The following is a 127217-nucleotide window of genomic DNA, read 5'->3' as shown; positions in this document are numbered from 1 at the left end:
CCACCGATCGGAAAGCCACTTAAGGACCACATCAAGATTCCAAGAGAAGGAAACCTCTTTCTTGGACTTGGAGATATTAAAAGACTTAATCAGGTCGGACAAGTCTAGGTTGTTCGAGATGTCTAGGCCTCTATGACGAAAACGGAGCTTAGCATAGCTCTGTAACCCTTTATAGTAACGACCGACAACCCTTTCGAGGATTTCAAATACAAAAGGAAGTCTGCTATTTGAGTAATAGAAGTTTTAGAGGAAGAGACTTTATTTCTTCTGCACCAACTCCTAAAACGTGCCCACTTAGCTTGGTAGACGTTACTGGAGGAAATGCTTCTACATTTGGCAATAGCCTCTGCTGCTGCTCTAGTAAAGCCTTTCGCTCTGATGAGTCTGTAGATAGTCGAAATCCTGTTAGGACCAGAGAGGATAGTCCTTGATAAAACCTTCTGACATGGGGCTGTCTGAGTAGACTGAAATTTCGGGAAGGAGCCTCGAAAAATCTACGAGTAGATTGATCAGGTCCGGGAACCACTCCTTCTGCGGCCAGAAGGGCGCCACAAGAGTCATCTTTACATTTTGGCGAGAGAAAAACTTCCTTAATACTTCTTGTATCTTGCCGAATGGGGGGGAAAAGCGTAAAGGTCTAGGTTCGACCAGTCCAGAATCATTGCATCCGTCACCCAAGCTAGGGGATCCGGGAACGGGGAACAAAACAGAGGAAGACGGTAATTCCTGGAAGTTGCAAATAGGTCTATGCTCGGTTGACCCCAAAGTTTCCAAAGGCTGGCACAGACTCGAAGATCTAACGTCCACTCTGTGGGTAGAATTTGCTTGTGACAGCTCAGCTCGTCTGCCAGGACATTGCACTTGCCCTATATGAACCGGGTGACTAATCGTGTCTGGTTCCGATCTGCCCAACACAGCAGATTTCTCACTACTTCGCAGAGAGAAAAGGAGTATGTTCCTCCCTGATGTTTGAGGTACGCCAGCGCCGTAGTATTGTCCGCATGTACTGCTACAATCTTGCTGTGTACCTGCATTGCAAAGCGTTGCAGACCTAGATGTATAGCCTTCAGCTCTCTCACGTTGATATGTAATCCTTTTTCTTCCGACGACCACTTCCCGAGACTTCCAGGTTCCCCAGGAGCGCTCCCCAACCTACATCCGACGTGTTGGAAAAGAAGTCTAGGTTGGGGCTCATTGGAGCGAGTGACTTCCCTTCTGAAAGTCTATGTAGACCTCCACCACCACAGATCCTCCTTTATCTCTGGGGTTATTGGAAAGACGTGGCAGTCCTGATGAAATTTTTAATCCCAGCATGCCCTTAAATACAACTGGAGAGGTCTCATGTAAAGTCTTCCTAGTCTCACGAATTGTTCTTGAGAAGCTAACGTCCCCAAAAGACTCATCCACTGGGTGGTGGAGCACGAAAGAAGCGAGAGGAAGAGGTTTACTTTCCTCTGACAGTCTTCTACTCTCCTGGGTGACGGAAAAGCCCGAAAACTCAAGAGAGTCTATCAGAACTCCCAAATAAAGAGTCCTCTGAGTGGGAATCATTTGTGACTTCTCAAAGTTGATTGTTAGTCCTAAATCCTGAGGCAAGAGAAGAGTTTTCTTTACGTCCTTCATGCATTGTATCTTCATGGGTGAATGAATTAGCCAATCGTCTAGGTACAACGAGATACTCACTCCCGCTAAACGTAGCCAACCCGCCAAAGGGGCCAACACTCGAGTGAAAACTTATGGGGCCGTAGAGAGACCGAAGCAAAGTGCTCGAAATTGAAAAATCTGGTCCTCAGTAACAAAACGTAGGTATTTCCTTGAATCCGGATGAATCAGAATATGGAAATAAGCGTCCTGCATGTCCAGGGAAACCATCCAATCGCCCTGATGGACAGACGCCAGAACTGAGTGGATGGTTTCCATGTTGAATTTTGTTTTCTCTACGAAGACATTCAAGGCACTTACGTCGAGCACCGGTCTCCAACCTCCTGAAGCTTTGGGAACTACAAAAAGACAATCGTAAAATCCTTTCGTGTTTACTTTTCTCGCTATTTCTATAGCCTTTTTGTTCAGAAGAGATGACACTCCCTTCAACAAAGCCAAATACTTCTCCGAGCCGATGGAGTAGGCTGTCAATACGACGGGCGTGTCGGTCAATGGCGGATTCTCCTTGAAGGGGATAGAGTATCCCTTCTTTAAAACTTTTACTGCCCACTGATCCTCTCCTCTTCTGCTCCATCTCTCCCAAAAGAGACGAAGCTTGGCCCCTACTGGAGCATGAAGGACTAAATCCTCAGTTGCGAGAGGATGATCTTGCCGAAGATTTTTTGATCACTCGGGGAGCAAATCTAACCGAACCTCAGGCCCTGGGGTGCGCTCTCTGAATTCTTGCACGAAATGTCTTAGGATGCTCAAGCGGAGATGATGGTTTAGTTGAGAATGCAGGTCAATCCTTCTGGTGCTTCATCGACTGAGTCAACAAATCCTGTGTTGACTTTCGGTGCAGGCTCACTGCAATCTAATTTACGGTGGACTGAGGAAACAAATGCTGTTTGTCCAGAGGAGAAAACAGTAGAGCCGATTTCTGTGAGGCTGTCACACCCTTCAAAGTGAATGAGACCCAGAGTTCACGCTTCTTTAAGACGCCCATGGCATACAGTGCAGCTATTTCATGAGAGCCATCTCTAACGGCTTTATCTGCGCAAGACAGAAAATTATCCAGGTCTGTGAATTCATTGCACAAAAGAGCTGGTTCTTGAATTTTCTTGGCAAGCGCTCCTAAACACCAGTCGAGAAAACTCAACACTTCAAAGGCCTTAAAAATACTTTTCAAAAGATGATCCATCTCCTGTGCCGAGAAGAAGGGTTTTGCCGACACAAGAGCCGATCTCCGTGCTGAGTCAATGAGCGCAGAGAAGTCCCCCTGGGAGGAGGCAGCCATTCCTAGGGAAGGAGCTTCTCCCGTTGCATACGACAAATACCTCATACATGAGAGGCGAGAGGGCAGAACGCTAAAACAAGCTCTCCCTTGAACCCTCTTCTCTGAAAGCCAGTCCTCCACTAGTCGAAGAGCTTTCTTCGAAGACTTGGAGAGAAACATCTTCGGTAGTCGAGATGAATCCACAGACTGAGAGCTCATCAAATAAGACGAACCTGGAGAGGATGGAGAGCTTGGAGAGAAAAATTCCAGGAAATGCTGAAGAAGGCACTTGAGGAGAGATGCATACAGCGTCGAAGATGTATCCTGCTCCTCTTCTTCATTCGCTGAAGAGATTGGAGAAGTCATCGCAACTGAATCAGGGGAGCCTGAGCTGTAGGCTTCTGTAAAAGGTTAAGGATGTTATCCAACTTGTGTCGCAACGGTTCAAGGGAGGGGTCCAACGCAGGAGAAGGCTAGTCGAAAGTTGCAGGGTGCTTGGAGACTCGAGGGGTTTTGAGTGCTATGGGAAGACTGGCAGCTTCGAGGCGCCCGACGAAAGGGAACGTCCAGTCACTTCAGGGCGCCTGAAAGCATCAGGGCGCTTCGCCGGTATGCCTCCTCTCAGGTAGCGGGGAGTATGTCAGGGACCTGCGCCTAGGAGAATCAGCGGGACAAACAACCACCTCCTCCACTGACACTTCACCTTTTGCACTAGTTTCAAATTTGTCCATCAGGACACACATTGATGTCCCTGACTGGGCCACTGCACTTACAACAAGATTTAAGCATTGCTCAAATTTATTTTCAAGGCTGGCGAAGCAATCGGGTTCGGAAGAGATGGAGCCGATGGAGCCAGGAGAAGGAGTAGGTGGTTTAGGATAATTAAGTGATGCAGGTGGGGAAGGGTTTACAGCTGGAGAACAAATAGGTATGTCAGCCTTATCTGATCTGGGAGTTGAAGCCTGACTAGCTACTTTTCCACTAGCTTTAGTGGCTGCTTTCCTCTTCCTATCTCTTTCTAGTTTTGCTAAATGAGAATTTAAGGTCTTCCATCTCTGTTCCCCCCAATCTCTGCATTCGTCACAAGTCAAATCTATTGAACAAACCTGACCTCTGCAACCGGAACAAAGGGTGCGAGAGTCGTAGGTCGCTTTTGTCATCCGTGTATTGCAGCCCTTACTGCAATACTGGAAACTAGAACTACTAGTATCGTACATTTCCTAATAAGTCAAAAAAGTCAAATCCATGAAATGTCAAATGAAAAAATGCTAAAACGGCTACAAATACTTCACCAAAGAAGAAGATACAAAGCCAATACAAATTCCAAAACTATGAACTGCTGTAACAACACCAGGTGTTGACGCTACAAGTGGCAGAAACAAATTGTTGTGTTCCCGGTGTTGTTCCTCTTTCGTAACCCAAAAGTGAGCGGGGCAAACAAAATAATCGCTACCACAAATTCAGAATTCTAATTGCCATTCGAGTAGAAACTCTTAGTTAAGTAATTACTGGGTAAGTTACATATATAAAAACAGTACTTAATATTGAAAAAATTATAAAAATGAAAAAAGTGAAGAAATCTTAGTGTTGTAATATCAGATCGTCGAATATCGAGACCGTCATAACCCGGGGACTCCCTGTACTGTACATGGTAACACTGAAAACTGATCAAGCTGACAATACAAGACTTCCCATGCTGAGGAGTTACATACGGTCTCTAGTGCTTACATACCAGACACACACACTTACTTTCTGCACTGATCAGGCACATAAGGTACATACCATCACTAGGGCTTACATACAAGACATGCACAACAGTCACTGGTTTCTTTAGTTAATGGACTAAGTGAGGACTTATGAAATAAATGTCCAAGAGGGCCAAGACAGTTGAGTGGGGGATGGCTGGGCAAGGCTTAATCTGTTTGGGAGCTTTTGTGACTGTTATTGGCTAAAAAAGCAAAAATGTCATTACACATCATTTCTTTTATTACTTTTGAGTGGCTGAGTGTTATGACAATGTCATAGAAGTTTCCATCTCTTGTTGACTGCTTCTGTTTGTCCTCCCACTCTCTCTCTCTCTCCTCCATTTCCCCCCTCTGATGCATAACTCCAAAAGTTATAATGAATTTATAACTCTTAAGTTATGAACAAAATTATTTTTCTCATGTTGCAATACCAGTGAACCGACAAACTTGAAGAAGACATTATGAAATAACTTATCAGTATAAACTGTCCAGTCATGTTGCATCCAAACTTTTCTTTTTTTATCAGTGTCTGTCTCTGCATGTTCATATATACACCATGTACGTGTTTCAAAGCACATATGCATCATACTGAAGTCAATTACCATACACACTTGTTAGAATTATCTAACTCAAATCAATTTTAGGCAAGTCTTTATCTTTCAACTTACCTGCACCGACTTCAAGATCAATTTCTTTATATTCTTCGAATTTTAAAATTCTTGAATTCACTTTTTAAGTGAAAGAACACCAGTTCTTTTGTCCGACTGGTACCGCAAGACTAAAGACTCCTTGTCGGACCAAAACCGTCAACAACTCCGTTTTTCTTTCACTTTGTCCGAAACTCTCGAACAACGTTGAAAAAATAAAGACGGAAAACAAAACTGTTTCCTTATAAGGAATATATTTAACATTAAATTAATTAATTCAATTAGAATACAAAAAGGGGAAAGTTAAGAATTTACATTTAATATTAACAAACGGCAATCATTCAGTTTACTTTCCGTCCTTAAACGAACACCAAAAATGGGGACAAAAAGTAAGAACCAAACGAACTAGTCAATTCGACTATTCTCCCATGAATGAAATTACCATTCTCCAATCAACTATTTCTACACACTTGCTGTGTGCTTGTTTGCCTTTCTCTTTCTCTCTCTCTCTCTGGGTTATTCTTTATTGTTATTTATTATGTATATGGTATGGCATACAAAACTTTAGGAATCCTTCCTTGATCAAAACCCCTTATAATCACCTTCACCTGTGGCAACCATATACCACTGGTTGAAACCTTGGGTAAACACTTGATGCAATATGTTTAATGTTAAACACAATTATATTAATCACAGTTTATTATGAGACATTAACTTGTAATTGTAAAGATTAGCGCCAAAATACGCTATGAAACCGCGCTCCTTCCTGCTTTGCTCGGCCGATAGATAGGCCTCTGTCTACTTTGAACCGGGGAGGAGTAGTGAATACTGGATTGGGTTAGTTTGAACCAGTGAAAGTCTGGGGTATAAGGGCTCAGAAATATAATTGTTGGGGAACAGTAATCTGCTTTGCACCGTTTTCTTTGGTACAGAGAAGAAATATGCCATTTTCTATGAGATAGCAGTGTGCCCTGGATCAGGACATCGCCCCCCGCCCCCTACCCCTGGCCAGAAGCAATAAAAGGTCAGGGCCAGGACAGCTCTTTCTCACACGCGGTCGCTAGTCTAAGAGAAGAAGTCGCTCTTCTGCGGGTCTTGCCCCCCCTGCCCTCCGTTCAGCTCACCACCACGTGGAGCCCATCGCCGCCCTTTGTGCTCCGTGTTCCGATCCACGTGGCCTTAGAAGACTGCAAGGGGGACTGCAAGTCTCCAAACGCGAGCTGATACTCAACGGCGGCCTTTTCATCATCCCACGGGCGCCCTTTCCCGCCCCAATCTACGATAGGAAGCAATACCTTGGAGAGGGAGGCCCTTTGTCCACACTCCCACACACGGTCCCCGGCAGAAGACGTCGTCAGCCTTACGCCCCTGCAAATGTGGTAATGTACCCAAAACGAGTTGCTAGTCACGATTACTTAGCCCTTTTACATTTATTAATTTCTGGGCCGATAACTTTGTGTTCCCTGAGATTTCTTGGTTCAAGCCAGGCCCATGTGTTCCCAGCTTTTCCTCTGAGTCACAAGTAACGCCTCGGGGAGTCCTTTGGCGCCTTCAGTGCACCCCCGAGTAATTCAATCCCCAAATTCCAGCATTAGATGTGTAACATGGGTCCTAATATCGTTTCAGAAAGACGCCTGTAGCAGAATTATCCTTGGTCCGTGTTCCTGGCATTCCCAAGCTTCCCCCCCCAGCTTCGGGAGGACTTCTGCGACAGTAATTTACCGTGTTTTCAGTTAATTTTCCCTTTGACCTTGTGTGCTATCAAATATAACTATTTTTATATCCACGTGTTCCACGCACTTCCCCTAGTGAAGGAGCCCTCCGCTCCATGTACTTCTTTTTTTTGTTTGTGTTTTATATGTCCTGGGTATCTTACAAGGCCATTTTCGAGTAAAGTAATAATTGTGGAGTCATAAGATCCACCTGCACCAGGAAACATATAAAATAATCATAAGATCATGCACAATGAAATAGAAAGGTAGTAACCAGATACTACAGTACAGTATTCATATAATTGGTTGCACAAGAGTAATTTACATGCAATCAACAAATCAACTGAACTTTGAACAATGTAAATTTAATCGCACAGTAAAGTACATAAAGGTATTGCCTGTCCATACAACACAAACAAAAGACTACGTATTGCTTTAGTTCTTGTTCACTTTTCATTCAGTCCCAACCATTGTATTAGAATGCGTTGGGGGCAACAGTACTTCATACCCATATAAGTCAAAGAGACAACAAAATGATTAGGCATTGCATTTAGATCTTGTTTGCTGCTCATTCAGTTGTAACCATTTAAAACCTACTGTACATGATACCTGTAAGTCTCTCTCTCTCTCTCTCTCTCTCTTCACTCTGCAGGTTTAAAAGCTATTGTTATCAATTTAGGCAAACGCGAAGTGTAATTTTTCTTTTCAAGCCTTCAAAGGTAATACCAATTGCAGTTTTGAATCTCTCTCTCACTTTTGCCAGAACTCAAGGACTGATTACCATACCTCAGAGAACTCTGCCAGTGTCACCTTGTTTCTATAAACTGCTCACATTCAGAGTAAGAACTCGATATACAGTACGTGATAAAGTCAATACCCTTTAATGGAATGTAATTAATATCACTGCATCAATCAGTGTTTTCAGTAAATATGGTGCAATACAGATTTCAAAGTCGTTTCAATCAATAGCATAAGATAGCCTAAGCTCTAGTAGCTTCAGATGTTTTGGAAGGTGTAAGTTTTTTATGACACATCAAATAAATAACAATAATGCTGTAATACATTTTTAATAAGATTTGAATGAAATGTTTATTAGAGTTTTAATGTGGAGGTAACAAAATGCAGTACAAAATAGTAGCTACTTTCAATATTAAATGAGCATGTGTTGACATACATATATGTACATACATGTGCACATACATGTATGCACCACGAGGCTGTGCATTTGCACATTCCTCTTTCTCCCCAAGGGCCAAGGGTTACTCTTCATAAAAAATGAGATTTTTCAAGTTTGGCCCATGTAAACAGTTCTGGCAATGCGGAGAGAGAGAGAGAGAGAGAGAGAGAGAGAGAGAGAGAGAGAGAGAGAGAGAGAGAGAGAGAGAGAGAGAGAATGAATTTCAATGTTAATTTTTTAAAACACTTATTCAGTAGACAGTATTGTACAGTTTGGTTTTCGTTATGTGTACAGTACATACTGTAGAGTATTCTGCAATGTTTATAAGCATACTGTACAGTGCTGTAGTCACAAACCGGGCAAAAAAAATATTGAGTACAAAGTGATAAATTTCATTATACTATAATTAATTACCTGGATACTTACCTACTGTTAAAGTTAGCTTATATCTTCATGCCATTAGGTGCGATCGGCATGAAAGATAAAAAAAAAACATCTTGGCTAACATGCTACGAATGTCTCTGTAATGACCTGTTTCCCACCAGGTGGCATTGGAGTGTTTACATTCTTGTCAGAATTCTTCATGCCGTGTCCTTATGTCCTTATGCAGATGGTGTGAATTGGCGTTAGAAATCATTCTGATGATTTCTCGTTTATTTTCTCCTGTATGGTGTTGTGCTTTTCTGTTCATGCATTATGTCATCTACAACAAGCAGGGATGAAAGCATTAGGCTGTATAGGAAAGAGTGTGTGGAGACTGAGTTGTTTGGTTGTGCATGACCACATAAGCTGTATGTTAGCCTAGCTGTTGAGGCACATTACCCTTCTCCCCACACTCTTCACACAGAGAAGTTCAGAGTTGGGAGGGTAAATTGGACAGTTGTTATGCAAGGAGGCTATGGAGCCATGGGCATTTCAAGCCTCCACCAGTCTGCTTGGTTGAACATTGCTTCTCTGGCCACACTAACCCACCATCCTCATTCAGTGTGGTAGTCAGCTAACTTTAACAGTAGGTAAGATTTATTCCAATTAATTATAATTTCTATGATAAAATGAGTTATTTGGATACTTACCAACTGTTAAAGTGGAAACCCACCCAGCCTCCCCACATCTTAGTGGGTGGTCATGAAGAATTCTGACAAGAACATAAACATTCCAATGCCACCTGGTGGGAAACAGGTCATTACAGACACAGTCATAGAGGGTTAGTCAAGCTTTATTTTTTTCTATTTTGTATGCCAATTGCACCTAATCGCATGAAGATATATGCTCACTTTAACAGTAGGTAAGAATCATTCCAAATAATTGACATTTTACACCCATGAAGTGTTATTTTACCATAATCTCAAATTTCAAATCTCCACAAGAGCCTTGGATATATTACGGCAGATAATTGAGGGTTTACTGTAAATGTCTACTTTCCAGTACGAATTCTCATTTAAATTATAAAATATTTCCTGGCATATGCTTTCCCACATTCTTGCACATGAATGGCTTCTTTCAAGTATGAATTCTCATATGACGTGTAAGATGTGGTTTCTTGGAAAATGCTTTCCCACATTCCTTGCACATGAATGGCTTCTCTCCAGTATGAATTCTCATATGAACTGTAAGATCTGATTTCTTAGAAAATGCTTTCCCACATTCCTTGCACATGAATGGCTTCTCTCCAGTATGCATTCTCATATGACCTGTTAGATGTTGTTTCTGGGAAAATGCTTTCCCACATTCCTTGCACATGAATGGCTTCTCTCCAATATGGATTCTCATATGACCTGTAAGATGTTGTTTCTGGGAAAATGCTTTCCCACATTCCTTGCACATGAATGGCTTCTCTCCAGTGTGAATTCGCATATGAACTGTAAGATCTGGTTTCTTGGAAAATGTTTTCCCACATTCCTTGCACATGAATGGCTTCTCTCCAGTATGCATTCTCATATGAAATGTAAGACTTGGTTTCTGGGAAAATGCCTTCCCACATTCCTTGCACATGAATGGCTTCTCTCCAGTATGCACTCTCATATGACTTGTAAGATGTGGTTTCTTGGAAAATGCCTTCCCACATTCCTTGCACATGAATGGCTTCTCTCCAGTATGCATTCTCATATGAAATGTAAGACTTGGTTTCTTGGAAAATGCTTTCCCACATTCCTTGCACATGAATGGCTTCTCTCCAGTATGCATTCTCATATGACCTGTTAGATGTTGTTTCTGGGAAAATGCCTTCCCACATTCCTTGCACATGAATGGCTTCTCTCCAGTATGCACTCTCATATGACTTGTAAGATATGATTTCTTGGAAAATGCCTTCCCACATTCCTTGCACATGAATGGCTTCTCCCCAGTATGCATTCTCATATGAAATATAAGATTTGGTTTCTGGGAAAATGCTTTTCCACATTCCTTGCACATGAATGGCTTCTCTCCAGTATGAATTCTCATATGACGTGTAAGATCCGGTTTCTGAGAAAATGCTTTCCCACATTCCTTGCACATGAATGGCTTCTCTCCAGTATGAATTCTCATATGATTTGAAAGATGTTGTTTCTGGGAAAATGCTTTCCCACACTCATTGCATATGAATGTTTTCTCTCTGGTAGGATTTGTGTTATGACTTGTAAGATCAATTTTCTTATAAGATGCTTTCTCACAGTCAGTGGAGCTGAGAGGCTTCTCTCCATTGTGACTATTCCTTCTTTCTTGTTTTACTTCATTTTTGCAAGTTAGTGGATCATTTTCATTCACTACTGAATTCATTTCATATGAATATTCATAATCGTCATTAGACTCACAGAATACCTCTGGCTCTATTTTGATGTCCATCAGTGGATCCACAGACATAAAATTACCACCACTGGTTTCACTAAAGGCAGCCATGTTGCTGTTTTCTTGATTTATGGAAGCTAGTGATAATGCATCTTCAGTTTCACTTTTCAAAGGTAATTCTAAAGAATGTTCTGGATTCATTTTAGCCTATTGTCCTGCCCTGTTCTGTAATGACAATGTGTTCAACTGACAACTCTAAACAAAAATTGTTTACAAATGATTATCCAATAAATCTGTTACAAATTAAGGACTATATCTTGAAGGACTACAACCAGATTTCATTGCTGATGTAAGAATCTAATATCCAGAACAGATTTTATTTGTTGTTGTTGTATTTTAAAGTAGGAGTACGTACAATAATTTGCCGTTGTCTCGTAGGCCGGCCATACACTATCCGGTACACCTGACAGGTACGCCTGAACAGTCACGCCGGACAGGTATAACTGATAGTGTGTGCTGGGAAAAACTGGCCTGTCAGGCGACCTGTGGGCGACCTGACACCGAATGAAAATTCCATTCGGTCCACCGGACAGGCGAGTAAACCTGATGAGTGTATGGCGGTTTCATCCGGTGTACTGCAACAGGTCTCAGTTTAGGACAATCCTTTGATGTGGAAGGTTAAAATTATTTAGGTTAACCTTTGTAATTTTGTTTTATTTTACAGTTGAGATCTTTTAATTTTCATTAGTGCTTTTTCAGACGGACACTATAGTTGAATGTTGAAATATGTCGCAAGGAATTAATGAAGTTCTTGGTGAATTTATTGAAATATATAAAAGTGAACCATGCTTGTGGAAAATAAAAGTTCTGACTATCATGATAGAGACAAAAAGATGCTGCATACAGGAAATTAGTGATGAAATTAAAGGAAATAGATCCTGATGCTAATGTTAATGTTGTTAAAAGAAAATTAACAATTTGAGGTCCAATGTTAGAAAGGAGAAGAAGAAAATTGACTCCTCAATGAAATCTGGCGCCTCAACAGATAATGTGTACAAACCTTCCCTTTGGTACTTCAATCTTTTTATTTCATAAACGACCAAGATAATGCTAGATCAACGGTCTCAAATTTCTCTCCGAAGATGACAATGATGAGGTAAGAAAAAGAGAACTATTCTTTTGACAATATTTATTCAAATATTTAGTTTAGAATGCCTTTCCCATTTATAACTGCAACACATCAGCACTGTTTGTTCCTTAATATGTGATTATTTTGCCATGCCACTTTCCCCTTCGTCCATGAAGTAATCCATAAAATGTTCTCTCACTTCTTTGGCATTTTTACAAGTCCTTCCTGGATTAAAGGATTGCAGAGGGTTCATATTAGAATCTGCACTATCGCAGCCGCTAGACAAAAGATTTCCATCTTCAGAATTTTCTCGATACAAACAACTTGCAGGGGCATATACTGTAGGCTGTTTATCCATCAAAAATTATGAAGAGCACAAGCTGCCATCACAACCTTTTCAATATTGTGTGGTTCTAGATTTATTGTGTATGAAAAATGCGAAATCTAGATGAAAGAATACCAAAGACGTTTTCAACTATATGCCTTTCACGGGATAAACGATAGTTGAACACCTCTCTTTTTGCAGAATCAAGATTTGCCTGTCTAAATGGCTTCAAAATTTCAGTTGTCAGCGGAACGCCGTCAGCAACAAAAACATAGGGGACATTTTTGAACTTTTCACTGACGTCATCATCCTGGGGAATGTGTACTTTTTCTCCACTAACTTTTCATAAAAACGAGTATTTTGGAGTACACCGTCGGATACACGGCCGTTAGTTCGAAATCCACTAGGAGAAATCTGTAGTTTGCATCCACAATTGCAAGGAGAACCATACTATGTCTACCTTTGTAGTTGAAAAAATAAGAGCCAGAATTTCTAGGGGAATTATGTCAATATGTTTGCCATCCATGGCGCCTATGCAGTGTGTGAATTGCCATCGAGTCTCAAAATCCTTTGATATTTCCTTCCAATCATCTTGAGAGCTGGGAAACTGAAAAAACAAATGCATTATATAATGTACAGTCACTTTACACTAACAAATATAATTGTAAATAATTTTTAACATGAATAGTCTATTAAATAATGAGTAATATATTTTTTGTTTGTTTGTTTCAGGTCAACTTTGATGCCTCATGTCCTGAGGAAAACTATTTGACACCAAATGTCTCAGAAGAAGAGGAGCGGGAACAGAATCAACGTGACACCATCGACTCAAATTTCACGACCTGGGCCCAGTAAGAAGAAGAAATCCAATGATGATATGTCAGCTGAAATATTGTCCACTGTTAGTGATCATTTCAAACAACCCAAACCACAACTTGACTGTTTATGAGCTCTTGGGAAGAACAGTAACTATGAAAATGAGGGGATTAAAGACAAACGCCTGCACATCATGTTCGAAAAAAAGAATTAATGACTTACTATTTGAAGCAGAAATGTGCGCTCTGAACAACCAAGTTCTCACACCAAGTCCACAACATTATACACCAGTTCCTACTCCAAGTCAACAACATTATACAGCAGTAACCACACCAAGTCCACAACATTATTCAGCGGTTCCTACACCAAGTCCACAACATTACAGTTCCAACACCAAGTCCACAACATTATGCACCAGTTCCTACACCAAGTCCACAACATTATGCACCAGTTCCTACACGAAGTCCACAACATTATACACCAGTTCCTACACCAAGTCCACAACATTATACACCAGTTTCCACACCAAGTCCACAAGAAGAACAAAACACCACTTCTCATAACAATACAGAATCGGCTGCAACGTTTATTTCAAGTTTCACCTCAGGATTTGAATGAGTGTATATGGAAATAAGAAACATGTTTTAGGGATATTAAAATTTGTCTTTATATTTTTCCTTCTCAATTATTTCTTGATATGTGTCTTTCTTTTGAAGCAGAAACTATGATAATGGAATGTTTAGGTACATTCAAATTGGAAGTTATATTTTTCCTTATTTTTTATTTCTTGAAAGGTGTTTTAATTTTGAATGAGCAAGTATGATAATAAATACTAAGAAAGTATATTTAAAGATGATTTTGATTTCTTCCTTCTTTAATATTTAATTGCAAGGTTTATTGCTTTTTGAAACATTCTATTCTTCAGTTTAAAAATATGATGAAAAAAAAAGGCAAACCTTAATGTATTTATGATGAAAAAAAAAAAAGACAAACCTTAATGTATTTCTGCAGAACTTTATACAAAGCCTCACATGTTTCAGGAATAATTCGTCCAAGAGCTTGTGGTGAAATCCTAGTTGAATATTTGAGAGACTCATACAATTGTCCAGTTGCTAAGTATCTCAAAGTTGCTGTCAGCCTTTCGTGTGGGGATATAGCTAATCTCATTTGCGTATCTTTCTTCTTAATCAAGGGGATATAAGTAACAGCAACTCGTTGTACACTGATTCATTCATTCGCAGATAATTGCTAAAATCAGATGGTTCATCTCTCAATTCGTTAAGAAGATTGATATGAGTAAATTTATTACTTCTTTCCATCCATTTTTTACACCATTGTTTTCGTTTTTTTCGTCTCTGCTTATTATTCACATAAGCTAGCGCTAATAAGGCAAGCAAGTGCAACTCGTCTTCTCGAAAATCCATGTTGAACTGACAGACTTGACAGGTATGCCTGAAGAGTGTGTGTGCTCCTCCGGTATCAGGTATACCTGTCCGGCGTGACTATTCAGGCGTACCTGTCAGGTGTACCGGATAGTGTATGGCCGGCATTACACTTTAAGAACTATCGGTAATGCTACATGTAGTACCATCGAACACACAAGCATTCCCAAAATCTTGATGCTGCTCAAAACTGACGAAGGAAGGAAGGAAGGTTCTTCTGAGGGAGAATCTGAAATCAAAGAATGCAACACAGAGTTACGATACATAATGCCAGAACTGAAGAAGCAAAATAAATTTAATTCAGGTTCCTATAAAGGTCTCAGGCCAATTAACAAGGGGTGCATCTGATAGTACTGTCCATACATGACATTTTTATAATAAAATAAAGTTTTATATATACTTACACAGTAATTACATAGATATTAGTTTTCCCCGTACGGCAGCCTAAGTTCAAATTTCATGGATAGCGCTTTGATTGCTCAGTGTAGTTGCACAGTACCGCCCCCTAATGGCAATACTAGTTACGACTTAGCTAACCACCTCATTCTGTTTTATGCCTGATGTCCATCACAGGGGATGAGGGAGGGCTCTGATCATGTCATTACTAGGTAAGGTTGTATAAAAATGATATTTTAATGATAAAATAAAGTTTGTTCATACTTACCTGGCAGATATATATATATCTGTATTCTCCGAAGTCCGACAGAATTTCAAAAACTCACGGCACACGCAGTGGGGCCAGGTGGTTAGTACCCATTCCCGCCGCTGGGAGGAGGGTATCAGGAACCATACCCATTTTCTATTCAGATTTTCTAGTGCCACTGTCTCCTGTGGGGAGGTGGGTGGGCACTATGATTATATATATCTGCCAGGTAAGTATGAACAAACTTTATTTTATAATTAAAATATCATTTTGTTCATGAGACTTACCTGTCAGATATATATATATAGCTGAATCCCACCATTGGAGGTGGGAAGAGACAGAATAGGATTTAGGAAACAAATATATGTAGGCGATTGACGCCTTGGTTCCTTACCTGTTAGCATAACTGACTTCGTGATACTGTCACCCACGCCTGCTTCTGCTTTACTAGAGTCTCCAGCAAGGTAGTGACCTATATAGCTGGTGAGTTCTAGATGATCTGTCCACGGGGGCGTGACCACAATGGGACTAGATCATAAGACCATACTGTGAGGGCAAAAGGAGCAACAACCAACCACCTGACTGAGTCTATCTAAGTCATTAAACCTAACATAAGCTAACGACTGGGACGTCCACCTCCGGTGGCCAACCCAACAACCATAAAACACAAAATCAAGATTAAAAAATACTTCCTAACCTCTAAAGGATAGGATGAGTATCGCTCTCTGCCCCCAAAACTGTGTCTCATGGAAACGTATGGTCCTAGCGAATGGCAGTCTTTCAAATGTTGTCTTCACGTCCCATAAGTAATGTGAAGTTTAACACCGAACTGCTTCGCCAGAAGGTGGTACCCAGAAGATCGCTAAGGGACATGTTCTTCTGGAAAGCCACAGAGGTCGCAATGGCTCCCACTTCGTGAGCCTTGACTTTCAGAAGTCTCATGTCGCTGTCTTGGCAGGTAGAATGAGCCTCCTTGATCGTGCTTCTTAAAAAGAATGCCAGAGCATTCTTGGACATCGGCACGGCAAGTCCGGCCTTTTGACAGAACACCACAGATTGTCCGACGGGCCTCGACTTCCTTTCGTCCTGTCTAGGTAGAATTTGAGAGCCCTGACAGGGCACAGGACTCTCTCTGATTCTTGCCCAAGAATTTCTGCCATACCCTTGATCTCAAAACTCTTGGGCCAAGGGGTAGAAGGATTCTCGTTCTTGGCGAGAAACTTCTAACCCTATGTGCTTGCTGATGGCTTGAACTTCACTAACTCTCTTCGCCGTCGCCAGAGCAGTTAGGAAAACAGCCTTCCTTGTCACATTCTTGAGCGATGCCGAATGAAGAGGCTCGAATGTATCCGACATCAAAAATTTCAGGACGACATCCAGGTTCCAGGAAGGCGTCCTTGGCTGAGGTACCTTAGCAGTCTCAAAGGACCTCAAGAGATCGTGAAGATCCTTGTTGTCGGCTAAGTCTAGACCTCTATGTCTGAAGACTGCCGACAGCATACTTCTATATCCTTTAATTGTCGAGACTGCCAGCTTTTCCTTCTCCCTAAGATGAAGCAGGAAGTCTGCTATCTCGTGCACAGAGGTCGTGGTTGAGGAAATCCCCTTGCTTCTGCACCATTTCCTGAAATTGGCCCACTTTGATTGGTATACCACATTGGAGGAGGGTCTCCTGGCGCTGGCGATAGTCCTTGCCACTGCTCTTGAAAAACCCCTCGCTCTCGCCAACTTCGTGATAGTCTGAATGCAGTCAGACTCAGAGCGGGGAGGTTTTTGTGGTACCTTTCGAAGTGGGGCTGCCTGAGCAGATCGACTCTCAGGGGAAGCGTTCTTGGGAAGTCCACCAGGAAGGCCATGACCTCTGTGAACCACCCTGCCGCTGGCCAAAAGGGGGAGATCAACGTCATCCTCGTCCCTTCCGACACTGCGAACTTCCTGATGACCTCCCCCAGAATCTTGAAGGGAGGAAAGGCGTAGAGATCCATTCCCTTCCAATCCCAGAGGAGGGCATCTACTGCTACTGCTCCTGGATCTAGTACGGGAGAGCAGTATAGAGGAAGCCTCTTTGTCCTGGACGTCGCGAAGAGAGCCAACAAGGGACGTCCCCATAACCTCCACAGCTCCTGACACACCTCCTCGTGAAGGGTCCACTCGGTCGGCAGAAGTTGACGCTGCCGACATTCTCCACTCCTGCCACGAACCTCGTAAGGATCGTGATCCCCCGAGCATGGGCCCAAAGCAGGATTTCCTTCGCTAGGATAAACAGGGACCGGGAGCGAGTTCCTCCCTGTTTCTTGAGGTATGCCAGGGCTGTGGTGTTGTCCGAGTTTACCTGTATCACTCGGCCTGATACTTGGCTCTCGAAGAATTGCAGGGCCAGCACAATCATCCCTAACTCTTTGAGATTGATGTGCCAGGACACCTGTTCCCCTCTCCAGGTGCCTGACACTTCCTCCCCCACTAGTGTTGCTCCCCATCCCTCCCTGGACGCGTCAGAAAACAACACTAGGTCGGGGCTCTGAAGGTGTAGAGAAACCCCTTCTGCCAACCTCGAGGGGTCGAGCCACCACCTCAGGTGATCCCTGACGACGGGAGAGATCCTCAGGGTCTCCTCTAGATCCTCCTTGTCTATCCAGTTTTCCGCCAGGAAAAACTGGAGCGGTCTGAGATGCAGTCTTCCCAGGGAAACAAACTTCTCCAGCGAGGAAATGGTCCCCAGCAAACTCATCCATTCCCTCACCGAGCATGTTTCCTTCCCTAGGAAGGATGAGACTTTTCCTAAGCATTGCTGCTGTCGTTCCTGGGATGGAAAAGCTTGAAAAGCCACTGAATCCATCTGAATCCCCAGATACACGATGGACTGCGTCGGGATCAGATGGGACTTTTCTACGTTTACTAGAAGTCCTAGGGACTTCGTCAACTCCAAAGTCGATTTCAGGTCCTCCAGACACTTTGACTGCGAAGAGGCTCGAATGAGCCAATCGTCCAGGTAAAGCGAGATTCGTATGCCCGCTAAGTGAAGCCATCTTGCCACATTCTTCATGATGATCGTGAAGATCATAGGGGCTGTGCTTAGCCCGAAGCAAAGAGCTCTGAATTGGAACACCCGTCCCCCGAGTACAAACCTCAGGTACTTCCTCGACTGGGGATGTATGGGGACGTGAAAGTAGGCGTCCTGAAGGTCCAGCGAGACCATCCAACCTCCTGGTCTTAATGCTCCTAGAACATCGTGAACTTCTCCTTCACCACGAAGCGGTTCAGTCTGCTGACATCTAGGACTGGTCTCCATCCTCCCGACTGCTTCGGAACTAGGAACAGTCGGTTGTAGAATCCTGGGGAGTCCAGCTCCAGGACTTGCTCCACAGCTCTTTTCTCGAGCATTTGCACTAATAGCTCGAAAAGGATCTGTTGCTTCTCTTGATGGTAGGAGGGCGACAGATCCCTGGGCGACGTGCACAGAGGTGGCGTGTCGAGAAAGGGGATCTTGTATCCTCTCTCGATAACTTCGAGGGACCAGGTGTCCGCCCCTCTTGCTCTCCAGGCTCCCGCAAACGAAAGAAGCCTGGCTCCTACAGGTGTCTGGAGGCGCTGCAAGTCACTTCTTGCCCCTAGGTTTAGGCGGGGCTCCGCCTCTGGAAAGACCTCCTCCTCGGGGAGACGATCTCGAGGAAGAAGCTCCTCCACGATAGGGCTTCCGCTTCCTGGAGGTCTGACCCGACGACGACGTCAAAGGGACTGCCGGGCGCCTTGACGAGTGGGCCAAGAGGTCTTGAGTGGCCTTCTCCTTCAAGCTGGCAGCGAGATCCTTGATCAAGGACTGGGGGAAGAGATGGCTCGACAACGGGGCGAACAGCAATTCTGCCCTCTGCAACGGAGAAACTGACTTTGCTGTAAAGTTACAGTACAAGGCCCTCTTCTTCAAGAGGCCCGTACAAAAGTGGGAAGCCAGTTCCTCAGAGCCATCCCTGACGGCCTTGTCCATGCAGTTCAACATGCTGGACAGCTCCCCCAGGCTGATCGAGTCGGGACTTCTAATCTTGACGTCTAGAGCCCCCAAACACCACTCCAGGAAATTGAAGACCTCCATGGTTCGAAACAGTCCCTTCAAATGGTGATCCGTCTCCGACATAGTCCACGACACTTTGGCTGCAGACAGGAGGGACCTTCTAAGCGCGTCGACCAAGCTAGCGAAGTCTCCCTGGGACGACGAAGGAACTCTTGAACTGACGTCCTCTCCGGTCTCGTACCACATACCTGCCTTGCCGCTCAGCTTGGACGGAGGCAGGGCAAAAGAAGTCTTGCCTTGGGTCTTCCTTTCCTCCATCCAGGTGTTAACCTTCTTGAAGGCCTTCCTCGTCGCCAGAGACGAAGTCATCTTAACAAACCCGGCGCTCTCCTCGTCTTGGACGAAGCTAACTGCGAAGGAAGGAGGAGAGAGGAGCGAGGGTTTGAACTTGTCGCCAAACAAGTCCTTGAGAAGACTGGCCAACACCTGGTAGTCCGTAGACGAGGAAGTAGGAGGCTGCTCAAGGTCTGCAGGCTCCGACTCACAAGAGACTTCCCCCTCTTCAATGGGAGAAACCAGAGAGTCTCCCAAGACCTTGGGAGAACGAAGGCCTTGTGGTCCAACACGCAGATGGGATCTTCGCTTCCCCGCAGTCTTTGATTGCTCTGAAGCGTCACGTCGAGCAACCAAAGAGGCATCCTGATGAGCGTCCTGTCGAGCGTCCATCCGAGCGTCCTGCACGGCAGCGAGAGGAGCATCCTGACGAGCAGCTACAGAAGCGTCCAGGATAGCTGCTTGTGGAGTGTCACGCTGCAGCCGAGCGTCACGATGGCGATCCAGCGAGCGGTGAGCACGACTGGGAGACGAAGCAAGTGACGGTGAAGACGAAAGAGGCGCAGGAGAGGGGGACTTCCTGGACCTCTTGACAGGCAGCCTCGAGTCCTTGCGTCGACGACGCGGCTCTGCTTCCCTCTCAGCAAGAAGAGAAGCCAACTGACGCTGCATGTCCAGCAGAATCCTCTTGGATGGAGAGGTCTCCTTCTCGGGGGAAGAGCTGATCCTGTGAGAAGACGAGGGGCGAGGGGACGCCTTCTTCCTCCTCACCGGAGCTAAAACAGCTCTCTCCCTGGAGCGACTGGGGCGCTCAAAAACTTCCTCCTCTGAAGACGTCCTGGTCCTCTTCTGTGGCGGGAAAGCGTCGAAACACTCAGAAGAAGACGAAAATACGCCTTGAGAAAGAGGACATGAAGCGTCCTCTTCTCTGAAGCTTCTCTTAAGCGGGCGAGAGTCCTTCCGAGAGTTCCACCCCTTGCGAAGGGAGGACGCCTCGGAGGACGAGAAGCAGTCCTTCAGGATACGTGCACGCGCACAATCCTTGGCAGCCTGGGAAGCATCAACAGGTCCTGCCGAAGGGACGCCAGATCGGTGGGAAGCCCCCGTAACCCTCTTGCGGCTTTCGACTTGCCCTCTCCCTGAGTCCTGGGAGTCCGACAGAGGTCCAGGCCTAGAAGCGTTATGGGGCCGATCTGACGCCCCCTCCACTACACTAGGGGGATCACTACACTTAACTGCACTTTGAAGAGAAATCACTTTCGATTCCAGAGCACGGATGGTGTTCATAATCTCCGTCAGGGCCATACCCTCCACAGACACAACCTCAGCGCCCAAGGCAATACCACAGGGTTAGGTGATACTCGTCTACAATAGGGTTATCAGGAGAGGAATTAATACCCTGACTCTTACTAGCACTCCTGGAGGAAGACCTCCTGATCCTATCACGCTCCAACTTGCGTACATAGGCATCATACACCTTCCAGCTTGCATCCGGCAAAGTCTCACACTCCTTGCAGCGATCATTTATATCACAAACCTGCCCCTACACCTCATGCATACAGTGTGAGGATCTACTGGCTTTCGGTAGCCTCACCTTACACTCATTCACACAACATACTCTGAAGCTAGCAGAACTAGATCCAGACATCATCCAAAGAGCAATCAAAAGCAAATCCAAAAACAGTCCACAAAAGCGTATGCCAATCCACAATCCAAAGAAAAAAAAAAAACCAAAAGTCAAATAGAATACTTAAGTGGAAAATAACGAGTTTACGAAATCCAAAGACGGAGGTACTGAAAACAGATGTTGACAGTACCGGCGACAGAGAAAATCTGAATAGAAAATGGGAATGGTTCCTGATACCCTCCTCCCAGCGGCAGGAATGGGTACTAACCACCTGGCCCCCACTGCGTGTGCTGTGAGTTTTTGAAATTCTGTCGGACTTCAGAGAATACAGCTATATATATATCTGACAGGTAAGTCTCATGAACAAACTTTATTTTATTATAAAAATGTCATTTTTGTATAAGTGACTTACCCAGTAATTACACAGCTGATTCCACATTGATAGGAGGTGGGATCATGGACATATTCTACTCCAAAACATTAAGTCATGTAATGAATTTGAAATAGAAAAGTTGCTAGCATCGAACACAATGGTTGTTGTTTCCTATCAGTTAAGAGAGCTACTGCAGGTGGATACTGCCACTGGTTGGTGCTCATTCAGCTCTTAGTGGCGTGTGCCAAGGGTCGCCTCCTACTTAAGGGGAACTTTGCAGCTAGGGAAGTGCTCTGATGGCTAGCAAAGCATGGTAGGTGCCTGCCCTTGCCCTGGGTGCAGCACCAAAAACAACCAGATGACACTGACATCTACACTGAAATAAAACCACAACCCATCCACTGAGAGTGGTGGGTGCTCCAGGTATGTTGTACACCCTGGCTCTCCAAACTCAGCACCTTACTGAAAAGATGAAGAGATAGCAGGAGAACATCCTGCGCTTCCTTCCTGCGATGCCATGCCAGTCACTAAATATGGTCTCAAGGTACTGGAAAATTTCGACACGTTTAAGCTTTCATAAAAATAGTGAGAAGCAAAGATCGCTTACACTTCCAGTAGGTCGATAGTAGAATGGACGTGAAGAGCATATAGCATCTGAAAACTTAGGAGGTAGAGGCTGTTCTTATGTCCTTAGCTTCACTTCAAAGTAGGCATAATGCACTCCAAAAAAAGATGGAGGACAACACGTTAAGACAGAGGAAGACGGGTTCTTGCCAAAACTCCCTAGGTTATGAAAGGTCCTCTGATTTCTGGTTTAACTCAGGGAATTTCTGAAAAAACTCCAACTGGACAGAGAGCTCTCTCCACTACTTCTGAGTTGGGGAGCACTACTGGGCGTAGCAAGAGTTGGACCAAGGCAAGCTTGGGGGTCAGGAGGCGGCGGACACTCGGAGCATTAGCTCGCACCAGAGGAGCTGGGTGCTGGGTAAGTTACGAGCTTGGAAGCTGGCGGACACTCAGAGCATGAGTTGGCAGCTGGCACCAGAGGAGCTGGGCGCCAGGCGAGCTCGGAGTTTGGGAGCTGGCAGACACTCGGAACATGAGCTGGCGCCAGGCTGTGGCTGGTGCCATAGGAGCTGGGCGCCAGGCAGTTAGATAATGAGACGTTGGGTGCTCCTGGAAGTCAAGGGAGTCCATAACGATCTAAAAGGAGAAAGAACAGATCCAGGTCTTGGATGGGACCTTGAACTTGACTAAAATACCCAAGGGTAACAAACAATCCAAGTCAATTTCTTCCTTGCTTGGATGGGTAAAGGACTTGAGGAGGGATGGAGATTAGGAATAAATCTAGGTCCCTGTGCTTAAACCTGAATTTAAGCTCTCTACTCGTAAATGGAGGAGTACTAGAGAACCTAGACCTCCTCAAAAAAAGGTAAACTGCCACTGGGTTACAGATGTCTCAAAAGGAGAGATGAAGTGTTTGAGGTAAAAGTTATGGAAAACTGACCCCTTAGTCTAGTAGAAGAAGCTAAATGGTTGACGTTTGCTTGCCATAGTCTTTGTGACACGTCTCAAAATCTTTTCAACTGACAAGCCAATAGATCGCCTGAAGCCTGTCTGGGCAAGAGCGGACCATCTTTGGCGGTATCTCTTGAAGGAGGCTGACAGAGGAGAAACAGTTGGGGAAGGAACCTGGAGGGTCCACCAACAACTGTCGCAGATTCGGGAGTCATTCTACATACGACAGAATGGTTTATGAGGGTCCTCATAAAGTTACAATGAGCCTGAAACTTATTTACGGCTTCCCTGAACCATTAGAATGTGTAAGGCAAGGAAACCAAGAAGGATCGGTCTGTATATGGCAACTGTAGCCCATACCAGAGAGTTTGGGGCCAGAGAATCCAAGGGAGGAGGCAAAGAGTCCTTGCAGTGACAGACAGGCCCAAAGTCGTCTCGCCCCGTAGACTCCACACATCTTGAGAGACCAGGGGATCGAAGGCCCGCTCAGAAGGAAGGACACTCTTCTGACGGCTTGATACGACTGCCAAACCTTAAGAGCTCTGAAAAATTAGCATTGCCAGAATACTTGATTGATTTGCCCACCAAAGTTCTTTTGTTGTTGGAGGATCACGGCGTGAACTGCAGACAAAGTGCGGACTCGCTGTCAATTCTGCAGCTCGTGTGGAATGACAGTACCTCGTACAGCCTGTAGCATATGCAGAGCTGAATGTGGAACAGAACTTATATCTGGCAAGCTTAAAAAAGGGCAGCAAAGTCCATAATCCACGAACATTTAGGCACCACAGAAAACACAGGCCTAGTCCAAAACCAAGCCGTTACCAACTCTGTAGGTCAAACACAATCCTCTAATAAAGAAAAAATTAGCCTGTGAGCAGGTGTTACGCACTCAGCAATGGAAGCCGAGCACCAATGGTGCCAAGTGCTCTGGAAGAGGGGGGCGAGCAATCGGGAATCTGTGCCCGGTGCTAGCTGGTTGGTGCCAAGAGACTGGAAGTTGAATCCAGGCATGAAGTCGAACTGAAGGAGTGAGAGAAGGAACCACAGCGAAAATGTTGGAAGGCTGAGAGATGAAGCTAGCCTCCCTACCTCTTGACAGGAAGCAGAGAAGGGTAATTGTAATTGCATGATGAAACAAAAACATGTTACAGTGCTTGTTTGCGCTGCAAACCTTGGAACTGGATGAAAAAGTAAGACTCATATGATGCGTAATCTTAACTAACAATGGTGGACAACGAAGTTCCCAGAGGTGCATCCACTAAGTTTCCTAGCTAAGGAAACTTCCATACTGTCTGAAAACTCTCTTGGAAGAAGGAAAGAAGCTCGAAAATTCCGAGAGTTGAGGCTGAAACCCAAAACAGAGGACTCTGTGACAATGGTTGTGTTTTGAGGAAGAGGTGAAGATCTGTGAGCATCCAATTTTGGTCTCCAAATGACAAGAAGCTTCGAGTAAGCGCCCGTCTCCATCTGCCAAGCACTCTCTTCGGCTCGCTTGGCACCCGCTTCGCTGCTTCAGACTTCTGCACCCGACCGCTCGACACCAACTATGGATCGTTCGGAGCGAACATCTTAGCGCTCAGCACCTCTTTCTTCTTCATCGGCTCAGGAAGACTCTGCTTTATCCCCGATTAAGCGTCAACTTGAGGAGCTGATGGGCTTTTTGAAAGAAGATGACAGTTGTTTCCAAGAGTAAGGACACCTCCTTATACCCCGTCTCTTCAGACATCTCCATCAAGACACCTTTTCAGTGGCTGTCTGGGGACACCTGGGTATAGACTACAGACTTGACTGAGGGGGCAACCCCCTCGGACTCCCTTCGACTGCCAGCACTGTATATCTTCTCCCCAGCTTGGGGGAGCGGAACAGTGACTTTAGGTCTAGGGGATTCGAGGGGCCAGATAGTCACCTCCTCCACTACACAATCAGTAAGATGCCTTTCCAGTGGCTGTCTGTCAATACCCAGGACCGGCGACAGGCTCTCGACTGAGAGGGTGACACCCGTATTTAAACTCCCCTACCTCCCTTGGACCTACAGTATGTCTTCTCCCCAGTGTGGGAGAGTGGGACAGGGACCTTTGTCTAGGAGCATTAGGGGATGAGTAGCCACCTCCTCCACTGCACAACACTTTACTGTTATACGTAATGGTTAAATTCATGATGATCGAAATAGAAGGCTGGCAAAGGCATGGGAAGGAAGTGAGAGCAAGTGGATAATATAGGAGGGCTAGTAGCAAGGAAGAATTGGCGGTCGCTCCTGTGCGTGTGGTGGTGGGAGGAAACAGGAGGTGGGTGGAGGCTGGTGGTGGGCGTTTCACTGATTTTTGGTAATAGGGGTTACCAATTATTTTCATGAAAAATAATCGATTACTAACTACTTTTTCATATCTTCATAGAAAATCCTGGTATCTTAGCATTTTATATGTTCAGACATGTATGCATTTTAAGATAACAAATGTACTGTATGTGTACCTTCTAAAATAAATAATAAATTAATATAAAAAAGTAGTTTTAGCATTAAGGTATTAAAGCAAATCCAACTCTAATAGTTTTACCATTAAAGTGTTAGAGCAAACCCTACTCTAATATTATTGAACAATGTGCTTTTATTCTCTAATTAGTGATCAAATCCAGTAACCTATTACGCCCACCACTAGTGGATGCAAGTGGCCAACACTGGAGGCTAGGAGCTAAAGATGTGGAATGTTCACAATTGTGTGATACCAGGAAAAACACCCTGTATGCTGGGGCCAATCGAACCTTCTCTGTAACATTCCAAAGTACTGCCGAAGCAAGAACCGGTAGCCGATACTCGGCTGTCAGGAAAGTTTCCTCCTAAGGCTCACCACAGCCAAGCATTCGCACCATTCTCCCCTTACAACGTTCCAACCACTAAACTTTTCAGTTCTCTGCAAAGGAAAGTGTGATAAGCAGCCCAGGCCCGGTAAACAAAGCACTCTACTGTACAAATGTTTTGGCCTGAAGGAATGGTGTGACATTTAAGAAATACTTTAAAATCATTTACCGGAGGGCTTGCGAGATGCTTAGGCCCGATACACAAAAAAATAATTAGCAAATGTTTGGCCTAAAGGAATGGCGTTACATTCAAGAAATACTTTAAAGGTAATTACTTACCGGCGGCTTGCGAATAGCCAGTGGCCGGTAAACAAATCCTAAAAGCAAAAGTCTGGCCCAACGGAATGACGTAACATCCAAGAATTACTTTTAAGGTAATCACTTACCAGTAGCTGGGTGCAGCCTATGTCCGGTAAATAAATCATGAATGCAAAAGTTTTTGGCCTAATGGAATGGTGTAACATTCAAGAATTACTTTTAAGGCAATTATTTACCGGCGACTTGCACGTAGCCTAAGCCCAGTAAGCAAAACATAAATGTAAAAGTTTTGGCCTAAAGGAATGGTGTAACATTCGAGAATTACTCTTAAGACCAAACTATTACCGGCTTGTTGATGAATCTAAATCAAGGTAATAATAAAGAAGACAAGAATCATTCTGAAGGCTCTCTCCTTGAAGACTATGAAATACACATTCCGGTGGTTGTGAAATAATAATGAAGTCTGGTGATATGACCAGAAAAAATGATATAACCAAAAAATAAGAATAAGCTGCTGTAAGCACTCAATGTTTAGTAGCGTACAGCAGAAAACAGAATGAGGTGGTTAGCTAAGTCGTTCCTAGTATTGCCATTAGGGGGCAGTCCTGTACACCTACACAGAGCAATTGAAGCACTACCTGTGAAATTTTAAATTAGGCTGCCATACATTGAAAATTAACAGCTATGTAATTACTGGGTAAGTCACTTATATAAAAATTAATATATAAAAATAAACCAAATGTTGTCCAGACACAGCATCAAAACATTCCTGAGGCAACAACAGATTATCAGTTAATATTGACTCCCTCCCTCTCACATCTGTAAACCTTCCTAGCTGAACATTACAGTATTACTTATGAATATATAATTTTCAACAAATAAAAGACCAAGAACAGAAAATGCAAAAGAGCAGCATAAAATTTTGTGGGGTAAAAACTGGAAGGGTATACAGTAAATGCTTACTTATATGTGAATGCGATCCAGTTACACATAACACCATATTATCCACAGATGCAGGAGACAATAAGAAAAAAAAATAGGAAAGGTGAATTGAGTAGAAATTTCAAAAGAGATGAAAGATTTCAAATTAGTTACACGGATTGTTCTGTAGATACAACACTTGAGTATCTATGAAGACCAGCAACACTGATGACAGTCTTGGAAGGTAGGTGCTACTACATTTCCTCAAATATGACACATTTTTTTCAGAGCCATACAAACCAGAGCTTTTTATGAAGGAGTATCTTTCAGTGCAAGTTGGAAATGGGTTAACAGTGGTGGTTAAGAAGAGTGAGTAAAGGAATTCCCCTCGCTCACATGCCATCACCAAGCACTTCTTCTTTTGGCCTCACGAACAAAGAGGGGTAGTTGAGATGGCAGATATGATATAAGGTTTTGGTTTGTATACCTAAGAAAATTTCAAATTACAGTATTTCCTCAATTACTGTACCTGCATATGCACTGTTTAAGACTTGGCAGTATCCACATGTAAGTTCAGCCCACCAACATGTACATGAATGTAACATATACATAAATAAAAACTAATACAGTAAAATGTCTTTTGGTATTCAATGCTACGAGGGTGGAAAAACGACAAATTTTTAAGAATTTGTATTTTACCTAACATAAAAACCTGAGGGTCTTTACATATCGGTATATTTGCAGTGCGAGCTGGGAAAATGGCCATTTAACTTTAAACAAGGTGGTCACCTATCGACGGTAGGATGGGAGTCCCACCCACCCTGTTGTTATGCATTCACTTTACCTTTCGATCCAGGTGCCAGGTGGCAGAGTGAGGGGTGGCTTGAGGTGGGCCATTTATGTAAAGACCTTCAGGTTTATACGTTGCGAAAAATACAAATTCTTAAACTTTGGTCTTTACATAAATCTTTACATAAATCTCTCAACTGACTGGTAGTTTGACTTACCTGGGCCTCCTTCCTGGTCATGTAAAGCAGAGGAAGGAGTCATGTGCCTCTGACCTGTTGGGCATATGTTATGTGCAACTGCCAAACTTCTGGGCCTTTCGAATTAATGGGTATGCATAGCATCATTGATTTGAAATGTGCTTGGATGAACCCATAATGTAGGAGACAATAAAAGGCTAATAAAACCAACAGGTTTTGTTTTATTGTCATTCCTTCTCTACCCCTGCTAGAGGGAGGGAAAGGACTTGCATATATTAACACGTTGACTGCGATTGGCAATGCTGTGAAACGGCCCAATGGGCGTTCTCTTTAAACCCTCATAAAATCAGTAACCAGCTAGCTATTGACGTGAGAGTTGTTATGGTGTATCCCTAAGGTAAGCCGAGTGCTCAGCCAGTGTAAAAAGCGCGACTTTATGTGGTACACTTCGCCCGACATAACAAAAGTCTTAATTACAGGCGTTGTGTACCTAATATGGACATAATAGATGTGGTCATATATGGCTCATGTCGCCCAAAACTATTAGAGACAGTTCTGCTGGCGTTGTGTGCCAAATATGGTCACACTGTGGATGTTCAGTTATGGTGCATATCGCTCAGACTGATCTAGGGAATTACCGTATGCAACGTGTACCAGACGTGGCTCATACTCAGTGTGACTCTAAAAGGCACACATCGCCCTGAATGATTGCACACGTTACTGTAAGCAATATGTACCACGTGGTCAACTGAAAAATGTGTAGAATTTCAATATATTGTTATTTTACAACAGATTTACTAGTCATTTGGTGTTTTGCAGACACACATGCACACACACACACATGTATGTACATGCACACACACACACACACACAATATATATATATATATATATATATATATATATATATATATATATATATATATATATATATATATATATATATATATATATATATATATATATATATATATATATATAATATATATATATATATATATATATATATATATATATATATATATATATATATATATATATATATATATATATATATATATATATATATATATATATATATATATATATATATATATATATATATATATATATATATATATATATATATATATATATATATATATATATATATATATATATATATATATATATATATATATATATATATATATATATATATATATATATATATATATATATATAACCTTTGTATGTTTTCATGTGTACATGAAATTTGTAGTACACACACATGTTCATATAGGAACATATATAAACATGAATATAATACATATAAGATGCACATACATGTTACAGACAGACACACATTAGGAAACATATACAGGCTGTATTTTTGGCAATATGAATTTGTATTTTGCATAAATAAAAGTATTTATATACAAGTAAATTATTTAGGTCTTCTGCAGTTCTTATTCATGTACTGTATCTGCCCATCTGTATACAGTAGCCCATTTTTCTGTACGTGTCTAACCATATATATATATATATATACATACATACATAAATACATGCATTACATACACACATACATATATAGACTGATATACAAATTACCCATTGTCCCAATATGATGAAAAGTTAATTTGTTTTTCTTAAGCAAAACAGAAAGAATATTAATTTTATACTTGTACTCTAAATACTACATGATTTCCTTCATCATACAAAATATAAATGGATATTTTTTCACCAAGAAAAGGACACTATTAATTTTTTTCAGAAGTAAAATGTTTACCAAACTGATTTATTTTTCTACTGAATTTATATAAATATAATCTACGGTTAAAAGGATAGCATTTTTGTTGATCTAATGATAATGTTTTCTATTTTTTTACTGAAAGAAAGAAAGAATTTAAAAAAAAAATATGCCCCTTTTGCCAGCATATGAAGATTGTTTTCAGTAATAGGCTAAATAAAGTGTTTAGTTAATGTTCTAGTTTAATTTAATTAATTTCCAATATATTACAATAATATTTTGGTATAAAAAAGCCCAATTTGATTCAATTTTGGATACTTGAAAAAAATATATAATTCTTAGCACGTGCACCACATAGGGTACACATCGCTCATTCAGAGAGTCCCCTGTGAACCATATATGGAGCACATAGCAGTCAACGTGTTAACTGGCAGTCTTTTAGATTACAGTTATGCAAGGGTATAAAAAGAGAAAGGGAGGAGGCCAGTTACTCACTCACAGTCTCTCTTTGCAACAGAACACCTTACGCAAGATGCTAAGTGTCCCTCTAAGGGAACTGGGTGAGCTACACAACTTGTTGAGCAACCACCACAGGACCCAAGGAAAATTTGTCCATAGACCCATGGGCAATGTCCCCGAAGGTAGGACATAAATATGGTTTTTCATGACCATACTCCTGCCCTTAGTACCTGTGGAGCCGACAGATCCTTCCTGAATGCAAGGGAAGGACCAACATCCCTAACCTTGTGAGGTCTGCTCTGAACATACTCCTTTCTACTTCGTCAAACGTGGAGTACATTTACTTGATTGTCTCACGAAGCCAGAAAGAAATAGTGTTTTTGAACACTTCTTTCTTAGTTGGGCCAGTACTAACGAAGCGTTGTCAACACTAAGATTTGAGATGTTGAGTCCTCTAATATGGTACCACAGCACTCTAACTGGGCACAATATAGTAGTATCTTGTAATGATCACTACCGACCAGGTCCTTTAGGGAGGGGACTGAGAGGGACTTGAATCTGGTGTAAGGGACTGAAGGATTCTGAGTCTTTGCTACGAATTCCGGGACAAATTCAAGCATGACAGATCCCTACTCCTCGAGTGCTAGCGTCAAAGGCCATGTGGCTTGCTAACTCTCTTGTCCATGTCCTCACTTCTTGGTCATGTAAAGCAAAGGAAGGAGGACAAGCAGGAACACAGTCTTGAGGGTCAGGTCCCTGTCCAATGACCCTCGTAAGGGAGGTCAAGACTGTTCGAAGCTACTCATCAGCATGTAGACCTCTCATGAGGAAAGGAGATCGATGCCCTTAAAGAGGACTTGGGTAGGGCAGCTGAACATGAGGGATGTTCAACTGTCTTCTATATCTCGACAAACTGAGATAGAGAGAAGCCTCTCTCGGCGAGGAGGGACGAGGAAGTCCGCTACCTGCTGCAGAATAGCTCCTACCTGACAGTAGAGCTACCAGGTCTGGATACCACTCAGCATGTGGCTATTTGGGAGCCACCAGAGTCATTCTGTGATTCTGAGTGACCATGACCCTACTGATCACCCGATCAATCAGCCAAAACGGAGGAAAGGCGCAGACCTCAAGATTGCCCCACGGGTGTTGGAAGGTGTCTCCTATAATTGCCCATGGTTCATGAACGATGGAACAGAGCCCGGCAGCTTCTGTTGTGCCTGGTTGCAATGAAATCTATTGTTGGGAGGTCCCAAAGATTGGAAATCTTCCACAATGTCTGGGTGTAAGGGCCATGTCCCTGTCACCTAACCCCACTATGTTCCAGTTCCCAAGAATGTACAGTACCTTGCTGACGGCACTAATGAGTGCGCTACTGCCATTCGTGCACCTGTACTGCCAACATGTAGAGCTGAAGGGGAACCAGTTCCCCTTCCCTGCTCATTGACATGCTACTATCGTGGTGATGAGGGAACTGTTGCTCATCAACACCATGGAGTGCCCCATCATTCGATCCTGAAACTCATCGGGCTAAAATGCCACCTTGAGCTTCAGATTATTTATGTGGAAGTGTCTGTCGTCACTGCCGAGCTGGTTGTTCCTGTTACGACAGGAATAACTGTGTTGCCTCTCTGATACTCTGATACTTGACTCTGAGGGGTAGACCCTAGATTCAGCATGCCCAGGTACTTACGCTCTGCTTGAGTGTGAGATGGGATTTCTCGAAATCGAACGGGACTGTCAGGTCACAACAAAATTTGAGAAGTCTGTCTGTAATGGAGCAGCTGGAGTACAGATATTCAAAAATATGCATCCCGAAGTCCACTGAAAGCATGAAGTCAAACTCCCTGATGACACTGAGTACTGACCATACTGTTTACATCTTGAACCGAGTCTGGCAAATGAATCGGTTCAGGAGAGGAAGGTCTATGACCAGTCTCCACACCTGTCGTCTTCTACGAGAAAAAGATGGCTGTAAACCACCCCAACCCCCACCCCCGAGACCAATCTGTCCCGACTTCTACAGCGCCTTCTTCAACACTGCCTTCATCTCTTCCCATAGAGCAAAGTTTGTCAGTGAGCCAGGAACATAAGTCTGGAAGCAGACAGGAACGTTGGTGAGGGGTGGAAGGAACTCGATGGTTTCCACTCTGTATCACTGCCATGTTGCCCAGTGGCTCGGCAGGTACCCCCTCATCAGTGGCAGCAGGTGGGGAAGGGATGCCGTACCAGTGTCCTTCCCCTTCTTACTCTTGCCTGCTTTCCCAGGTCGGGCAGGGAGCTGAACGGAGCACTGCTACGCACACTTCCTAGCTGGGGCAGAAGAAGACTGGGTGTTCTTGTGTGGACCCTTGACCCTTGGAAGTCTGGGACTTCCTAGGACCTGAAGAGGAAGATCCACCCTGACCAGAAAGGCAGGCTGCAGTGTCATATGAAGACCCAGAGGTCTTGGCCACTGCTTGGTAAACAAGCAGGGCGTTACTTTCGATCCCTAGCCTGTTCACTGTGGCATCCACTTCTCTAGGAAAGAGGGGAAGTGGAATCCAGTACCAGTCCGTTCCTGAGTGCCAATGCCGGCGTGGAAACGACAAACATGGCGACCTAAGACAACACAGCGTCTCTTCTCTAAAACACCAGGTTTGCCCACAGGTTAGCTGTCTGGTAGGCTAGGTAGGAGATGGCCCTACCTCCAGATAACGTTAGTCTCCTGAATGTGGCTTCCTCCTCGGAAGTACAAGACTCCAAAGGGGAGGAAGCAATCTTTGCCACTGTAAGGGACCAGAGATCTATCCAGGACACTGGATAGATTCCATGGGCACTGCCTCCTGCTGCAAAAGGGAAACTACTGCACAGAGGCGGTCCAGCAACAGGCTCGGACACAGACGAACCAGGTCCAGGTCAACCTGTTTGGTCAGCAAGGCCTCTCTGCCAGATTTTATTACAGTATCTCCTCTGGCAAGTGAGAGACTGAGTAAGTGTCTTGCAAGATCGGCTAGAACAAAGAGAGTTCTCCTGCCGAGACACAAGAGAATTCAACTGGTCCAAGACCCTTCCGGCAAGTCGTGACCAAGGCAAGCCCATCAAGACTGGGTTCTTTTTGGGGTCCCCAAAAAGCCTCAATGGCTGAAGAACAGTTCACAGGGAAAGCCATGGTCTCTTCCTCGAGATGGTTAAACTGCTTTATCAAATGGAAAATCTCCAAAAAACTCCTCTGCAACTTGGGGGTGTCAGAGCCTGGGGCACAGTGCCCTCAAGCCCTTACAGGTACAGTCTTCCTGGGTTATTCCCTCTGCAGGATAGGGACGCTTGCCAGAACCCCCTGGTCAACTCTCTACCTCTTGAGCATGCGACCAGTCTGGCCCGAGGACCGAAGCTGGAGCATAAACTTCCATGGTTGGGCTGGGATGGGAGCATGACCAGTCCTGGTCCCAAACCCTAGGCCTGTCCAGCTCCCTGAAAACCCAAAGGAGGTGGAGGGGACAGGTAAGAGATCCCTAACATCCTAACCAAACTTACTGGGGCCGAAGCCACAGCAGGTGAGTAAGGCCGTGGGCGGTTGTCAACCCGTGGTGATGATGGCCGTGCAGGTTGGGGAGTGGTCCCATTCACATGAATGTGAAGGGGCTATCACGAAGATGTGCTAGTCTTCTTAGAAGCTGAAGCCTTCACAGTAGAAGACTGAATCTTGCCTTTCCCAGGTGAGCGGATCGGTAGGCCAACTTCACCTTTCCGGGACCCTTTTACCATTCCCTTAGGAGAACGGGAAGGGGGTGAGTGTGTACCTGCATGCTCGCTACTCACTATCTCTTGCTGGGGCAAGGTAGCAGCTGGGCCTAGGGACCCTTACTGCCCTGGGAAGGTGACTTCCAGGGAGTTGTACCAGCACACCAGGGGTCCGTGGAACCCCCAGCAGTGGTTGCTCATGTGCCGGTGGCAATGGGAGTAGCAGTACTGGTAGTACCGCTAGCGAGTAACCCCGTAGCCTTCTCCGTGGAAGAGGGCTGGTCATCAGAAGCCCTATGGGACTTCTTACAGCTGGGAAAGGCAGCCTTTTTCATCCTCTGCTTACTAGCTTTGGAAGAAGGGGAGGAGGTGACAGCACATGACAATGACAACGATGAATTCTAATTCCTCTTCTTCAACTTCTTCCAATCACAGCAGGCCTTGGACAGCAGGGTACGGAAAAGGATGACACCAAGGGAAGACAATGTAGAGGGTACCCCTTGTGGGCACACTATCTGAGGCATTTTTGAACTTCTGAGGCTTGAAGATTGCTCCATGAGTTGGGATATGTTTTACCAACAACCGTGGAAGTGCAAAGATGGAACAGTACTGTACACTGACAGTTTCTGTTGTGTTGATCTATCACTGGGAGGCCCCAAAGATTGGGAAATCTTGCTTAATGTCTGGTTGTCAGAGCCAAATCTGTCACCTGATTCCCCGGAATGTGCCTGACTAACAACTCTGCCGAATGTGCAGCCGCCCACTCATACACTGTTCCCCCCACCCCAATTCTGTTGACAGAAGTTGCTTTCGTGGTGAAGGGGGACTGACACTCATCCGTACCACAGGGGGTAGTTTACCAAGATCCTGAATTTCTGGAAAAGCTAAGGAAGCTGTCCTGAGTTTCAAATATTGGTGTGGAGATGTTTGCATACTGGTTCCGCTCACCTGAGAGCAGCAAATCTTCCAGATGTGCACCTCTTCCCTCGGTTGATGTACCTGAGAACAGGGGCATGACAGGAAGGGGAGTGTGAAGAGGCACCGCAACGAAGTCCCTGTTGTCTAGTCACCAGGCTAGTTCCAATTCACTTCCCTCCCGGAGGAATGGAAAGGAACAGGGAATCCCTTATCAGAGGCAAGAATTCTTGCATTCTCCACTGAAGGGAACAAAGGGAAGCCGTTCCTGAGGGCCTGGCTTCTCCAAGGGCGACAGGTGAACAAGGACTTGTTACTATCGAGCTGTCTATTCCTTAGTAACATTAATAACTAAACTCTTCTCTGAACCTGCTGATATGGGGCTGAGACCGAAACATCAGCATGACAGGACACTAAGTGTTCTGTTCGAGTGTGAGGTAGAGCTTCTCAAACTTGAACTAGACTGCCAAGTCCCGGTCAAGTAGAGAAGTTGTCTCTTGTCCCCAGAAAATGACTGATATGTATTCAGAAATACATATCCTAATGGGTACTAACAGTACCGCCTTCAACAATGCCTGCACCTCACGAAGTGCCCAAGTCTTCTTCAAGGCTGAAGCCTCCTGGATGGAAGACGACTGGTGAGGGAACCTCTGCATTGTATCTCCAAGTGTTTGAACCCTGGGGTCAGAAGCACTTGGTCGGGAACTTGGCCAAGTACTTGAAGAAGTGCTAGTAGGAGGTGAAGCACCTGAATGCTTTGACACCTCTCATACTGTGCCTGAACCAGATGGGAGAGGTCTTTCCAGTGCTGGTTTGTGGTACTCGAGGTTTTGGCAAAACCCGAGTACCCGGAGTGACTCAAAGCTCATGAATCACATCCAGGACGATCCACAGGAGCTTCCTTTACCCAAATGTCCGAAGAAACCCAGGACGAGGCAGGCACAGCAGTAGCGTCGGAAGAAGCATTCCCAGAACTGGTTCTGAGTACACAAAACTTGGAGACCCATGCACTCAAGCTCCTGAATCATGATACCTCAGCGAGGTATGTGATACGGTCCCAAAGTCCAGAGACTCGGGTGAGCCAATGAGAGATCCCTCTGCCTCCCCTGTGGAGGCAGGCAGCCCCTTAGAAATCCTGTGACAGGACTTCTTGGGGGGAAGGGGGGGGGAGAAGCAACCTCCTTCTTCTGCTGGAGAGCATCCGAAGAAGAAGGTGAGGAGGCAACAGCAGATGAAGACAATGATTGCAACTTCTCTTCCTCAACACCTTTCAAGACGGCAGGCTCACAGCTGATCCCTGCTACAGGTGGGAGCGGCACGAGTAGCAGAAGGGAGGGTTATAGGGTAACCTGTGGCAGGAGCATGTGGAGAGGTGTGGTTCACAACCCCTTTGGCAACCTCGACCATGGCAAGGCCATCGAGACTTTGGGTTTCTTCACATGTCCCCAAAGTTCCAATGAATGATGAACAGCCTGCTTCCGGGAAAGCCATAGTTTCCTCCTGAAAGTCATAAACTGCTGTATCCAACAGACGATCTCCAAACATCTGCCAGAGTCCCCTGGTAATCTCTCTACCACTCGAGCATACCCCAGGTCCGGTTCGCAGCACGAACCTGGAGCATAAGCTTCTGTAGTCAGAAAGAAATGGGATAATGAACATTCCCGGTTCCCAACATTGGTTCTGTCCTGTCCCTGGTTCCCAGCAAACTCCGAGGAGATAGAGGGACTGGTGAGAGATACCTAGCACCCTTGTCATGCCTTGAGGAGGCCGAAGCCCTGACAAACAAGTAAGGCCGTAGGAGGTGGTCAAACCACGTTGACGGCAGCCATATGGGTCTGAAAGAGCGCTCCCATTCATGCGAATGTGGACGAGGGCCATCTCGAAGAAATGCTACAGTCTTCCTAGAAGTAGGGGTCTCTTCAGGAGAAAAGACTGGATGGGGTATCCCCTCTTGCCTTTCCTAGGTGAGCGGACACGTAGGCCAATGTCACCAATCCAGGACCGTTGCACCGTTCCTGTACGGAAGTATACGGGAGTGGGTAGGGGTTGGGTAAGTGCCACACACTCTAAACTCACTCTCTCTGCTTGGTAGGGTCTGGGTCCATAGACTCAGAACCCTTACCAGACCAGGAAGGATTCCCAGGACTAGCACCGTTGCACTGGGGGTCCATGGAACCCCAGGCAGCAGTTGCTCCCGTGCCAGATCCAGAGTTGCAGTACCTGTAGTACTGTTAGCGAGAAATCCCGTAGCCTTCTCTGTGGAAGAAGGTTGGCCATCAGAAGCCCTAAGGGACTTCTTGAGTTGGGAGAGGCACCCCTCTCCTTCCTTCACTTGGTAGCTTTGGAAGACAAATTCTCTAATTCCACTATCAGTCCGACACTGTTCCTGCACAGGAAAGAGTAGGAGGGCTGTTCACACAAATTATATTAAGAGTATCATTTCAAAGATTAATAAAGTAATAGGGTAATAGTTTAATGTATATTTGAAGTAGGCTGTTATTTTTAGGCATACTTTGGTGTTTGACCTTTCATGGTAGACAGGTATAAGCATTTTTAGAGGGGGGTTGTAAGTATTCGCAGATTTTAGCTATTTGCGGAGGGGTCTGGAACGCATCCCCTGCGAATACAGGGGGTTTATGTGAGGAGATGGACCGCAGGGTAGGTGAGGGGAGGCAGAGACTCGAAGGGTAGTAGATATCCCTCCCGAAGGACATCCACTATCCAGGTCTCCGCTCCGTGTCGCTGCCATGTTGCCCAATGGCTCGACAGGCACGGCCCCACCTTCGGCACCATTTGGAGGGGAACGCCGCCCCTACCGTTTCCCCTTCTTCTGCTTCCCCTTGCCCCCTTTTCCAGATTGGAAAGCGGGCTGAAAGGGGCAGGAAGACCCACCCTTTCTAGAGGAAGAAGGCTGGGTGTTTCCACGGGACCCCTTCAAAGACTGAGACTTCTTAGGGGCCGAGGAAGTGCTAGCCTGACCAGAAGGCCTGGCCGCAGTGGAATGCGAAGACCCAGAGGTCTTGGCCACTGCCTGGTGGACAAGCTGGTCGCTGTCATCGGCCCGGTGCTTATCCACCGCAGCATCCACCAAGTCTCTGGGGAAGAGAGAGGTGGAACCCAGCAATGGTCCATACCGCTGGGTTATTGCCGACTCAAGCCCCACGGACCTGGAGAAGAGAGAGAGAATGGCATCTCTTCGCTTAAGGACCAGGTTAGCCCACAGGTTTGCTGTCTGGTGGGCGAGGTAGGAGATGGCCCTACACCCAGACTGGCACAGTCTCCCAAAGGCGGAGTCCTCTCCAAGTACAATAACGCCCGAGGAAGCAGCTACCTTCGATACTGTGAAAGACCACAGATCCAGCCAGGAGACTGCCTGGAAGATCGCCATGGCGGTGGCTTCCGGGGTTGCGGCTTCTTGCTGAGAGAGGGAGATGCTCTCTGAAGTAAGTTGCTGCAACGTAAGACCCGGATCTAGACGAACCAGGTCCAGGTCAACCTGTTTAGGTGGCAATGCCCTCTCTGATGAAGCGTAGAAGCACTTTTTGCGAGGCAGAGGAGGGGAAAGAAGCTTGTCAGAGCGGTTCGATCTCAGCGAATTGTCTTGCCCAGACACAAGACCATTCACTTGATCGAGGACCCCCTCGGCAAGCGTGGACCACGGCAGCCCCACTGAAGCCTTGGGTTCCTTCTTGGCACGACGGACGATCCACAGACGAGGCCGTGGTCCCTTCCCCAAGGTTGTTGTGCTGACGAATCAGAGCAATAACCTCAGCAAACGTCCTCTGTATCTCGGGGGTGTCCGCATCCTGGGGGAGAGGACCCTTGGGTCCTTCCAGGGTTCAGCCCTCCCAATCTACTCTCCCTGCAGGAGGGAGAACCTCGGCAGACCCCCGTGATCCTTCCTGCACCACGCGGGCGTAAGACCTGGCTGAACCAAGGACCGAGCCAGGTACGTACGCCCCTGAGGTTGAACTCTGGGGAGACAACTCGCCAGAGTTCCTCCTGTCTGACTCATGCCCCCTGGAAGGAGCCCAGGAGGTAGAGGGGACAGGCGAGGAGGATAGGGCACTCCCACTGGCCTTGCTGGCAGAACCAACAGGGGCAGCCGGCCGGGAGTGGTCACCAACCCGCGGTGGTGACGGCAGCCCGGGTCGAAGAGAGTGCTTTTGCCTGGGTGAAGCAGTCTCCCGAGGAGAGTGGAGTGGCTCACATGAGTCGAGCCATGCGCTCGCCTCTCCTGAGCCAGGCTGGCCACACGGACGTGGCTGGGGACTGGGAGGGGTTGAGTGCGCGGCTGGCTGGCGCAAACTTGCACTGTCCTCTAGACTGGCCTCAGTCTTCTTCAAGGCCAAAACCTCTTGGGAAGACTGAGCAGGGGACTTCTTCTCTGCTTCTCTAGGTGTCCGGACCCGAGGGACCGGTGCACCTCCCCTTGAACCTGGCTTGGCACTTGCACAAGAACCAGAAGGAAGAGTTGGGGCACCTGCATGCCCAGACACTTTCTCTCGCCCCACGCCCAAGTCTGTACGGATAGAAGTTTCTCCCGTACCAGACTGGGGTACTTGGGTCTCCTTGGAAACCCAGGTACTTGGAGCGACTCGCGAGCAAGTGTCCGACGTGGACCCGCTGGCCTTAGAAGCAGGTTTCTTTGGCACAGCAGGGGGAATGTGGACCGTGGTCAGCATGCCCTTGGCTCCCGATGTGACTGACCTGGGGGCCAGAGCAGCGGTTCCCTGATCCGTGGACCGGGAAGAGCCAGTGAGAGATCCCACTGCCTTCCCTGTGGAAGGAGGAAGTCCCTTAGAGGTGTCGGTGCGAGACCTCGGGGGGGGGGGAGGCAGGTTTCTTCTTCTTTGGCTGGGTAGCCTCAGACGGAGAAGAGGAAGAAGAGGCAGCAGACGAAGATGAAGACAACGACACCTTTCGCGATCTCTTCTCTGACTTTTTCTTCACCATCTTCCTCAGGATTGAGGTCAGGTACCCAAACCATGCAGGGGCAGCCGACGACACAGGAGCAACCAGGCGGGCCACAGCAGCAAGCACAACCCGGGCAGCAGAGACGGTGCTCGGGCCAGCAGTTGCCAGGAATGTCCAGGTGAGGAGCCAGGGTTGAAGGCATGGGTGGCACATGTTAGAACTTTGTTCTCTTTTATTCATTAGCTTTAGTTTACCCTATTTTGTTGTGTACTTTAATTTCCCCATCAGGGTTTTGAGTTTTCTTCCTCCACATTATTTTGAGTTTCCATTCCTGTTTTGATCCTTGGCCTGTTTTTTCTCAGGGTCCTGCTTTTGGTTTCCTTGGACTTCCAAGGTGTAAATGGAAGTCCCTGTGCCCTAGTAGGGCAGTCTAGTTCTGGCCTTCGTGTTGGTACGTTTGGATTACAGCAAGTTTGCACCTGTATTCTGCATCTAGCCTATTCGCTTTTTCCTCGCAGTGATATCCTGCTGCAACACTGCTGCCTCATCTTGCTGTAGCCTTGGGTCAGTATCTGCCTGGGGAACCTCGCTGTGAGCAGGTATAAGTTTATTTCTCAGTTTTGGTGACGTAAGAGAGACGTGGACCTTCCGTGTGGAGATCGTCCTTTTGGTCTACAGACTTTTAAAGAATAGTGGGGAATACTTTCCCATTTCTTTAAATAACGTTTAGCCTTTTGGAGTGTTGTGGGGGATCCCCTTCCCGCCTTATCTTCATCCATTATGTCTCATTGCATCAACCTGCAGTTCCTCACATAAGGAGTTTTGTGGAGCTTAAAACTCTTAGTGGCCACTTTGCTTTTGTTGGGGCAACTTAGTTTTGTAAATTGTTAGGCTTCATTCTGGCCGTTATTTTCTCCTTTCTTTCGGGACCCCATTATTTTTGAGAATGTATGTATTTCAGAAAATATGGCCTAAATAGACAATTTTTCTCTTCAGAAACTCACATTTGGCCAATTTGACCTTTAATCCAGCGAATCGTAATCGCTTGAGGACTTCTTTTAACACCTTTCACACCTAGAACTTGATCCTGACTAACATTATCAACATTAACTTTATCAGTACTACAAGGGGGTTGGGGGGAGGAATCCTTCACTGCCTTCTCCGCACCGAGGGGGCCAGCAGACCTTACCCACTCAGAGGCTTGCGGTTCTGCCATTACCCTCAGCACCCGTTAGGGCTGGTTCTGGAACAGGCAGGGGAGCTGAAAAGGAAGAAGGATTAGACATCCTAACACTACTACTATCCCTATCTGAGAAATGTTGAAGAAGACTAGCTATTAAATTTTCCATACTACTTGGAATCCTATCCTCTATCTGTTTGACTACTTCTGAACTCGCTAAATCCATCAACTGATCTGTAGCAGAAGCCTGAGACACTTGAGGCAACGAGAATCTGACCGACGTTTGCCGCCCTTACTAACCAAAGACTTGCGATGACGAATGTAATCCTCCATCTCTTGTGCCTTCCAATCAGAACATTTATCACAATGAGTCTGCACATCACACCTAACCTTCCTACATACCTGACAGAATGTCTATAGTGTCTCAAGGTACTCATCTGTTCTGGCAGGAAGAAGAAGCCATGAGCGCCAGCATCCAGCAGTAGTAGGGCAGTCGAAGTCGACGCCGCTGGAAGGCACTGCAGTAGAGGGTGAAAGAGTCCATGATGATCAATCGAGACCAGGAACCAGTGAGTCCAATTCCAAAGACGTTCCACATCGAAGATATCCAGAAAATCCAAGAGAAAAAACTGGTAAATACAATGTAGGTCTTCACCAGAAGTCCAAAATACAAAGAGAAATCCGCCCGGCAAAAGGATTAAAACCTTCGCACTGCAGAAGGAAACAACCTTCCAGAAGCACGAGCAAAAAGCAAGTGACAAAAGTGGGAGTGTCGGGGCACACCTGTGTCAGCGTTGCCAACCATTTGTTATGGTAGCTCAAGTGACAAGATTTTACCTGCAGCGTTGGTCACGCTGGATGTTAAAATTCTAATTGTGGGATTGGTAATTGAGAGTGGGCGAAATTCAGGTGTTCAGGAGTATGTTGCACATGACCTTTACTAGCCACACCCCTACCATGAATCTTACAACCTAAAAGACTTAGCAACCTTTACTAGCTGCATTTTTTATCTCATGAATTTACAACATAAAAAGTCTGAGCATTTATCTCAGAATTCTATAACATATGTCTGAGCATTTATCTCAAGAATCTTACAAACTAAAAGTCTGAACATACTGTAGTCCCTTTTCAATCTGTGAAGATTCAGTTAGTAGTTTGCACTCTCACATCAGATTGCAAATGGATGCAAACTATTGTATATTAACTCGGCTTTCTATTATTGTTAATATGAAAATAGAAAGACCTTCTGCACCTTTCAAAAATGTTTAAGGTATAAATCTGATAACACAATTGAATTAGATTCCTGTGTTGATTTTGAATATAAGATTTTCATAAAAATTGTTCTTTATTCTGTAAGACTTAAAAGGTCTTATTTTCACATGTAGGCCTAATTAATTGTGTTCAGATTTTAATAAATGTTGTCTTGCAGTACTGGCACTGTACTATTATATCTAATTGGCCTATACAGCATTGCATACCTTTTATAGAATCTGGAAAGGCAAAATGCTACAAGCCAAAGCCCCCAACAGGGAAAGCAACGCGGCAAGTAAAGGAAAATGATATTTTAATGATAAAATAAAGTTTGTTCATACTTTACCTGGCAGGATATATATAAGGCTGTATTCGAAATCCGACAGGAATTTCAAAACTCGCACACGCAGTGTGGCCAGGTGGTTAGTACTCATTCCTGCTGCTGGGAGGCGGAATCGGGGAACCATTCCCATTTTCATTCAGATTTTCTAGTGCCACTGTCTCAAGAGGGGAGGCGGGGTGGGCATCTGCTGCGCATATATATCTGCCAGTGGTAAGTATGAACAAACTTTATTTTATCATTAAAATATCATTTTGTTCAAGACAATTTTACCTGCCAGATATATAGTATTGAATCCCAATCGTTGGAGGTGGGAAGAGACAAGAATAGGATTAGGAAACAAAGAAATGTAGGCGATTGACGCCTTGGTTCTTTACCTGTTAGCATAGTTGACTTCGAGGTTATCTGTCACCTAAGCCTGCTTCTGCTTTTTCTAGAGTCTCCAGCAAGGTAGGGACCTATAAAGCTGGAGAGATCTAGATGACCTGTCCACGGGGGCGTGACCACAATAGGACTAGATCATGCGACCATACAGAGAGGGAAAAGGAGCAACGACCAACCACCTGACCGGCCTATCTAAGGCAATGAACCTAACATAGGCTAAAAAATTGGGACGTCCATCTCAATGGCCACCCAACAACCAAAAACACAACAACAAGATTAAAAAATACTACCTAACCCCTAAAGGATAGGATGAGTATTGCCCCTTTCTCCCAACATCGTGTCTGGTGGAACGTATGGTCCCAGCGAAGAGCAAATTCAAATGCTTGTCTTCACATCCCGCAAGTAATGCGCTTAACACTGAATTACTTCGCCAGAAGGTGGCACCAAGAATATCATTAAGAGACATACTCTTTTTGAAAGCCACCGAAGTCGCGATGAATTTACTTCATGAGCCTTTATTTCTGTGAAGTCTCATGTCACCTTCTAGGCAGGAGGAAGGAGCTCTCTAATAGTAAAGCTTAAAAGAATGCTAAGGCATTTCTAGACATGGGAAGATCAGGTCTCTTACTGAACACCACAGACAGTCCGATGAGCCTCAGTCTCCTTGGTCCTGGCTATAGAACTTGAGAGCCCTGACAGGACACAGGACTCTTTCTGACTCTTGCCCAAGCATCTCCGTCAAACCTTTGATTTCAAAAGACTTGGGCCAAGTGTTTGAAGGATTTTCGTTCTTAGCTAAGAACAAAGGATTTAGGGAGCATACAGTATTAGGACCCCTAAAGCCAATATGTTTGTTAATGCTTTAATTTCACTAATCCTTAGCTGTCGCCAGAGCCGTTACGAAGACAGCTTTCCTAGTCACGTTCTTGAGGGAAGCTGAAGACAGAGGTTCGAAAGCACTTGACATAAGGAACTTCAGGACAACATCCAAATTCCAAGAAGGCATCCTGAGTTGAGGAATTTTGACAGTCTCGAAGGATCTCAGTAGATCGTGAAGATCCTTGTTGTTTGACAAGTTCAGGCCCTTGTGCCTGGGCAAGACTGCCGACACATACTCCTATAGCCCTTAATAGTTGAGACTGCCAGTTTATTCTTATGCCTGAGATGAAAAAGGAAGTCAGCTATTTGTGGTACAGAGGTCGTGGTCGAGGAAACTCCTTTACTCCTGCACCATTTCCTAAAAACAGCCCACTTGTACTGGTAGACCGCATTCGAAGAAGGTCTCCTGGCACTGGCGATAGCCTTTGCCACTGCTCTCGAAAAACCTCTTGCTCTTGCCAACTTTGTGATAGTCTGAACGCAGTCAGACTCAGAGCAGGGAGGTTTTTGTGGAACCTTTCGAAATGCGGCTGCCTGAGAAGGTCCACCCTCAGTGGAAGCGTCCTTGGAAAGTCCACCTGTAGCTGCCAAGGTCTCGGGAACCAATCCGCTGCTGGCCAGAAGGGGCTATTAAAGTCATGGACGTAGCAAAGAGGTCCACTAGAGGACGTCCCCATATCCTCCACAACTCTAAACATACCTCCTCGTGAAGGGTCCACTCGGTCGGTAGTAGCTGATGTTGCCGACTGAGAAGGTCCGCTCGGATGTTCTCCACGCCCGCAATGAACTCCTCGTGTGATCGTGACCCCCGAGCATGAGTCCAAAGCAGGATCTCCTCGCTAGGGATGAACAGGGAACGGGATTGAGCAATTTCATTTTTTGAGGTAAGCTGCAGCTGTGGTATTGGTCCGAATTTACTTTAGACAATTTGGCCTGAAATCGTCTGAAGAATTGAAGGGCCAGAAAGATAGCCCCCAATTCCTTTGAGATTTATGTGCCAGACAATTCCGTTCCCTCTCCAGGTGCTCGATATACTTCCTCCTTCTCCTAGTGTTGCTCCCCATCCTTCCTGGACGTCGGAAAACAACACTAAGTCGGGGCCTGAAGACGAAGAGAAACCCCTTCCGCAGTTTCTTTAAGGGGTCGAAAGGTGATCCTTGACTAAAGGAGAGATCGTCAATGTCTCTTCCAGATTCTCCTTGTCCATCCAGTTCTCCGCCATGAAAAACTGGAGCGGTCTGAGATGAAGCCTCCCCAGGGAAACAAACTTCTCCAGCGAGGAAATGGTCCCCAGCAAACTCATCCATTCCCTCACCGAGCATGTTTCCTTCCCTAGGAAGGACGAAACTTTTTCTAAGCAAAGCAGCTGCCGTTCTCGGATGGAGGTTCGAAAAGCCACTGAATCCATCTGAATCCAGATAGACGATGGATCGCGCCGGGGATCAGATGGGACTTTTCTGGTTCACAAGAAGTCCCAGGGACTTCACACCAGCGTCAAAGTCAGGTCCTCCAGACACTTCTCCCGAGAAGAGGCTCGGATGAGCCAATCGTCCAGGTAGAACGAAACACGAACACCCGCCAGGTGAAGCCACCTCGGACATTTTTCATGATCACCGTGAAAATCATGGGAGCAGTGCACAAACCGAAGCAGAGAGCTCTGAACTGGAAGACTCGTCCCCCCAGCACAAACCTCAGGAACTTCCTTGACTGAGGATGTATGGGAACATGGAAGTACGCGTCCTGTAAGTCCAGAGAGACCATCCAGTCTCCTGGCCTTAAAGCCCCGAGAACCGACTGGGGCGTTTCCATCTTGAATTTTTCTTTCAAAATAAAGCGATTCAGGATGCTTACATCCAAGACCGGTCTCCATTCTCCTGACTGTTTCGGGACTAAGAATAGTCTGTTGTAGAACCCCGGAGAATCCAACTTCAGAACTTGTTCCACGGCCTTCTCATCAACTGCTCCAGAGGTCTAAAGAATCTGTTGCTTATCTTGGTGGTAAGAAGGCGACAGATCCCTGGGCGACGTGCAAAGGGGTGGCAACACGAGAAAGGGGATCTTGTAACCCTTCTCTAGAACACTTAGCTAACTGTGAAGGAGGAGAGAGAGGAGCCGAGGGTTTAAACTTGTCTCCGAACAAGTCTTTAAGAAGTCCAGTTAAGACTTGATAATCGGAAGTAGAGGAAGCAGACGAGGTCTACATTGTCGGGCGGTGCCGTCAGTGCACAGTAGGCATTACTCAAGGTTCTTTGCAGCGTGCCTTCGGCCCCTAGCTGCTGCAACCCCTCTCATTCCTTTTACTGTAGCTTCGTTCATATTCTCTTTCTTCCAACTTGCTAGGCCTGTCCACCCTCTCCTAACGATTATTACACCTTTCAAACCTTTTCACTGTCAATTTTCCTTTCAGCACTGCATGACCTCATAGGGCTCAGTGCTTGGATTTTGACCTAAGCTCTATATCCTATTCCATTCACAGAAATACCCAATAAAATGTCAAACTCTTGGAATGAAATGCATCTCTCAACCACAAGGCTGCTCGCTGGAAATCTCCAGCTGATCATCAGAGGAGGGAGAATCGGAAGATAGATACCAGCAGCTGATTGGATTGACAGTGCTGACTGCTTACCTGAGAGGCTGACAAGGTTGTGTATGTTATGTCTCGATAAGAAAGAGGTTCCGAAGTATTGGATAAAAGGAATAATAGTTCCCCTGTACAGGGGTCAAGGTAATAAAGGAGACTGTAAGAATTACAAGGCAAAATGTTATAATATTATTTGGCATACCAGAGAAAGTGCACCATAGTATTTCGGTTGAGGAAGAAAAGCGTGTCACAAAATGATTGACAGAGGAGAAGCAGTGCAGATATATTAAAGGATAAAGGTGTTTGAATCAACTGTTTATTGTGAAAATTCTTCCTGGAAACTCTGAAAAGGAAAAGGAAAAGGTTTTTCTGGTATGACTGGGCCTACTTCAGAAATTTTAGGTAAAACTGATGAATGGGAAAGGTGACTGTGTCGTGGATGTTGCTGTTCAGGGCAAGTTCTCAATTCAGAGCACTGGCACTGATTGACAATTGAAAGGAAGCTTCTGTTAACATACACAGATGGGAGAATAACTGGTTTGGAGTCAAAGTGAGTCCATGTCTGTCTGACATCCTTATAGATGTAGCGCTGTGATAAAGAACTTAAGATTTTGGTGCAAAGTTGTAGGATTAAAAAATGAGTTTTCAACAGAATCTTGAATGGCAAGTGTTTGTCAATGATTGAGAAAATGATGGAAGCTGCAGAAACAGGTGGAATATTCTGGAAGTGTTTGCAAAAAAAATGTTGATATTAAATTGATGTATGCATTCTTTCACGTGCATACATAAATATATGTATCTCCACACACACAGAAGCAAGAGCGTTTTCTGCTTCTATTAAGAGACACTAACACACTCAAATACGCCCTTCCAACAGGAGAAAAGAAACAGATTCGTCACTTCAAAACCTCTTTGTTTTCTTCTTCTCCCTCTCCTTCCTCCCCCTTAACCTATTCTTCCTCCTCTTCCTCCTCCTTTTCTGTCTCGTCTTCCTGCAGTCGTTGGCCAGGTGGGGGAACAGAGTTGTTCTTCTTCCTACTGTTCAATCTTTTGATGCACAAACAGGAAGAACAACTGACTCTCTTGGGCGCAGAAAAACCTAAGTTTTTTCGCAACACGGATACACACAAAGATGATGAAATCTCACCTTGTTTCAATGCATCTTCACTCGCCTGAGGTGACTCGCTTGCTGTCACTCGAACACGTGATGGGAGGAGCATCAGCTCTTTGGGACTTGGTCAGAGCCAACTTCCCATCAAAAAAGTTCTCTCTTGCTCTTCTGAACAAAGCTGACTGGATGAACTGACTGTGTTAATTAAGAGACAAAAATTAATGACCTGAAACAGATTAAATGAAGGGCAAGACTTTGAAGCTGAGCCTTCATGGTTGATCTGTTTAACCGTTATATAAAACAAATAGTCCCACTCAGAGCTCCATCTCACTTCTTAGTCCACTATTTTAGTAACAAACAGTGAATGTGTGCGGGAGAGAAGCAAAGAAACGCCTTGTGTGTAAAAAGAAAAGGGGTCACACAGCACTGAAAAGAATCTCAGTATATAAACATAACCACCGAGCTGTTCGTGATGAAAAAATAATCAAAAACTAGAAAAATCTACTCAGTTGAGCAACGGATGGAGAGAGAGAGAGAGAGAATTTTCAGCTCAGGAAACTCACAGTTGTCTTTACAGCTGGTCATCACTGGTTATCCCTTTGGGCAGCCTTTCCCATTCGACTGGGTCTGTCATCAATCAAATAGCAACAATAAATATGGACAGACAACTGAGAACGACGACTTTGTAACTAAGGAATGCAAATCAACAGGATAAAATACCATTAACGTCCCTGAAAAGCATTCAGCTTCGCCGAAAGTAACCCTATATAAGTAAAGGACCAAGGGCTTGTATTTGTGTAGGAACAAACGTACATTATATATGCATAAAAATCTCTCTCTTATCTCAGTGAGAGAGAGAGAGAGAACAACAATACAACTCATACATTAAAGCACATATTAAAGTACTGTGAGAGAGAGAGAGAGAGAGAGAGAACAACAATACAACTCATACATTAAAGCACATATTAAAGTACTGTGAGAGAGAGAGAGAGAGAACTGAAAGGATTATAAAGTTTATGCAAAAGGCCAAGCACTGGAACCTACGAAGTTATTCAGTGCTGGAAAGGAGGTAGGTTTGAAAGGTGTAACAGGAGGAGAAACCTCACAGTTGCACTATGAAACTCATATGTTAAGCCCAGAGGTCTAGCAGTTGCAACATCCCATGTGTCCAACAAACTACAGGTGTGGGATTCCTTCCTCAACTCCTCCAGACCAGGAAGGTATTCCCGGCTGGGCAGAACCAACCAGTTGGTTCAGAGAATTGCCCAGACTCCCCCCACCAATACGTAAGTTCTATGTAAAGAACAAAGGTTTGTATTAATGTTGGAACAAAAAGCAAATTCTTAAGTAATATTTACATTTACGGCCAACCACAGCCACCCCTCATTCTGGTACCTGGGTCAAAGGCCAAACTGGAGTACAGACCATTGAGTTGGCAGGGCTTCCCACATACCATAGGGAATTAATGACCTTGTCTGAAAGTTTAACAGGCTGAATCCCTAAGTAAAGAACTCCAGGTTTGTATGTCGGGAAAAAATACAAATTACTTTAATAAAAATTGGCTATTTTGAGTCCATCCTTTGGATGACAATATTATTCCTGTTTTGAAAAATGTAGTTTTATTCCTTTGTAGGAAAAGCTCTTGAAGATGATTACTTCTAGGGTTATGGGAAAATCTGTTTTCATTCAGTACAAGGTCACTTTAATGGTAGCTGTTAAAAGTAAATAGTACACCATATACTGATACTAATTCAATATTTACTTGAAATGGTAAAAAATAGTCGCAAAAATGTCCAGGGTACGGTTTATTGATAGGCAAACATTGTCGCGAGAGTGTACAAAAATACAATTGGTTTGATACAAAACATAGGAGCATGTTAGCTTACCACATGCTGTGAGGTAATTCAAGAAGTATTCGATACTACACATGAAAAACCTAAGCAACAGAGGCAGTCCCTGAGTTACGACAGTGATCCTTTCCTGAGGCCGCGACTCGAAGTTGAATCCACCTTAAGTCTTATCTTAATAATAATCATAATAATAATAATAATAGTAATAATAATACTGTATTCTTTATTTCAACTCACACAATCTAGATACATGAGATAAAATGATAAAAATGATAATTGGCAATAAATACAGTAGTTAACATTAAAAATATTATACAAATAAAAAAGTGAGGAATTCTTAGCATCGTAAGATCGGATCGACGAATGTCGAGACCGTCATAACCCAGGGACTCTTGTACTGTAAATGGTAACACTGAAAACTGATCAAGTTGACAATACAAGGCCCCCCATGCTGAGGACTTACATAAGGTCTCTAGTGCTTACATAATAGACACACACTTGCTTTCTGCACTGATCAGGTACAAAAGATACATATCATCACTAGGACTTACAAACAAGATATGCACAACAGCCACTGGTTTCCTTACTTAATGGACTAAGTGAGAACTTATGAAACAAATGTCCAAGAAAGGATCTTATATAGTAATGGTGTATAGTCATTTTGATGGCAGTTTATATTTTACCTGTATTTTCTTTTGTTAAGAGAGACTTCCTACAATGTTGAACTAGCCTGCAAGACTCATATTGCTTCCAAGTCATATAGATTCTTAATTACTGTACATTTCATCGTTTGGTATTTACCAGTTGTTAACTTGTTTTCAACCAGTTTGTGATATGTATTAGATAAGTTGTCATGTGGATGTGTCCTAAGATTATTTTTATGGGTAAATGCTTTCTCACATTCCTAGCATGTAGGTAACTCCTCGTTAATCCATGTTTGCAAGGACTGCAGCACCCCCAATATATATATATATATATGTACATACAGTAAATCCCCGAATTCGCGGAATCACGATTCGGGGACTCACGTATTCACGGATTTATTTGTGGAATCTGTCTACCCATTATTCGCAGGAAAATCACCCATTTGCTGTATTTTTCACTGAGAAATATTCACTAATTCCTCTATTTTCATCTCATTTTCATGACAAAATGCACTTTTTGTGATAAAACTATTAAAATACTCAGGTAATGCTCAAGTTACGATAATTCACCTTACGATATTTCGATTTTGCAATGGGGTAAGCAATTAATACTGATACGACAATATTATTTATAAAATATTTTTCAATTTCGTGCAGGTGCAGGCAGCAGCGTAATCAGGCAGTGAGAGAGACCAAAATACAATAGACAAGTTTTCCTCCATCTCTTTATCCCCATCTTCTAGTTGAAAAAGTAAAAGAGAATGATAAAAGTATTGTTAGTAATACTATACTCTTGTGTAAATGCATACAGCCATGAACAACTGACGGAGAAACTGTTGTTTTGCTTGTAACTAAACTGGATAACAACAGCAATTTACCTGGTATTTCAACCATTTATGCGGTAATAAACAATTACCATAGGTTATAGAACAAATGATATTAAGTAGAATAGGACTGATATATCTTTACATTATACCCTTATTCAGTATGGACAAAAGATTGTCAAGGAAATATACTGCTAAATTTAAGCTGCAAGTTGTAGCTGAAGTTGATAAAACAATGTTCAAGCTGCTAATGACTCTACTGTAAATTATTGTGCATCAGCAACATGGATGAAACTCGATTGTAATTAAAATTGGAGAGAAAGTATTTTAATCAAAACTACTGGGCACGAAAGAACACATTACTGTTTTTTTACACCGATAAACAATAAATATGTAAAGCTCGTATTATGATGAAATCAAGTGAAAATAGCGAACGGAATCTTTAATTTTTTTACACAAAAACAAATGCCCCCAAACGGCCATCGTCATCTATTAACGAAAAATAGATAAATTAATTTCACAATGGGACATATTTTAGTTATATTTCGACTTTCATAAGTAATATTTCATTTTTCGTACAACATACTTTTCGTATAACGAAAAATAGCCTTGCCCAATATAAATAAAGTATCTTGAGATTCATTGACACTAACTAGAAGCAAGAAAAGCGCTCTGAAATGAGTTGAATATGACAAAATAAACACAGCGTAATCGATTTCCAAACGAAAACAATGATCGCAGTTTATAATACAAAAGCAATATAAGAATATATACAATATTATTGGGTACAGTGAATTAAGGCATAACATTTTAAAAGATCCATGGAAAAGATGCATATTCGGTATGTTGATGTTTGTATAATAAGATATGTGAATATAGAGGACAGTATAATGTAGGCTAGGCTACTGTATATGTATATGATACCCCACAGTGTAGGCTAGGCTAATTCTTGTTTGTTATTCAATTTCTTTTTGTAATGAATTATCATAAGTAACTCTGCATGAACCTCCAGAATTAGTTGATTCCATGTATGTATAGAGTATACTGTACTTTATAGCATAGGCCAGGCTACATGTTGTAGACTCTTCGTTGGGTGAGTCGGTAGAGCTGCGGACTGTCACTTGATGGGCCAGAGTTCAATTCCCCGGCCGGCTGATAAAGAGTTAGAGGAATTTATTTCTGGTGATAGAAATTTATTTCTCGCTATAATGTGGTTCGGATTCCACAATAAGCTGTAGGTCCCGTTGCTAAGTAACCAATTGGTTCTTAGCCACATAAAATAAGTCTAATCCTTCGGGCCAGCCCTAGGAGAGCTGTTAATCAGCTCAGTGGTCTGGTAAAACTAAGGTATACTTAACTTTTAACCATATATTTGTACGAGGTACTGAATACCCTAGTGTAGGCTAGGCTATGTTCGAGATGCGTTTCTTATGACAAATGATGGTTTTTTTTTTTTTTGGAACCTAACCCCATCATAAGTAGGATAATACCTGTATAAGCATTTTTAGTTTGTGTGTATGTGTTTGAACTATCAAAATAGGTAGTTCTAAGTGTTTTTAGAAGGTTTCTAAGTATTCGCGGGTTTTAACCTATATGCGGGTTTTAGATATTTGCGGAGGGGGGGTACACATCCCCCGCAAATATGGGGGGTTTACTGTAATACAAATTTTCCATAACAACTTTTACCCTTAAAAATTAAACAAACACTCTACAGGGGAATCACACCTTTGAAAAGTGCAGTAACTTTGTGAATGGGTATCACATCTTTTAAAAGATGTGATTCATGATGTAGTTACCTTTGTATCATATTATTGCATGTACAAATATAAAAATAATTCATTTTTCATACAGATTTTACACATAAACGCATGAAAACTTGTAAATTACTTAAAAAATTAAACATAAACACTTCTGCAGGGTTTCTCGGCGACTTCGCAAATTTTTCACTTCTGTGAAAAAATCGCATGTGTCAATTAGTTAGGTTCCAATGAAAAATTCGCATACCTGTGAATTCGCGCAACTCGAATCGCGTAGGATCAAGGTATGACTGTAATTGACATTTTTCATACAGGAATGTTTTTTTTTTTTTTTTACCATATCCACAAGCTTCCAATCTCCACAAGAGCCTTAGATATACTACAGCAGATAATTGAGGGTTTACTCTAAATGGTTACTTTCCAGTATGCATTCTTATATGATGTATAAGACCTGATTTAGTGGAAAATGCTTTCCCACATTCCTTGCACATGAATGGCTTTACTCTAGTATGAATTCTCATATGATCTGCAAGTGTATTAAATGATATGGGGCATATTAATAATTTTCAATGGACATACTGTACATAATTACAGTTTGAAACATAGAAGGAATTCTGATGACGAATTCAGGATGTGCAGCTTTTTCTACAAGGATTGAGAAAGGTAAACAATCCTTCGTCGTACCACTCTGGTACGCAGTCACACCATCCGCTCGCTCAGTGACTGATCTGGAGATGTTTATGGAAACTGAGCTTAGTTGAAAGAATTCTGTTGACAAATTCAAGACGTGGGAAAAGGTAAGCGGCTTTTGGTCAAAGACCTGTGGTATGCAAAGCTCCCATAGTTACAGTATTAGGAAAACACATGTGTGGGATGATGTTACCACATATTTTTATGACTTCGGGAAATAAATAATTTTAATGTATAATTTCTATCATGTTCCAGTGACTTTAGTACCATCTTCAGTATAAAATGTATTGCTGCTCTTATTTTTTAAGACAGTTGGGAAAACCATATACTTGGTTACCCAGTGTGCTTGGCTTTTGTGGGAAATAGGATGTGTGAGAGAAGTTGGAGAGAATTCACAGCGGGAGGGACACGTGTCTTCATTTTTATAAATAAACAAAGAAAACGTCCACGTGTCTTCATTAGAAGCCACCATATGTATTACATAAAAATATGTCATGGAAAATGATTTCCCACACTCCTTACATATGAATAGCTTCTCTCCAGTATGAATTCTCATATGAGCTGTACAATGTGATTTCTTGTAAAATGCTTTCCCACACTCATTGCACAAGAATGACTTCTCTCCAATATGGATTCTCATAATATGTAAGATGTAAGATATGGTATCTTCGAAAATGCTTTCCCGCATTCCTTGCATGATTGGCTTCTCTCAAGTATGCATTCGCATATGACATGTAAGACTTGGTTTCAGGGAAAATGCTTTCCCACACTCATTGCACATGAATGGCTTCTCTCCAGTATGCACTCTCATATGGCGTGTAAGATCTGGTTTCTGGGAAAATGCTTTCCCACATTCCTTGCACATGAATGGCTTCTCTCCAGTATGCACTCTCATATGAACTGTAAGATATGGTTTCTGGGAAAATGCTTTCCCACATTCCTTGCACATGAATGGCTTCTCTCCAGTATGCATTCTCATATGACATGTAAGATCTGGTTTCCTGGAAAATGCTTTCCCACATTCCTTGCACATGAATGGCTTCTCTCCGGTATGCATTCTCATATGACGTGTAAGATCTGGTTTCTGGGAAAATGCTTTCCCACATTCCTTGCACATGAATGGCTTCTCCCCAGTATGCATTCTCATATGACGTGTAAGATGTGGTTTCTGGGAAAATGCTTTCCCACATTCCTTGCACATGAATGGCTTCTCTCCAGTATGCATTCTCATATGACGTGTAAGATCTAGTTTCTGGGAAAATGCTTTCCCACATTCCTTGCACACGAATGGCTTCTCCCCAGTATGCATTCTCATATGAACTGTAAGATCTGGTTTCCTGGAAAATGCTTTCCCACATTCCTTGCACATGAATGGCTTCTCTCCAGTATGCATTCTCATATGAACTGTAAGATGTGGTTTCTCGGAAAATGCTTTCCCGCATTCCTTGCACATGAATGGCTTCTCTCCAGTATGCATTCTCATATGACGTGTAAGATTTGGTTTCTCGGCAAATGCTTTCCCACATTCCTTGCATATGAATGGCTTCTCTCCAGTATGCATTCTCATATGACCTGAATGATGTTGTTTCTGGGAAAATGCTTTCCCACATTCCCTGCACATGAATGGCTTCTCTCCAGTATGGATTCTCATATGATCTGAAAGACATTGTTTCTGGGAAAACGCTTTCCCACACTCATTGCATATGAATGTTTTCTCTCTGGTAAGATTTGTGATATGACTTGTGAGATTAATTTTCTTGTTAAATGCTTTCTCACAGTCAGTGGATCTGAAAGGTTTCTCTCCATTGTGACTATTCCTTCTTTCTTGTTTTACTTCCTTTTTGCAAGTTAGTGGATCTTTTTCATTCACTGCTGAATTCATTTCATATGAATATTCATAATTTTCATTAGACTCACAGAATACCTCTGGCTCTATTTTGATGTCCATCAATGGATCCAGAGACAAAAAGTCACCATCACTGGTTTCGCTAAAGGCAGCCATGTTGCTGCTGTCTTGATTTATGGAAGGGTGTGATAATGCACCTTCAGTTTCACTTTTCAAAGGTAATTCTAAAGAATGTTCTGGATTCATTTTAGCCTTTTGTCCTGCCCTGTTCTGTAATGATAATGTGTTCAATTGACAACTCTTAACAAAAATTGTTTACAAATGATTATCCAATAAATCTGTTACAAATTAAGTACTATATCTTGAAGGACTACAACCAGATTTCATTGCTAATGTAAGAATCTAATATTCAGAACAGATTTTACTTGTTGTTGTTGTAATTTGTAAAGTAGGAGTACAATAGTAATTCTTGCACTTAAGAGCTGCTACTGGTAATATTACATGTAGTACCATTAAACACAAGCATTCCCAAAATCTTGATGCTGCTCACAACTGACAAAGGAAGGAAGGTTCTTCTGAGGGAGAATCTGAAATCAAAGAATGCAACACAGAGTTAGGAAACATAATGCCAAAACTGAAGCAAAATAAATTTAATTCAGGTTCCTCTAAAGGTCTCAGGCCAATTAACCCTCTAACGCCGAGCCTCTATTTACAAATACGTCTCCCGTATGCCGGCGGCGTTCAGGAGTTAGCGCCGAAGCGGAAAAAAAGTTTTTTTCAAAAAACCACAGCACACTTAGTTTTTAAGATTAAGAGTTCATTTTTGACTCCTTTTTTTTGTCATTGCCTGAAGTTTAGTAGGCAACCATCAGAAATGAAAAAATATCATTATCATATATAAATATTGAAATATATGACAGCACAAAAAAAACATTTTCATATATAATTTTATACAAATCGCGCTATGAGCAAAACGGTTAAAGCTAACGGGTTACTTTCTTTTTCTTTGTATTGTACACTAAATTGCGATGATTTTGGCATATAACAAATTGTAAAACGATCAAAGCAACACAGAGAAAATATTATCACAAAATGATGCATGAATTAAATAACCCTCGATGTAAAAAATGTTTTTTTAAATTCACCATAAATCGAAATATTGTGCTAGAGACTTCCCGTTTGTTGAAAAATGAAGGTAATTGATTGAATATTACTAGACCATAAGTGTTTTAGCTTACAATTGCAGTTTTCGACCATTTCGGTCGAGTTAAAGTTGACCGAAGGTCGAATTTTTTCTATTTATCGTGATTTATATGAAAATATTTCAAAACTGATAAAAGCTACAACCATGAGTTATTTTCTGTTGTATTCTACATGAAAATGCGCACATTTTCATATATAAAAGTTTATGTAACGACTAATATAAAACGGTGCAAACATTACGACAATGTGACGAAAGAATTTCTGAAATGTTCGGCAGAGTTACCGCACTGACGTAAGGAAAATGTTTTTTTTCAAAAATTCACCATAAATCGAAATATTGTGCTAGAGACTTCCAATTTATTGCAAAATGAAGGTAAATGATTGAGTATTACTAGAATGTAAGAGTTTTAGCTTACAATTGCGTTTTACGACCATTTCGGTCGAGTTAAAGTTGACCGAAGGTTGAAATTTTGGAAGTTATCATGATTTATGTGAAAATATTTCAAAATTGATAAAAGCTACAACCATGAGTTATTTTCTGTTGTATTCTACATGAAATTGCGCACATTTTCATATATAAAAGTTTATGTAACGACTAATGTAAAACGATGCAAACATTACGACAACGTGACGAAAGAATTTCTGAGATGTTCGAGCCGAAAAGTTACATGCGCGAGAGCGTAAGGAAAAAGGTTTTTTCAGAAATTCACCATAAATCGAAATATTGTGTTAGAGACTTCCAGTTTCTTGCAAAATGAAGGTACATGATTGAATATTACTAGAATGTAAGAGTTTTAGCTTACAATTGCGTTTTACGACCATTTCGGTCGAGTTAAAGTTGACCAAAGGTTGAAATTTTGGCAGTTATCGTGATTTACATGAAAATATTTCAAAACTGATAAAAGCTACAACCATGAGTTATTTTTAGTTGTATTCTACATGAAATTGCACACAATTCCATATATAAAACTTTATGTAACGACTAATATAAAACGGTGCAAACATTATGACAACGTGACGAAAGAATTTCTGGCGCGGATGCAAAGAAAAAGTTTTTTTTCAAAAATTCACCATAAATCGAAATATTGTGCTAGAGACTTCCAATTTGTTGCAAAATGAAGGTAAATGATTGAATATTACTAGAATGTAAGAGTTTTAGCTTACAATTGCGTTTTTTGACCATTTCGGTAGAGTCAAAGTTGACCGAAGGTTGAAATTTTGGCAGTTATCGTGATTTATATGAAAATATTTCCAAACTGATAAAAGCTACAACCATCGGTTGTATTTTGTTGTATTTTACATGAAATTGCACACCTTTTCATATATAAAACTTTATGTAATGGCTAATATAAAACAGTGCAAAAATTACGACAAAATGATGAAAGAATTTCTGAAATTTTCGACCGAGTTACCGCGCAGACGTAAGGAAAAAGTTTTTTTCAAAAATTCACCATAAATCGAAATATTGTGCTAGAGACTTCCAATTTGTTGCAAAATAAAGGTAAATGATTGAATATTACTAGAATGTAAGAGTTTCAACTTACAATTGCGTTTTTTGACCATTTTGGTAGAGTCAAAGTTGACCGAAGGTTGAAATTTTGGCAGTTATCGTGATTTATATGAAAATATTTCCAAACTGATAAAAGCTACAACCATCGGTTGTATTTTGTTGTATTTTACATGAAATTGCACACATTTTCATATATAAAACTTTATGTAACGGCTAATATAAAACAGTGCAAAAATTACGACAAAATGATGAAAGAATTTCTGAAATTTTCGGCCGAGTTACTGCACAGACGTAAGGAAAAAGTTTTATTCAAAAATTCACCATAAATCGAAATATTGTGCTAGAGACTTCCAATTTGTTGCAAAATGAAGGTAAATGATTGAATATTACTAGAATGTAAGAGTTTTAGCTTACAATTGCGTTTTTCGACCATTTTGGTCGAGTCAAAGTTGACCGAAGGTTGAAATTTTTTGTAGTCGACATACGGTACGTCCACTCGGCACCCAACAGACAATTTTAGTCGACGTATGATACGTCCAGTCGGTGTTTAAGGGTTAAAAAGGTGTGTATTTGACAGTACTATCCAAATATTGATACAATCTAACCAAATGTGGTCCAACACAGCATCAAAACATTCCTGAGGCAACAATGCAACACCAGTTAACAGCTGATATTGACTCCCTCCCTCTCACATCTGTAAACCACCTTAGCTGAACATTACAGTATTACTTATGAACATATCCTAATTAACAAATCAAAGCCCAAGAATAGAAAATGCAAGAGACCAGCATAAGGATTTTGTGGGGTAACAGCATTAAGGGTACAGTATACAGTAAATGCTTAATTATATATGATCCAGTTATACATAACACCATATTATCCACAGATGCAGTAGACAATAAGAAGAAAAAATAGTAAGGGTGAATTGAGTAGTAATTTGAGGAGAGATGAAAGTTTTCAAATTAGTTTCACCAATTGTTACTGCAGATACAATACATGAGTAGCTATTAAGACCAGCAACACTGCTGACAGTCTTGGAAGGTAGGTGCTGCTACATTTCCTCATATTTGACTAATTTTTTTCAGGGCCATACAAACCAGAGGTTTTTATGAAGGAGTATCTTTCAGTGCAAGTTGGAAATGGGTTGACTGGTGGTTAAGAAGAGTGAGCAAGGAAATTCCCCACTCACATGCCATCACCAAGCACTCCTTCTTTTGGCTTGATGAACAAAGAGGGTTGGTTGAGATGGGAGATATGATATAAGGTTTTGGTTTGTACACCTATGAAAATTTCATATTACAGTATTTCCTTGATTACTGTATCTGCATATGCACTGTTTGTGACTTGGCAGTATCCACATTTAATTCCAGCCCACAAAAATATGCATGAATGTATACATACATAAATAAAAGTGAATACAGTAAAAAGCCTTTGGTTTTCAATGCTGCATGGGTGGAAAAACTACACATTTTTAAAGTTATTTGTATTTTTCCTTACATACAAACCTGAAGGTCTTACATATGGATATACTTGCAGCACGAGCTGGGAAAATGACCGTTTAACTTTAAACAAGGTGGTTAACTATCGATGGTAGGGTGTGAGTCCCGCCCACCCCCTTTGTTACGCATTCACTTTACCTTTCGGCCCAGGTAGCAGGATGAGGGGTGGCTTGAGGTGGGCCATTCATGTAAAGACCTTCAGGTTTGTATGTTGGGAAAAATACAAATTTTAAATAATACAAATTTTTAAAAATTTGTAGCTTGTTCCTGCACAAATAGAAACCTTCGGTCTTTACATATGGAGACTTACTTCTTGATGGGAGGATTCTGAGTAAATCTCTGAACTGACTGGTAGTTCAACTCACCTGGGACTCCTTCCTGGTCATGCAGAACAGAGGAGGGAGTCCCATACCTCTGACCTGCTGAGCATAAGTGATGTTCAACTGCCACACTTCTGGGCCTTTTGAATTAATGGGTATGTATAGCATCATTGATTCAAAAAGGGCTTGGGTGAACCCACAGTGTAGGACACAATAAAAGGCTAATAGAACCAACAGGTTTTGTTCTATTGTCAGTCCCTCTCTCCTTGCTACAGAGAGGGGAAGGACTTGCATCTATTAATCTACAGACTCACATATTATAAACAGGGTACAGTCTCAGTTATGTAGCTCACCAGCATAGCAAGCGCGTCCAGCACGTCATGTTTCGCCAACCATATCTCTGCCCTACGGGCGAGGAAGGGTATAAAAAGAGAAAGGGAGGAGGTCAGTAACTCATTCACACTCTCTCTTTGCAACCAAACACCTTAGGCGAGATGCTACCTGTCCTTCTAGGGGAGCGGGGTAAGCTAAACAACTTGTTGAGCAGTCACCACAGGACCCTAGGAAAAAGTGTCCATGGACTCATGGGCAATGTCCCAAAGGTAGAAGGATGTGAATGTGGTTTTTCGTGACCACACTTCCGCCCTTAGTATCTGTGAAACCGACAGGTTCTTCCTGAATGCGAGGTATGGCCCAATGTCCCTAACCTCACAAGGTCTGCTTGGAACGTACTCCTGTCTACTTTGTCAGAAGTAGAGTAAGTTTCCTTGATTATCTCATGAAACCAGAAAGAATCATGTTCTTGAACACTTTTTCTTGTTTAGGTCACTACTAACAAAGAGTTGTCGACACCCAGGCCATAGTTGTCGTGTCCTCTTAAGGTATTACTGCAGCACTCTAACTGGATGCAGCAGCATCTCATCTGGATCATTACCAACAAAGACCTCTAGGGAGGGGATCAAGAAGGACTTGAATCTGGTGTCAGGAACTGATGGATTCTGAGTCTTTGCTACAAATTCTGGGACAAATTCAAGCGTGACAGATCCCCATCCCCTCGAGTGCTTAACGTCAAAAAAGGCCATGTAGTTCACCTACTCCCTTCACCGATGCCAGGGCAAGCAAGAAGACAGTCTTGAGGGTCAGATCCCTGTCTGATGACTCTTGTAGGTGTTTGTAAGGTGCACGAATCAGGCTCCAAAGAACGAGAGTCACATCCCACTCAGGGGGCCTGAGTTCCCTGGGAGGGTAACGCTTTCAGACACTGGACTAGGCCAAGGATGGCCCTGTAGCTTTTAACAGCTGTGATGGAGAGAAGCTTCTTTTGGCAAAGAAAGCGGGGAAGTTCACTACCTGCTGAATAGCACCTCTGACCGGAGAGATGCCCCGTCTACGACACAACCACAAAAGGTGTCCCATTTCCCCTGTCACACAGCCACAGAGGACTTACAAAGGTATCCAGACATTTCCGTCGCTGCTCAACGAGAAATGACTCGTTTGCAAGAGATGCTGGATATTCTCTAGCCGTGAAGAGACAGGGACTCTACGGACTGGTGGAATCTCTCAATGTGCCGCTGGCAAAGGAGGCTGTGGCAAGGAGGACTCGCTCTTGGTGCCTCGGACAGCAGAGATAGCAGGTCTGGGTACCATTTGGCATGTGGCCACTTGGGAGCCACCAGGGTCATTCTGAGATCTGCGGTGATCATTACTCTGTTGATCACCACACAAATCAGACAGAACGAAAGAAGCATGTACACTTCAAGATTGTCCCATGGGTGCTGAAAGGTATCTTCTGCTGCTGTCCATGAGTCCAGGACGACTGAGCAGAACACCGGCAACTTCCTGTTGTGACAGGTTGCAAACAGGTCTATCACTGGTCATCCCCACAGGTCGAACAATGAAGAGAAAGATCCCACCAAGAAAAATCAGCTCGATGGAAATCAGGGCAGCGAGGGAAGAAACATGTCTGCATCGCACGACGGCCAAAAGCAAAATTTGAATGTTTACGTCCGGGCAGGGGGCACTTTTTAACGGCCAAAAGCAAAATTTGAATGTTTACGTCCGGGCAGGGGGACTCCTCCCGGACGGTAGTTAACCACCTAACCACCTTGTTTGAAAGTTCAATGGCCATTTCCAGCTGCGCTGTAAGTAATTCCTAATGTAAAGGATCAATGGTTTGTATATCATGTTGAAACAAATCACACTTTAGTAACATCACCTTTTTTAAGAGTAAAATGCATTTTTCCTAACATACAAACCCGAGGTCCTTTACACATGGGGAATACTTTTGGCGTAGCTGAACTGGTCACTAAAGACTCACAAGGCATGAGTTGGTATTACTACCAGCTGGGCATGTGGTTGGTAACAGTGGGAAGCCCACAGTATCAACCACCCAGCTTCACACATTCACTTTACTTTCAGGTCTAGGGCAGATTGTGGGGAGGCTGAGGTGGGTAACCTGAGTAAAGGACCTCAGGTTTGTACGTCAGGAAAAGTGCATTTTACTCTTAAAAAATGCGATTTGTTCCTACACAAATACAAACCCTTGGTCCTTTACATATGGGGACTCAAGATTCGGTGAGAGGAATCTGAGTGTAGGTCTCTGAATGACTGGAAGTTCAACACACCTTATGTTCACCTGGGGTAAGAACCCGGAGGACATGGCCACTGGACCATGAGCACTGTTGCGAGAACTGTGGTGTCACAGACCAGTCTACTAGACCGTCCTTGCTGTGACGAGGTTACAGTATGTAAACGATCACACAGCGAGGTGAAAGCCAGAGAGAACCCTTCCCAGCCACATAAGGGGTGATTAGGAAACGTCAGGAATAAGGACCAACATAAGGAATGGGTTTGGTAATTAGCCCACAACCCCTTCCCTGCCTTGCAGGGGAAAGAGGGGACATTACATCTAATGTGTACCTGGAAGGCAACAAAGATAGGACACTCAAGGAATGAAGCTCACCTGCGTCAGACGTCTGGTTCAGCTTGTACGGCCTAACTCTCTGCCCAACAGAAAGGGTTGGATGATAGAGGGGAAGAGAGTGCCAGTCACTCACCTTTCACGCCCAATCACGCACATACAACAGATGAGACGCAACTCTGCCCTATACGGGAGCTGGGTAAGTTACACAACTTGTTGAGCAGCCACCACTGGCCCCAAGGAGAAGGTATCTAAGGACTGATGGGTAACGTCCCTTAGGTAAAAAGAGGCGAATGTGGTCTGGCGTGACCACACGACCGCCTTCAGTACCTACTGAACCGACAGGTTCTTCTTGAATGCTAAAGAGGACGCAATCCCCAATTTCGTTAGCACAGGGGCGTAGGGAGCTGGTGATGTCCTCTCCAGCTGTTGCATACACTTTCTTGATAACCTCACGAAGCCAGAAAGAAATCGTGTTCTTGGACATCACCTTCTTAGGGGTCCCGGTGCTAACGAAGAGTCACCGACACTCAGGCCTGAGGTGCCGTGTTCTCTTCAGATAGCGCCGTAGTGCCCGTACAGGACACAGTCGCAACTCATCAGGGTCATTATCTACAAAGTCACTCAGGGATGGGATCCTGAAAGACTCAAACCGAGTGTCAGGGACCGCTGGATTTTGAGTCTTTGCTACGAACTCCGGGACAAATTCGAGCGTCACCGAAGCCCATACCCTCGAGTGTCTAACCGTAAAGGAAAGTCCCTGTAATTCGCTAATCTTCTTCGCCGATGCCAGGGTTAGAAGGAAGACAGTCTTGAGAGTCAGATCCCTGTCTGTGGCCTCTTGTAGTGGCTCGTAAGAGGCACGAGGTAGGCTCCACAAAACGAGAGACACGTCCCACTTGGGGGGCCTCAGTTCCCTGGGTGGGCAAGACCGTTCGAAGCTCTTCATCAGCAAAGATATTTCCAAGGAGGACGAAATATCGATGCCTTTCAGCTTCAGGACCAAGGCTAAGGCCGCCCTGTATCCTTTTACTGCTGAAACTGATAAGAGTTTCTCCCGACGAAGAAATCCGCTACCTGCTGAAGAGTGGCTCCGACTGCAGAAGACGGCCCACTTACCCTGGTAAACCGCTGCAGAGGACTTCCTGAGGTATCTGCCATCTCTGTTGCTTCTCGGTGAGAAAAGCCTCTCGCTTGCAGGAGATGGTGGATAACCTCCAGGCGAAAAGAGACAGGGAGCCCACGGCCTGGTGGTACCGTTCTGCGTGGGGCTGACGAAGCAGGTTGTGCCAGAGGGGAAGCTCTCTCGGAACCTTGGAGAGCAGAGCCAGCAGGTCTGGATACCAAGCGGCTTCCGGATGCTTGGGGTCCACCAGGATCATTTGAAGGTTCGTCGACACCAGAACCCGACTGAGAACTGGGCGGAGACAGAACGGGGTAAAGGCATACACTTCGAGGTTGTTCCATGAGTGTTGGAAGGCATCTTCTGCAGCTGCACACGGGTCTGGTACGACAGAGAAGAAGGTTGGAAGCTTCCTGTTGTACCGGGTGGCAAACAGATCGGCTACTGGATGCCCCCACAGATCAAAGAGCCTGTCTGCCATGCTCTGATGGAGAGACCATTCGGACCCCACTACCTGATCCCAACGGCTGAGTGTGTCCGCCAGGACATTCCTCTTGCCTGGAATGTACCTGGCTGACAGCTCTACAGAGTGTGCAACTGCCCATTAGTGCACCTGCAACGTCAACTCATGGAGAGCTCGAGAGACAAGACCAACTTACTTGTAGACGTATGCCACCACGGTCGTGTTGTCGCTCATCAACGCCACCGAGTGTTCCATCAAATGGTCCTGGAAGCACTGAAGACCTAAGAATGCTGCCTTCATCTCCAGGACGTTGATGTGAAGTGCCGGTCATGTTGGTCCCACACGCCTGAAGTCAGCAACTCCGCCAGGTGTGCGCCCCAGCCCTCCTTCGATGCGTCTGAAAAGAGAAGCAAGTCCGGAGGGCAAGAAGACAGAGGTGTCCCTATGCAGAGGTTCCTGTCGTCCAACCACCAGGCGAGATCGTCCCTCACCTCCTGAGAGATGGGGACGAGAACCAACTGGGGCTCCCGAGACTGATCCCAGGAGTCCCTCAGTCTCCAGTGGAGAGACCGAAGGTGGAGCCGACCGTGCGGAACGAGTTTCTCCAAGGACAAAATGTGGCCGATCACGACTTGCCATCGTTGAGCTGGCTGGTCCCGTTGTGTCAGGGACTGCCTCGCCACCTTCCTGAACGTGCTGATCTGAGCCTGAGAAGGAAAGACTCTGCTTGCTGCCGTGTCAATCAGCATGCCCAGATACTCAGTCCTCTGTTTGGGAGTGAGATCCGACTTCCGAAAGTTGATCACGACACCCAGTTCGTGACACAACTCGAGTAGACGATCTCTGTCCTGTAGCAAGTGCAAGTGGGAGCTTAATAGGATCAACCAATCGTCGAGCTACCTCAGTAGACGAATCCCAAGCGAATGGGCCCAAACTGAAATGAGAGTGAACACTCTCATGAACACCTGCGGAGCGGTCGACAGACCAAAACAGAGAACCTTGAATTGATAGACCACTCCAAAGCGAAGGCACCGACGAGACAACGGGTGAACTGGTACCTGGAAGTACGCATCCATCAAATCGACCGTCAGCATGAAGTCGCCCTCCCTGATGACCGACAGTACTGTCTGTACCGTCTCCATCGTGAACCGTGTCTGGCGAGCGAAACGATTCAGGGGAGAGAAGTCACAGGGACTGCACTACCTGGTGGTGCAGCTCTACGTGGGGTTGAACAGCAGATTGGGCTGGGGAGGAATCTCTCTCGGTGCCTCAGAGGGAAGAGCTAACAGGTCGAGATACCAAACAGCCTGGGGCCATTTGGGACCCACCAGAATTATCCTGAGATTCGAGGTGATCATCACTTGGCTGATCACCCTGCGAATCTCTTCGTTGGCTGAGTCGGTTGAGCTTCAGACTGTCACTCGATAGGCCGTAGTTCAACTCCCCCGGCCGGCTGATGAAGAGTTAATTCATTTCTCGCTATAATGTGGTTCGGATTCCACAATAAGCTGTAGTCCCGTTGCTAAGTAACCAATTGGTTCTTAGCCATGTAAAATAAGTCTGATCCTTTGGGCCAACCCTAGGAGAGCTGTTAATCAGCTCAGTGGTCTGGTAAAACTAAGGTATACTTAACTTTTGATCACCCTGCAAATCAGACAAAACAGAGGAAAGGTGTAGACATTGAGGATGTCCCAAGGGTGTTGGAATGCATCCTCCGCTGCAGCCCATGAGTCCAACACAACCGAACAGAAGACCTGAAGTTTTCGGTTGTGCCGGGAGGCGAACAGATCTATGACTGGATGTCCCTGCAGATCGAACCACCTCTCCGTTGCATCTGGGTGAAGGGACCACTCTGTCCCTATCACCTGATTCTGGCAGCTGAGCTTGTCTGCCACTACATTCCTCTTGCCTGGAATGTACCTGGCTGACAGCTCTACTGAGTGGGCCTCTGGCTCTGCATTGTCAACTGATGAAGTGGAAGGGACACCAGGCCCCCTTGCTCGTGGACGTATGTCACTATCATGGTGTCCCACCACTCAATCCTGAAACTCTTGGAGGACCAGGAAGGCCATCTTGAGTTCCAAAATCAGCAACTCCTCCAGGTGTGCGCCCCATCCCTCGGTCAATGCATACGAAAACCGAAGCATGTCCAAAGGGGAAGTATGTAGGTCCTGTCTCACCGGAGGTCTTGGCCACTGCCTGGTGGACAAGGTGGTCGCTGTCTCCAGCACGACATTTGTCCACCACAGCATCTACCAGCTCTCTGGGAAAGAGAGAGGCAGAACCCAGTGACGGTCCATTCCATAGGGTCATTGCCGACTCGGGACCAACAGAACTGGTGAAGCGAGAAAGGACAGAGTCTCTTCTCTTAAGGGTATCGGCGGCCTGTAATTTTGGTGATATTGGCTCAAATTCGTGAGAATGAGTTATCGTCATATTTCCACGGATCTGGGTCCTGGCCATTGCCACGCGTAAGATAATATCGATACGAAGCCTTTTAAATGGTTTAAAGGCCAATTTAAAGGCCACACCCAGGTAGAGAATTAAAGGTCTGGTTAGGGGTGGTTTTACTATTTCATTTTGCACTCATTCTTTAAGTATTTGTATTTCTTTTCATTGCGTATTCTTTCGTATGCCGTACAATATGTTTTCCTGATAGAGATGGCAACTCTTCCCATGGCTGAATAACGCCAGCCAGTTGTCCCGAGAGAGAATTCTTATATTTTTTTATGTAATCGTATGTTTGTTATTTTCAGTCGATTGCAACACTTCCTCGGACTTTTGGACATCAGTTCTTTATTATATGTATTACCAACATGCCAAAAAAGAAGTTTAGTAAGCGAAGGGAAGCAAGCTCTCGCAATATCAAAACTTATCTGGAAGCTAAAAGTATAAACACAGCTAATGTTGTGGCTTCTCACATGTTGCCACCAACCACGTGTGCTGAGGAGATGCCAAGTACTTCCTATTAAGAAGCTCCCAGTAAAATCTACTATTCCCTTGAACAAATATATCAAGATGATGATGATGATGATGGCACCGACCACTTTGTTTTGAAGTTATCTGATGATGAGGAGGGGGAGGAGGAAGATAATGAGCATTTTCAAGATGTAACTGCTGTCCCTGACATAGCAGGTGATGTCGCTGTTTCATCAGGAGCCAACCTAAGAAGTTTTTTATTGAGAAGCTATATAACTGAAAAAGAAGATCTTCTAAGTGTAAGCAATGATGGAGAAATAGTTTCATTACCCTTGAGAGTTCTAAAAGACGCTTTTAGTTCGACGTATTGCGGGCAGTGTGACCGCAATATAACACTCGAAATTGATAAAAACAGTTTTGATGTTGACTTGAAACTAAAGTGTCAGTGTGAGGTACCGTCTGTTTTTCAATATACCAAAGTGCAAGCTAGTGAAAGTGTGAAAACAGAACATATCGGTGAAACAACAGCTTCATTTATATATCAAAACATGATAAATGGGGGAGGCTTGGCAGCCTTGAATAACACTCGAATTGCCTTAGGTGCCAAACCTTTAGCAAACAGCACGTACGAACGTTATAAAGAGTATATTGAACGGATTGCTGACCAGACCTTCAAGGAATCCATGAAAGAAGTTGATAGAGCAATATTTGATTATTATGAAAGCATTGGGGTCAGACCAGATGAACATGGTAATTTACCTATCGAGGTATTATATGATGGCACTTGGATGAAAAGGGGACATCAATCCCCTATTGGCATAGGAGTTGTTACCGAGGCTTACACTGGCTTTGTTCTTGATGGCGAAGTTTTCAGTAAGATATGTAATTCCTGCAGTACTTTGAATAATAAACTGAAAACAAATGAAGTAACAAAAGAACAATATGATGCAGCTTATGAAAAACATATACAGTCTGGAGAATGCAAAAAAAAAATTTGACCAAGCTTCTGGAAATATGGAAGCTGCTGGTGCTATCGCATTGTGGCAAAGATCACTAGACAGGAAATTCATATATAAAGTATTTGTTGGTGATGGGGATTCGACAGCATATAAAGGAGTATGCAGTTTGAATGAGGGCACTGGTCCTTATGGCACTCCATACCCAGTGCTCAAGGAAGAATGCATAAACCACGTTCAGAAGAGGACTGTCTTTCGTCTTATGGCCTTGAGAAAGAAATATGTTTCAAAAATATGTAACAACAACAAACAAAGTTATGTTTAGGAGTGAGCTTGGAGGACTCAATAAATTGAGTGATAGCACGGTGATAAAAATTGGAAAATATTTTGGCATTGCAGTAAGAAATGGAGCTAGAGATCCCACTGACCCTTTAGTTACCATGAAAAAAAATATAATGGCAATCTTTTTACATCTGACTAGTGATGATAAAAATCATGATCATTCTCAGTGTCCTATTGGCAAAAATAGCTGGTGTTTTTACAATCGTGATTTGGCAATGAATGTATCTCCCAGGAGTCACAAGAAGATGAAAGTAAAACTCCAACTTACAGAGGAGCAAAAGATCCCAGTTCGCCAAATATTTGACGAGCTTTCCTCTGATGATTTACTGCAAAGATGTGCGAAAGGTCGTACTCAAAACCTAAATGAATCGTTCAACAGTAAAATATGGGCAAAGTGTCCAAAGGTCAGACTTCATGGGAAGGATACTGCGACCTTTGCTTTTCATGTTGCTGCAACGGAGCATAATATCGGCTATGCAGCAAGTTCATTGCTGCCTGTTATGAGAAAAACGGCAGGAGAAAGCCTGAAAGGCCTTCAGATGAAAGAGAAGACCAGGAAACGAATGTCTGCTATGCATTCAAGAAGGCAAAAGAAGCAAAGAACATCAAAAGGAGGATATGAAGGAGGAGCTCATTAGCCTCCTAAAAACCTGGCTGAACAAGAGTAGAGTGGTGTTCTATGATAACCCCCCAAAAATAATATAAACTATTTTTTTTAAGAGATAAATGTTTTTTTTTTTTGAGGGAATAATATCTCTTATAAAAAAGAGGGGAGCAGGTGTCATGTAGGCTTTTCTAAGAAACTTTATATGCTTCTAAAAGCAAAATAAATGGTTAGCAAAACTTTAACTGCGTTTTTCTCAGAACATACTCTTTCTACATTCAAATTCCAAAAACTCCCTTATTTATGAATGGATTTTAAAAATCTAAAAAGCAATTTGAACAAAGATAGTGAGAGAACACATCGGCAAATTTATTTTTCTTTTTCTGTCAAAAAATTTTTTACTAAGATTTAATATATAATTTTATGGTATTTTTTATTGTATTTTTTAAAATATTTTTTTAAAATAGCATACATCACATATTAGATTTTTGAGTTTGCCATTTTATTTGATAGGAACTAAACTTTCTGCTATTACTTTTGTTTTTAAATTGAATGATAAATAAAGAAGGAGATGTACTTTACAAAACAAAAAAAAAGTTATGTTTAAAAGAAAAATATTCGTTAAACAAAAAGTTTTCATCCAATTCACCTGAAATTTTGTATGCATATTCGGCCAAACTAGAGGTAAAACCTGTGGAAGTTTGAACACCGTCACTCAAAATTAATCCCCGACCGCGCCGATACCCTTAAGCACCTGGTTTGCCATCTGGTGCGCAAGGTAGGAGATGGCCTTACCTCCAGACTGACACAGCCTCCCGAAAGTGGAGTCCTTCCCAGGCACAATAGTGCCCGAGAAGGCAGCCACTTTGGATACTGTGAAAGACCACAGATCCAGCCAGGAGACTGCCTGGAGAGCCGCCACAGCAGTGGTTTCAAGAGTCACAGTCTCTTGCTGTGAGAGGGAGATTCCTTCTGCAGTAAGCTGCTGCAGCAAGAAACCCAGGCCTAGACGCACCAGGTCTGGGTCAACCTGCTTAGGCGGCAATGCCCTCTCCAAGGGGGTATAAAATTGCTTCTGTTGAGGCAGAGAAGGAGGAAGTAGCTTGTCCAAGCGGTTCGAATGTAGTGAATTATCTTGTCCAGAAACAATATTATTCACCTGATCAAGAACCCCCTCAGCAAGTGTGGACCATAGCAGCCCCATCAAAACCTTGGGTTCCTTTTTCGGACCCCAGAGGGATTTGAGGCACGAAGGACGATCCACAGACGGTGGTCCCTTCCCCAAGGTCGTTGTGCTGACGAATCAGCGCAATGACCTCTACAAAAGTCCTCTGTATTTCAGGGGTGTCCGCATTTTGGGGGAAAGGACCCTTGGGTCCTTCCAGTGGGTGGTCCTCCCAATCTACTCTCCCGGCAGGAGGGAGAACCTCGGCAGACCCCTTGGATCCATCCTGCACTATGCGGGCCTACAACCTAGTCAATTCCAGGACCAAGCCAGGAACATATGCCCTCGCACTCAAACTCTGGAGAGACGACTCTCCAGAGTTCCTCCTGTCCGACTCGCACCTTCCAGGGAAACCCCAGGATGTTGAGGGGACAGGCAAGGAGGATCAGGCACCTGCCTGGGTCCACCAACACCTGCGGTGATGATGGCAACCCAGGTCCAGAAGAACGCTTTTGCCTTGGCAAAGCATTGTTCTGAGGAGAGCGTAGAGGTTCACGCGAGCCGAGCCGAGCCGAGCTTACGACTCGACCAAGCCAGGCTGATCATTCAAATGTGACCGTGGACTGGGTGGAGTCGAACGTGCACCTGACTGGCAAGAACTTGCACTGTCCTCTTGACGGGCCCCAGTCTTCTTCGAGGACAGCGCCTCTCAAGAAGACTGTACAGGGGACCTCCTCTCTGTCTCCCGGACACAAGAGGCCGAAGCATCTACCTGGGAACCTTGCTTGGCACTAAAGGAAGTGCCAGCAGGCAGAGCTGAGTCACCTGCAGGTCTTGGCTCTTTCTCTCATCCTGGTTTGGGATACCCAAGTCTCCTTAGAGACCTGGGTACTTGGAGTGGCTCGCAAACGAGCGCCCGACACAGTGCCAGCCTTCGAAGCGGATTTCTTAGGCATGGCAATGGGTGTGCAGACTGAGGTTTGCACGCCCACGGCTCCCGAAATGCTAGACCCAGGGGTCAACAATTTGGTTCCCTGACCCAAAGGACGGGAAGAGCCGACAAGAGATCCCACTACTTCCCCTGTGGAGGGAGGCAGTCCCTTAGAAACCACAGAATGGGATTTCTTGGGGGGGGGGAGAGGAGAGACAGCCTTCTTCTTCGACTGAAGAGCCTTGGAAGAAGGGGAGGAGGTAGCAGACGATGACGGTAACAAAGACAACACCTTCCTAGGTCTCTTCTTCAACTTCTTCTCTGTCATCTTCTTCAGGATGGCGGTCAAATCCCCTATCCAGGAGGGAGCAGCAGAAGTCACAGGAGCAGCCAGGGTGGCCAGGGTGGCCAGGGTAGCAGAGACGTCAACAGATGAGACTGGGGCAACCGGGGCACCCAGTCCAGGCCAGGAGCAAAAGAAGCCAGGAGCAGTGACAGGGGCGACCGGAACAGCCTGGACAGGTGGGGAAGCCAGGACAGGCCGAGAGCCAGGAAACCTAGGAGCCAGGACTGGGGCGACTGGGATAGCCAGGGCAAGTGGAGAAGCCAGGAAAGCCCAGGAGCCAGCAACACCAGGAACAGCAGTTGCGGGAACCATAACATGGGGCACGAATGAAGTCACCATCACGGAGGGTCCTGGCTGGAACAGCAGGGCCAGGAAGCCAGGCGGGAGTGGCACTGCGTGATGGGATGCCAGTGCAGCAGTCACCTGGGTAGCCAGGTGAGAAAAGAGTCATGGGGCACCTCAGCAAAAGTGGTCTTCATAACGGTGCTGGTAGTGGCAGCAGCCGCGGCGTGGGTCACTACCAGGGCACCAGAGATATGAGACAGGAGACCCTCCAGTGATGGTGAAGCCAGGTTGAAGCAAGATCTAGAGCCTGCTCCCCCCATGAGAAGCCTCTACCACCATACCTGAAGACAAAGTCGGATTAGGGGAGGGAGACTCCACTCGCTCTGGGGGAAAAAATTCCCCCTTGGAGCGAGAAGCCCCAGGTGAGGTCGTCCTGATTGTCTGCAGCCTGAAGGGTTAGCCACCAAGGGAGTCATCGGGGGCGTGTAACCCTCAGATGACACCTAGGAAGGCTTTCCTCCAGTACTGTTTCCTCCATTCAAACCTCACCCACTGCTCAGCCAACCAAGGGCAACACTCAGTACAAGGAGAATAACGGGAACACACACGCCCCCTGCAAGAAGAGCAAAGGGCATGCAGGTCCACCTGAACTTTAGATCGAAAACTATTACATTTCTTCCCACCAACCCAAGGACACACGCTGGGGGAAGGCGGGCTTACGAGATTTACTTCATTCTTGAGCATTCATGATAGAGAAATGAATACACAATGCATACAGCAAACAGAAAATATTCCAGTGAGAAAACAGCTCAACGGAAGTCCAGGCATCAGAGCGAAGCAACACGTCTGTACCACACGGTGGCTGAAAGCAAATTGGAATGTTTACATCCGGGCAGGAGGGCAGTGGTTAACTGCCTAATCAACTTGTTCGAAAGTTCAACGGCCGCTTCCAGCTTCAATGAAAGTAATTCCAAATGTAAAGGACCTATGGTTTGTATATCATGGCGGAACAAACTCAATTTCCAAGGTAATACCTAATGCGGAGCTCTTACTTAGTTCTACTGATGATTATAATAATATAATAATAATAATAACAACAATAATACGCTAATAATAATAATTATAAGGTATTATTGCAGTAAGAGGCAACACGCCGTTATGACATAGAAATATTTTCTGACTGATTTTGATGTGTTTAGCACGAATTTCACCTTCAATTTCGTCGGAAATTAATGGGTTTAGAGCTAATTCCATGTATATAAGTGGACCAAAAAATCACAGTTTTTGAAAGTAAATTGTATTTTTCCTAACTATACAAACCTAAGGTCCTTTACATTAGGAATTACTTTCAGGCTAAGGCTGGAAACGGCCATTAAACTCGAGCAAGGTGGTTAGGCAGTAACTACCGCCAAGTAGGTGGGAATACCCGCCTGCCCGGATGTAAACATTCTAGGTTCAGAGTGAGGGGTGGCATGAGGTGGGCATAGTGTGTAATGTAAAGGACCTTAGGTTTGTATAGTTAGGAAAAATTGTGATTTGTTCCAACACGATATACAAACCGTCGGTCCTTTACATTAGGAAGACTCACTGGCTGGAGGGAGGAATCTAAGTGAGTTTCCTGAACTGACTGGAGTTCTGCACACCTGGGCTACTCCTCCTGGTCGAAAGAGCGAGGAGGAGTACCGTGCCTCTGACATATTGATCGGAGTGTAGGAACTGCAAGATCAAATGTCAGATACTGGACCTTTTCGCATGAGTGAGGAAACGTAACTCCTACGAATTAGGCTGGAAGGATCTAGAGTCGGAGGCAGTAAGGAAAAGCAGAGATAGGGTTCCCTTATTGCCAGTCTCTCCTTCCTCCCCTTGCTAGAGGAAGGAGCAGAATTGCTTCTATGATTCTATAAGAAAAATAGAACAGGTACTCGATGTGTAGTCTTACCGCATCAGTGCCAGTTCCAGCAGCTATTGGTTTGAGTCCTATTCTCATCCCTAAGGAGAAGTTGGAGGACGGGAAAGGAGGAGGAAGAGAAGCCAGTCACTCTCAGAATCCTTCTCACTTCCAGAACCAACACCTTAGGCGAGATGCTACTCGTCCTCTTGAAGGAGCTGGGTAAGACAACACAACTTGTTGAGCAGCCACCACAGAGCCAAGGAAAAAAGGTTCCAAGGGCCTGTGGGCAAGACCGTAGAAAGAAGACAAGTGTCGTCTAAGAGACTACGTCTTGCTTCCAGACCAACAGAAACTTCCGGAATGCGAGGGATGGACCAAGCCATCCACTTCGTGAGCTCTCGGGTGGAAGGTACCGGTATCGTCGTCATCAGCTGCCAAGTACCTCCTTTGATTGCTTCACGAAGTCAGGAGGAAGATGTGTCCTTAGACACTTCTTCCTTGGGAGAGACAGTACTAGTGAAAACGTTGACGACATCCAGGTTAGGAATGTCGAGCCTTTCGGAAAGTACCACAGCTCCCAAATAGGACAAAGTAACGAGTGATCTGGATTATCGACACAAAGTCCAAGGAGGAGGGGACTAAGAACGACTCGAACTCGACAGTAGATGCCAATGGATTCGGAGTCCACCCATGACATCCAAGAAGGAGTCAAGGTATGATCCCCATCCCTGTTTTTCCATCTTCTACACCAAGGCCAGGGTAAGATGAGAGATGGTCCTAAGAGGCATATCTCTCTCCGACGACTCTCCTAAGGCAAGTGCAGAGCACGGACAGGAACCCTAAATGAGAGTCGCATGCCACCCAGGAAACAGTTCCCTGGGACAGCACGACTAAAGAAGCTTCTCGTCCATAGCCAACTCTCGACTGAGGAGATGAAGGCTACTTCAGATAGAAGACTAGGTCGCAAGGGCCTACGTTCTTCACAAACGAAAGGGAGAGAAGCAACCCTCGGCAGAGCAGACGAGGAAGTCCAGACTTGACGAGCAACTCTGACCCGAGAAGAAGCTCCAACAACGACACCACCAGCGAAGATGGATCCAGTCCCTGGGACAGTGTTGCAGAGGACTTCAAGGGATATCCAGCCATAACCATTACCGCTAGGCGAGAAAGCCTGTGCTTGCAAGGAAAGCTGGAAAGTCTCCCCGTCCTGAACACACAAGGATGTACTTACCTCAAGAACGGCTTCTTGTGTAGCTGCTACAAGAGGTTGGGTCAAGCGGAATTCTTCTCGATGCCTCGGCAATCAGGTCGGATGAAGGCAAAGTCTTCAAGTATTTGTCTGTAACTCGGGGTGAGCAATGTTTGTGAACCCCTAGCGAAACGGACAAATACAGAGGGAAAAAAACGTCGATATCGGGTATTCACCAAAAAGACAGCAGGCCTCAACGGAGTGGCCCCTGGTCTGGTATGAAGGAGCGAGAAAAAAAAAAAACTACCGACTTGTGTGCAGGGAGGCAACAGAAGGACGGTAGGGATTTCTCAGTCGACCAGTCTCTGCATGAATCTTCGTGAAGAAAGAGTGAGCAGCATGTTCCGTCCCGATCACTCCAACCCGAGGCCAGGCTTGCCTACCAATACATCCCCACCAAGAATGCATCTGGTTAACTGAGCTGTCGAGTGTGCAATAGAACAACACTCGAGTACCTGCAAATGCTGAGATGAAACAGGAGGAAAAAACGATTGCCTCTTGTTTGTCGACAAATGCCACTACTGTGGTTTTGTTGTTTAACGAAACCAGTGAGTGCCGCAAAACCCATCCTGAATTCTCGGACGGCCAAAAGGCTACCCTGAGCCCAGGACGGTGATGAGAAGGTACTAATCGTCTTGGTCACACAAATTCAAGACAAGGTCTTACCAGTGTGCGCCTATTCCTCAATCTGTGAATCCGTAAGTAGGCACAAGATGTGAGGGGAATATGCAAGCATATTCGAAGGTTCCTTCAATCAAGCATTAGCCTAACTCTTTCCTCATACATCAAAGAGGAAAGAACGGAGGAAAGGAAGCAGACTTCCATTCTCCACCATGGGGAAGCTTCTGCAAGATGACAGGGTACCTAGGCAATTAGCTCTAGCCAGGCTGGCATTTCCCGAATCGGGAACACGGGAGAGGTGGCAGGATAGTAGTTTGATGGAAAGAATTGCTGAGACCTAAGGGAAATAGATACTTCTCCTGAAGGAATTCATTCCCAGGTCTCGGCAATGTCGCTGCCAGTTCCAGAGACTCGATAAGTATCATTTCGTCCAGGCATCAGCAGTTGCAATCTTCTTCTGAAGCCTAGGAATTCTTAGCTAAGGAGTTGAGGGGGGCTGGCTTGAACTCAAGGTCGAGTTGAGATGACTAAGACCCAAAGTTCTTGGCCATTGTCCAAAGGACAAGTCAGTGCCCTGGTGCAAACCTTGATTACCGGGGTATCTGGCAAATCTCCCAAGGAGAAAGGCAGAACCAAGTAATGGTTCGTTCCTAAGGGTCGAGCCAACTCGGGACTTACGAAACCGGAGATCCGAATTGGGACAAAGTCCTTCTTCTTGGCACCAGAATTGCCCAAAAAACTGCAGTCGGCAAGACCCTCCCAGGCAAGAAGAATTCATATTCTGTCGAGGCAGGGGTGGATGCTTGGTGTCTTGACCTGAATTAACTACTTCAAAGAAAAGAATTCATCAGGTCGAGAACTCTCTCGGAAGCCAGGACCGCGGCGGTCCCTGACACTCTCGGTCACTCGGGAACTGCAAGGGTTGTGAGTGATGAAGGTTATTCATTGGGGGAGCCGCAGTCCTGTCCCAGGGATCCTCGCGCCGCGAATCAGCGCGGGGGCACGGCGAACTTGAAGAGGAAGACCTCGCTGTTTCCGATGCATGAAACTCCTGTACCTCTCCCTTGGAGGAGACCTTGACAGATCCCATGAAACCCTCCTCAGCTACTTGGTTATAATACAAGAGAAATCGGGGACCGATACCCAAAGCACGCCAGGCAGCCGAACTCCGAAGAAAATTTCGTCGGAGCTCTCTCTGTCCGTCTCGCGCCTCTCGGAACAACTGAGAGGAGAAGAGAACAGGTGAGGAGAAAAGAGTATCCCTACCTTTCCTGCCAGTAAGATAAGCAGGAGAGGCAGACCGTGAGCGATAATCAACCGAAGGAGATTACTGCCACAAGGGGGAAGAAGAGCACTTGTGCTGTAGCAAAGCGCTTTCCTGGGAAGAGCAAAAAGTTCACTCGAACATAGCCGAGAAGCCGAATCGGAAAAAAACAAGTAGGGCTGAGCCGAGCCAAGCCGATCGCGTGCGGCGACTGGGAGGCAGGCGGGGTGAGCCGAGCCGAGCTGAGCCAGTCTGGCAAGCCGAGTTAGTCTTGTAAGCGCGACCGGGGGCCGAGCCGAGCCGATCGCGCGAGCACAATCATAACTGGGTAGGCCGGACTCGTCTGCTGTGAACAATTGCTAGTTTCTCGGACTCTAAACTCCTTCAAGGCCGAGGCCCCTCAAGAAGGTTCAAAGGGGAATTCTGTGTCTGCTATCTTGCATGCTCGAACCCTTAACTTCGAGACACAAGAATGAAGCCCGGATGAGGAACCGAAGCAGCTGGCGGGCAGTATCGAGACACCTGGCATCTCAGCACCCAGACACCCGGGCATCTCGGCAACCAGACACCTGGGTGTCCCGGCAACCTGACACCTGGGTGTCTTGGCACTTTCTCTCATCCTGGGCCTCTCGTAAGGAAAGCGCTCATGATTCATAGATTTCGAGCTACCCATAAGACTTCTAAAAATCGGGAGGGGCTGCTTTGTTTCCTAATAGATCGAAAGAGCCAAGCACAGAACCAGTCTTAGACGCAGACTTCCAAGACTGGCAACGAGGGTGTGGCCTCGAGAGGCACCGCTCTCGCAGCCCCCGAAATGCAAGATCCCACAGGAGAATGCGAATCGGTTCCCACCCGAGGGCGGAAACAGCCAACGTGAGAAACTTGTCTCCCGGAAGAGAGTCAGTCCCTTAGAAGTCCCACAGGACTCCCGAAGGGAATCTCTTCCCTGCTTCTTCTGATGTTCAAACCGACAGGATCGAGACACCAGGCTGGGAACCCGACCGAGCACTGGCAAACACTGGGAGCGCGCTAGGTGCTGGCAGAAAGAGGAGCTGAGACACCTGGGTGCCTCGGCCCTTTCTAACACTGCTCCCGAACTGGGCCCAGAAAATCTCTCCAGACCAGATCGGGATACTACTTCCATAGAATCTCGAGCCCGACAGAGATCTGTCCAACCTCTAAGGGAACCCAAACTGAGGTCTCTGGATCTCAGGAGAGGAAGGGAAGACGAGCACCCGAACACGGGAAGAAACAAAGATAAGATGAAGAACACAGTCCCTAAATAGTCCAAGGGCTTCAACAGGGAAGGCTTTCTTCACCTCCACTCCGACATCTTCTACAGGATGGTGGACGCAACAGAAACATTGTAACCTGAAGGGCAGTCCAGCAGGAACACAACGGATGGTCGACACGAAACATCACCACCAGGAGAGAAGCAGCAGGCATGATCAGGACAGCCGATGAAGGAGCTACGGCAGCGGTTCGGAAGGCCTGAACTACTGCAACGGCCAGGAACATCACCTCAACAGGGCGACTTCCTTCATCTACACGGCGACATCTTCTACAGGATGGCGGACATCGTAACCTCTGGGGCAGCTGGCAGGAACACAATGGAAGCGGCCCCGGGCATGACCGACAGGAGGACAGCCGATGCAAGACCTATGGCAGAGGTTCGGAGGGAAGGAGCTATTGCAACGGTCAGGAACGTCACTTCCACAAGGCGACTTCCTTCCCCCTCATGCCAACACCTTCTACAGGATGGCGGACATCGTAACCTCCAGGGCAGCTGGCAGGAACACAAAGGAAGCGGTCCCGGGCACGACCACTAGGAGAAGTAGTGAGCACGATCAGGACACCCGATGCAGGAGCTATGTTAGCGGTTCGGAAGGCAGGAGCTACTGCAACGGACAGAAATGTCACATGAAAGTCACCAGCAGTGACAGGAACGATCAGGGCGGCTGCGGCAGGAGACCAGGAAGAGCAGCCCACAGTCTGTCGAGTTGACAAGAGCATAACACAGGAAACAGCAGGAGCAGATGGACCACAGATATGCAGGAGGCATTGCAACAGCATACATGAAGACCAGCAATGACAGCGATCGATCCACATCGGCGGGAAAGATTCAGAACGATCCCGACGTGGAAATATGTCATCTAACCAGGTACTGTGGTCGATCCCAAAGCAACGCTGAATGAATGTCAGGACTGCTTCATGCGAGATATCCTTCGATATATCCAGCCAACTACTTCTGTGTCTGGAATGCTCACTGTCAACCTGAAAGAAAAGCAAAGATGATTAGTAGAGGGAGATTCCTCCCGCTACAAGGGGAACTGCCCTATGCAGCGGGAGGAGGTACTCTACAAGAGGTAGCCCAATCGCTCCCCGCACCTAGTCTTCGCCCAACGAGCGAGCGAAGAGGGCGAAAGAGAGAGATCTACTAAAGGGGAGAAGGAAGAACCTACGGGAAGAGAAAAAAGGACGGAGGGGAGGCCACCAAGGGCACTGTGGAAGCGGAACTTATCGACGACGCCCGCAACCTCCCACCTGGCCCCCAGTTCTCCAAGCACAGGCGGTGAGCAACACTCAGCATAAGTAGGAAGGAATTAGTGATGCCCTTATACACGGAGGGCGTTAGCCCAAGAAGGGAACGAACTCTTACGTCCCGATCAATGTAGGGGAGTGAAGATATTCATCCCAAACTATATCTCCGAATGTACAGGGGAGCCTTCAGTTTTTACGTAAAGGGCTGCTGGAAGAGAAGCATTATCACTCGTTTATGCTTCTTCAATAACGCCCTTGGCCGTCAAACCCAAGACACAGAGCAGGGAACGACGGCTTATGCAAGGTTATCACGAATCGTGGGTTTGTGTTAATAAATATCAAACACATGTACATATAAATAAAAATACAGAAAGATCCCACCGGGATAATAAGAGCTTAACGACAGTCAGGCGGAGAGAACGAAAAAACACATTAGCAATGCATGACGGCCGAAAGCAAACTGGAATGTTTACATCCGGGCAGGCGGGTATCCCCGCCTACCTGGAGTTTTTTACTGCCTAACCACCTTGCTCAAGAGTTTAATGGCCATTTCCAGCCTATGCCTGAAAGTAATTCCTAGTGTAAAGGACCGAGGGTTTGCATATATTGTGTCGGAACATGCTAGTTTCCTGAACTCTAAACTCCTTCGAGGCCGAGGCCCCTCGAGAAGAAGGTTCAAAGGGGAATTCTGTGTCTGCTATCTTGCATGCTCAAACCCTAAAGTTCAAGACACAAGAATGAAGCCAGGCCGAGCAACCGAAGCAGCTGGCGGGCAGTATTGAGACACCTGGCGCCTCGGCACCCAGACACCCAGGAGTCTTGGCACCCAGACACCCGATAGTCTCGGCACCCAGACACCTGGGTGTCTCAGCACTTTCTCTCGTCCTGTTCCTCTCGTCAGGAGAGCGTTCGTGATTCATAGAATTCGAGCTACCCACAATACTCCCAAAAATCGGGAGTGGCTGCTTTGTTTCCTAAGAGATCGAAAGAGCCAAGACTTCCAAGTCTGGCAACGAGGGCATGGCCTCGAGAGGCACCGCTCTCGCGGCCCCCGAAATGCAAGATCCCACAGGAGAATGCGAATCGGTTCCCGCCCGAGAGCGGCAAGAGCCAACGAGAGAAAATTGTCTCCCGGAAGAAAGTCAGTCCCTTAGAAGTCCTGCATTACTCCCGAAGGGAATCTCTTCCCTGCTTCTTCTGATGTTCGAACCGATGGGATCGAGACACTAGGCTGGGAACCCAACCGAGCACTGGCAAGCACCCGGGAGCGCTTGGAGTGCTGGCAGGAAGAGGAGCCGAGACACCTGGTTGCCTCAGCCCTTTCTCTCGCACTGCTCCCGAACTGGGCCAAGGAAAATCTCTCAGACCAGATCGGGATACTCTGATATTCCATAGAATCTCGAGCACCCTGAGCGGCTTCGCAAAGGCATTAAGCAGCCCCTTTAGAGGTGAAACCTCTAGTACAGGTATTCCCCTACTTACGATGGGGTTAGGTTCCAAAAAATCCATCGTTTGTTGAAAAAATCGTAACTTGAATATGGCCTAGCCTACACTAGGGTAATCAGTACCATCTATACATATATGATAGCCTAGCCTACACTACACGGTATACTTTATGCATATATGGTTGAGTAATTATTAGTGTCAGCTAATTCTGTAAGTTCAATGCAGATTGACATGGTAAGTCAGTATAAAGAGAAATTGAATAACAAACAAGGCCTAGCCTGCAGTTTGGTATATCATATATGGTAGCCTAGCCTACATTATACTGTATTCTTTTTTCACATAATAACACTGTATTATACAAACATCAAAATAACAAATGTGCATCTTTTCCATGGATCTTTTAAAAAGTTATGCTTTACTACACTGTATGCAATTGTATATATTCTCATATTGCTTTAGTATTATAAATTGCGATCAAATGTTTTGGTTTGGGAACCGATCACGTGTTTATTTCGCCGCATTTAACTCCATTCAGAGCGCATTTCTTGCTTCTAGTTAGCGTAAATGAATCTCTAGATACTTTGTTTATGTGGGACATATATATTTTTCGTTATACGAAGTGTTTTTAAGTCAAAATTTAACTTAAATATGTCTCGTTGTCAAATTAATTTAGCTATTTTTTCGTTAATAGATGATGTTGGAGGCTGGCCGTTTGGGGGTATGTTTGTTTTGTGTAAAAAAAATCAAGATTCCGTTCGCTATTTTCTCTTGATTTCATCATCATACTACAAGCTTTTCGTATTTATCTTTTATCAGCGTGAAAACAGTAGTAATATGTGTTCTTTCATGCCCAGTAGTTTTGATTAAAATACTTTCCAATTTTATTTGCGGTCGATTCATTAGCAGCTTGAACTTTTGTTTTTTCAGCTTCAGCTACAACTTGCAGCTTAAATTTACTGTAGCAGTATATTTCCTTGCCGATCTTTTCTCCAATGCGGATGAGGGTATAGTGTAAAAATATATCAGTCCTTAACGTCATTTTTAACATAACTACGGTAATTGTTTAACCGTACGATGATTGAAATACAAGCAAAACAGTTGTTATCCAATTCGGTTATTAGCAAAATAACAATTTTTAAAAGTAAATTGTATTTTTCCTAACCATACAAACCTAAGGTCCTTTACATTAGGAACTACTTTCAGGCGTAGGCTGGAAATGGCCGTTAAACTCTTGAACAAGGTGGTTAGGCAGTAACTACCGCCAGGTAGGCGGGGATACCCGCCTGCCCAGATGTAAACATTCCAGTTTGCCTTTTGGTCCAGGTTCAGATTGAGGGGTGGCATGAGGTGGGCATAAAGTGTAAAGGACCTCGGGTTTGTATAATTAGGAAAAATACAATTTACTTTTAAAAATTGTTATTTGTTCCGACACAATATACAACCCCTCGGTCCTTTACATTAGGAAGACTCACTGGTTGGAGGGAGGAGTCTGAGTGAGTCTCCTGAACTGACTGGAGTTCTGCACACCTGGGTTACTCCTCCTGGTCGAAAGAGCGAGGAGGAGTACCGTGCCTCTGACATATTGATCGGAGTGTAGGAACTGCAAGATCAAATGTCAGATACTGGACCTTTTTCGCATGAGTGAGGAAACGTAACTCCTCTGAAATAGGCTGGAAGGATCTAGAGTCGGAAGCAGTAAGGAAAAGCCGAGATAGGGTTCCTTTATTGCCAGTCTCTCCTTCCTCCCCTTGCTAGAGGAAGGAGCAGAATTGCTTCTATGATTCTACAAGAAAAATAGAACGGGTGCTCGATGTGTAGTCTTATCGCATCACTGCCAGTTCCAGCAGCTATTGGTTCAAGTCCTATTCTCATCCCTAAGGAGGAGAAGTTGGAGGGGAGAGAAGGGAGGAGGAGGATGACAGGCCAGTCACTCTCGGAATCCTTCTCACTTCCAGAACCAACGCCAGGGCGAGATGCTACTACTGTCCTCTTGAAGGAGCCGGGTAAGACAACACAACTTGTTGAGCAGCCACCACAGAGCCAAGGAAAAAGGGTTCCAAGGGCCTGTGGGCAAGACCGAAGGAAGAAGACAAGAATGTGGTCTAAGAGACTACGTCTTGCTTCCAAACCGACAGAAACTTCCGGAATGCGAGGGATGGACCAAGCCATCCACTTCGTGAGCTCTCGGGTGAAAGGTACTGGTATCGTCGTCATCAGCTGCTAAGTACCTCTTTAGATCGCTTCACGAAGTCAGGAGGAAGATATGTCCTTAGACACTTCTTCCTTGGGAGAGACAGTACTAGTGACAACGTTGACGACATCCAGGTTAGGAATGTTGAGCCTTTCGGAAAGTACCACAGCTCCCAATAGGACAAAGTAACGAATGATCTGGATCATCGACACAAAGTCCAAGAGGAGGGGAACAAGAAGGACTCGAACCCGACAGTCGATTCCAATGGATTCAGAGTCCACCTACGACATCCGAGAAGGAGTCGAGGTATGATCCCATCCCTGTTCTTCCATCTTCTACACCAAGGCCAGGGTAAGATGAGAGATGGTCCTAAGAGGGCATATCTCTCTATCCGACGACTCTCTGTAACGGGCGAATAGCACAGACAGGAACCCTAAACGAGAGTTACATGCCACCCAGGAAACAGTTCCCTGGGAGAGCACGACTGAAGAAGCTTCTCATCCGTAGCTAATTCTCGACTGAGGAGATGAAGGCTACTTCAGATAGAAGACTAGGTTGCAAGGGCCTACGTTCTTCACAAATGAAAGGGAGAGAAGCAACCCTCGGCGGAGAAGACGAGGAAGTCCAGACTTGACGAGCAACTCTGGCCCGAGAAGAAGTTCCAACAACGACACCACCACTGAAGACGGATCCAGTCCCTGGGACAGTGTTGCATAGGACTTCAAGGGATATCCAGCTATATCCGTTGCCGCTCGGCGAGAAAGCCTGTGCTTGCAAGGAAAGCTGGAAAGTCTCCCAGTCCTGAACACACAGGGATGTACTGCCTCAAGAACCGCTTCTTGTGTAGCTGCTACAGGAGGTTGGGTCAAGTGGAATTCTTCTCGATGCCTCGGCAATCAGGTCGGATGGAGGCGAAGTCTTCAAGTATTTGTCTGTAACTCGGGGTGAGCAATGTTTGTGAACCCCTAGCGAAACGGACAAATACGGAGGAAAAAACGTCGATATCGAGTTTTCACCAAAAAGACAGCATGCCTCAACGGAGTGGCCCCTGGTCTGGTATGAAGGAGTGAGAAAAAACTACCGACTTGTGTGCAGGGAGGCAACAGAAGGACGGTAGGGATTTCTCAGTCGACCAGTCTCTGCATGAATCTTCGTGAAGAAAGAGTGAGCAGCATGTTCCGTCCCGATCACTCAAACCCGAGGCCAGGCTTGCCTACCAATACATCCCCACCAAGAATGCATCTGGTTAATTGAGCTGTCGAGTGTGCAATAGAACAACACTCGAGTACCTGCAAATGTCGAGATGAAAACAGGAGGAAAAAACGATTGCCTCTTGTTTGTCGACAAATGCCACTACTGTGTTTTTGTTGTTCAACGAAACCAGTGAGTGCCGCAAAACCCATCCTGAATTCTTGGATGGCCAAAAGGCTGCCCTGATCCCAGGACGGTGATGAGAAGGTACTAATCGTCTCGGTCACACAAATTCAAGACAAGGTCTTACCAGTGTGCGCCTATTCCTCAATCGGTGAATCCGTAAGTAGACACAAGATGTGAGGGGAATATGCAAGCATATTTGAAGGTTCCTTCAATCAAGCATTAGCCTAACTCTTTCCTCATATATCGAAGAGGAAAGAACGGAGGAAAGAAAGCAGACTTCCATTCTCCACCATGGGGAAGCTTCTGCAAGATGACAGGGTACCGAGGCAATTAGCTCTAGCCAGCTGGCATTTCCCGAATCAGGAGCACGGGAGAGGTGCAGGATGGAAGTTCGATGGAAAGAATTGCCGAGACCTAAGGGAAATAGATACTTCTCCTGAAGGAATCCATTCCCAGGTCAAGGCAATGTCGCTGCCAGTTCCAGAGACTCGATAAGTATCATTTCGTCCAGGCATCAGCAGTTGCAATCTTCTTCTGAAGCCTAGGACTTCTTAGCTAAGGAGTTGAGGGGAGCTGGTTTGAACTCAAGGTCGAGTTGAGATGACTAAAACCCAAAGTTCTTGGCCATTGTCCAAAGGACAAGTCAGTGCCCTGGTGTGAACCTTGATTACCGGGGGTATCTGGCAAATCTCTGAAAGAGAAAGGCAGAACCAAGTAAAGGTTTGTTCCTAAGGGCCGAGCCAACTCGGGACTTATGAACCGGAGATCCGAATTGGGACAAAGTCCTTCATCTTAGCACCAGAATTCCCAAAAAAACTGCAGCCGGCAAGACCCTCCGAGGCAAGAAGAGCTTGGTGTCTCGACCTGAATTAACTACTTCGAAGAAAAGAATTCATCAGGTTGAGAACACTCTCGGAAGCCAGGACCGCGGCGATCCCTGACACTCTCGGCCCCTCGGGAACTACAAGGGTCATGAGTCCGAAGACACGGGCGATCGTAACTTGAAGAGGAAGACCCTTGCTGTTTCCGATGCTAAACTCCTGTACCTGTCCCCTTGAATGAGACCTTGACAGATCCCATGAAACCCTCCTTGGGTACTTGGTTATAATACGAGAGAATCGGGGGACCGATACCCAAAGCACGCCAGGCAGCCGAATTCTGAAGAAAATTTCGTCGGAGCTCTCTCTGTCCATTTCGCGTCTCTCAGAACAACCGAGAGGCGGAACCTCTAAGACTCGGGAACAGAATCGCAAACTGAGGTCTGCCGCTGCCACAAGCTCCTTCAAACACAAAAACCCATGGCTATGCCAATCGGTTTCCTAACCCGGGTCGGGAAGAGCCAACGAGAGACCCACTGCCTCCTCGGAAGGAGGCAGTCCTTGGGCGCCCAAGGGCATCAAGGGGAAGAAGCAGTATTCCTTTCCTTGGCCGATGGAGGTCTGTCCGATCACGGACCCCCTTGGACCTCGGGAAAAGAAGGGAAGACGCAGCAGAAGACGAAATCGAAGATAAGATGAAGACGGCGGCTACTTCCACAGGACGGCTTCCTTCTCCTCCACTCCGACATCTTCTACAGGATGGTGGACCACGAAACGTCAGCCAACCTCCAGGGTAGTCCGGCAGGAACACAACGGACGCAGCCAGGACACCACCACCAGGAGAAGCATGATCAGGACAGCCGATGTAGGAGCCACGGCAGCAATTCCGAAGGCAGGAGCTACTGCAACGCCAGGAACATCACCTCAACAGGACGACTTCCTACATCTTCACGCTGACATCTTCTACAGGATGGCGGACATCGTAACCTCTGGGGCAGCTGGCAGGAATGCACGGAAGTGGCCTTTGGGCAACGACCGCCAGAAGCGGCAGGAATGATCAGGACAGCCGATGCAGGAGCTACGGCAAAGGTTCGAGAGCAGGAGCTATGCAACGGCCAGAACGCTCACTTCCATTAGGCGACTTCCTTCCCTTTCACGCCAACATCTTCTACAGGATGGCAGACATCGAACCTCCAGGGCAGCTGGCAGGAACACAACGGAAGTGGCCCTGGCACGATCACTAGGGGAAGAAGCGGCACGATCAGGATGTAGGAGCTCGTTAGCGGTTCGGAAGGCAGGAGCTACTGCAACGGACAGAATGTCATTTGAAAGTCACCAGCAGCGACAGGAGCGATCAGGTGGGCTGCGACAGGAGACCAGGAGAGCAGCCCACAGACTGTCGTGGAGTTGACAAGAGCATAACACAGGGAACAGCAGGAGCAGATGGACCACAGATACGCAGGAAGCATTACAACAACATACATGAAAACCAGCAATGACAGCGATCGATCTACATCGGCGGGAACAGAGTCAGAGCGATCCCGACGTGGAAATATGTCATCTAATCAGGTATTGTGGTCAATCCCGAAGCAACACTGAATGAATGTCAGGACTGCTTCATGCAAGATATTCTTGATATATCCAGCCAACTACTGCTGTGTCTGCGATGCTCACTGTCAACCTGAAAGAAAAACAAAGATGATTAGTAGAGGGAGGCTCCTCCCGCTACAAGGGGAACAGCCCTACGCAGCGGGTGGAGGTACTCTAGACGAGGTCGCTTGATTGCTCCCCCCACCCCGCCCAGGGTCTTCGCCCGACGAGCGAGCGAAGAGGGTGAAGGAGAGAGATCTACTAAGGGGAGAAGGAAGAACCTACAGGAAGAGAAAAAAGGACGGAGGGGAGGTCACCAAGGGCGCCGTGGAAGCAGAACTTATCAACGACGCCCATAACCTCCCACTCTGCCCGCAAATCTCTAAGCGCAGGCGAAGGGTAACACTCAGCATAAGTAGGGAAGAAATTAGTGATGCCCCTTACACACGGAGGGCGAAGCCTAAGAAGGAACCAACTCTTACGTCCCGATGGATGTAGGGGAGTGAAGATATTGCATCCCAAACTATATCTCCGAAAGTACAGGGGCGCCTTCAGTATTTATGAAGGGCCGCTGGATAGAAGCATTACCACTTGGTTACGCTACTCCAGTTATGCCCTGGGCCATCAACCCAAGACATAAGCAGGGGAACGACGGCTTCGCCAGGTCAACATCACAAATCGTGGGTTTGTATTAACAAATATCAAACACACGTATATATAAACAAAAATACAGAAAGATCCCACCGAGGATAATAAGAGCTTAACGACAGTCAGGCAGAGAGAACGAAAACACGTCAGCAACGCAAGACGGCCGAAAGCAAACTGGAATGTTTACATCTGGGCAGGCGGGTATCCCCGCCTACCTGGAGGTAGTTACTGCCTAACCACCTTGCTCAAGAGTTTAACGGCCGTTTCCAGCCTACGCCTGAAAGTAATCCCTAATGTAAAGGACCGAGGGTTTGTATATTGTGTCGAACAACGTGGGTTTGTATTAATAAATATCAAACACACATATATATAAACAAAAATACAGAGATCCCACCGGGATAATAAGAGCTTAACGGCAGTCAGGCGGAGAGAACGAAAACATGTCAGCAACCCATGACGGCTGAAAGCAAACTGGAATGCTCAAGAGTTTAACGGCCGTTTCCAGCCTACGCCTGAAAGTAATTCCTAATGCAAAGGACCGAGGGTTTGTATACTGTGTCGGAACAAAATGTTGTTTCCTTCACTGGGGGGTCCTACTAGGTTAGGTTAGGATTTTTCCTTTAATAATAGGCTAGGTTACATTAGCCACTCCCTTCTTGAACATACCTAGGCTCCCATATGCCTTGCGCTTGCACAGAGCCATTCCAGGGTGGCCATCGGAACAACAACATGTCCGTTCTCTCTCGGTGTGTTTTAACCCCCAAACCCCTCCCCCAACTCCCCAAAGGGTCCCCAACAGAGACGTGAGATTAATAATAACTGACCGCCAATAAACAACGCCACTTCCTTCATCAGCAACACTCAAAGTAGAAGAAAACTCACTTTCCAAGGTAATGTTCCGTGCGGAGGTGTTCCATAGTTTTACAATAATAATAATAATAATAATAATAATAATAATAATAATAATAATAAATACAATCAATGGATTAAATCAAATAAAAAAAGGTTCAGGTAGGCAGCCTTATTTAACTCCCGTCATTTACGTTAAGATTAGGGGTAATTATAGTTGCTTAATCATTAACGTCCATCAAGATGGATGTGTTGACCTCATATTACCTTCAATAACAGATTCCAGTCGTTACACGGTGTAACGAATGACGATTTATACGAAGACACTGGAGTTCCCCTTCTTCACTGTCTTCAGTCGTCGCTCTCGATGTAAACAAACAGATTCCAAGTTGCCACATAGTCCTATAACGTCCATATCTTATTGAAATTTCGAGCGTATGTTTGCGCAAGAGCGCGCACGCGAGCGTGAAATGAATAAACTATACTTTTTATTAAGAGAATATACTTTAGTGGATATTGAAGGGTATATTTCAAATATATGAGAGAGTTTACCGAATAATTAAATCCCTCTTGGCAACGTGTCTCGCATTCACAATTGAATTATCTTTTTATATCAAATCATTTAAAATAACCAAGTAAATTAAATATAGAAAATAAGGAAAAATTAAATAATTACTAAAATCTAACATACAGTTAACTGTCTGTTGTAAATTTGGCTTTAATACGTAATTAGTGCTTCGTAAGGATTCGATATAGACGGATATCGGTGACATCATAGAGCCGATCTCACTTGCCGGTCTAGGGTGAAATATAATAATAATAATAATAATAATAATAATAAAGTGACAAGGACTGAAGGCATAAAGATACCAAACGGGAATAGCATCAAACACATGGATGAGACAGGATAGCCTACAAATACCTGGGAATAATAGGAGGAGAGGATATAAAACACCAAGAGAGAAGGACGCGATTAGAAAAGAATATATTCAGAGGCTTAAGGCGATACTCGAGTCAAAACTCAACGCCGGAAACATGATGAAAGCTATAAACCCAAGGGCAATACCAGTTGGTTTACATCAGGGATCTGCTTCAAGTCCATATCTTTTTGACCTGATTATGGATGTGTTATCTCAAAGAATACGGGATCAATCGCCTTGCACATGCTGCTCGCTGATGACATCATTATTTGCAGCACCAACAAAGGGGTAGGGGAGTCACTGCTAGAGCAATGAAAGAAGGCACTACAAGACACAGGATTCAAGATCAGTAGAAAGAAGACTGAATATTTAAGGTTCAATGAAGATCAAGACTCCGAGATGAGTATGGAAGGGACAATGTTGAACCTGAGCAGAGAAATTTAGGTATCTTGGTTCAGCAGTAGCTGGTGATGGAAATTTGGATGTAGAAATGACACACACACACACACACACACACACACACACACACACACACACGGTGCAGGCTGGATGAGGATTTGGAGAAAATGTCAGGTGTCTTGTGTGACCGCAGAATCAACTTAAAGGTTAAAGGAAGAGATCAAAATGCTCAGGTAGATGTGTGGAGAAACAAAAATGGACAGGGTTAAAAATGAAGGAATAAGAGGAACTACTAAACTTGTAGAAGTATCAAGGAAGGCCCAGGAAAGAAGAAGACTGCAGTGGTATGGCCATGTTGTGAGGAGAGAGAGAACAGAGAAGACATGAGACATATGTGGCAAGGAGGATAGTGGCAGAGGGAGGTGCCTGGTGGGAGAGAGAGAGAGACAGTAGAAGCAAAGAAGGTGGATGGACGTAGTTAGAGAAGATCTGAGAGACAAACAGTCACAGTCAGAGGACGATGTGTTTGACCGAAGAGCCAACATCGACCCCACACAGAAGTGGGAAAAGATGCCGAGAAAGATGATCCTAATTTTCCATTAATGTATAAACTCTTCGTCGATGGATGGGAGTGAAGATATTCGTCCCAAACTATATCTCGAAAGTACAGAGTGCCTTCAGTATTTACGTAAAGGCTGCTGGAAGAGAAGCATTACCATTTGTTTCGCTCTCCAGTTCGCCCTTGGCAGTCAAACCAAGACACAGGCGAGAACGACGGCTTATGCAAGGTTATCACAAATGTCGTGGGTTGTAGTAACAAATATCAAACACACGTATATATAAACAAAAAACAGAAAGATCACGGGATAATAAGAGCTTAACGGCAGTCAGGCAGAAGAGCGAAAACCACGTCCTTAGCGGCTGGCGGCGAAAGCAAACTGGAATGTTTACATCCGGGCAGCGGGTATCCCCGCCTACCTGGAGAGTAATTACTGCCTAACCACCTTGCTCAAAGTTTAACAGCCGTTTCAGCCTACGCCTGAAAGTAATTCCCTAATGAGACCGAGGTTTGTACAGGTAGTGCTCGAGTTACGATGATTCAACTTACGATAATTCGCTTTTACGATGGGGTTAGCAATTAATATCGACACGACAATATTTTGAAAATATGTATTTTTAAATTTGTGGCGACTGGCGCGAGGCAACAGCGTGCAATCACGCGGCGTGCGATTATGCGATGCGTTGGCCGAGAAGAATGGAATAGGTAGATTAATTGAGTTGACCTTGTTGCTCCGTTGTGGGGAAGTTAAAACGGGTCTGTTCGTTTGCAATTTTTGTGCGTTTTGTAAATACGGGTAGTGCATGAGTGGCGATAATTGGTCTAGCGATAGTCGAGTTTACGATGGAGTTAGCAATTAATACCGGTGTATTAATGTTGAAAATATTTTAAATTTGAGCACAGAGCAGCTTAGCGTACGACAGTTACCGTAGAATCGGGCAGCAAAGAGACCAACTTCTTTTTCTCCATCTCTTTATTCCATCTTCTAGTTAAAAGTAGAGAATGATAAAGTATTGTTAGTAACCTTATACTCTTGTTAAAATAAGTACAGCCATAAGCAACTTGAACGAGACTCTGTTGTTTGCTAATAACCAGATTGGATAACAAACATTTTTGCTTGTATTTTAACCATATGCGGTTAAGAAACGAGTGCTCGTAGTTCGTTAAAAATGGCGTTAAGTACTGATATGTTTTACACTGCATATCCGCTTTGGAGAAAAGATGGCAGAGGATCTGCTGCAATGGTTAGCTGCGTTGTAGCTGAAGTTGAAAAGAATGTTTCAAGCTGCTAATGACTATAAATTACTCGTGCACTGGCAGCATGGATGAAACTGACAGCAAATAAAATTGGAAAGTGGCTAGTCAAAACTACTTGTACGAAAGAACACATATTACTGCTGTTTTTTCACGCCAATAAAAGATAAATAGGAAAAGGTCGTAGTATGATGATGAAATCAGAAAATAGCGAAACGGAATCCTGATTTTTACACAAAACAAGCGACTGGCGCCAACGTCATCTATTAACGAAAATGGCGCAAATTAATTTCACAACAGAGACATATTTAAGTTATATTTCAACAAAAAACACTTCGTATAACGGAAAATATATATGTCCTTATAAATAAAGTATCTAGAATTCATTTACACTGACTAGAAACAGAAATGCCCTCTGAACGAGTTAAATGCGATGATTTAAACCAAAACATTTGATAAGCTATGATCGAGATTCATAATGCCCAAAGCAATATAAGAACATTTCTGATTGGATACAGTGTAGTAAAGCATAACTTTTTAAAAGATCCAAGGAAAAGATGCACATTCCTTATTTTGATGTTTGTATAATGAGGTGTTATGTGAAAATAGAATGCAGTATAAAATGAAGGCTACCATATATGATATAGGAAAGTGCAGGCTGGGCCTTGTTTCTTATACAATTCTTTGTGCTGACTCATCATGTCATTCTGCATTAAACCTGCAGAATTAGCTGACACTAATAATTACTATACCATTTGTGTATAAAGTATATATACTGTGTAGTGTAGGCTAGACTACATATATGTATAGATGAAGGTACGGTACCTAGTGTAGGCCAGGCCACTCGGGTTGCAATTTCTTCAACCAAGCGACGGGTTTGGAACCTACCCCATGTATGATTGCCTGTATGTGTCCGGAACGACAGTGGCTTGTTTTATTTGACTCCGGTCATAACCTGTTCACCTACTCCTGTTCAGACATCTCTGGGGACGATAGGCAGTCACCTTAGCACGTTCCTGGCACTGCTGCTGCCGTGGATGCTGCACTGAGTATATATATTGGCAAAGGAAGGCTGTCATGAGAGCTAGGCAGAGGAAATGGTGGTGGCCCTCAGGGAAAGAGTCTGAAGGGCATCTGGTGTCACAATGAAAGGGAGTGTTTGAGACCCAGGGCTGCTGAAGAAATCTAGATAGAGCTTTTTCCTTCCTTTCCAGTTCAACCTTGACTGAACACCATTGCTGGATTGCGCTGGGTTCCAGCAGGCTTTGTGAACCCTCAGTTGATCCCAAGGGCTCCACAAGTCCTGGGGCCCCAAGTGACACTGACCACCAGAAGCGGACAGAAAGAGTCTCCTGGTGAAGGGCAGCGTCAGGGCCTCCTGTCTCCCTCCTTCCCACAACTCCCCACACCACGGCCACGGCTCTCCCCAGCCACAGCCTCACCCTATCCCATCTGCCTCTCCCTGGGGCCGCCCAGGGCATCCTCTCCTCCTCCTCCCTCGCAGGAAATGGTGCTGATACTCATGAGGCTGACAAATTCGGAGGAATGAGAAGAATGACAGACGTCCTCAAGGGGTCACCCTCAGCCAGGGGAAGGTTGGGACGTCTCCCTAAACACAACCTGTGAGGAATTCAGGCAATTTTAATCATATTCAAAGGGCATCCACTCCCCCGGACCCTGATATCTGCCCAGTTCCTAAAACCTAGGGTGGGGTTAAATGTGGCCTACGCCGATCCCTGCGTGGGAGGGCTTAGTATCGTATCCAACGAGTCAGAAGTTCAACTTCACGTATAAAAACTCCTTCCTTATTTACTTCCGTTTGAGGCTTCGACACCTGTCTTCTTCTCACGAGAGTCACACAAATGCGTAAATACGGCGTCTTTTCACCGTATTTGTGACTGTTGTCAAAAAAGAGGAGAAGCTAGCCCCCAAAGGAACCAAAAATATCATTGAAATTGCCGAATCGTTCAACAGAGACTCCGACTCGAGCCACGCGTTGACCATCAACTTTTGGTAGTGTTTCTCGGTTCTTATATTATACTTGACCTTCAACAAAGTCAGTTTGAAACTTCTTTCACATTTAATCTATAATATACTCTTTAAGTATATTTCTAAATAGTTTTTAAGTTTATATATTAAAATAAAAGGGAAAAATAGCTTTCATCCAATCTCACTGAGACAAAACCGTAATATATCTCATTTATTTAACTGCATTTGACTCAAAATAAGGTCAATTTCAAGGCTGCATTAATTTTAAGCCATATTAAAATATTTAAGTATGTTTTATGTAGCTTTCATTTTCATATATATAAAATTATAATGAAAATAGATGTTTAACTGATCTTTACAGTTTGAGATACAATATTGAAATACAAGCCTGCATTGGCTCCACTAAGTAGTATTAGTACGTGAAATTTGTCTCTCAAACAGCTCTCATTTTAGGTACACACACACACACACACACACAGCAGCATCTACTAATAACTTTTAGTAGTGTAGTGAATCACTTACAACATATTACCCGACCTTAGATGAGGTCAGCTGAAGATTTCAGTCATACATAAATGACTTTCTTCTTCTTCTTTGTCTTCAGCTTTTACCATCTTCTACCATCTAACTTGCGTCTCTGTTCTCAACCCTTTTTCCATATGTCATTTTGCTCACGTTATCTTTCCATCTGGATCTTGGCCTTCCCCACTCCTCTCAACCACCTCCATGGCCAGGACCCTTCTACACGCAGTCCTCCTCTCCTCATGACGCGACCAAACCACTGCAATTTTCTTTGCTGAATCTTCTTTGACACTTCTACCACTTTGACTGTCCCTCTGATATAATCGTTTCTGATCCTGTCCTTTCTCGTGACTCCACAAATCCATCGCAACATCCTTTCTTGAGCCTTCTTTATTGACCACGTCTCAGCCCCATACACCATCGCTGGTCTAACTACACTTTTATACAACCTTCCGTTTACTCTTGCACTAATCCTATCGTCGCACAATATTCCCGATGATCTCCTCCAAGCACACTGTATCCTGTGGTTTATTTCTGAGTCCATGCCACCATCATCCATCACACAGGACCCAAGGTACTTGAAAGTGGTAACCCTCTTGATGTCGTCTAAACCTAAATATTCTGTCTTAGCTCTGCTTATCCTTAAACCTCGATCTTCAAGTGCTTGTCTCCCACAACTCCTAGTTTTTCTCTCTCCACCCATTCTACAGTCAGGTCCGCAAAGATCATCAGCAAACATCACACTCCACGGGACTTCTTCTCTGACATCTGATGTAATAACATCCATCACAAGGTCAAAGATGTAGGGACTGAGAGTTGAACCTTGATGTAAACCAACTCTTACAATAAACTTTTCTGTTGTTCCCACAGTGCTCCTTACCTGAGTGCTCACCTCTGCATACATATCTGTGGTATATTGCTTTAGTTTAGTTTAACTTATAATCAACTCTGTTTTCTGTTATTGTAGTGACGTCTTCATTACGTCATGCCTACGGCCGTTAGGCCGCTGAATTTTAAATCAGTGTCTGTCTCAGCTCTATAGAGAATACATCTCTTTTCAAGCACTCGTCTTTTCCTAACTCCTTTGTAAGGGATACATAATAAATTGAAGTCCTGCATTCATCCTTACAGAGAATAACTGAAATACTTAGAAGTGGAGATGTTCAATATCCTGGACTACTTTACCTTTTCTGAAACACTCTTCTCTCTGTACATCGCCCACTTCTTGCTAGGTACTTGATCATGTGCCTTCTCCAGATCAGTAAATACTAGAGGCAGCCCTCTCTTTCTGCATGTTTTCCCATTGCTTGCCTTAGTGCAAAAATTGCATCTCAGTACCTTCCTGCATAAGCCGAATTGTTCTTCACTCATTGTTGTTTCATTCCTTATTCTTTTCTCTATATAATTCGTTCCTTGGATATTCATAGTCTGAGATTATGAGTCCCGCTCAACATTCTCTATATAATAGTGAACATCCCGTTTTCTACGGTGCCTTTCCACGACCTAATTATGAAGCTGTGTGTATGTTGTCTTTCCAGCCATCATGTATTATATGCCACAAGTAACAAGTAATTTATGTCGGATGTATCAGACGACTGCTTATCCACTATGTTCTTTGTATGTATTACCTGTCCTGTTTTTGAAGGAATTAGTTTGACCTCAGGTCACCTGTCAATCTTTGTACCAGAGGTCTCTGCCGAACTGCGCAGACATCTGCATCCTGCTTTGTAAGCAGCCACTTTTCATCAACAAATCAGCAGTACTTGTCCCCTGCTCATTTATTTCGCACCTCTCTCACAAGATACCAGTCTTGTCCTCTGTAGTAATTGTGCAGTCTTCTATATCCCCTTTCCATATAGATATATTGGGATATAGCCTATTTCTCTAGCTGTCTGGCATTTTTGTTAATGAGTAGACCTTTGACAAGAGAGGTCCCAGAGTATATATATATATCAACGCCTTCTCCTGCCAAGCATTTCCACGCCTCAACTGGTAGACATATATGCCATCAGGCCCAACAGCAGCCTTCCTTTCCATTCCTTTTTCATTTTGTCAAGTGCCGCTCTCTTCACTTCACTTCTTCTCTGGTGATATTATCTGAGTGTACCTCGTAGGTTTCCCTCTTTCTTATTCTTTAGGGTTCTCTTGATTTAATACTTGTGGCTTCTCAAATGTTCCTTCCACCTTGCTCTTATCCATTTCCCTTGACCTCTTCCACTTCGGTCCTTGGTCTCCTCTAGTTGCTCCTATCTCTTCTTTTTATATGTTGTAGGTCATCATCTTCGGCCCCTCTGATGTTTCTACTTTCTCAGACATCTCATTTTATTCCTTCTGCCTTTCCTCGCCCTCGCCACAGCCCCTTTTTGCTTCTTCTTCTTCTTCTTTACTTGGAAGCTTGATTTTCCAAGCCATTTCATTCCACAGATTCACCCCTTTCATATATTATACATTGCTTCTGTTCCTTTTGACCTTATCTTGAGTATCTTGGTTCCACCACCAGCTCTCCTTATCATTAGGTGGTCCTGTAGGCTACCTGATGTTTTCCCTAATAGCAGCTCCTCTGCTGTTCTCAGTATCATTGTGCTATTTTCTACCCACCAGATGTTCACATCATCTGCTAATCTAATGCTGTGCAGGATAGCATTCTTTCCAAACTCTGTTCATCTCTCTTGGTCTTTGAGCCTCACCCTTTGTATCTTGGCTGCACCATACAGTAGTTTTCCCTTGTGCAACCCGCCGTGTCAAGAAATCAGACTAACTCTAACCTGTATTTAGTAGGATAACACTTTCTCCTTTATGATCTTGTAAGGACGGGATTGGGTGACATACTGGCTGGAGTGTTGACTAGTTCATTGGTGGTTCCTTACTGAATGAATGTATATGCGTGTTGTTGTTTCAGATTTAGCTGTGTATTGCCAGCACGAATCTTTGCTCCTAGAGTAGCCGTAACTCTATGTTGATGATGGTCTGTGAGGGTGGGTAGGTTGGATGAAAAACTATTATGGTGCATGAAAGTACAGTTTTTTAGTGGGGGTGATTTTGAAATGAAAAGATTTGTAACAGCAGGTTGCAGCCTCTGTGAAGCCTAAGGTACCCATCAGATGAGGATAAAAGGATGACCAGTGGTGTTGGCTAGTGGGAGGGCCAACAGATGGAAGAAAGAAGAACTGAGTAGTAGGCATAGGTAGCCTAATATGCTGGCTCAGTGGTGATCAGAGCCATATTCCTTGTCGATTCCTGAATTCTTGTGTCTGCGTGTTTTGTGTATTTGTTGAGTGTGATTGTGGTGGATGACGATAGGGGAGGAGTGATTTCTAAAGAGTCCAGCAGCTAGAGATGAATGGTATGGCTTTTGATTTGTTGTCTGGGTCGGTTAAAGGTTTGGATTCTTTAGAGTTGCCGTGGTGGTGGGTAGGAGCGTAGGAAGCCTGCAAATTCATGGATGTCTGTCAGTATGTGCTTTGTTATTTGGGTAGCTGTTCTTTCATTTCCTTCATAACTTGTTCTTAACTGTTCTGTCTCCGTACAGTCAAGAAGGTAGTGTTCAGGGTTCTTCTGGGATTGTTTCTGCACTTGCATGGTTGAGGGTTGTCTACTACTCTTTGCCATGTCTTGCGTGAATGTACAGAACCTTCGAAGATGTTATTGGCCTGTGCGAGCCGCCATTAGCATCTACACACAGACAGAGCAACACAGAGAGTAATGTTTAGGACATCTGTGTTTGTCGGCAGATAAACAGACGGCGATTGTAGAGACATAATAAACATACGATGATAGAAACATATATCAATGGAAAGGCCAGAAATTCTATTTGGCCAATTGGACTGAGATTCGAGACAGATTAATGAATACAATGCAGTAGCATAATATATGCGAAATGGCGAGACGTTTGGCATCTTCACAAACAGAAACACACATACAGTTTGATACAGAAGATTCGGTGGAACATTATGAGTACATCACTGGAATGCTTGCATGGCAATGCAAGTAGTGGTGATTGCACATGAATCGAGACAACAATGGTTGAAACAGAGAAACGTATGGTAGAAGTTGCGTTCCTTGAGAGAAAAGGGGGTGTTCTTGTTCCCTTTTTGTCTGAGTCCCTCCGAAGATATGACGCACGAAAGCATGTGCTCGAAAGAGACCACCATCCATGGGGGCGATGGATGGGTCTCTTACAATCTTACAGTTCTTCACTTCCACCAGATGGTTCTTCTCACGCTAACAGAAAGTCTATTTGCGTCTGTCTCCCCACTACTATGTTGCATCCCAATTTTGCTTGTCAAAAGGTGTTGTTGTGCCAAATCAAAGACAATGCAAAATCTACTATAAGTTCTCCCTCCTCCTTCATTCCTTTCTCCCATTCCATGTCCTCTATGAATCCTACTAATATTTTCCAGCTGTCCAATGTGTCCATTCAGGTCACCTCAATCCACTAGTCTTTCTTCCATTTCTACTGATCTATTTCTATTCATCTCTTCCATCTCCTCCAGACCCTATTTTTAACCTTGCTCATCACAGCCCACTTGTGGTGCATGAGCAGTGACTACATTTAGAATGTGTCCCTCACAGCACACAGTTTCACTTTCATTATTCTACAGCTTTTTCTTTTTCTTTCAGCCTCAACTACATTTCCTTCATGTCCTTACTAAGAACCACAACCCCAACTCCATCTTCCCCTTTCATCAGTTCCACTAGACAGCACCTTCAATCCACACCACTCTCTCTTGCCTTGTTTCCCTCCACCTTGTCTTGCACACAAGATATCAATTTTCCTGCTCTCCACCAACATCCTGCACCACGCCTCCCCTCGTCGTCCGGTCATGGCGCCCAACATCAGGATTCTAATTCTAAGCTCTTGGACTTTCTTCTTTAACCCGCCCGTCCTTAGCGTGGTAGCCATACAGACCTTACAGTTCGTTGGGTTGCCCCAGGTCCTCAGTGTGTGAGCACCTTTGATGTCTGAGAATTGCTAACGCAATTTATCCAGGTGGTCCGGGGCGGAGCCCATCCGGCGTCGCGTGAACAGGAGTACGTCCTGGCCTTCTCTTGGTGTTCCTGGCTACTATCCATGGTTTTGGCAGTGTGAGGGCTAGAAAGATAGCTAACCTCTGAAGCTTTATTAACCCATAAGAGTTCAGGACAATAATGAGATACAATTGATCATACCAGCAGGCAGCTACAACTAATACTCCCTTGCTTGCACTGCCAGGCACACTCCTCCTTGTCAACATATCTTCAATTCACGAATACTGCTAACCCATACAAAGTGAAATCCACTGGCATCCAGTTCTCATCTGCTCATCTTAATTTGAACTCTGACAGGATCCATTTACCTGTCCTAATTATTCCTCCACTTCTCTTGTGTTATTGTAAATATAAGTGATTCTAGTCATCGAAGAGTTTGCCTACAGTTCCCTTTCTAGTAGAGCCCTCAGCCCATTTTCTCTTCTTCATGTTCTACCAGCCCAGGCATTGAGACAGTTGCATCATCCCTTGTGTTCAGTCTCGGCCTTCACGGCTTTTAGAATATATATAATATATACATATATTATATATAAACAGGTGTATGTATGTGTGTATGTGCCACATTGACTTTAAACGCATGAGCAATAACCACCAAACTCGTTATCATTGACTTACTGTCTGAAATCGGCACTGTGGGGTAAGACATGCGGGCATGAGGCGCAAAGGAGGGGCAAGGGCTTCCTGAAGCGTGGCTGGGTTTGCCCGTGCCACGTAGACTTAGTAGGTAACGATTTATCATACCCGAATTTGGGTGTACTTATGACTTACTATCTGGAAGATGTTGTGGGGGTAGGGCATGAATGGCACCAAAGGGGTGTGGGTTGAGAGGGTGACAGGATGAGAGAGAGAGAGAGAGAGAGAGAGAGAGAGAGAGAGAGAGAGAGAGAGAGAGAGCAGAGGTGTTAGGGATGAGAAGGGGAAAAAAAGAGAGAGAGAGAGAGAGTTTTTGTCACTCAGCTATCCAGGGCAGCTCCGGATTGGTCAGATAGTGTGTGTGCGTGTGTGTGTGTGTATATATATATACTTAAATACTGCTGTTCAACCTCTCTCCCTTGCCTCTTAGTAGAATAGCAAATTGATTTTCTCTTGAAGCCAGGAACACAAGGCAGAATTCTCGCATGAGAAAGAGGGGAGCAGAAAGAAGCAGGAGTTGTTTCCAAACTAAGGTCGCCAACCGACCAAAGGGTGGGAATTTTAAACTCACAAGCTTCATAGAGGGGATACAGTTTTGCTAGGCCAGACCTTTGATACACCCTTAAAACCCACTGCTGACCTATGTACTGGTAGTCTGTCATTTTCCAAACAATGCACAACCGTTGTCCAAATTTTCATCTCTTAAAAAGTCCCTAACTAAGAACCCCTAGTAAAGCATATTCCCTTTACGAAGTCATATATTAAGTGCATTCATTGCTGTCTAGTGAAATCACATCACTTCCCCTCCACAGCGTTAAAAGTAGTATTCTTGATGAGATTCATCACTTGTGATGAGTGAATTTACTACTGAGCTTCTTCCAGTCCAGATTGTACCTGGATACTTCTTTTCCCCACGTGTGTCTATACCTTGAGCCTGCGACTGCCTCTTGCGGAGAAGAATCTGCATTCATCGTCAGTGCCAAGAAGGGGCTTTCAATCTCAGTGCGATCACTTCATTTTAGCACTGGGGCATCTATCACAGTCAGGACTAATATTTTGAGCCTTGCTGTAAATAATCCATTTTCCTTTTATTCTACTTTGTTGAAACTAGTTTTCCAGTAAGTTTTACTTCATTGATCCTCAAGGTTGTATAATAAACATGTTTGTAATACTAGTTTTCAGCTGCTTTGACCTTTTCCATTTGATTGTCTGTCCTTTAGAGTTACTCGGCCTTGATTGGCAGAGTTACATAGGTCTGAGGTAGAACAGGTCATATAACTCCAATTAATAGGTTGTTGACGTAAATAACCGACCGACCCACGTAACAATATACATATATTATATATATGTATGTTGCGATAGATCGTCGGTATTACGTCAACAACTATTATTAATTGCCTGTTCCCCCTCGAACGGGTAACTCTGTAATCGAGCCGGTAAACTCTGAGATTTGAACGATCGGAAATGGAAGATAACCGGCGAAAAACAGTATTGCAAACAGCAAGTTTTGTTCGAGATCAATAGTAAACTTACTGGAAAACTGGTTTCAACGAAGCAAAGAAAGAGAGATTGTTGCAGCTCAATATTTGAATAGATAACACTCGAAGTGCTAAATAGTGATGCCCAACAGAAAAAACCTCTTCTTGGCGCTGACGATAGTCTTAATTCTTCTCCAAGCGAAGGCATTTCGAGCTCAGTATGAACGCAGCATTAATCGATAATCTTTGAACTGGCTTTCTCGGTATTAACTAATTCATCACAGGGATGAATCTTGCTATCAAAAGAATACTACTTTGCTATTGGAGAATGATAACAGTTTCACTAGACCAACAATGAATCTGCACTTAATATATGACCGTGAAAAGTGTGCTTGCTAGGAGTTCTTGAATTAGGGACTTTTAAGAGATGAAAATTTGGACAACATTTATTAATTATCATTGAGAGAAAATGATCACTGGCTACATGTAAAGAAAAGTGAGTTTTTAAGGAGTCAACATCGAATATGACCTTTTAAAACTGTCCTGAGAAGCTTTATTGATTTAAAGTCTGCCTTTTATGGAGTTGGCGACTGCTGGCCTCTGTAACTGCTGCTCTCTTTCTCATCTTGAGAATCTGCCTTGTGTTCAGCTTCAGAAGAAAATCATTTAACTATTACTGAAAGGAAAGAGGAACAGGTAACGTATTAAGTATATATATATGCACTATTACACCTGACAATCTGAGCGGTAACAAAACTCTCTCTCTCTCTCTTTCCCCTCTTTCTCATCCTAACACCCTCTGCTCTCTCTCTCTCTCTCTCTCTCTCTCTCTCTCTCTCTCTTTCTCTCTCTCTCTCATCTCTGTCACCTTCAACCCACACTTGCTAATTACCGATCATGTCTTACCCCCACAACATTCTCTTCAGCTATTAGTCATATGTACACCCAGAACCAGTATGATAAATGGGTGATTTACTGAAGTCTCAGTGCCAGTGAGGCTCTTCACGTTCCGAAAACCCTTGCCCCTCGCTTTGTGGTGTAACTTGGCGCCAATCTTGATGCCATTTCAGGCAGTAAGTCATGCGTATGCAGTTTGGTGGTCTTTAAAAGTCAGTAGTAACACCTTCTACATACATACACCTGTTTATATATGGCTGTATGTATATATTATATGTATTCTGAGCCGAGAAGACTGAACACGAGTCTGTTATACTCGGAAATAGCAGGTGTGGAAGCATGAAGAAATGAGCTGAGAGCTTTTCTAGGGAGACTGCTGGGCAAACTCTTCGGATGACTTAGAATCACTTATGTTACAATAACACAGAAGTTGAGAGATATAGTAGGACGGAGTGGCTGGATGCTCCTGTCAAGTAAGATGACGATGAAACTGGATGCCGAGATTTCACTTTGTGTGAGTTAGCGTATTACGTAACTGAGCGTATGTTGAACGAGGAAGAGCGTGCCTGGCAGTGCACGAGAAGTTGCGGCTTTGCACGTTGGTCGGTATCGATGTATCTGGGCTTTCTTATGGAGCCCAATAAAGCTTTCGAGAACCTTTATCTTTTCTCTGGCCTCACGCTGCCAAACAGCGGATGTAGGAAGGCACACCAGAAGGCAGGACGTACCCTGACTAAACTACCTGATAATTGCAGTTCAGCACCGGAGTGCCTCACGCTGAGGACTCAGAACAGCCCAACGAGCGCCAGATGCTGAGGCTACCCGCGGGAGCGGCGTGATTAGAAAGAGGTCAGGCAGAACTCTGGACTGGCATGTTTCCGGGTGACTTGTGAAAGTGGCGAGCAGTGTTGGAGAGCGAGAAAGTGATGAGTGGGCTGGGCAGAAGTGGTGGTGAACCCAGGTGCTGTCTGGTAAGAGCGATGAAAGAGAGGAAGATGTGAGACGGAGACGGGAATTCTTGAACATGAGAAAAATGTATTGAAGCTGAAGAAAAACTGTAGTAATGAAGTGGCTGTGCTGTGAAGAACACATTCTAAATGTGATCACTTTGCTCATGCACCGCAGAGTGAGCTTTGGCGATGAAAGCAGAGTTAAACCAAGTGAGAAGATGAAGAAGATGAATGAAGTAGATCGTGAAAATGAAGGCGGTGACCTGAATGGCATTGAGCGCGATCATGAAAGATATTAGTAGAATTCATAGAAGAACGTAGAATGGGAAGAAAAGAATGAGAAAGGAGGAGGAGAAACATTGGAGTGCATTGTCTTTACTGATTTGGCAAATAAGCTGCCTTTTGACAATGCAAAAAATTGATGCAACTGTAGTGAGGAAGTTGAACACCAAATAGTTTTTCTGTTGCGTGAAAAACCGTCTGGTGAAATGAAAGAACTAACTGAATTATGAAGACCATCCATCACAAAATGATGATTCTTCTTTTAGGTGCACCTTTCGTGCGTCTCTTCGGAGGTTTGGGTAAAGAAAGTGAAGGCACCCACTCTCTCGGGAACACAACTTCTACCAATACTATTTTCTGTTTCTCCTAACCGTATTTGATAACGATTTAAGCGTGCGTCGCACTGCTTGCGTGCCGTCTGGCTATTCCGGCGATGCTCATAATGTTTACCGAATCTTCTGTATCAACTGCTGTGTGTTTCTGTTCAGCCGAAAGATATAAGCGTCCATGCATTTAACGCCTATTGCGGTAATATTCATTAATCTGTCTCAGTCTCATCAGTGGCCAAATATGAGAACTCACAACTTGCTGATGACTCTTATGTTTCATCACTGTATGTTATGTCTCTGTCGCCGTCTGTCTGCCATTTCTTACAGATGTCTGGCTTAATGCCTCTGTATTTAACATACTGTGCAATGTGTAGATATTTACTTTGCGGCTTCGCCCACAAAGCCTTCTTTGTCTTCGAGAAGGTTCTGTACATTCACGTGCACATGGCAAGTAGTAGACTCAGCCATCTGAACTAACATTAACCTCGGAAACTTATAATTACCTTCTTGTTATGCGGTGAAGGCTGGTGAAACAAGTTATGAAGGAAATGAAAGAACAACTACTAACAGAAGCACGGCATCCGTAATTTGCAGGCTACTACAGCCACACCCGCACCGCGGCGGCTACAAGAATCAGAGCAGCAACCGACGGACAACAAATCAAAAAGCATACCGATGGCTGTGACTTTCTTTAAATCACTCCTCCCCTAAGTTCCATCCTGCAATCGACGCTCAACGGAAATACGCAAGGCTGCGTGCGGGCGCTGGAGACGAACGAAATGCTAGATGCCGCGAGGAAGCTAACATATTAACTACCTATCTACTACTCAATTCTTCTTTCTTGCATCTGTTAATACTAGCCAACGCTCACTGCTATCGTCACATCTCGTCTGATAGTACGCTAAACTACGAAGGTGCAACCTTACTCTTAAATCTTTTCATTTCAAAAATCACCCACCAATCGCTTTCGCTCTGCCATAGTTTATCCACCCACCTCGCAGACTCATCATCGGCATAAATTGAGCTACTCTGAGCAAGAGCCCGTCGCTGGCACAGGCCTTCATCTGGTGCTGTGCGTACGTACATTCGTGAAAGAACCGCCAATGGCTCAGTCAACACCCAGCCAGTATGTCTCCAATCCTCGCTTACAGACTCATGAGAAGTGACATCCCCACCCAGATGCATTGTGTCTGTTCTTGACGCGGCAGTTTACTGAAAACTACATATGTGCAGCCTAGATCAAAGTGATGAACTCAGGCTTGAAGACTGAGTCTGCACAGCATTAGGCAGATGATGTGAGCATCTGGTGGTGAAAAATAGCACGCGACATACTGAGAGCTGGCAGAGAGCTGCTATTAGGAAGGCATCGGGTGGCACACAGAGATTCGCACAATGACAGGAGGCGGTGGTGGTTTGAACATGCTGAATAGTCGAAGAAAGCAGCTGGCGTGCTATGAAGGAGTGAATACAATGAAATAATGGCTTGGAAAAAATCGTAAGAAAGAAGAAGAAGAAGAAGCAAAAAAGAAGGCAATGGCTTTTGATAGGCTGAAGTAAATGAATGTCTGAGAAAATGAAAACATCGGAAGATAAAGAAAGATGATGACTGCTGCCAACAAGCTAACAGAAGAACCAGAGACAGCGGGGAAGTGAAAGAAGCGTGTCAGGGAAAAAATGAATGAAATGGAGTGGAAAAACATTTGAAGCTGCTGAAACAGAAAGCAAGAGAAGAGAAACCACGTAAGAAACACTTCCAGTATGCCGAGAAAGAAGTGGTAGAAAGGCGACACTGTGCAAAATGAAATGGAAAACGATATATCTTCAGTTGGCGTGCTGTGGCGAAAAGCACGATATACTCAGGACACTATGATAATTACCAGCTGAAAGCATGTTATGGTCCCAGCTATATCTATGAGGGGGCTAGAAAGACTGCACAAGTACTACAGAGGCAGGAACTGTTGTCTTGTGAAGAAGGTAAATGTGAGCGAGAAGACAATGCTGCGATTTGCGATGAAGAAGCAGCACAACAGGTGAATGTCTGCCGGTGCGAAGACACGGTACAAGGCCAGGCAGGTAAGTGCTAATTCCTTCAACAGGAATACATACAAAAGAACATGGTGATAAACAATATCTGACATCCGACATAAAACACTTGTTACTGTACATAATATGATGGCTTAGAAAAGAACAACATACGGTTACAACAGATAAAGGAAAAAATTTCGCTGGATGTTCACTAATGAAAATCTGCGGAAACAATTTAATCTCAGACTATGAGCTATCCGCATGAACGATATATGAAAAGAGCAGAAATGAGAACAACAATAGTGAGGCTAGTGAAAACTTATGGAAAGAAGCCGGGCTCTGGCCCTGCACTAGCTGGCTGTCAGAAACATGCGAAAAAAAAAGAAGGAGGGCTGCCTCTGTACTGATGGAGAAGGCGCATGATCGGAAACACTAGGCAGAAGTGAACTGCTATGAAGAAGAAGTGTTTCCGAAAAGAGGTAATGACAGCAGTCTTGAAGTCAAACAAGGAAACTATCTTCAATTTCTTAAAGTATTTCGGTAACGGATAGTGCTGGAACTCAACACTATGTATCCCTTACAAAGGAAGTTAGAAAAGACAAGTGCTTGAAAAGATGTATTTTCTATGAACTGAACATTGCAATTAGGTAGCGACCCGCGACGCGCTGAAACATATTAACAACGTCACTATGTGAAAACGAAATTATAAGTTAGTAAACTAAAAAGCAATATACCACGAATGTATGTGGCTCTGAAGGTAACTTGCTCAGGTAGAAGCACTGTGAAACAACGAAGACATTGTAGAGACAGTTTTGTCAGGTTCAACTTTCTCAGTCCCTACATCTTTGACTGCTTAATGATGAATTACATCGAATGTCGAAAGAAAATGATCCCGTGGAGAGTGGCGGTGTTTGCTGATGATCTTTTGTGAACTGACTGTGAGATGAGGTGAAGCAAGTTGTGGAACAAGCGCGAAAATAGTTTAGGTAAACGAAGCTAGTATATCTGCCAGATGGAAGAGAAAAACTGAGTGCAATTAAGGTGAGTTTACGAAGCATCGAAAGAAATTTTTGCACATTAACATGAACTCGAAATAGGTGATGACAACTGAAGAAATCATCGAAAGGTAATATGCGACGACGGAGAAACGGAAGGTTATATAAAGGTAATGAGGATGGAAACCAACGATAATAATGAACTGGTGTGTCAACAGAAACTCGAAAAGAATGTTCGCGATAATTTAATGAGTCGCGAAAAGAAAAGACGAGATCAAACGATGAAAATGACAGAAATGTCGGCAAAGAAAAACGGTGTCGCTGTCATGAAGGCGCTCCTGGTCATGGAAGTGGTGAAAAGGAAGAAACAGTTCAGATGGAAAAGGTGCGTAGCAAAATGACATCTTGGAAAAAGTTAAGAAACGGGAGCGCAAGTTAGGAGAAGATGAGTAAGCTTGAAGACAAAAAGAAAGAAGAAGAAAGTCATTATGTATGACTGAAATGTCGGCTGACCTCATCTAGATCGTGTTGCAGAGTGATTCACTACACTACTAAAGAAGTTATTAGTAGATAATGTACCTAAATGAGCAGACTGAAATTTCACGTACTACTATGGTGGGCCAAATAATGCGAGTTATAATATTGTATCTCAGCTGAAAATCAGTTAATATTTTCGTATATTTATATGTGTAATGAAGCATAAAACTGTGCCGTGACACAATATGTGGAGCAATGCAGCCATGAAGTGACATTAGTCAAATACGGATAGCTAAATGAATATATTACTGATTTTGTCTCAGTAATTGAATGAACTATTTTTAATATATAAACTTAAAAACTATTTGAAAATATGCTTAAAGTATATTGCCTGGGTAAATAATGAAAAGAGATTTCAACTGACTTTTGTTGAAGGTCAAAAAAAACATAATATGAGAGCGAGAAACACCAAAAATTGATGATCAGCAATGTTGGCGATTCATTACAATTTTGGTGATATTGATTCGCTTTGAGAGCCATTTCTCTGACAACAGTCACAAATGCGGTGAAAGACATTGTGACGTGAGAAGAAGACGTGTTTGGCGCCAACGGCGTAAGCAGGAAGGGTTTTTATCGTGGATTGGCGACTATTGTCCCTCCCACGGACGTCGATGAGGCACATTCTTTAATTCGTGTTTTGCTGGGCGAGATGGGGTCGGGAGGCGTGGTGCGCACGAGCTGTGATTAAGTGCCCGGAGTCCCTGCGAGCGACGTCTGGCCTTCCTGGCTGAGCCCGGGTGTCGTGCATTTCGGGGAGTTTGGCCTGCGTGTGTGCCATTTCTAGCGGGAGGAAGGAGAGGCTGCACTGGCGACCTCGGGAGAACGAGTAGTGAGTGAACTGGTTGTGAAGGTAGGTGATGCGTGAAAGTGTGGAGAAGGTGAACGAAGGCTTTTCGCCTTCCAGGAGATAACAGCTTTCGTCCGTTCTGAATGGTCATGTCACTGAACCCCAGACTGTGGGATCTTTCTTACTCTCTTCTCTCTCTCTCTCTCTCTCTCTCTCTCTCTCTCTCTCTCTCTCTCTCTCTCTCTCTGAGGGGTTCATTAAAGCCCTATTGAATTTCTGTCTTAATCAGCAATGTCAGCTTGAAGAATGAAAGGTGAAGAGAAAAAAGCTCTGTCTGGAGTCTTCTGGCCACATCATGCCTTTCATTACGTGACATGCTGCTCAGAACACTGAGAACCACCCTTTCTCCTGCCTTAACCTCCTATGACTGGCCTTCTCCTTTGCCCTGTCTCGTGCAACATCAATACAGAGAAACGAGAAACGACTTGTAAAGTGGTGCTCTGAAATGGTCTGAACAGGAAGGCAGGTGAACGGGTTGAAGAGACGAGTCAAATAAGGCAATGGTGTTTGTTCGACAAATACAGAGTGTTCCCCTGATGCTGAAAATCAGACTGCCTTCATCTGCCATATATGTAGTCACAACACTACACTACGTATATATACTTTATGCACAAATATTATAATGTTATTAGTGTCCTTCTTCTGCAGGTTTAATGCAGAATGACATGATGAAGTCAGCACAAGTATGAAAACAGGCGGCCCAACTGCTGTAGTAGCCTTCATTATGCTGTGTTCCTGCATAACGCCTCATTGACATCAAATAAGGAATGCATCTTTCTTGGATCTTTAAAAGTTTTGCTCCTACTACACTGTCAGTAAGTAAATGTTCTTTATATTTGCTTTTGCATGTAATTCCGTCGCCAGCGATCAGCTGTTTGAGTCTGTCATATGATTTAACTCGTGAAAGGCGACTGTATGCAGTCGGAGTGTGAAGCGAATGTCGTACTTTATTTATAAGGGTTTATACTCTGTGTTTAAGTTAATATAACAAATAATGTGCATTGTAGTGAATTTTCTTCGTTAATAGGCGTTGGCACTGGACCATTGTTTATTGTGCGGATTCCGATTAAGCTATAGCGATTTCATCGTCATGCGCGACCTTTCTGTTATCTTTATTGGCGTGGCTAACAGTATGCTAACTCTGCTTAGTAGACTGTTAAATCTTTTTCGAATTTTGTGCTGTCGCTCGTTGCCAGTACTGCGACTAATTGGTAGCAGCGAGCATTCTTTCTCAACTTCGCTTTGGCGATGCGGCTTAAGGTACGCTGGCGTACTATTTCGCGCGTCTTTCCAGCGGAATAAACAGTGTAAACATATCGTACCTTGTCGTGCGTAACTACGACTGGTATTTAACGTACGATGGTGGCTCAGCTCGCAGAAACGTTCGACGGTAACAAAACAACAGGTATCTCGTTCATTGCTATGGCTGTACTTATTGCAACAGATAAGGTGCCTTTGTGCATTCTCTTGCACAGCAGAAGGCGGAATAAAGATGGAGAAGCAGTTGAAGTCTTTGCTGCCTGATACGACGGCTGTGGCAGCTCTTGCTCAGTGCCGCTATTGCATATTTTCTGGCGTGCCATTGTGCTAATATCGTAAACTCGGAGGTAGACCAGGCGAGTATCTCATGCACCTGTATTTAAGCACAAAGTAGCGAAAACTGAACCTGTTTAACTCCGCACAGCGAACAAACAGGTCGGCTCAATTAATCTGCCTGTTCCGTTCTCTCGGACGGCGTATCGTACGCCGTACGCTGCGTGTTTATGCGTTATGATCCGCGGCGAGCAAAATGCATGTTTTCAAATTTGTTAGTGTCGATATTGATGCTAACCCCGTGGCGGGTATGGATCGTAAATGAACTCGGCACTTTACTGTACAAACCCTCGGTCGACCAGAATTGCACCTCGGCGTGAGCTGAAGCGGCCGTTAAACGCGAAGATGACGAAGCGGCGCTTCCGGGCAGGCGTACCCTTTCCGAAGATAAACATTCAGTTGCTCGACCGTCGGGCCTTTGGCTCGTTTGACTGTAGTATTATCGGTGGGATAACGCGTTTTTGTTTATATGCGTGTGTTTGATGATTTGTTAATGCAAACCACGTTGTGACTGACCTTGCGTAAGCGTGGACCTGCCTGTGTCTTGGAGTTTGACTGCCGAGGCGCTGCTGAAGTGGCGTAAACAAATGTGTCTTCCAGCAGCCTTTGCATGCACTGGGAAGACCACGAGGACGTATTATCGCCCACCATCCTCGGGTTTGTAAATTCATTCCCTTCTTAAACTTCCGCCCAGCAACTATAAGAGGCATCTTAATTCCTTCTGCTATGCTGAGGTGTTGCTGCGCTCCGCCTATGCGCGCAGAATGCGGGCCGGGTGGGAGGGTTGCATCGTTGTCGATAAGTTCATCGCGGCCCTCCCATCCGTCACTGCTCCCATGATTCCTTCTCCCGCAGGTCTCGCCTCTTCGCACTGGAGTGACTAATCGGGGCGGTGACTACCTAAACCTCCTCACTGCTAAATGAGGCAGTGCGATCTCTCTTGTCGTAGCATTTTCTTCGGAGTTGACAGTGAGCATCACCTTCAGTAGTTGTGTTATATCCAGAAATATTTTACTGAGGCTGACATTCATTCGTGACCTTTCACTCCAGCCACAATACCTGGTGAATGACATTTCGGACATTCTGACTTTCTGTTCCCACGTAATGTCGACTGAATTTTCATGTATGCTGTGCAGCATTATTTCTGTTGTGTTAACTGCTGTCAACTAAACGACAGTATGAAGCTGCTCTCTGATCTCACCACTGCAGCATAATAATTCACTGTCTGGTATTTGAAATGACATTTCTGTCCCATTGCAGGAAGCCACGCACTCTGAGCCGCCCAACCTTGCTCCCTGCATCGAATGTGTGATAGATACCGCCACTTCTCGTAGTGGCCCGAACGCTCCGTTCTGTTGCCAGCTGGCTCACGACTCTTGCCATCTGAATGTTGTGAGAAGAGGCTGCAATAAATGACATTCACCAGTTGCAATAACTCTTGCCCTCCCGAACCTGGCCTTCCTAGTCAGTCTCCTGACCTTGTGTCGCCATCTAACCAGAAATAGGCGTGGCGATGAAGAGTCGCCCTGGTAACCATGATAATTACAACGTTGCTCCTGCTCGAGCTGCATGCACCTTACCGTAGTGTCTGTCACCTGCTGCTCTCTGATGGTGGTGTCGAGGCTTTTTGCTGTCTCTTCTGCTGGTTTACACTGGAAGGCTAGTCTTTGCGTGCTCCTGTCTGAAAACATGGGGAGTGAGTAGTGCGCCTGATGCTCGTATCTTACGACTAAGTCTTCTGTGCGTCTTCTTCTCTCCGGTCTAAGAGAATCGGCGGACGGATCTCGACCAGAAGACATTATTGCTGTGATATGCAGATATCAAGTTACCTCTTCCGGGAAGGCTGATGGTCTCTTTGTTTTGCCGGACAGAAAACGATTGATCAACGCTGAGTTTGACCAAACGGCGCGAGCTCGTTGCGATCGTTGATCACAAGTTCCGCGCTAGATGATTTTGCCGGCGCTGGATCGCGACGCTGTTCGGTTCATGGTGTGTATCTGGTTTGTTTGCAGGCGGTCGAGGCGAGAGGCGAATAGGGGCGAGGCGCCAGTAATATCTGAAATTCTTCTGTCGGCACTACCTGGCGCTCACCAAGTAACTGCCGAATAACTGGTCGGGTTCCCAGCCTGTGTCTCGACTCTGTCGGTTCAGAACATCAGAAGCGCTCAGAAGAATTGCGAGGAATCTGCGGGGACATAAGTCTGATGCTCGGGAAGACGGAGTTCCTCGTTGGCTCTTCGAGCGAGCCCGTTGCGATATCTGTGAGATCCTGGATCCGGGCATGGCGGCGACCTCTGAAGGCCGCATCCTGTTGTCTGTGTCTGGAGCGTAGCAGCTGCTCGTCTTGGGTGCAAGCTGGCGCCGGCTGGTGTGGGTAACTGATTCTCTGGTCGCGGCGCCGACGGCACAGGCGGAATGCCGGTTGGTGTCTGCGAACGCCGGGTATTCTGTATTGCTAGCCGGCTGTGACCGGAAGCTGGCTTCGTCTATGGCTTTGGGGTTCGGCATGCAAATAACGGAACACAAATTCCAGCACTAATTCTTCTCGAGGGCGACGCGCCGGTGGTTCGAGAAGCAGATTGTTTACGACGGGCATTCGATGTGTTGTACTGTCGTCGGCGATCGCGCTCTGGCGTTTAACCGACTTCGACTGACGCCGACTGGCTTTCGACTACCTCCCGGTCGGCCCATGCCAGCACAGGCCGGCACCGACTACTCGGACGGTTGTTCGAGTGACTTTGCTCTTTAGTGTCACGTTAAGTGATGGTTTTGCGAACGCCAGTTCCATCGTTACTGTGAATTGCTGCTACTGCTTCAGAAGTTTTGTTTTGATGTTCTGTCGTGGCTGCGTTTCTAATGATCTGTGAACAGCAGAAGTAAACAGTGGCAACAACAACGAGCATTTTGGAGATTGGCGTTAATTGGCGCCTACAGTAATTTTGTGTGAAATGGTATGACAGACCTGGCTTCTTTCATCTTGAACTGTCTGACTCCATCGGAGTTTTGTGGTTAATGAGTTTTATTCCCTGTTACAGCGTATGTGAGCGTTTGTTTGTTTTTGCTATTATTTGTTACCCTTTCTTAAAAACTACTGTTTATTTACAACGATTTTTGTTTAGTGCTTTACTGCTACAACTTTTGTATTTATGGTTTTGCTTTTGGGCCTGACTCACTTGTAAATATTGTAAATAAGGTATTTTAAGCTGTTTGTGTTTTATTTGTTTTCCCCGCCTTTGTTTGCATCTGCTGTGCAGTCATGACGACCGTCTGTGTTAAGAAATAGCGACCCGCCGATGGATGCGGCGCTTTGCTGCGAAACAAATGTCTTCCCCATGTAACGTATCTCCTTCGGTTGATATCGCTACGTCCCTCTCACGCCTTCTTACTGGCAGTTTGGGCTGAGACTACTCACCTGCTGTTCATAAATAGATTGTTCCGGCGTGGTGGTGAAGAAAACTCGGCAAATATCTTTGAGTTCAATACCTGATGTAGTGTCGATCCCCAGATTCAAATGGTAAACGAATAACTCGAGAGGAACAGAGATGGAGGAAGTACAGAAGTTTCATGCTTCGGCTCGGGTACGATCGCCGTGTTTTCGAAGGGCCAGCGCCCGATCGGTCGCTGCGGGGACAACGCAAGTAATACCCAATGAATAACCTTCATCACTGCAACACCACGATTCGAGGAACGAAAGGTGTTAAAGGCGCCGCGATTCTAACTCGGGCGTGCCGACACGATGATTCTTTGGCCGAGAAGAGTAATTCAGCTCAGCGCGACGGAATATCAATTCTGCCTCGGAAAGTGTGCCGACTGCGGTTTTTAATTCTGTTGCTGGGGACTTTGTCCTGTACTGACCGTGAGATCTGTGACCGCCCAGGAAGCGAGACGGCGCTGGTTCTGCTGCTCGGAAGTTTGCGAATGCTCGGTAATCAGGTTCTATGCCAGGTGCTGACTTGTCCTTTGGACAGATGTAGTCCGGCTGTGGCTGGCCTCAACTCGCAACTAAACAGTCTTCGGAAGAGAAAGACTACGACTGGATGAGCTTTGATAATTTCGGTCTCTGGGACTGTAACATTGAACCTGGTAATGGTCATTCAGGAGAAGTATTTCCCTTGGAGTCTCTGCTGTCTTTCCATCGAACCTAAATCACCTCCTCTCCGGTGCTCCCCCAGTGGCTAAACGGTGATGCCTAAATCTTGCCGAAAATTAATGGTGAGTGGGAAAACGATAACTGGTATCTTGACTGTTTGAAATGGGATCAAGGCAGCCGGTATTGGACTCGTCGTGTCCACATCTCGGGGTATTAACACAGATGAACTAAATGGTGGCACACAAGCATAAAGCGTGGTGGCGTCTTAGCGGCAACGGAAGCCTCACGTATGAAAACGGAAGTGACTTGGCAATCAATGCATATAAGTGAAGAACTGAAATAATAGGAGGATCGAGATTGAACTTCGTGTTAAGGAATAGACAAGAACAATGGTTCGAACATTTATCGTTATCACCGAAACTAATTTTCTGCAGAAGAAAGTTACTACAACTGTGGTGAATGCAACCACGGGTATTACTGCCGCGAATATGATGTAAACAGAGTATGTGATATTTTGCAAGAAGCCGAATGTGCCGAAAATTTAGATCTTACCAATGCGCGCTATTTATAACGTATATATGTTAATGCTGTCTTTAAGCAGTAAACATGCAGTTGAATGTTGTGGAAAAGATTAATTTTATTTTATATTGATGAAAACATTATTTATATCACTTATATGGTGATGCATATAATATTCCTCTTATCAACTTTATCATCGCTCAACAAATGAATTTACATATATGTCAGAGTAAATGTAATAAATAGCATTAATGAGGAGAACGTAAATGGTGCTCAATACAACACCGTATTAAATCCCGGTATTTTTAGGTTATATCAAATGCCCAAAAGCAAGTGTTTCATCTTTAATTATATTTCGATTCTTTAAGCATCAATTTACTGGCTAACCTATTATTCTTGGAAGATTTAATGACGACTTTGCTCAAAACGAACAACGAAATAATTAAGTGTGAAATACTAAGTTTTGCCAACTCGACCAAAAAACCAACCAGATAGCTTCGGGCTTTCGACAGCGTTCGATAATTTTTATTACTAATAACAAGAAATGATGCTGTCGAATGTCATTTACAATATCATAATTACCTTAACTACGTAAACTAGAAACAGCCGATATAAAACTTCCCAGTAATGTAGAAATATTCTCAGGTAATTATTTAACAATTTATTGATGAAAAGAAACACCCACTATATTGCAAGCACTGATAGCCTCATGAAGTGCTCAACAAACAACAGGGCTCATTTGTTCGACACAATACAAACCTCGGTCGCCCCGATGAATACTCGGGCGTGAAACTGAAGCTGTGTTCGCTCTTGAACAGGTGATTGAAACGACTGATGACGAGATACCTGCTGGAGTCGCTGTTGGTTGCTCGGCCGTCGGCGTTGCTGCGTATTTTGTTCTGCGACTGTGCGCCTGTGCGTATTGTTTGATATTTAATAATAAACCCGCGATTGTTCAACACTGGCCAGCCAACACGTTCCCTGTGATGCGAAGGTTTGGCGGCAAACATAGCATGGCCGAAATAACAATGCTCTCCAACGACGCTGTAATACTGGAAGGCGCCATACACTTAGGACGGCACGCCCATCGCTCCGGACGACAAGATCGTCCCTTCCCCCTCCGTGCGAGCATCACTATTCTTTTGCTGATGTTGTCGCCTGCTTGTTTCTTAGTATGTTCTGAGGCGTCGTCGATAAATTCCTTTCAGCCCATAGTAAACTTTTCTCTTCCGTGGGTTCCTTCCTTCGCCCTCTTCGCTCGTCGTCAGTGGCTACGAAGGAAACAACTGGCAATGCTCCTAGCAGCGTAAACTATTTCCCCGCAATGGCGGAGAGCCCTCCTCACTGTCATATTTTGTTTTCTTTGAGTTGACGACATTGCGAACGACATTAGTTGACTGGATATCTATATCAGAATATCTTGCATGGTGGTCATTTCATTCGGTGTTGAGCTGAAGAAGATTGCAACTGCTGATGCTGGACAAATATTTATCGGTGGAGCTGACAACAGCATTGCCGAACGCAGGAATGGGTCGCTAAAGAAATCTGGGTCTCGACAATTCTTTCCGTAAGCCTCTCCCGTGCTCCCGGTGAATGCCGGCCCGTTTCAAGCTAATTGTCTCGGTTCCCGTCATCTTGCAGCTTCCCCATGGAGGAAATGGAAGTCTTGATTGCTAAGTATGAAGAAAGGACCAGGCTAATGCTTATGAACCTTCGAATATCCAACTAAATATTCCTCAGTGTCTTTGTGATCTGCTCACGGATGCAGGTTGAGAATGGGCACGCTGGTAAAGACGATGGAGCGGCGATGGTGTATTTCGACGACTGGAGCTCGGGGCTGCAGCCGTCAGCATCAGAGATATTTTCATTGAACAATAAAACCACAGTGGTGACTTTGTGGAAACAGGCAGGAAGGAACGTCTCCCACTGCTATGCTCGACATTTGGTGCTCGGTATTCTATTGCACTCGACAGCTCAGTAACCAGATGCATCCTGGTGAAGGATGTGTTGATGACTACGGCTGGTTTGGTGTTCGGAGACGACTGCTGCTCACTCTTTGCGGGCTCGCTGCGGGCGACGAAATCTGCCGGAATACTGCTGTTGCCTCCTGCGCACGAAGTCGTGGTACTGCTAAACCGCCGCTGCCGAACCGAGGCATGTGGCATGCGCAGTGGCTCGATAATCAACGTTTTCCTCGTGTTGTCGTTTGGCTGGGGTTCTGAGCATTGCTCTTGATTACAATTGAATAGCTCGCTCGGGCGATTGCGGGCATCGGAAAGAATTCGGCGACCATCTCTGTGCAACTACAAGCATTTGTGAGCATTACATGGTTAAAATCCCGCTCACTAAGAGCTTTACTGGCTAACAGTATACTGCTGAATATCCCTTGAAGTCTCTGCTTACTGTCCCGAGACTCAGATAGTCTTGCATGTGTGTCGAGACAAATCATGTCAAGTCTGAACTACGTGCTACTCGCCCGAGGTCTTCTCACTAAATTTTGAAAATGTAAACCTGCGGCTAGTCTTTGCTCAAGTAGCGCTGGCTCTCTGTCGAGAGATTGCCACGAACAGCTTTCTTCCGTCATGCTGTCCCAAGAATGACACAGAGGTGGCATGCGGCTGGATTTGGGGATTCTATCGTGCTTACTAAGCCCTGCGGAAGTGGTCGGATGAAGACTATTAGCCTCTTGCTCATGTTACCCGGCGCTGGCAGAAGATGGAAGAGGCGAGGTGAGGTCATCCTTCTCGGTGTCGTGAGTGAACTCCAAATCCGATGGCGTCGACTGATGAGTTCGAGTCACTCTTGATCGCTGAGCTTTGATCGATGTTTGTGATGCTTTCGAAGTCGACATTCAACGCGAATGTCGTCAACGTTCGCCAGTACTGCCCAGGAAGGAAGTGATGCAGGGGCACATCTTCCTCACGACAAATGAAGCCCGATCGGAAGTGACCTGTTTCTTCGCGGCTCACAAAGTCGTGGCAGTCCCGGCTCCTGCATTTGGAAGAGTATATTGGAGCCACAGGAGCTGAAGGCGGTGTGATAACAATACCTTCTCCTTCCTGCAGGATGTTGCACACAAGTCCTTGGTTTGCGGGTCTAATGGTGACAACTTCAGCACAGACCAATGCCAACTATCCAGCTCCCTTAGCGGGTTCAGAGATGCATCTGCGCCTGTGTTTGTGTGATGAAGGAGAATGGAGGTTATTGTTTGGCCTCTCTTCTTTCTCCCATCTGGCTCTCTTCCACGGGCGAGCAGAAATGGAACAGTGGCTCGTTGGAGTCAATAAACAACCTCCTTTCTTGCAGGAAGAAAGAGACCATGACAGAGATCAACCCAATAACTGTATTTTGCCTTATTAATCATCGGCCCGGCCTACCTGCACACCAGCTCCCAAGTGACTTCATTTCATCAGCATCCCAGCTTTCGTTCCCAGGTGCTGTGTTCTTCTTTTAGGAGACATCCACCTGCTCCTGAGCTCTTTCCTCACCTGACTTCCGGCTCGCCTGGCACCAACTAGCCTCAGCTCTTGCTCTAGGCACCTAGGGCTCACCTCTGGCATCTAGGCTTCCACCTGGCAGCCAGCTCGGTTGGCTCCAGCTGCAACTGGCACAGCTCAGACAGCAGTGCTGCCTGCACCAGTTCCAATAGATCTGGTTCCAACTCTCCTCATTCTTGGAGCTATATGGAAGAATGAGAGCTCACCTATCAGTTAGGTCTCAGGTACTAAAGCAAGATCCAGGAGCAGAGGGCCATCTGTAATCATATCTGTGGCATGGACTCCTTTCCACCCTCTCTATCAAATGTGTCCTTCATTCACATGGACCATATTGTGAACCACTCAGATTCAGGAGAGCATTCTGACATTTGTAGTGAAAGCTAAAGTCCACTTATGTACATGGAGTTAGCTCTAAAACCGTTAATTTCCGACGAAATTGAAGGTGAAATTCGTGCTAACCACATCAAAATCAGTTTGAAAATATTTCTATGTCATAACAGCGTGTTGCCTCTTACTGCAATAATACCTTATAATTATTATTATTAGCCTATTATTGTTGTTATTATTATTATTATTATTATCATCAGTAGAACTAAGTAAGAGCTCTGCATTAGGTATTACCTTGGAAATTGAGTTTGTTCCGCCATGATATACAAACCATAGGTCCTTTACATTTGGAATTACTTTCAGTGAAGCTGGAAGTGGCCGTTGAACTTTCGAACAAGGTGATTAGGCAGTTAACTACTGCCCTCCTGCCTGGATGTAAACATTCCAATTTGCTTTCAGCCACCGTGTGGTACAGACGTGTTGCTTCGCTCTGATGCCTGGACTTCCGTTGAGCTGTTTTCCCGCTGGAATATTTTCTATTTGCTGTATGCATTGTGTATTCATTTCTCTATCATGAATGCTCAAGAATGAAGTAAATCTCGTAAGCCCGCCTTCCCCCAGCATGTGTCCTTGGGTTGGTGGGAAGAAATGTAATAGTTTTCGATCTAAAGTTCAGGTGGACCTGCATGCCCTTTGCTCTTCTTGCAGGGGGCGTGTGTGTTCCCGTTATTCTCCTTGTACTGAGTGTTGCCTTGGTTGGCTGAGCAGTGGGCGAGGTTTGAATGGTGGAAACAGTACTGGAGGAAAGCCTTCCTAGGTGTCATCTGAGGTTACACTGATGACTCCTTGGTGGCTAACCCTTCAGGCTGCAGGCAGTCAGGACGACCTCACCTCGGGCTTCTCGGCTCCAGGGGAATTTTTCCCCCAGAGCGGTGGAGTCTCCCTCCCCTAATCCGACTTTGTCTTCAGGTATGGTGGTAGAGGCTTCTCGTGGGGAGCAGGCTCTAGATCTTGCTTCAACCTGGCTTCACCATCACTGGAGGGTCTCCTGTCTCATATCTCTGGTGCCCTGGTAGTGACCCACGCCGCGGCTGCTGCTACTACCAGCACCGTTATGAAGACCACTTTTGCTGAGGTGCCCTGTGACTCTTTTCTCACCTGGCTACCCAGGTGACTGCCGCACTGGCATCCCATCACGCAGTGCCACTCCCGCCTGGCTTCCTGGCCCCGCTGTTCCAGCCAGGACCCTCCGTGATGGTGACTTCATTTGTGCCCCATATTATGGTTCCCGCAACTGCTGTTCCTGGTGTTGCTGGCTCCTGGGCTTTCCTGGCTTCTCCACTTGCCCTGGCTATCCCAGTCCTGCCTCCTAGGTTACCTGGCTCTCGGCCTGTCCTGGCTTCCCCACCTGTCCAGGCTGTTCCGGTCGCCCGTCACTGCTCCTGGCTTCTTTTGCTCCTGGCCTGGACTGGGTGCCCCGGTTGCCCCAGTCTCATCTGTTGACGTCTCTGCTACCCTGGCTGCTCCTGTGACTTCTGCTGCTCCCTCCTGGATAGGGGATTTGACCGCCATCCTGAAGAAGATGACAGAGAAGAAGTTGAAGAAGAGACCTAGGAAGGTGTTGTCTTCGTTATCGTCATCGTCTGCTACCTCCTCCCCCCTTCTTCCAAGGGTCTTCAGTCTAAGAAGAAGGCTGTCTCTCCTCCCCTCCCCCCAAGAAATCCCATTCTGTGACTTCTAAGGGACTGCCTCCCTCCACAGGGGAAGCAGTGGGATCTCTTGTTGGCTCTTCCCGTCCTTTGGGTCAGGGAACCGAATTGTTGACCCCTGGGTCTAGCATTTCGGGAGCCGCGGGCGTGCAAACCTCAGTCTGCACACCCATTGCCATGCCTAAGAAGTCCGCTACGAAGGCTGGCACTGTGTCGGGCGCTCGTTTGCAAGCCACTCCAAGTACCCAGGTCTCTAAGGAGACTTGGGTATCCCAAACCAGGATGAGAGAAAGAGCCAAGACCTGCAGGTGACTCAGCTCTGCCTGCTGGCACTTCCTTTAGTGCCAAGCAAGGTTCCCAGGTAGATGCTTTGGCCTCTTGTGTTCGGGAGACAGAGAGGAGGTCCCCTGTACAGTCTTCTTGAGAGGTGCTGTCCTCGAAGAAGACTGGGGCCCGTCAAGAGGACAGTGCAAGTTCTCACCAGCCAGGTGCACGTTCGACTCCACCCAGTCCACGGTCACATTCAAATGTTCAGCCTGGCTTGGTCGAGTCGTAGGCTCGGGCTCGGCTCGGCTCGCGTGAACCTCGCTCTCCTCAGGACAATGCTTTGCCAAGGCAAAAAGCGTTCTTCTGGACTTGTTGCCATCATCACATGCAGGTGTTGGCGGACAGGCGGTGCCTGATCCTCCTTGCCTGTCCCCTCAACATCCTGGGGTTTCCCTGCAAGGTGCGAGTCGGACAGGAGGAACTCTGGAGAGTCGTCTCCCCAGAGTTTGAGTACGAGGGCATATGTTCCTAACTTGGTCCTGGAATTGACTAGGTTGTAGGCCCACATAATGCAGGAAGGATCCAAGGGGTCTGCCGAGGTTCTCCCTCTTGCCGGGAGAGTAGATTGGGAGGACCACCCACTGGAAGGACCCAAGGGTCCTCTCCCCCAAAATGCGGACACCCCTGAAATACAGAGGACTTTTGTAGAGGTCATTGCGCTGATTCGTCAGCACAACGACCTTGGGGAAGGGACCACCATCTGTGGATCGTCCTTCGTGCCTCAAATCCCTCTGGGGTCCGAATAAGGAACCCAAGGTTTTGGTGGGGCTGCTGTGGTCCACACTTGCTGAGGGGGTTCTTGATCAGGTGAATAATATGGTTTCTGGACAAGATAATTCACTTCATTCGAACCGCTTGGACAAGCTACTTCCTCCTCCTCTGCCTCAACAGAAGCAATTTTATGCCCCCTTGGAGAGGGCATTGCCGCCTAAGCAGGTTGACCCAGACTTGGTGCGTCTAGGCCTGGGTTTCTCGCTGCAGCAGCTTACTGCAGAAGGAATCTCCCTCTCACAGCAAGAGACTGTGACTCTTGAAACCACTGCTGGGGCGGCTCTCCAGGCAGTCTCCTGGCTGGATCTGTGGTCTTTCACAGTATCCAAAGTGGCTGCCTTCTCGGGCACTATTGTGCCTGGGGAGGACTCCACTTTCGGGAGGCTGTGCCAGTCTGGAGGTAAGGCCATCTCCTACATTGCCCACCAGATGGCAAACCAGGTGCTTAAGAGAAGAGACTCTGTCCTTTCTCGCTTCACCAGTTCTGTTGGTCCCGAGTCAGCAATGACCCTATGGAATGGACCGTCACTGGGTTCTGCCTCTCTTTCCCAGAGAGCTGGTAGATGCTGTGGTGGACAAATGTCGTGCTGGAGACAGCGACCACCTTGTCCACCAGGCAGTGGCCAAGACCTCTGGTGAGACAGGACCTACATACTTCCCCTTTGGACATGCTTCGGTTTTCGTGTGCATTGACCGAGGGATGGGGCGCACACCTGGAGGAGTTGCTGATTTTGGGGGGTGTGGCACCAAGACAACAAGCACCTTCACATCAACACCTGGAACTCAAGATGGCCTTCCTGGTCCTCCAAGAGTTTCAGGATTGAGTGTTGGGACACCACGATAGTGGCATATGTCCACGAGCAAGGGGGCCTGGTATCCCTTCCACTTCATCAGTTGACAACGCAGAGCCAGAGGCCCACTCAGTAGAGCTGTCAGCCAGGTACATTCCAGGCAAGAGGAATGTAGTGGCAAACAAGCTCAGCTGCCAGAATCAGGTGATAGGGACAGAGTGGTCCCTTCACCCAGATGCAACGGAGAGGTGGTTCGATCTGCAGGGACATCCAGTCATAGATCTGTTCGCCTCCTGGCACAACTGAAAACTTCAGGTCTTCTGTTCGGTTGTGTTGGACTCATGGGCTGCAGCGGAGGATGCATTCCAACACCCTTGGGACATCTTCAGCGTCTACACCTTTCCTCTGTTTTGTCTGATTCGCAGGGTGATCAAAAGTTAAGTATACCTTAGTTTTACCAGACCACTGAGTTGATTAACAGCTCTCCTAGGGCTGGCCCAAAGGATTAGACTTATTTTACGTGGCTAAGAACCAATTGGTTACTTAGCAACGGGACCTACAGCTTATTGTGGAATCCGAACCACATTATAGCGAGAAATGAATTTCTATCACCAGAAATAAATTCCTCTAACTCTTCATCAGCCGGCTGGGGGAGTTGAACTATGGCCTATCGAGTGACAAACTGAAGCTCAACCGACTCAGCCAATGAAGAGATTCGCAGGGTGATCAGCCAAGTGGTGATCACCTCGAATCTCAGGATAATTCTGGTGGGTCTCAAATGGCCCCAGGCTGTTTGGTATCTCGACCTGTTAGCTCTTCCCTCTGAGGCACCGAGAGAGATTCCTCCCCAGCCCAATCTGCTGTTCAACCCCACTTAGAGCTGCACCACCAGGTAGTGCAGTCCCTGTGACTTCTCTCCCCTGAATCGTTTCGCTCGCCAGACACAGTTCACGATGGAGACGGTACTGTCGGTCGTCAGGGAGGGCGACTTCATGTTGACGGTCGATTTGATGGATGCATACTTCCAGGTATTAGTTCACCCGTTGTCTCGTCGGTGCCTTCGCTTTGTCCTCAATGGAGTGGTCTATCAATTCAAGGTTCTCTGTTTCAGTCTGTCGACCGCTCCGCAGGTGTTCACGAGAGTGTTCACTCTCATTTCAGTTTGGGCCCATTCGCTTGGGATTCGTCTACTGAGGTAGCTCGACGATTGGTTGATCCTGGTAAGCTCCCACTTGCACTTGCTACAGGACAGAGATCGTCTCCTCGAGTTGTGTCACGAACTGGGTGTCGTGATCAACTTTCGGAAGTCGGATCTCACTCCCAAACAGAGGACTCAGTATCTGGGCATGCTGATCGACACGGCAGCAAGCAGAGTCTTTCCTTCTCAGGCTCGGATCAGCACGTTCAGGAAGGTGGCGAGGCAGTCCCTGACACAACGGGACCAGCCAGCTCAACGATGGCAAGACGTGATTGGCCACCTGTCGTCCTTGGAGAAACTCGTTCTGCACGGTCGGCTCCACCTTCGGTCTCTCCACTGGAGACTGAGGGACTCCTGGGATCAATCTCGGGAGCCCCAGTTGGTTCTCGTCCCCATCTCTCAGGAGGTGAGGGACGATCTAGCCTGGTGGTTGGACGACAGGAACCTCTACATAGGGACACCTCTGTCTTTTTGCCCTCCGGACTTGCTTCTCTTTTCAGACGCATCAAAGGAGGGCTGGGGCGCACACCTGGAGGAGTTGCTGACTTCAGGCGTGTGGGACCAACATGACCGGCACCTTCACATCAACGTCCTGGAGATGAAGGCAGCATTCTTAGGTCTTCAGTGCTTCCAGGACCATTTGATGGAACACTCGGTGGCGTTGATGAGCGACAACACGACCATGGTGGCATACGTCTACAAGTAAGTCTCCCAAGCTCTCCACGAGTTGATGTTGCAGGTGCACTAATGGGCAGTTGGGCACTCTGTGGAGCTGTCAGCCAGGTACATTCCAGGCAAGAGGAATGTCCTGGCGGACACACTCAGCCGTTGGGATCAGGTAGTGGTGTCCGAATGGTCTCTCCATCAGAGCATGGCGGACAGGCTCTTTGATCTGTGGGGGCGTCCAGTAGCCGATCTGTTCGCCACCTGGTACAACAGGAAGCTTCCAACCTTCTTCTCTGTCGTACCAGACCCGTGTGCAGCTGCAGAAGATGCCTTCCAACACTCATGGAACAACCTCGAAGTGTATGCCTTTACCCCGTTCTGTCTCCGCCCAGTTCTCAGTCGGGTTCTGGTGTCGGCGAACCTTCAAATGATCCTGGTGGACAAGCGTCCGGAAGCCGCTTGTTATCCAGACCTGCTGGCTCTGCTCTCCAAGGTTCCGAGAGAGCTTCCCCTCTGGTACAACCTGCTTCATCAGCCCCACGCAGAACGGTACCACCAGGCCGTGGGCTCCCTGTCTCTTTTTGCCTGGAGGTTATCCACCATCTCTTGCAAGCGAGAGGCTTTTCTCACCGAGAAGCGACAGAGATGGCAGGATACCTCAGGAAGTCCTCCGCAGCGGTTTACCAGGGTAAGTGGGCCGTCTTCTGTGGTTTGTGTCGTAGACGGGGTTACTCTGCAGTCAGAGCCACTCTTCAGCAGGTAGCGGATTTCTTTGTTGGGAGAAACTCTTATCAGTTTCAGCAGTAAAAGGATACAGGGCGGCCTTAGCCTTGGTCCTGAAGCTGAAAGGCATCGATATTTCGTCCTCCTTGGAAATATCTTTGCTGATGAAGAGCTTCGAACGGTCTTGCCCACCCAGGGAACTGAGGCCCCCCAGGTGGGACGTGTCTCTCGTTTTGTGGAGCCTACCTCGTGCCTCTTACAAGCCACTACAAGAGGCCACAGACAGGGATCTGACTCTCAAGACTGTCTTCCTTCTAGCCCTGGCATCAGCGAAGAAGATTAGCGAATTACAGGGACTTTCCTTTACGGTTAGACACTCAAGGGTATGGGCTTCGGTGACGCTCGAATTTGTCCCGGAGTTCGTAGCGAAGACTCAAAACCCAGCGGTCCCTGACATTCGGTTTGAGTCTTTCAGGATCCCATCCCTGAGTGACTTTGTAGATAATGACCCTGATGAGTTGCGACTGTCCTGTACGGGCACTACGGCGCTATATGAAAAGAGAACACGGCACCTCAGGCCTGAGTGTTGGCGACTCTTCGTTAGCACCGGGACCCCTAAGAAGGTGTCCAAGAACACGATTTCTTTCTGGCTTCGTGAGGTTATCAAGAAAGTGTATGCAACGGCTGGAGAGGACATCACCAGCTCCGTACGCCCCTGTGCTAACGAAATCGGGGATTGCGTCCTCTTTAGCATTCAAGAAGAACCTGTCGGTTCAGCAGGTACTGAAGGCGGGCGTGTGGTCACGCCAGACCACATTCGCCTCTTTTTACCTAAGGGACGTTACCCATCAGTCCTTAGATACCTTCTCCTTGGGGCCAGTGGTGGCTGCTCAACAAGTTGTGTAACTTACCCAGCTCCCGTATAGGACAGAGTTGCGTCTCATCTGTTGTATGTGCGTGATTGGGCGTGAAAGGTGAGTGACTGGCGCTCTCTTCCCCTCTATCATCCAACCCTTTCTGTTGGGCAGAGAGTTAGGCCATTACAAGCTGAACCAGACGTCTGACACAGGTAAGCTTCATTCCTTGAGTGTCCTATCTTTGTTGCCTTCCAGGTACACATTAGATGTAATGTCCTCTTTCCCTGCAAGGCAGGGAAGGGGGTTGTGGGCTAATTACCAAACCCATTCCTTATGTTGGTCCTTATTCTGACGTTTCCTAATCACCCCTTATGTGGCTGGGAAGGGTTCTCTCTGGCTTTCACCTCGCTGTGTGATCGTTTACATACCGTAACCTCGTCACAGCAAGGACCAGTCTAGTAGACTGGTCCATGACACCACAGTTCATAACGTGCTCATGGTCCAGTGGCCATGTCCTCCTGGTTCTTACCCCAGGTGAACATAAAGTGTGTTGAACTTCCAGTCATTCAGAGACCTACACACTCAGATTCCTCTCACCGAATCTTGAGTCCCCATATGTAAAGGACCAAGGGTTTGTATTTGTGTAGGAACAAATCGCATTTTTTTAAGAGTAAATGCACTTTTCCTGACGTACAAACCCGAGGTCCTTTACTCAGGTTACCCACCTCAGCCTCCCACAATCTGCCCTAGACCTGAAAGTAAAGTGAATGTGTGAAGCTGAGCAGTTGATACTGTGGGCTTCCCACTGTTACCAACCACATGCCCAGCTGGTAGTAATACCAACTCATGCCTTGTGAGTCTTTAGTGGCCAGTTCAGCTATGCCAAAAGTATTCCCCATATGTAAAGGACCTCGGGTTTGTATGTTAGGAAAAATGCATTTTACTCTTAAAAAAGGGGATGTTACTAAAGTGTGATTTGTTTCAACATGATATACAAACCATTGATCCTTTACATTAGGAATTACTTACAGCGCAGCTGGAATCGGCCATTGAACTGGGGGAAGCCTTCCAAGGCGTCATCTGAGGGATATATGCCCTGATGACTCTCTTGGTGGCAAACCCTTCAGGATCATTTCTCTCTCCCGGCAAGCTTCCTCTTCTGGGTGCCTCTCCTTCGGGAGAGGACTCCCCTTCATCTTCTTCGCTTGCTTCATCGGGCGTGGAACGGCTGTGGGGTACAATCGGGACGACCTCTTCTCGGGGGCCTCTCCTCGCCCCATGGGGGAAACTTTCCCCCCTGAGCGAGAGGAGACTCCTTCCACTAACCCAACCTTTTCCACATCAGGTTTGGCGGTATAGGCTTCCCTCTGGAAGCAGGCTAGTGATTTGACTGCAGCCTGGCTCCACCAGGGTCTTTCCGGTGTTCCATCCTGGGAGGGCCTCCTAGCCCATCTGACTGGCATTCCGGTGGAAACCCACACTGCGGCTACCTCTACCACCAGTACTGTGACCATGACAGCCTTTGCTAAGATGCCGGTAACGGTCTCGTCTCACCTGCCGGCATCCCAGCACAAGAATTCGCTTCATTCAAACTGCTCAGACAAGCTGCTTCCTCCTCTTCTGCCTCGACAGAGAGGGCATTGCTGACCAAACAGGTTGACCCAGACCTGGTGCGTCTAGGCCCGGGTCTCTCGCTGCAGCAGCTTACTGCAGAAGAAGTCTTCCCTTCGCAGCAAGAAGCAGCAATTCTGGAGGCCTCTGCTATGGCGGCTCTCCAGGCAGTCTCCTGGCTGGATCTGTGGTCATTCACAGAATCCAAAGTGGCTGCCTCCTCGGGTGCTATCATGCCTGAGGAAGACTCTGCTTTTGGGAGGCTGTGCCATTGTGGAGGTAGAGCCATCTCTTACCTCGCCCACCAGACGGCAAACCTGTGGGGAAACCTGCTGTTAAAGAGAAACGACGCAGTCCTTTCTTGTTTCGCCAGGTCTGTAGGTCCCGAATTGGCAGTGACCCTAGGGAACGAACCATTGCATGGTTCTACCTCTCTCTTTCCAAGAGAGCTGGTAGATGCTGAAGTGGACAAGTGTTGGGCCGAAGACAGTGGCCGCCTTGTCCAACAGGCAGTGGCCATGACCTCTGGCTCTTTGCACTCCACTGCGG

At 45.3% G+C, this 127217-nt stretch overlaps 1 long non-coding RNA gene and 1 pseudogene across 1 annotated transcript; both read right to left on the bottom strand.

The window, feature by feature from the left end:
- Positions 1–6251: 6251 nt before the first annotated feature.
- LOC136838044 (zinc finger protein 420-like) lies at positions 6252–88739 on the bottom strand (annotated as a pseudogene).
- On the bottom strand, positions 12142–15317 carry LOC136838045 (uncharacterized). The gene is made up of 2 exons (XR_010852844.1): positions 14228–15317; positions 12142–13025 (listed from the first exon to the last, which is right to left on the bottom strand). It is a non-coding gene; the product is annotated as an uncharacterized lncRNA (long non-coding RNA).
- Positions 88740–127217: the final 38478 nt, after the last annotated feature.

Source organism: Macrobrachium rosenbergii, unplaced genomic scaffold (genome assembly GCF_040412425.1).
Source record: "Macrobrachium rosenbergii isolate ZJJX-2024 unplaced genomic scaffold, ASM4041242v1 13909, whole genome shotgun sequence".
Taxonomy (NCBI): domain Eukaryota; kingdom Metazoa; phylum Arthropoda; class Malacostraca; order Decapoda; family Palaemonidae; genus Macrobrachium; species Macrobrachium rosenbergii.
The sequence above is the reverse complement of the archived record's forward strand: the minus strand, read 5'-3'. Positions and strand labels throughout refer to the sequence as shown.